This window comes from Desmodus rotundus, chromosome 7, assembly GCF_022682495.2.
Source record: "Desmodus rotundus isolate HL8 chromosome 7, HLdesRot8A.1, whole genome shotgun sequence".
NCBI lineage: Eukaryota > Metazoa > Chordata > Mammalia > Chiroptera > Phyllostomidae > Desmodus > Desmodus rotundus.
In genome coordinates, this window is record NC_071393.1 from 21,038,344 (window position 1) to 21,180,449 (window position 142,106).

Below are 142,106 nucleotides of genomic sequence, written 5' to 3' on the forward strand. Positions count from 1 at the left end.
CCTTTTGAGTAAATGTAGAACTAGAAAAAAATATGTTCTCTCATTTCCTGATATTTACTTCCTGATTGCTGAAACCAAGGACATCCTCTGAAATTTCCAGGAGACTGTCCATTTTGCCTCAGCACGAGTACTTACAGGTTTAAAGAAATTCTAAGAAAACAATGTTTCTTTCATGAACACATGTTCTTAATGCAGGATGTTTCCAACCATATGTTCACCTTTGTCTCTAAGTGTTTTCTCTTTGTGTGTTGTGATCTCAACTCAGTCACGAGCCTCTGATGGTCTGGTGAAACTAGAGGTAATAATTTATATCCCATGTGGGGGGCATGTCTCCCTATTTATGTCATTAGATGACTGTGGGAGTGAAAATTAAATCAACGCGATCAGGTATTTTCCCATTTGCACTGTGCTGGGTGAATGGTACCGACTCTGCACTGCTTTCTAAAGCACCCTGAATTCTGGTAATGGTATAATCGAGGTAGATTTTCTGTCTTTCTGGTTGTCTTAGAGGTGGAAAGTAGGTATAATAGGGTATGCTAGAATTTTTAATCTACTGTTACCTAGGGGAAATTTACTGTCTCCTTCGTAATAAATGGACAAAATAGTCAAGTACTCCTAGCTATATCTATTAGTAGTTATTATGAAGTTAAATGCCTCTAAAATAACCCGATACCAATAAGATAACAAATAAAGGTCACAAAACAATGCAGATTTTCTTTTCTTTAACCACATCCTAAGGATTTAAAGACTCTTACACCTAAGTAAAAGAAATGAAATTAGTGCTGAAGTTATTATAGGACCCAAATAAGACAAAGGATTTTAAATTGCTACATTAAAAAAACCGGTTAAAATATTTTTAATAAAGGGGAGGGAGGTGGGGGGGAGGACTGGGATGGTGGGGAGACGTGGGGGGGGGAGGCAGAAAACTGGCTTTTTTGTTCTTCAATTACAACAAAAAATGTTTAAAAATATATATTTTTTAAAAGTGCATATACAGCTATAAACGTTTAAATACATACATGCATTGAAAAATGTAGAAGGGTGGCGATTGCCAGTGTTGGTCTCCACGGAACAGAGAAATGGCATTTTATTTTTGCTTATTTCTATGTCTTCTTCTTCTTGTAACTTTTTCTTTTTTTCTTTTTATATGTTTTTCTTCTCTGTATTATTTATTTATTTGCCTCATTTTTATTTCTCATTTTCAATGATGCACATATACTGCCTTGGTAATTTTCTATAATGTACCTAAAATTGGCATTAAGCTGTTTATTCTGCCTCTAAAAATACAGTAAGTTAACTTCAATGTCTCTGGTTATATTTTGTTTGCTTTTTTCTTCTGTTGATTATGTTCCAGTTAAAGTTGAGATCATATGATATTTGTCCCTCAACATGAATAACAATAAAAATTTTAAAAATGAAAATACAATAACTTAAGTTTAGGGAATGATAATAAATTTCTACACAAAGAGACCCTACAGCAGAACAACAGAGCTTAAGAGGAATAAATGAACTGGTGGTCAGAAGTTCTCAGTTGTGGCCCACTTCTGCCTCTTGCTCACTGCAAGAAAGGATAGTGTAATTAATTCTAGAGCTTAAGTTTCCTAGAGAATGGAGACAATAACAGAGATCACCTTATTTCCTATGCCATGCACAACCTAAGACATCAGGTGGAAAGCACATTGAATGGCATTTCTTAGAGCTGGAGGAGTGCAGGTACACAAGGCTGCACACGGCAGACAAAGACCAAGCGAGCAGTCTGAGCCCATGTCCCAGTTTCCTCGACATGAAAAAGGGAACAAAAATCCTACTCTAAACACGTTTCTCATCACACCCAACAATTGTAGGAGGGGGTAATAACATGAGCCTTTGCAGAGCAGTATCGAAAAGTTAGTAATTACATAAGGAAGCATTAAAACGCTGAGGGTTGATAGTTTTTTTTTAGGAAATTCATCTCAGAGACACATTGTCTAAAGGTATCATATCCAGCAATGATGATCCATGCTGCCTAGGTTCGTGTCTACAATTTGAGTACTATGCCAGTAGGTGGATGATGGGGCCATGGTTCATTTAATATTGTGGTCTGAAAATAATGATAATAATAATAGTAATGATAATAATAATGGCTGTTGGGCACTTAATCTGGAGTATACTATGTGCCTGGGCCCTGGTGCAACATAGATCAATGAAATCAACCTCTGCTGGTTGAACCCATACATCATTCCTTCCTTTGAAATGCTCCAGGTAGTGAAAACATACAGGCCATGTTGAGAACCACTGTCTTATGGCCTCAAGTTCAGTGAAAACACAGAAACAATTCTAAAAACCTAATAACTCAACTTTTTATAGCAGATGAGCCTGAAGAAGTTTTCTGAATGGGCATTGACCAATATTAGTTTTACAACCACTTTTGGAATTGATATCACTAATTTCTTCATCTTTCAGAACAAACATTGATTTGTACTCAGTGATGCACATTTAACTACTACATCGTCCTGACACTGCATCATTTGAGATGGCTGTTCACATATCCATCTGCAGTTGATATGGGGGAATTGCATAGATTACAGCTAAATTTCATTTTTCAAGCAAAGTACATCTCTGGCAACAAAATATGAAACATACCGCTTATTTCCTACAGGGAAGAAGCTCTCCAACTTTAGCCTGAATTGGGATGGCCTGGAAAGAATGGTGAGACCAGAGTGGGGTGCCCCGTCTCCAGAGTTTCTGACTTGGTGGGTCTGGGGTGAGGCCTGAGATCTGCCTCACTACCGTACAGGAGATGCTGATGCAGCTGGTCTGGGGACTAGCCCTTAAGCACAATAGCTCTAGGATATTTGAGAAACTTGCCAGTGTGAAAAGATCCAGATTGTGGCCCCTTTACCCCTCATCGCCTTGAATTGGAAACACCCAGGGTCTAGTCTTTCTCTCAGAGACAGCAGGGGGAGGGAAGGATGCATCAGGAAAGAACCCAGAATCATTCACCTGTTCCCAAATGCACAAAAGTAGCCTCACCAAGCAGTCCCGGATTCATCCTCTCACAGAGTTCTGTCTTCCCCTCCCAGGGCTCCCAAACAAAGGAGAATGGCTGCAGAAAATCACTCTACACTGGTGGACTTCATTCTCGGGGGATTAACAAGGCGACCAGAGCTCCAGCTAACCCTCTTTCTCCTCTTCCTTGGCATCTACACGGTCACCATGATAGGGAACCTGGGCATGATGACACTGATTGGTCTGAATGCTCAACTTCACACCCCCATGTACTTCTTCCTCAGCAACCTGTCACTTGTGGATCTCTGCTACTCTTCTGTCATCACCCCGAAAATGCTGGTGAACTTCTTGTCAGAAAAAAAAGTCATCTCCTATGCAGGATGCATGTCACAGCTCTACTTCTTCCTGGTGTTTGTCATTGCTGAAGGTTACATGCTCACAGTGATGGCCTATGACCGCTATGTTGCCATCTGCAGGCCTTTGCTTTACAACATTATCATGTCTCATCAGGCCTGCTCCCTGCTGGTGGCTGTGGTTTACATCATGGGGCTTGTTGGCTCAACAATATTGACTGGCCTCATGATTCAACTGCCCTATTGTGAGGTCCTCATCACTCATTACTTTTGTGACATCCTCCCCCTCATGAAGCTCTCCTGCTCTAGCACCTATGATGTTGAGGTGACACTGTTCTTTGTGACTGGATTCAACACCATAGTCACCTGCCTAACAGTCCTGGTTTCCTACGCCTTCATCATCTACAGCATTCTCCGCATCAGCACTGCAGAAGGAAGGTCCAAAGCCTTCAGAACCTGCAGCTCCCACCTTGCGGCTGTGGGCATGTTCTATGGATCTGCTGCATTCATGTACTTAAAACCCTCCACAGTCAGTTCCCTGGCCCAGGAGAACGTGGCCTCTGTGTTCTACACCACAGTAATCCCCATGCTGAACCCCCTCATCTACAGTTTGAGGAACAAGGAGGTAAAGGCTGCCATCCAGAAAACACTGAGGAGAAAAGTGGTTTGATGCAAAATCTAGAACTCTTCCTTAATTTGAAAAGTCATTGTCATAAATACCCACAAAAAGCCCTGTGAATGCCCAGCCACCATGGGGAACAATCACTGTTCTGCAAGGTTGGGTGAGCGCCTCCTTTGCTTCTTCCCTCTTCCTTCCTCCCATCTCACTACTCTCACTGCTTCTTGAAGTCAGCTGATTTCTTTTTTTTTAATTAAGTAATTTATTTTTATTCAATTGTCTACATTTTCTCCCCTCCCCTCCACCCCACCCCAGCCAGTCTCACCTCCCTCCCCCACCTCTACCCTCCCCATTGATTTTGTCCTTGAGTCCTTTATACTAGCTGCTATAGACCCCTCTCCCCATTATCCCCTCCCCACTCCCCTGTGGCTATTGTTACAATGTTCTTAATTTCAATGTCTCTGTTTATATTTTGTTTGCTTTTTTCTTTTGTTGATTATGATCCAGTTAAAGGTGAGATAATATGGTATTTGTCCCTCAACGCCTGGCTTATTTCACTTAGCATAATGCTCTCCAGTTCCATCCATGCAATTGCAAAGGGTATAAGCTCCTTGTCTCTCTCTGCTGCGTAGAATTCCATTGTGTAAATGAGTGGATCAAAAAATTATGGAAGCCAACTGATTTCAAGTTCATGGTCTCTCTCATTTGGGATCCATCTTCTCTATCCTGAGACATTTGCAGTGATACTGAGAGTCATCATTGTTTTAATATATTACTCAACCCAATCCTCCCTCTCTCTTCCTCTCCCTCTCTCTCTCACACATTTAGGTGTAAGCAAAGCAAAGAGAGGTGCATTTGAAAGCCACCAAGACCTGATACACGGTTCCTTTCTCATCTTTACTCTTACTCTCCTTTCTAGTTATTCCTGCTCAAGAATTTCTACCTGATCTCTTTATGTAAATTTCTTAGTAACTGTAATACTAGCTGTTAACATGGTTTTGGGTTCTTATATTGAGTCTACAACTCTTCTCAATGCTTTATATGTATTATTTTCATTATACTTCACAATAGAGAGGTATTAGTGTTATCCTACTTTGCAGATGTGGAAACTGGGTTTAGTCACTTGCTCAAGGTCACCGAGCTGGCAAACAAAGACACTGGGATTTACACTGAAGCCCGAGAGACTCTACAGGCCATACTACTGACTCTCAATCATTATGCCCTTTGCTCTAGGCTAATACTCCTTTTCAACATCCCATTAAGTCTGCCTAATTATGTTCTTCTAGTTTCAAATGCCTCCTGAAACACAAGGTGTGTCCCAAAAAAGCCCAACGATTATGAATAAAACAAGAATGATTTGTGAGAGATGGATGTAACCATGGAAGCCAGGGCGATTGGACTCGAATGCGCATGCGTGAACTATAGTGCCTTCACTGTGCTAGTCGGTGGGGGGTGTAGATGCCACTGAGTGAGTATGTGTATGTAGTGTGTGGCCATCACATTCAAAATGACTCAACAAGAAGATCAATGAGTCTGCATCAAATTTTGCGTTAAACCTGAACATTCTTCTGTGGATACTATTCCCATAAGTCAGAAGGCTGCAGCTATGGGCAACTGGGGACTGGCAGCTTTATCACAACACATCCGCCTATGCAGCACACTGTGCAGAGTTCTTTGGAGAAGCATCAAGTCAGCCAGATGACTCAGCCCCTCCACAGCCTAGATTTGGTGCCTTGCAACTCTGTCTCTTCCCAAAACTAAAATCACCTTTGAAAGGGAAGAGATTTCAGGCCATGGGTGAGATCTAGGAAACTATCACAGGGCAGTTGATAGCTATTGGGAGAACTGTGTGAGGTCCCAAGGTGCCTACTTTGAAGGGGACCGAGGTGTCACTGTCCCATGTACAATGTTTTTTGTATCTCTTTCTTCTTCAATAAATGTCTCTGTTTCATATTACATGGCTGGTACATTCTAGAAAGACCTCGTATTTTCCCAGTCTCCCACCTTTTACCATCTGCCCTAGCCTCTTTCCATTCATGAGAGAGTTCTTCAAGATGACTAAGGAAAACTTACACTAGACTGACCAACTCAATCTGCTTTTAGAACTGAAAGTCCCACCACATCCTGGGAAACCCTGCATCCCAAACAGACCAGGCTGCTTGTTCATCCTACATTACACATGCCGCAGAGTCTCTTGCCATGCTCAAATAACTGACAGATCCACTGCCAAGCTCACTCAGTAAATCCAGTGGCCATGGGACAAGCTTTCTCCCCTATTTATAATGACATCAAGGATGCTTGTTTCAAAATTAGCAGCCTGATATAGTGCACAGCATTTGTGGACATGTTCTTGTCATTTCCACCTATTTTTGGTATAATATTGTATCAATCAGTGTTTAGTATGAGAAAGAGAAATAACTAGTTTTCTAAAGCAGAAAGAAATTGCATACAAGGAATAACTTGCTTACAGTTTTTTGAATGACTGAAGAAGGGTTGAGAGGCCCCCAAGCTGACTCCACAATAGATATGACTCAGAGGTCAGGAAGCTCCTGCTGCCACTGTAACCCCTGGCACCAGGAAAAATGTCTCGCACACTCATAAAAACTGCTGAGTAACAATTGCACCATAGTTTGAGTATCACATGAAAACTTGCTGGCAATGAAAATCTTGGGACCCTGCCCCACACCTACGGAATTGCCGGGTGGGGCCCTCCAATGATTCTGATATGTACTGGAGGGTGAGGACCACCTCACTCCCATCTTCCCAATCTCATACAAGTGCATGTAGATACTGGAAACTGATTTACATCCAGTGCTCCAGCTACAAGGGACACTGGTATATGTAATTTTAGTCTTTAGACCCGACTTTAAGGAAGGTGGAAGGGATATTGAGAGAGCTGTTATTGCGAAGTGGCTATTCTGCCCTTTTTTTCTTGACCTCCTTCCAGCAGGAACTGAGTCCTCACCACTATAGATCTCCTCTAATTAGAAGAAAATGTAGGAAAATATCTGTGTTATCTAAGGAGGAGTAACCAGAAATCAAACAAATTGATGGATCTGATAATATTAAATATTCAGTTTTTTGTTCATTAAAGGACACTGGGGATAGTCTCTGTCTCTCTCTGCTTTTCTTCCTTTTATCATATTCTATTGATTATGGCATTACAATTTTTCCAATTTTTTCCTCTTTACCCCTCTCCACCCAGCAACCCCCTCCAAGTGAGGAAGTCCCCACAACATTGCTCATGGCCATGGGTCATTTGTATATGTTCTTTGCTGTCTCCATTTCCTAAACCACACTTTGCATCCGCATGGCTATTCTGTAGCTACCTATTGGTACTTCTCAATGCCCTCACCTCTTCACCCATTGCCCCACACCCCCTTCCCATCTGGCAACCATCAAATTGCTGTCTGTCAGAATGGATACACGGATAGGTGATTCTGTGTCTGTTCTTCTTTGCCTACTTTGTGGTTTAGATTCAATTGTTGATAGATATATATTTATTGCCATTTTATTGTTCATAGTTTCAATCCTCTTATTCTTCTAGCCCTGGCTGGTGTGGCTCAATGGATAGACCACTGGACTAGAAACCAAAGGGCACATGCTTGGGTCATGGGCCAGGTCCCTGGTTGGGAGTGGCAAGCACACATGGACGTTTCTCTACCTCTTTCTCAACCTCTTTCTCCCTCCCTTCTCCTCTCGAAATATAAATGAATGAATAAATTAGAGTATAAAGATGCTAAAGAAGAATAACTAGTCACCTTTGCAGGATAATAAGAAACCAAAATATAAATTGGAGTATGAGAAAATGAAAGTGATGTGCTTTTATTTGTACTGTGTGGTGGATACATGAACCCATGCATGAGATAAAATTGCATCAAACTAAATGTATACATACATGTACAAACGAGTATTGGCAAAACTGGGGAAATCTGAGAAGATCAGTGAATTGTATTTGGCAACATGCACTCTCCTGAGTGCGATGTCATTATATGATTTTGCAAAATGTTACCATCGGGGGAAACCATATAAAGGACACAAAGGGTCTCTGTATATTATTTCTTACAACTGCATGTGAATCTGCAATTATGTCAAAATAGCTTAAGAAAATCTTCCTTTGCAAGACTTTGTGGATAATATATTACAGAATGTATTCTAGAAAAGTACATTTTGTTATGAACATATCTCACATATGAAAGAGAATAAGTGTAAAAAGAGTTCTTATAAGTCTATCTTCTCATGCCCCTCAACCTCCTGCTATTCCATTCTGTCAGCAGGCAGGTATAGCGGCAGGCTCACAAGTTAATGTACCTTATGAATTCCTTTGCTGAAATTGTATGACTGGTTGGTGTTAGTAAAATATTTGAATTAGCTTAAAGACCCCTTAAAATTAACATGTTAAGCCAAGCTGATTAAGCCTCATGATGAATAAGTACATGGCAGTCACTGGCGATGATGTTGATGGTGATGACTGATGTGGTTTGGGTGGTGATGGCGATGGTGGTGATGATGATGATGGTTGTGGTGGTGATAGTGATGATGGTGAGGGCAATGATGGGGATGATTGGGTTGTTCTTCATGAAATATTTGCATGCTGGCATTAGATTCTAAGTTTTCCAACCTGCAAGATGACTCTCAATGAACAGAAAATTACCATACCTGGGAGACAAAACTTGATTCACAGCAGAGGTGTGAACCAACACTTTAATTGCTCCTGCAGTAAGGGCTCCAGTCTGTAGTGACTTCATCCCATGAGAGCTTCTGCCCATACACATATAAAAAGACACTCCAGTCTCCCAGTCTCAGTCACCCCCTTTTTTATGGCTGTGACAGCCCCTTTGAGTAAATGTAGAACTAGAAATAAATCTCTATGTTCTCTCATTTCCTGATATTTACTTCCTGATTGCTGAAACCAAGGACATCCTCTGAAATTTCCAGGAGACTGCCCATTTTGCCTCAGCACAGGTACTTACAGATTTCAAACAATTTTATGAAAACAATATTTGTTTCACGAACTCCTGTTCTTAATGCAGGATCTTTCCAACCATATGTTCACCTTCGTCTCTAAGTGTTTTCACTTCATGCATTGTGATCTCAATTCAGTCACGAGCCTCTGATGTTCTGGTGAAACTAGAGGTAATAATATATATCCCACGTGGGGGGCATGTCTCCCTATTTATGTCACTAGATGACTGTGGGAGTGAAAATTAAATCAACGCTATCTGGGATTTTCCCATTTGCACTGTGCTGGGGGAATGGTACCAACTCGGCACTGCTTTCTAAAGCACCCTGAATTCTGGTAATGGTATAATCGAGGTAGAATTTCTGTCTTTCTGGTTGTCTTAGAGGCAGAAAGTAAGTAGAAGAGGGTATGTTAGAATTTTTAATCTACTGTTACCTAGGGTAATTTATTGTCTCCTTCGTAATAAATGGATATAATAGTCAAGTACTCCTAGCTATATCTGGTGGTAGTTATTATGAAGTTAAATACCTCTTAAATACCCCGATATCAATAGGTTAACAAATAAAGTTCACAATGCAATGCAAATTTTCTTTTCTTTAACCACATCCTAAGGATTTAAAGACTCTTACACCTAAGTAAAAGATATAAAATTAGTGCTGAAATTATTATAGGACCCAAATAAGACAAAGGATTTTAAATTGCTACATTAAAAAACAGGTTAAAATATTTTTAATAAAGGGGAGAGAGATGGGACGGAGGACTGGGGTGGCGGGGAGATGTGGGGGGGGAGGCAGAAAACTGGGTTTTTTGTTGTGCAAGTACAACAAAAAATGTTTATATATATATATATTTTAAAAATGCATATACACAGAGAACCAAGATGGCGGTGTAGGTAGACACACGGCGCCTCCTCGCACAACCAGAGCTGACAGAAAATCGAACGGCAAGGAAGTACGACACCAAGTAGATAAAAAAGAAACATACATCCAGACAGGTAGGACGGGCGGAGACGGGCACTGGGGCGGAGAGGTCTCGCGTGGCTGTGGCGGGACCGAGATTGGCAGAGTGTGGGACAAATGGGCTGGCAGTCTGACCACTAGCAGACCCTGCGGCCCTACATTCGTGCACAGATAAACTGAGAGGGCCGGATTCAGAGTGGTGGAGAATGGGGCAGGCAGAGAGGCGGGTAGCATTCCATGGCCCCACATTCGCCCACAGATAAACTGGGAGGAACGGGTGGGAGCGAAGCAGACTGCGCAACCCAGGGCTCCAGCGCAGGGAAATAAAGCCACAAACCTCTGATTGAAATCACCCGTGGGGGTTGGGGCGGCAGCAGGAGAGACTCCCAGCCTCACAGGAGAGGTCATTGGAGAGACCCACAGGGGCCTAGAGTGTGCAGAAGCCCACCCACTCCGGAACCAGCACCAGAGGGGCCCAATTTGATTGTGGTAGTGGAGGCAGTGACTGAAACCCGGTGGTGAGTGGAGCGGGTGCCATTGCTCCCTCTCAGCTCCTCCACCTCGTACAGCATCACAGAGCAGTGACCAGCGTTACCCCACCCTGGGGAACACCTAAGGCTCCTCCCCTGCCAAGACAAAAAAATAAAAATGGCCCAAATGACAGAACACTTCAAAGCTCCAGAAAAAATACAACTAAGCGAGGATGAGATAGCCAACCTATCAGATGCACAGTTCAAAACACTGGTTATTAAGACGCTCACAGAATTGGTTGAATTTGTTCGGAAACCAGATGAAAAAATGAAGCCTATGCTAAGAGAAACAAAGGAAAATGTACAGGGAACCAATAGTGATGCGAAGGAAACCGGGATTCAAATCAACAGTGTGGACCAGAAGGAAGAAAGAAACATCCAACCAGAAAAGAATGAAGAAACAAGAATTTGGAAAAATGAGAAGAGGCTTAGGAACCTCCAGGACATCTTGAAAAGTTCCAACATCCGAATTATAGGGGTGCCAGAAGGAGAAGAGGAAGAACAAAAAATTGAAAACTTATTTGAACAAATAATGAAGGAGAACTTCCCCAGTCTGGCAAAGGAAATAGACTTCCAAGAAGTCCAGGAAGCTCAGAGAGTCCCAAAGAAGCTGGACCCGAGGAGGAACACACCAAGGCACATCATAATTACATTAGCCAAGATTAAGCAGAAGGAGAGAATCTTAGAAGCAGCTAGAGAAAAGGACACAGTTACCTACAAAAGGGTTCCCATAAGACTGTCAGCTGATTTCTCCAAAGAGACCTTACAGGCAAGAAGGGACTGGCAAGAAGTATTCCAAGTCATACTTCTTGGGCAAGGGCCTACATCCAAGATTACTGTATCCAGCAAAGCTATCATTTAGAATGAAAGGGAAGATAAAGTGCTTCTCAGAGAAGGTCAAGTTAAAGGAGTTCATCATCACCAAGCCATTATTATATGAAATGTTAAAGGGACTTATCTAAGAAAAAGAAGATAAAAAAATATGAGCAGTAAAAATGACAGCAAACTCACAGTTATTAACAACAACACCTAAAACCAAAACAAAAGAAAACTAAGCAAACAACTAGAACAGAAACAGAACCACAGAAATGGAGATCACATGGAGGGTTATCAATAGGGGAGTGGGAGGGGGAGATGGGGGGAAAGGTACAGAGAATAAATAGCATAAATAATAGGTGGAAAATAGACAAGGGGAGGGTAAGATTAATGTAGGAAATGTAGAAGCCAAAGAACTTATAAATATGACCCATGGACAGGAACTATAGGGGGGAAGTGTGGGAGGGAGGGGGTAGGCAGGATGGAGTTGAGTGAAGAGGCGGAAATGGGACAACTGTAATAGCATAATCAATAAATATATTTAAAAAATAGATTTATCCAAAGGAACTATAAAGGGCACATGGACAAAACTGGTGTGTGTGTTGGGGTGGGGGCGGTGAAAGCAGGAGGGAGGTGGGGATGGCTGGGGTTGGTGGGGGGAGTGTTTGGGGGTAAATACAAACAACTGTAATTGAACAACAATAAAATAATTTTTAAAAAGATTTTAAAAACATGCATATACAGCTATAAACATGTAAATACATACATGCATTGAAAAATGTAGAAGGGCGGTCATTGCCAGTGTTGGTCTCCACTGAACAGAAAAATGGCATTTTATTTTTGCTTATTTGTATTTCTTCTTCTTCTTTGTAACTTTTTCTTTTTTCTTTTTATATGTTTTTCTTCTCTGTATTATTTATTTATTTATTTATTTGCCTTATTTTTATTTCTCATTTTCTTTTTTTTATTGTTATTCAATTACAGTTGTGTGCCTTTTCTCCCCATCCCTCCACCCCACCCCAGCCAAACCCCCCTCCCTCCCCCACCTCCACCCTCCCGCTTGATTTTGTCCATGTGTCCTTTATAGTAGTTCCTGTAATCCCCTGTCCTCACTGTCCCCTCCCCACTCCCCCCTGTCCATTGTTAGATTGTTCTTAACTTCAATGTCTCTGGTTATATTTTGTTTCCTTTTTTTTTTTTTTTTCTATTTATTATGTTCCAGTTAAAGGTGAGATCATATGGTATTTGTCCCTCACCGTCTGGCTTATTTCACTTAACATAATGCTCTCCAGTTCCATCCATGCTGTTGCAAAGGGTATAAGCTCCTTCTTTCTCTCTGCTGCGTAGAATTCCATTGTGTAAATATACCATAGTTTTTGGATCCACTCGTTTGCTGATGGGCACTTAGGTTGCTTCCAGTACTTGGCTATTGTAAATTGTGCTGCTATGAACATTGGGGTGCACAGGTTCTTTTGGATTGGTGTTGCGGGGTTCTTAGGGTATAATCCCAGAAGCAGAATTGCTGGGTCAAAGGGCAGTTCCATTTTTAGTTTTGTGAGGAAATTCCATACTGTTTTCCACAGTGGCCTCACCAGTCTGCATTCCCACCAACAGTGCACTAGGGTTCCCTTTTCTCCATATCCTCTTCAACATTTCTTTGTTGATTTGTTTATGTTGGCCATTCTCATGGGTGTGAAGTGGTATCTCATTGTGGTTTTAATTTGCATCTCTCTGATGGCTAGTGATGCTGAGCATCTTTTCATATGTCTCTGGGCCCTCTGTATGTCTTCCTTGGAGAAGTGTCTGTTCAAGTCCTTTGCCCATTTTTTAATTGGGTTGTTTGTCTTCCTGGAGTGGAGTCATGTGAGTTCTTTATATATTTTGGAGATCAGGCCCTTGTCTGAGGTATCATTGGCAAATATGTTTTCCCATACTGTTGGTTCTCTTTGTAATTTGGTGCTGTTTTCTTTAGCCATGCAGAAGCTTTTTATTTTGATGAGGTCCCATTTGTTTATTCTTTCTTTTATGTCCCTTGCTTTAGGGGACATGTCTGTGAGGATGTTGCTGCGTGGAATGTCTGAGATTTTCCTGCCAATGTTTTCCTCTAGGATTTTTATGGTGTTACGACTTATATTTAAGTCTTTTATCCATCTTGAGTTTATTTTTGTGTATGGCGTAAGTTGGTGATCGAGTTTCATTTTTTTGCACGTAGCTGTCCAGATCTCCCAACACCATCTGTTGAAGAGGCTGTTTTTGCTCCATTTTATGCTCCTGCCTCCTTTGTCAAATATTAATTGACTGTAAAGGCTTGAGTTTATTTCTGGGCTCTCTGTTCTGTTCCATTGGTCTATGTGCCTGTTGTTATGCCAGTACCAGGCTGTTTTGATTACAGTGGCCTTGTAATACAGTTTGATATCAGGTATTGTGATCCCTCCTACTTTGTCCTTCTTTCTCAAAATTGCTGCAGCTATTCAGGGTTGTTTATGGTTCCATATAAATTTCTGAAATGTTTGTTCTATATCTGTGAAATATGTCATGGGTACTCTAATAGGGATTGCATTGAATCTATAGATTGCTTTGGGTAGTATGGCCATTTTGATGATGTTAATTCTTCCAATCCATGAGCATGGTACATGCTTCCATTTGTTTGTGTCTTCCTTAATTTCTTTCTTCAGTGTTGTGTAGTTTTCTGAGTACAGGTCTTTTACCTCCTTGGTTAGGTTTATTCCTAGGTACTTTATTTTTCTTATTGCTATATCAAATGGGATTTTTTTCCTGATTTCTGTTTCTGAAGTTTCGTTGTTGGTATACGGGAATGCCTTTGATTTCTGAGTATTGACTTTGTATCCAGCTGTTTTGCCAAATTCATTTATTAAGTCAAGTAGTTTTTGGGTGGAGTCTATAGGATTTTCCATGTACACTATCATGTTATCTGCAAACAGTGACAGTTTCATTTCCTCCTTTCCAATTTGGATGCCTTTTATTTCTTTTTCTTGTCTGATTGCTGTGGCTAGGACTTCCAGTACTATGTTGAATAGGAGTGGTGAGAGAGGGCATCCTTGTCTTGTTCCTGATCTCAGTGGGAAAGTTCTAAGTTTCTGTCCATTGAGTATGATGTTGGCTGTAGGTATCTCATATATGGCCTTTACTATGTTGAGGAATGCTCCCTCTATTCCCACTTTGCTGAGTGTTTTTTTTTTATCATAAATGGGTGCTGTACGTCATCAAATGCTTTTTCCGCATCTATTGATATGATCATGTGATTTTTGTCTTTGCTGTTGTTGATGTGATGTATTATGTTTATTGATTTGCAAATATTGTACCATCCTTGCATCCCTGGGATGAATCCCACTTGGTCATGGTGTATGATCTTTTGAATGTATTGCTGGATGCGGTTTGCCAATATTTTGTTGAGATTTTTAGCGTCTATGTTCATCAGTGATATTGGCCTGAAGTTTTCTTTCTTTGTTGTGTCTTTATCTGGTTTTGGGATTAGGATGATGCTGGCTTCATAAAACGAGTTTGGGAGTCTTCCATCAGTTTGGATTCTTTCGAATAGTCTGTGAAGGATAGGGGTTAGCTCTTCCTTAAATGCTTTGTAGAATTCTCCTGTGAAACCATCTGGTCCAGGGCTTTTGTGTGTTGGGAGTTTTTTGATAACTGCTTCAATTTCGTCTGCTGTTACTGGTCTGTTCAGGTTTTCTGCTTCTTCTTCATTCAGTTTTGGAAGATTATATTTTTCTAGAAATGTGTCCAATTCACCTAGGTTTTCGAATTTCTTGGCATATAGTTCTTCGTAGTAATTTCTTACAATCCTTTGTATTTCTGTGGTATCAGTTGTAATCTCTCCTCTTTCATTTCTAATTGTGTTTATTTGGATCCTCTCTCTTTTTTTCTTGATGAGCCTACTTAAAGGCTTGTCGATTTTGTTTATCTTTTCAAAGAATCAGCTCCTGGATTCATTGATCCTTTGAATTGTGCATTTAGTCTCTATGTCATTTAACTCTGCTCTGATCTTGGTTATTTCCTTCCTTCTGCTTGCTCTGGGCTGTCTTTGTTGTTGTTCCTCGAGTTCTTGTAGGCGTAGTGTTAGGCTGTTTGTTTGAAATGTTTCTATCTTTTTAAGGTAGGCCTGTATTGCTATGAACTTCCCTCTCAGGACTGCCTTTGCTGTGTCCCATAGGTTTTGGGTTGTTGTGAGTTCATTTTCATTTGTTTCCAGGAAGTTTTTGATTTCTTCCCTAATCTCGTTCTTGACCCATTCATTGTTTAATAGCATACTATTCAGTCTCCATGATTTTGAGTGTTTTGGGTTTTTTCCTTTGGGGTTGGTTTCTAGTTTCAGTCCCTTGTGGTCAGAGAAAATGCTTCGTATGATTTCAATTTTCTTGAATTTGTTGAGGCTTGCTTTATGTCCTATCATGTGGTCTATCTTTGAAAAAGTTCCATGGACACTTGAAAAGAATGTGTATTTCGCTTCTTTGGGATGTAAAGCTCTATATATATCAGTTAAGTCCATTTCATCTAGGGTATTGTTAAGTGACACAATATCCTTGATATTTTGTTTGGAAGACCTGTCCATTTTTGACAGTGGGGTGTTAAAGTCCCCTACTATAATTGTGTTGCTGTCAATATCTTTCTTGAAATCCTCCAAGATTTTCTTTATGTACTTGGGTGCTCCTATGTTGGGTGCATATATATTTACAATGTTTATGTCTTCTTGATGGATTCTTCCTTTGAGTATTATGAAGTGACCTTCTGGGTCTCTCTTTATGGCCCTTCTTTGGAAGTCTATTTTGTCTGATATGAGTATTGCTACCCCTGCTTTTTTTTCCTGTCCGTTTGCTTGGAAAATTTGTTTCCAGTCCTTCACTTTCAGTCTGTGTAGGTCTTTTGTCCTGAGATGGGTCTCTTGTAGGCAGCATATGTGTGGGTCATGTTTTCTTATCCATTCAGCTATTCTATGTCTTTTGATTGGAGCATTTAATCCATTTATGTTTAAGGTTATTATTGATAGGTAGTTATTCATTGCCATTTTTTCCTACCTGTGTTCCTCTGTCTTTCTCCTTTCCTTCCTTTCCTTAAAGCAGTCCCTTTAGCATCTCTTGCAGAGCTGGTTTGGTGGAAGCATATTCTTTTAGACTTCTTTTGTCTGGGAAACTCATTATTTGGCCTTCTATCTTGATTGAGAGCCTTGCTGGGTAAAGTAGCCTTGGTTGCAGGCCTTTCGTTCTCATTACTTGGAATATTTTTTGCCATTCTCTTCTGGCTTGGAGCGTTTCCATTGAGAAGTCAGTTGCTAACCTTATTGGAGCTCCCTTGTATGTTACTTTCTTTTTCTCCCTTGCTGCCTTTAAGATCCTCTCTTTGTCTTGGAAATTTGCCATTTTAATTATGATGTGTCTTGCAGTGGGTCTCTTTGGGTTCCTCTTGCTTGGGACTCTCTGTGTTTCCTGGATTTGGGTGACTTTTTCTCTCCTCAGATTAGGGAAATTTTCCATCATTACTTTTTCAAACAGGTTTTCTATCCCTTGCTCTTCTTCTTCTCCTTCTGGTATTCCTATTATACGGATATTGTTACGTTTCATGTTGTCCTGCATTTCCTTATTACCTCTTCATTCTTTCTGAGCCTCTTTTCCTTTTCTTGCTCTTTCTGGGTGTTTTTTTCTACTTTGTCCTCCAGCTCACTGATCTGATCCTCTGCTTCATCAAGTCTGCTTTTGATTCCTTCTACTGTGTTCTTCAATTCAGAAATTGTATTCTTCATTTCCTCTTGGCCCTTGTTGATAGTTTCTATTTCCTTTTTCATGTTGATATAGCTTGCAGTGAGTTCATTGTAGTTTTCCTGTAGTTACTGATAGTTCTCTTTGAGCTCAGAGAGCTCAGTGAGCTTCCTGATAACCATTGCTTTGAACTCAGTATCTGATAGTTGACTTGCCTCTTTTTCAGTTAGCATTCTTTCTGAGGCTTCCTCCTTTCCTTTCATTTGGGAATTGTTTCTTTGTCTTCCCATTGTTTGTGAGACTCTTCTTGTTAGCCTCTGCTTCTTAAATTGATCTATTCTGACTCCCTGGGTTTATGGTATGAACTTCTATGGTAGAATGCCAGTGGGATTCAGTGGTGCTGTCTCCTTAATCTCCTGTGCTCACTGGTCTTGAGCTGACATTTATGGGTGTAACACAGTCTAACTCTGGTCTTTTCCAGCACTCCAGGTTTTGTTGTTTCACCTGTGGGAAAAAGAGAAAGGCGGGCGGGGGGGTGGGGGAGAAAAGAAAAGAAGAAGGGAAGGAGGGAAAAAGGGAATAGAAAATGAAAAGAAGGAAGGAAGAAGGAATAAAGAAAGATTGGAGGCAAGTTAAGGGATTTTAACAAAAATTAAAACAAAAGAATAAATAAAAGAAGGCAGGAAGAAGGAATAAGAAAGGTAAAGGATAGAAGGAAGAAGGAATAAAAGAAAGACAGAAGGACAGAAAGGAAGAAGGAATTCAGGGGGAAAGGAGGAAAGAAAAGAAAAGAAAAAAAAGTCTTCTGCTGGCTTTAAACCAGTCAGGTTAGTTCTGCTGGTCTTCCTGTCTGTGGAATGGGAGGGGGTGGTTGGAAGGATTGGTTTCACTTTTCTTCCTTCCTGAGTCACACTCTTTGCTGTTGTTCAGCCTCCAGTCCAGTTCCTCAGTGACCTTCTGCTCCCCACTAGGCCTTTAGTTCACCAGTTGTGCTGTCCTTGAGTTGCACCAATTAGGGGCAACTCACAATCCACCTTCTTGCTCTTTGCTGTCTTAGATGCTAGGGGTTCTCGGTGCTGCTATGGGGTGATTCAGCCCCCTACTGCGTCGAGTCTTTCCAGGGAATGCAGTCTTCCCTAGACCTGCAGCTCCCCTCTGCTGGGAGTTCTGCCTTCCTCCTAGAGAGCCAGTAGGCCCTGCAGGGCTCTGTGCACAGGGGCTAGGTAGGAGTTGTAGGTGTGGTCCCTCGAAGGCAGCCAGGCCATTGATCAGTCAATCTGCTGCTTTGGGCCTGAGTCTCGGGGGGCTGGCTGATGCAGCCACTTTGGGCCTTAGTTGCGCAGCCTGGCTGGTCTAGCTGCTTTGGGCCTGATTCACGCGCGGCCTCGCCAGTCTAGCCGCTCTGGGCCTGAGTCGCGTGGCCCTCCGGTCCGCAGCTTTGGGCCTGTGGGTGGGGCAGCCAGCCTCTGCTCCTGGTGTGCACCCACCTGAGGTTTCGGGTGTGGGCGCCCTGCCGGGGTTTCAGGTGTGGGCCCCCAGTCCGCTAATCTGGGTGCGGGCAACCGGGCTTCAGGTGAGCACTGGGACTGCTTATCCCTTGTTCACAGTCCAGGGGCTGAGGGGGGAGGGGTGCCAGAGGCCTTGGCTGCTGCCGAGAGTTCTCTAGCCGCTGAGTGCCTCTGTTTTCTTTTTCTTTTTGAGAAATTCTTCCTATTCAAGCCCCCCTGGTCCAAACAAGTACCTGGCTGCTCACACAGCTCAGCCTGGCTCTCTCCCAAGAATCCTGCAGCAGACCCTGCGCCTGAGCCAGGGCTTCAGCTGCCCTGTTCCCCCCACAGGTCCCGGGGACCTTATTGTCCTAAAGCACTCTTCTTACCGTCACATCTTTCAATGTCCTCTATCTTTGGTCTCCGATCTTCATATATGCTGGAATACCTTTGGCTGATCGCTCTGCTCCTCAGATCAGCTAGATATTTCACTGGTGTTGAGGGGAAGTGGACTCCACTCCCCCCCATATCGCCGCCATCTTCCTGGAAACTTTCTATTTCTCATTTTCAATGATGCACATATACTGCCTTGGTAATTTTCTATAATGTACCTAAAATTGGCAATAAGCTCTTTCCTCTGCCTCTAAAAATACAATAACTTAACTTCAATGTCTCTGGATATATTTTGTTTGCTTTTTTCTTCTGTTGACTATGTTCCAGTTAAAGTTGAGATCATATGATATTTGTCCATCACTGTGAATAACAATAAAAATTTTAAAAATAAAAATAAAATAAATATACAATAACTTAAGTTTAGGTAAATGATAATAAATTTCTACACAAAGAGACCCTACAGCAGAACAAAAGAGCTTAGGAGGAATAAAGGACCTGGTGGTCAGAAGTTCTCAGTTTGTGCCCCACTTCTGCCTCTTGCTCACTGCATGACAGGATAGCATATATAATTCTAGAGCTTCAGTTTCCTAGAGAATGGAGAGACTAACAGAGATCACCTTATTTCCTATGCCATGCACAACCTAAGACATCAGGTGGAAAGCACGCTGAACGGCATTTGGTAGAGCTGGAGGAGTGCAGGTACACAAGTATGCAAGGGTGGCCAAAGACCAAGCGAGCAGTCTGTCCCATGTCCCAGTCTTTTCGAGGCTGGCGCTTCAGGTTCCTCAACATGAAAACCTGTTGAGAGTAAAAATCCTACTGAAACACATTTCTCCTCACACCCAACAATTGTAGGAGGGGTTAATAACATGGGCCTTTGAAGGGCACTATCAAAAAGTTAGTAATTACACAAGGAAGCATTAAAATGCTGAGGGTTGAGAGTTTTTATCTTAGGAAATTCATCTCAGAGACACTTTGTCTAAAGTTATCATATAGCAATGAAGATCCATGCTGCCTAGGTTCGTGTCTACAATTTGAGTACTATGCCAGTAGGTGGATGATGGGGCCATGGTTCATTTAATATTGTGGTCTGAAAATAATGAAAATAATAATAGTAATGATAATAATAATGGCTGTTGGGCACTTAATCTGGAGTATACTATGTGCCTGGGCCCAGGTTCAACACAGATCAATAAAATCCACCTCTGTTGGTGGAACCCACACATCATTCCTTACTTTGAAATGCACCACGTAGTGATAACATACAGGCAATGGTGAGAACCACTGTCTTATGGCCTCAGGTTCAGTGAAAACCAAACAAACAATGGACTCACATTTTTATAGTAGATGAGAGCCTGAGAAGATTTTCTGAATGGGCATTGACCAATATTAGTTTTACAACCACTTTCGGAATTGATATCACTAATTTTTCATCTTTCAGATACAAACATTGATTTGTACTAAGTGACTCAATTTAACAAATACATCATCTTGACACTGCATCAATTTGAGATGGCTGTTCACATATTCATCTGCAGTTAATATGGGGGGGATTGCAGAGATGAGCTAAATTTCATCTTTTAAGCAAAGTACATCTCTGGCTACAAAATTGAAATATACTGCTTATTTCCTACAGGGAAGAAGGTCTTGAACTTTAGCATGAATTGTTATTGCCTGGAAAGAATGGTGAGCCCAGGGTGGGGTGCCCTGTCCACAGAGTTTCTGAATTGGTAGGTCTGGGGTGAGGTCTGAGATCTGCCTCACTATGGTACAGGGATGCAGATGCAGCTGGTCTGGGGACTAGCCCTTAAGCACAATACCTCTAGGATATTTGAGAAACTTGCCAGTGTGAAAAGATCCAGATTGTGGCCCCTTTACCCCTCATCGCCTTGAATTGGAAACACCCAGGGTCTAGTCTTTCTCTCAGAGACAGCAGGGGGAGGGAAGGATGCATCAGGAAAGAACCCAGAATCATTCACCTGTTCCCAAATGCACAAAAGTAGCCTCACCAAGCAGTCCCGGATTCATCCTCTCACAGAGTTCTGTCTTCCCCTCCCAGGGCTCCCAAACAAAGGAGAATGGCTGCAGAAAATCACTCTACACTGGTGGACTTCATTCTCGGGGGATTAACAAGGCGACCAGAGCTCCAGCTAACCCTCTTTCTCCTCTTCCTTGGCATCTACACGGTCACCATGATAGGGAACCTGGGCATGATGACTCTGATTGGTCTGAATGCTCAGCTTCACACCCCCATGTACTTCTTCCTCAGCAACCTGTCACTTGTGGATCTCTGCTACTCTTCTGTCATCACCCCGAAAATGCTGGTGAACTTCTTGTCAGAAAAAAACATCATCTCCTATGCAGGGTGCATGGCACAGCTCTACTTCTTCCTGGTGTTTGTCATTGCTGAGGGTTACATGCTCACAGTGATGGCCTACGACCGCTATGTTGCCATCTGCAGGCCTTTGCTTTACAACATTATCATGTCTCATCAGGCCTGCTCCCTGCTGGTGGCTGTGGTTTACATCATGGGGCTTGTTGGCTCAACAATATTGACTGGCCTCATGATTCAACTGCCCTATTGTGAGGTCCTCATCACTCATTACTTTTGTGACATCCTCCCCCTCATGAAGCTCTCCTGCTCTAGCACCTATGAAGTTCAGATGACAATGTTCTTTGTGGCTGGATTCAACATCATAGTCACCTGCTTAACAGTCATGGTTTCCTACGCCTTCATCATCTACAGCATTCTCCGCATCAGCACTGCAGAAGGTAGGTCCAAAGCCTTCAGCACCTGCAGCTCCCACCTTGTGGCTGTGGGGATGTTCTATGGATCTGGTGCATTCATGTACTTAAAACCCCCCACAGCCAGTTCCCTGGCCCAGGAGAACGTGGCCTCTGTGTTCTACACCACAGTAATCCCCATGCTGAACCCCCTCATCTACAGTTTGAGGAACAAGGAGGTAAAGGCTGCCATCCAGAAAACACTAAGAAGAAAAATGGTTTGATGCAAAAGCTAGTACTCTTCCGTAATTTGAAAAGTCATTGTTATAAATACCCACAAGAGGCCCTCTGAATGCCCAGCCACCATGGGGAACAATCACTGTTCTGCAAGGTTGGGTGAGCGCCTCCTTTGCTTCCTCACTCTTCCCTCCTCCCATCTCTCTACACTCACTGCTTCTTAAAGCCAGCTGCTTTCAAGTTCACGTTTTCTCTTATTTTGGGGTCCATCTTCTCTGTCCTCAGACTTTTGCATTGATATTGAGAGTCATCATAGTTTTAATATATTACTCAACCCAATTCTCCCTCTCTCTTCCTCTACCTCTCTCTCTCATATTTTGCAGTAAGCAAAGCAGAGAGAGGTGATTTTGAAAGCCACCAAGACCTAATACACAGTCCCTTTCTCATCTCTACTCTTAGTCTCCTTTCCAGTTATTCCTGCTCAAGAATTTCTACCTGATCTCTTTATGTAATTTTCTTAGTAACAGTAATACTATCTGTTAACATGGTTTTGGGTGCTTATTATGAGTCTACAACTCTTCACGATGCTTTATATGTATTATTTTCATTATATTTCACAATAGAGAGGTATTAGTGTTATCCCATTTTCAGATATGGAAACTGGGTTCAGTCACTAGCTCAAGGTCACAGAGCTGGTAAACAGACAATGCGATTACCCTGATTTATACTGAAGCCTGTGTAACACTAGAGCCCATACTACTGGTTCTCAATCATTAAGCCCTTTGCTCTAGGCTAATACTCCCTTTCAACATGCAATTAATTCTGCCTAATCATGTTATTCTAGTTTCAAATGCCTCCTGAAACACAAGATCTGTCCTGGAAAAGCCCCAGCATTGTGAATAAAACGAGAATGATTTATGAGACATGGATGTAACCTGGCAGCCAAGGTGATTGGACGAGAACGCACATGCATGAAACATGGTGCCTTCACAGTGCTAGTTGGTGGGGGCTGTAGATGCGATTGAGGGAGTATGTGTATGGAGTATGTGGCCACCGCATTCCAATGACTGAAGAAGAAGATCGAGTCTGCATCAAAGTTTGCATTAAGCTTGAACGTTCTTCTGTGGATACTATTCCCATAAGTCAGAAGGCTGCAGCTATGGGAAATTCAGGACTGGCAGCTTTATCACAACACATACACTCATGCAGCACACTGTGCAGAGTTCTTTGGAGAAACATCAAGTCAGCCAGATGACTCAGCCCAGCTACAGCACAGATTTGGCACCTTGCAACTTCTGTCTTTTCCCAAAACTAAAGTCACCTTTGAAAGGGAAGAGATTTCAGGCCATGGGTGAGATTCAGGAAAATATCACAGGGCAGTTGATGGTGATAGGGAGAACTGTGTGAGATCCCAAGGTGCCTACTTTGAAGGGGACTGAGGTGTCATTGTCCTATGTACAATGTTTCTTGTGTCTTGTATCTTCTCCAATAAATGTCTGTGTTTCATATTACATGGCTGGATATATTCTGGAAAGACCTCCTTTTTTCACAGACTCCCACCTTTTACCATCTGCCCTAGCCTCTTCCCATTCATGAGACACGTCTTCAAGATGATTAAGGAAAGCTTACACTAGAGTGACCAACTCAATCTGCTTTTAGAACTGAAAAGTCCCACCACATCCTGGGAAACCCTGCATCCCAAACAGACCAGGCTGCTTGTTCATCCTACATTACACATGCCGCAGAGTCTCTTGCCATGCTCAAACAACTGACAGATCCACTGCCAAGCCCACTCAGTAAATCCAGTGGCCATGGGACACGCTTTCTCCCCTATTTATAATGACATCAAGGATGCTTGTTTCAAAATTAGCTGCCTGATATAGCGCAAAGCATTTGTGGACATGCTCTTGTCATTTCTAGCTATTTTTGGTATAATATTGTATCAATCACTGTTTTTTATGAGAAAGAGAAATAACTAGTTTTCTCAAGCTAAAGAGATTGCGTACAAGGAATAAGTTGCTTACAGTTTTTTGAATGACTGAAGAAGGGGTGAGGGGCCCCCAAGGTGATTCCACAATAGACATGACTCAGAGGTCAGGAAGCTCCTGCTGCCACTGTGACTCCTGCCACCAGGAAAAATACCTCACACAGTCAAAAAACGGCTGAGTAACAACTGCACCCTAGTTTGAGTATCACATGCAAACTTGCGGGCAATGAAAATCTGGGGACCCTGCCCCACACCTAGAGAATAGCAGGGTGGGGCCCTCCAATGATTCTGATATGTACTGGAGTGGGAGAACCACCTCACTCCCATCTTCCCAATCTCACACAAGTGCATGTAGATACTGGAAACTGCTTCACATCCAGGGCCCCAGCAACAAGGGAAACTGGGATATTTAATTTTAGCTTTTTGAGCTGAATACAGGGAGGGTGGAAGGGATATTGAGAGAGCTGTTACTGCCAAGTGGCTATTCTGCCCTTTTTTTCTTGACCTCCTTCCAGCAGGAACTGAGTCCTCACCACTATAGATCTCCTCTAATTGGAAGAAATATAGGAAAATATGTTTGTTATCTAAGAAGGAGTAACCAGAAAGCCAAATAAGTTAGTGAATTTGATAACATTAAAATTCAAATTTTTCTTTAGTAAAGGATACTGGGGGTAGTCTCTGTCTCTGTCTCTCTCTGCTTTTCTTCCTTTTATCATATTCTACTGATTATAGCATTAAAATTTTTCCAATTTTTCCTCTTTCCCCCTCTCCACCCAGCAACCCCCACCAACTCAGGAAGTCCCTACACCATTGTTCATGTCCATGGGTCAGTTCCTTGCCTTCTCCATTTCCCATACCACACTTTGCATCCTCGTGGCTATTCTGTAAGTACCTATCTGTCCTTCTCAATGCCCTCACGTCTTCACCCATTGTCCCACACCCCCTTCCCATCTGACAACCATCAAAATGCTCACTGCCAGAATGGATACATGGATACTTGATTCTGTCTGTGTTCTCCTTGTTTGCTTACTTTGTTTTTTAGATTCAGTTGTTGATAGATATGTATTTATTGCCATGTTGCTGTTCATAGATTCAATCCTATTCTTTTTCTAGCCCTGGCTGGTGTGGCTCAATGGATTGAGCACTGGATGGGAAACCAAAGGGTCACTGGTTTGATTCCCAGTCTGGGCACATGCCTGGGTCATGTGCCAGGTCCCTGGTGGGGAGAGGCAAGCATTCGTGGACATTTCTCTACCTCTTTCTCAACCTCTTTCACCCTCCCTTCTCCTCCCCAAAAATACATGAATGAATAAAAATAATAGAGCATAAAGATGCTAAAGAAGAATAACTATTCTCCTTTGCAGGATAATAAGAGACCAAAATATAATTTGGAGTATTAGAAAATGAAAATTATGTGATTTTATTTGTACTGTGTGGTGGATACATGAACCCATGCATGAGATAAAATTGCATCAAACTAAATGTATACATACACATACAAATGAGTATTGGCAAACTGGGGGTATCTCAGTATGATCAGTGAATTGTATTGGGCAACATGCACTCTCCTGAGTGTGATGTTGTCATATAATTTTGCAAAATGTTACCATCGGGGAAACCATATAAAGGACACAAAGTGTCTGTATATATTATTTCTTACACCTGCTTGTGAATCTGCAATTATCTCAAAATAGCTCAAAATAGCTTGAAGAAAATCTTCATTTACAAAACTTTGTGGATAATATATTACAGAATGTTTTCTAGAAAAGTACATTTTGTTATGAACATATCTCACATATGAATGAGAATAAGTGTATAAAGAGTTCTTATGAGTCTATCTTCTCATGCCCCTCAACCTCCTGCTATTCCATTCTGTCAGCGGCAGGTATAGCGGCAGGCTCTCAATTTAATGTACCTTTTGAATTCACATCCCTTTGCTAAAACTGTATAGTTGGTGTTAGTAAAATATTTGTATTAGCTTAAAGACCCCTTAAAATTAACATGTTAAGCCAAGCTGATTATGCCTAAGGATGAATAAGCACATGGCAGTCACTGGTGATGATGCTGATGGTGATGACTGATGTGGTTTGGGTGGTGATGGTGATGGTGGTGATGATGATGATGGTGGTGACAGTAATGATAGTGAGGGTGATGATGGGTTGTTCTTCATGAAATATTTGCATGCTGGCATTAGATTCTAAGTTTTCCAACCTGCAAGATGACTCTCAATTAAAGGAAAATTCCCACACCTGGGAGACAAAACTTGATTCACAGCAGAGGTGTGAACCAACACTTTAATTGCTCCTGCAGTAGGGGCTCCAGTCTCTGCAGTGATTTCATCCCATGAGAGCTTCTGCCCATACACATATAAAAGGTCACCCAGGTCTCCCAATCTCAGTGACCCCCTTTTTTGTGGCTGTGATAGCCCCTTTGAGTCAATGTAGAATAGAAATAAATCTCTATATTCTCTCATTTCCTGATATTTACTTCCTGATTGCTGAAACCAAGGACATCCTCTGAAATTTCCAGGAGACTGTCCATTTTGCCTCAGCACAGGTACTTACAGTTTCAAACAATTTTATGAAAACAATATTTCTTTCACGAATTCCTGTTCTTAATGCAGGATCTTTCCAACCTTATGTTTACCTTCATCTCTATGTGTTTTGTCTTCCTGCATTGTGATCTCAATTCAGTGACGAGTCTCTGATGGTCTGGTGAAACTAGAGGTAATAATATATATCCCATGTTGGGGGCATGTCTCCCTATTTATGTCATTAGATGACTGTGGGAGTGAAAATTAAATCAATGCTATCTGGGATTTTCCCATTTGCACTGTGCTGGGGGAATGGTACCAACTCTGCACTGCTTTCTAAAGCACCCTGAATTCTGGTAATGGTATAATCGAGGTAGATTTTCTGTCTTTCTGGTTGTCTTAGAGGCGGAATGTAGGTAGAAGATAGTATGTTAGAATTTTTAATCTACTGTTACCTAGGGGAAATTTATTGTCTCCTTTGTAATAAATGGAAATAATAGTCAAAACTCTGAGCTATCTCTGGTAGTACTCATTACAAAGTTTAAGGCCTCATAAATACCCCAATACCAATAAGTTAACAAATAAAGGTCACGATACAATGAAGATTTTCTTTTCTTTAACCACATCCTAAGGACTTAAAGAAACTTACACCTAAGTAAAAGAAATAAAATTAGTGGGAAATTTATTATCATCAGACCCAAATGACAGAAAGGATTTTAAATTGCTACATTATAAAACAGGTTAAAATATTTTTAAAATAAATATACACTTACACATGTAAATACATACATGCACTGAAGAATATAGAAGGTGGTCACTGCCAGTTTTGATATCAGCAGAGCAGAAACATGGTATTTTATTCTTGCTTATTTATATTTCTTTTCCTTGTTCTTCTTTTTAAATTTTTATATTTTTACTTTCTTCCTTATTTTTCTATTTCCTTCTTTCTTCTTATTTATTTACTCATTTTTTAATTTTCCATACTCGTATGTCTCATTTTCAATGACGAACATGTACTGCCTTGGCAATTTTCTATAATGTACCTAAAATGGGCAATAAACTCTTTCCTCTGCCTCTAAAATTCAGTAACTTAAGTTTAGGGAATGATAATAAATTTCTACACAAAGAGACCGTACAGCAGAGCAACAGAGCTTAAGAGGAATAAACGACTGGTGGTCAGAAGTTCTCAGTTTCCAGCCAACTTCTGCCTCTTGCTCACTGCATGACAGGATAGCATATTTAATTCTAGAGCTTCAGTTTCCTAGAGAATGGACAGAATAACAGAGATCACCTTATTTCCTACGCCATGCACAACCTAAGACATCAGGTGGAAAGCACGCTGAACGGCATTTCTTAGAGCTGGAGGAGTGCAGGTACACAAGGCTGCACATGGTGGCCAAGGGGAGAAGCCAAAGACCAAGCGGCCAGTCTGAGTCCCATGTCCCAGTCATTTTGAGGCTGGTGCTTCAGTTTCCTTGACATCAAAAAGGGAATAAAAGTCCTACTGTAAACATGTTTCTCCGCACACCCAAGAATTGTAGGAGGGGTTAATACCATTGGCCTTTGAAAAGCACTATCAAAAAGTTAGTAATTACATAAGGAAGCATTAAAATGCTGAGGGTTGATGGTTTTTATCTTAGGAAATTCATCTCAGAGACACTTTGTCTAAAGGTATCATATCCAGCAATAAATGATCCATGCTTCCTAGGTTTATGTCTACAATTTGAGTACTATGCAAGTAGGTGGATAATGGGGCCATGGTTCATTTAATACTATGGTCTGAAAATAATGATAATAATAATAGTAATGATAATAATAATGGCTGTTGGGCACTTAATCTGGAGTATACTATGTGCTGGGCCCAGGTGCAACACAGATCAATGAAATCAACCTCTGCTGGTGGAACACACACATCATTCCTTCCTTTGAAACGCTCCAGGTAGTGATAACATACAGGCGATGGTGAGAACCACTGTCTTATGGCCTCAAGTTCAGTGAAAACCAAAGAAACAATTCTAACAACCTAATGACTCACGTTTTTATAGCAGATGAGCATCAAAAAATTTTCTGAATGGTCATTGACCAGTATTAGTTTTACAACCACTCTCGGAATTGATATCACTAATTTTTCATCTTTCAGATACAAACATTGATTTGTACTAAGTGACGCAATTTAACAAATACATCATCTTGATGCTGCATCAATTTGAGATGGCTGTTCACATATTCATCTGCAGTTAATATGGGGGGATTGCAGAGATTACAGCTAAATTTCATCGTTTAAGCAAAGTACATCTCTGGCTCAAAATATGAAATATACTGCTTATTTCCTACAGGGAAGAAGGTCTCGAACTTTAGCATGAATTGATATTGCCTGGAAAAAATGGTGAGCTCAGAGTGGTGTGCCCTGTCCCCAGAGATTCTGACTTGGTGGGTTTGGGGTGAGGACTGAGATTCTGCCTCACTACTGTAGAGGAGATGCTGATGCAGCTGGTCTGGGGACAAACCTTAAGCACAATAGCTCTAGGATATTTGAGAAATGTGCCAGTGTGAGAAGATCCAGATCTTGGCCCCTTTTCCCCTCATCTCCTGCAATTTGAAACATCCAGGGTCTAGTCTTTCTCTCAGAGACAGCAGGGGGAGGAAGGATGAATCAGGAAAGAACCCAGAATCGTTCACCTGTTCCCAAATGCACAAAACTAGCCTCACCAAGCAGTCCCGGATTCATCCTCTCACAGAGTTCTGTCTTCCCCTCCCAGGGCTCCCAAACAAAGGAGAATGGCTGCAGAAAATCACTCTACAGTGGTGGTGTTCATTCTCGGGGGATTAACAAAGCGACCAGATCTCCAGCTCCCCCTCTTTCTCCTCTTCCTTGGCATCTACACAGTCACCATGATAGGGAACCTGGGAATGATGACACTGATTGGTCTGAATGCTCAGCTTCACACCCCCATGTACTTCTTCCTCAGCAACCTGTCACTTGTGGATCTCTGCTACTCTTCTGTCATCACCCCGAAAATGCTGGTGAACTTCTTGTCAGAAAAAAACATCATCTCCTACGCAGGGTGCATGTCACAGCTCTACTTCTTCGTGGTGTTGGTTATTGCTGAGAGTTACATGCTCACAGTGATGGCCTATGACCGCTATGTTGCCATCTGCAGGCCTTTGCTTTACAACATTATCATGTCCCATCAGGCCTGCTCCCTGCTGGTGGCTGTGGTTTACATCATGGGGCTTGTTGGCTCAACAATATTGACTGGCCTCATGATTCAACTGCCCTATTGTGAGGTCCTCATCACTCATTACTTTTGTGACATCCTCCCCCTCATGAAGCTCTCCTGCTCTAGCACCTATGATGTTGAGATGACACTGTTCTTTGTGGCTGGATTCAACATCGTAGTCACCTGCTTAACAGTCTTGGTTTCCTACGCCTTCATCTTCTGCACCATCCTCTGCATCAGCACTGCAGAAGGAAGGTCCAAAGCCTTCAGCACCTGCAGCTCCCACCTTGTGGCTGTGGGGATGTTCTATGGATCTGCTACATTCATGTACTTAAAACCCTCCACAGCCAGTTCCCTGGCCCAGGAGAATGTGGCCTCTGTGTTCTACACCACACTAATCCCCATGCTGAACCCCCTCATCTACAGTTTGAGGAACAAGGAGGTAAAGGCTGCCATCCAGAAAACACTGAGGAGAAAAATGGTTTGATGCAAAAGCTAGTACTCTTCCTTAATTTTAAAAGTCATTGTTATAAATACCCACAAGAAGCCCTCTGAATGCCCAGCCACAATGGGGAACAATCACTTTTCTGCAAGGATGGGTGAGCGCCTCCTTTGCTTCTTCCCTCTTCCTTCCTCCCATCTCTCTACTCTCACTGCTTCTTGAAGCCAGCTGATTTCAAGTTCACACTTTCTCTCATTTGGGATCCATCTTCTCTGTCCTCAGACTTTTCCATTGATACTCATATTCATCATTGTTTTAATATATTACTCAACCCAATTCTCCCTCTCTCTTCTTCTCCCCCTCTCTCTCACACATTTAGGAGTAAGGAAAGCAAAGAGAGGTGAATTTGAAAGCCACTGAGACCTGATACACAGTCCCTTTCTCATCTCAACTCTTACTCTCCTTTCTAGTGATTCCTGCTCAAGAATTTCTACCTTATCGCTTTATGTAATTTTCTTAGTATCAGTAATACAAGCTGTTAAATTGGTTTAGGTGGTTATGGGTCTACAACTCTTCTCAATGCTTTATATGTATTATTTTCATTATATTTCACAATAGAGAGGTATTAATGTTATCCCACTTTGCAGATGTGGAAACAGGGTTTAGTCACTTGCTGAAGGTCACCGAGCTGGCAGACAAAGACACTGGGATTTACACTGAAGCCTGAGTGACTCTAGAGCCCATACTACTGGCTCTCAATCATTATGCCCTTTGCTCTAGGCTAATACTCCCTTTCAACATCCTATTAAGTCTGCCTAATTATGTTCTTCTAGTTTCAAACGCCTCCTGAAACACAAGGTGTGTCCTGAAAAAGCCCAACCATTGTGAATAAAACAAGAATGATTTGTGAGACATGGATGTAACCTGGCAGCCAAGGGGATTGGACTCAAATGCGCATGCGTGAACTATGGTGCCTTCACTGTGCTAGTCGGAGGGGGCTGTAGATGTGATTGAGTGAGTATGTGTATGTAGTGTGTGGCCATCACATTCAAAATGACTCAAGAAGAAGATCAATGAGTCTGCATCAAAGTTTGCGTTAAGCCTGAACATTCTTCTGTGGATACTATTCCCGTAAGTCAGAAGTCTGCAGCTATGGGCAATGGGGGTCTGGCAGCTTTATCTCAACACATCCGCCTATGCAGCTCACTGTGCAGAGTTCTTCGGAGAAACATCAAGTCAGCCAGATGACTCAGCCCAGCTACAGCACAGATTTGGCACCTTGCAACTTCTGTCTTTTCCCAAAAGTAAAATCACCTTTGAAAGGGAAGAGATTTCAGGCCATTGGTGAGATTCAGGAAAATATCACAGGGCAGCTGATGGTGAATGGGAGAACTGTGTGAGGTCCCAAGGTGCCTACTTTGAAGGGGAATGAGGTGTCATTTTCCCATGTACAATGCTTCTTGTGTCTTGTTCAATAAATCTTCTTCAATAAATCTCTCTTTTCATATTACATGGCTGGATACAGTCTGGAAAGACCTCTTATTTTCCCAGACTCCCACCTTTTACCATCTGCCCTAGCCTCTTCCCATTCAAGAGAAACATCTTCAAGATGACTAAGGAAAGCTTACACTAGAGTGAACAACTCAATCTGCTTTTAGAACTGACGAGTCCCACCACATCCTGGGAAACCCTGCATCCCAAACAGATCAGGCTGCTTGTTTATCCTACATTACACATGATGCAGAATCTCTTGCCATGCTCAAATAACTGACAGATCCACTGCCCAGCCCACTCAGTAAATGCAGTGGCCATGGGACAAATTTTCTCCTCTATTTATAATGACATCAAGGATGCTCGTTTCAAAATTAGCAGCCTGATATAGTGCACAGCATTTGTGGACATAGTCTTGTCATTTCTAGCTATTTTGGTATAATATTGTATCAATCAGTGTTTTTTCATGAGAAAGAGATATAACTAGTTTTCTCAAGCACAAAGAGATTGCATACATAGAACAAGTTGCTTACAGTTTTTTGAATGACTGAAGAAGGGGTGAGGGGCCCCCAAGCTGACTCCACAATAGTTATGACTCAAGGTCAGGAAGCTCCTGCTGCCACTGTGACCCCTGCCACTAGGAAAAACGCCTCGCACACTCACAAAACTGCTGAGTAACAACTGCACCCTAGTTTGAGTATCACATGCAAACTTGCTGGCAGTGAAAATCTGGAGACCCTTCCCCACACCTGCAGAATTGCTGGGTGGGTCCCTCCAATGATTCTGATATGTACCGGAGTGGGAGAACCGCCTCACTCCCATCTTCCCAATCTCACACAAGTGCTTGTAGATACTGGAAACTGCTTCACATCCAGGGCCCCAGCAACAAGGGAAACTGGGATATGTAATTTTAGCTTTTTGAGCTGTATACAAGGAGGGTGGAAGGGATATTGAGAGAGCTGATATTGCCAAGTTGCTATGTTGCCCTTTTTTTCTTGACGTCCTTCCAGCAGGAAGTGCGTCCTCACCACTATAGATCTCCTCTAATTAGAAAATATTGAAAACTTATTTGAACAAATAATGAAGGAGAAATTCCCCAGTCTGGCAAAGTAAATAGACTTACAAGAAGTCCAGGAAGCTCAGAGAGTCCCAAAGAAGCTGGACCTGAGGAGGAACACACCTAGGCACATCGTAATTACATCACCGAAGATAAAACAGAAGGAGAGAATCTTAGAAGCAGCTAGAGAAAAGGACACAGTTACCTACAATGGGGTTCCCATAGACTGTCAGCTGATTTCTCAAAAGAAACCTTGCAGGCAAGAAGGGACTGGCAAGAAGTATTCCAAGTCATGAAAGGCAAGGACCTACATCCAAGATTGCTCTATCCAGCAAAGCTATCATTTAGAATGGAAGGGCAGATAAACTGCTTCTCAGATAAGGTCAAGTTAAAGGAGTTCATCATCACCAAGCCATTATTATATGAAATGTTAAAGGGACTTATCTAAGAAAAAAAAGATAAAAAATATGAACAGTAAAAATGACAGCAAACTCACAGTTATTAACAACAACACCAAAACCAAAACAAAAGAAAACTAAGCAAACAAATAGAACAGAAACAGAACCACAGAAATGGAGATCACATGGAGGGTTATCAACAGGGGAGTGGGAGAGGGAGAGGGGGGGAATGGGACAGAGAATAAATAGCATAAATGATAGGTGGAAAATAGACAGGGGGAGGGTAAGATTAGTGTAGGAAATGTAGAAGCCAAAGAACTTATAAGTAAAAACTGGATAGTATTCCCTAAATATAATCTCCAGCATTGTTTAAAAAAAAAAGAAAAAGAAAGAGAGAAAAGTAGGAAAATATCTTTGTTATCTAAGAATGAGAAACCAGAAGGCCAAATAAGTTAGTGAATTTGAAAACATTAAAATTCAAATTTTTCTTCAGTAAAGGATACTGGGGGTAGTCTCTGCCTCTGTCTCTCTCTGCTTTTCTTCCTTTTATCATATTCTACGGATTATAGCATTAAAATTTTTCCAATTTTTTCCTCTTTGTGCCTCTCCACCCACCAACCCGCACCAACTCAGGAAGTCCCCACACCATTGTTCATGTCCATGGGTCATTTGTGTAAGTTCAGTGCCTTCTCCATTTCCTATACCACACTTTGCATCCTCGTGGCTATTCTGTAAGTACCTATCTGTCCTTCTCCATGCCCTCACCTCTTCACCCATTGCCCCAACCCCCTTCCCATCTGGCTACCATCAAAATGCTCTCTGTTAGAATGGATACATGGATACGTGATGCTGTCTCTGTTCTCCTTCTTTGTTTACTGTGTTTTTTAGATTCAGTTGTTGATAGATATGTATTTATTGCCATGTTATTGTCCATAGTTTCAATCCTCTTCTTTGTCTAGCCCTGGCTGGTGTGGCTCAATGAATTGAGCACTGGCCTGGAAACCAAAGGACCACTGCTTTGATTCCCAGTCAGGGCACATGCCTGGGTCATGGGCCAGGTCCCTGGTTGGGAGAGGCAAGCACACATGGATGTTTCTCTGCCTCTTTCTCAACCTCTTTCTCCCTCCCTTCTCCTCCCCAAAAGTACATGAATGAATAAAAAAAAAATAGAGTATAAATATGCTAAAGAAAAACATCTAGTCACCTTTGCAGGATAATAGAAAACAAAATATAATTTTGAGCATCAGAAAATGAAAATGATGTGTTTTTATTTGAACCATGTGGTGGGTACATGAACCTATGCATGTGATAAAATTGCATCAAACTAAGCGTGTGGGTACACATGGAAATGAGTATTGGCAAAACTGGGGAAATCTGAGTAAGATTAGTGAATTGTATTTGGCAACATGCACTCTCCTGAGTGCAATGTCATGTGATTTTGCAAAATGTTATCACCGGGGGAAACTGTATAAAGGATACAAAGGATCTCCATATATTATTTCTTACAACTGCATGTGAATCTGTAATTATCTCAAAATAGCTTAAGAAAATCTTCCTTTGCAAAACTTTGTGGATAATATATTACAGAATGTATTCTAGAAAAGTACATTTTGTTATGAACATATCTCACATATGAATGAGAATAAGTGTATAAAGAGTTCTTATGAGTCTATCTTCTCATGCCCCTCAACCTCCTGCTATTCCATTCTGTCAGCGGCAGGTATAGCGGCAGGCTCTCAATTTAATGTACCTTTTGAATTCACATCCCTTTGCTAAAACTGTATGGTTGGTGTTAGTAAAATATTTGAATTAGCTTAAAGACCCCTTAAAATTAACATGTTAAGCCAAGCTGATTATGCCTAAGGATGAATAAGCACATGGCAGTCACTGGTGATGATGCTGATGTGATGACTGATGTGGTTTGGGTGGTGATGGTGATGGTGGTGATGATGATGATGGTGGTGACAGTAATGATAGTGAGGGTGATGATGGGTTGTTCTTCATGAAATATTTGCATGCTGGCATTAGATTCTAAGTTTTCCAACCTGCAACATGACTCTCAATTAAAGGAAAATTCCCACACCTTGGAGACAAAACTTGATTCACAGCAGAGGTGTGAACCAACACTTTAATTGCTCCTGCAGTAGGGGCTCCAGTCTCTGCAGTGACTTCATCCCATGAGAGCTTCTGCCCATACACATATAAAAAGACACCCAGGTCTCCCAATCTCAGTGACCCCCTTTTTTTGTGGCTATGACAGCCCCTTTGAGTAAATGTAGAACTAGAAATAAATCTCTATGTTCTCTCATTTCCTGAGATTTACTTCTTGATTGCTGAAACCAAGGACATTCTCTGAAATTTCCAGGAGACTGTCCATTTTGCCTCAGCACAGGTACTTACAGGTTTAAAGAAATCCTAAGAAAACAATGTTTTTTCATGAACACCTGTTCTTAATGCAGGATCTTTCCAACCATATGTTCACCTTCGTCTCTAAGTGTTTTCTCTTTGTGCGTTGTGATCTCAAGTCAGTCACGAGCCTCTGATGGTCTGGTGAATCTAGAGGTAATAATTTATATCCCATGTGGGGGGCATGTCTCCCTATTTATGTCATTAGATGACTGTGGGAGTGAAAATTAAATCAACGCTATCTGGGATTTTCCCATTTGCACTGTGCTGGGTGAATGGTACCGACTCTGCACTGCTTTCTAAAGCACCCTGAATTCTGGTAATGGTATAATCGAGGCAGATTTTGTCTTTCTGGTTGTCTTAGAGGCGGAAAGTAGGTAGAAGAGGGTATGTTAGAATTTTTAATCTACTGTTACCTAGGGGAAATTTATTGTTTCCTTCGTAATAAATGGACATAATAGTCAAATACTCCTAGCTATATCTGGTAGTAGATATTATCATCAAGTTAAATACCTCTTAAATACCCCAATATCAATAAGTTAACAAATAAAGGTCACAATGAAATGCAAATTTTCTTTTCTTTAACCATATTCTAAGGATTTAAGGACTCTTACATCTAAGTAAAAGTAATGAAATTAGTGCTGAAGTTATTATAGGACCCAAATAAGACAAAGGATTTTAAATTGCAACATTAAAAAACAGGTTAAAATATTTTTAATAAAGGGGACCGAGGTTGGGGGAGAGGACTGGGGTGGTGGGGAGACATGGGATGGAAGCAGAAAACGGGCTTTTTCTTGTTCAAGTACAACAAAAAACGTTAATATATATATATTTTTAAAAATGCATATACAGCTATAAACGTTTAAATACATACATGCATTGAAAAATGTAGAAGGGTGGTGATTGCCAGTGTTGGTCTCCACAGAACAGAGAAATGGCGTTTTATTTTTGCTTATTTCTATGTCTTCTTCGTCTTGTAACTTTTTCTTTTTTTCTTTTTATATGTTTTTGTTCTCGGTATTATTTATTTATTTGCCTCATTTTTATTTCTCATTTTCAATGATGCACATATACTGCCTTGGTAATTTTCTATAATGTACATAAAATTGGCAATAAGCTCTTTTCTCAGCCTCTAAAAATACAATAAGTTAACTTCAATGTCTCTGGTTATATTTTGTTTGCTTTTTTCCTCTGTTGATTATGTTCCAGTTAAAGTTGAGAACATATGATATTTGTCCCTCACCGTGAATAACAATAAAAATTTTAAAAATAAAAATAAAATGAAAATACAATAACTTAAGTTTAGGGAATGATAATAAATTTCTACACAAAGAGACCCCAAAGCAGAACAACAGAGCTTAAGGGGAATGAAGGAACTGGTGGTCAGAAGTTCTCAGTTTGCAGCCAACTTCTGCCTCTTGCTCACTGCATGACAGGATAGCGTATTTAACTCTAGAGCTTCTGTTTCCTTGAGAATGGAGAGACTAACAGAGATCACCTTATTTCCTATGCCATGCACAACCTAAGACATCAGGTGGAAAGCACACTGAACGGCATTTCTTAGAGCTGGAGGAGTGCAGGTACACAAGGCTGCACACGGTGGCCAAGGGGAGAAGCCAAAGACCAAGCGGCCAGTTTGAGTCCCATATCCCAGTCATTTTGAGTCTGGCGCTTCAGTTTCCTTGGCATCAAAAAGGGAGTAAAAATCCTACTGTAAACACGTTTCTCCTCACACCCAACAATTGTAGGAGGGGTTAATAACATGGGCCTTTGAAGAGCACTATCGAAAAATTAGTAATTACATAAGGAAGCATTAAAATGCTGAGGGTTGATCGTTTTTATCTTACGAAATTCATCTCAGAGACACTTTGTCTAAAGGTATCATATTCAGCAATAAATGATCCATGCTTCCTAGGTTTATGTCTACAATTTGAGTACTATGCCAGTAGGTGGATAATGGGACCATGGTTCATTTAATACTATGGTCTGAAAATAATGATAATAATAATAGTAATAACAGTAATAATGGCTGTTGGGCACTTAATCTGGAGTATACTATGTGCCTGGGCCCAGGTGCAACACAGATCAATGAAATCAACCTCTGATGGTGGAACCCACACATCATTCCTTACTTTGAAATGCTCCAGGTAGTGATAACATACAGTTGATGGTGAGAACATGAACTTGTCCTATGGCCTCAAGTTCAGTGAAAACCAAACAAACAATTATAACAACATAATGACTCACCTTTTTATACCAGATGAGAGCCTGAAAAAATTTTCTGAGTGGGCATTGACCAATATTAGTTTTACAACCACTTTTGGAATTGATATCACTAATTTCTTCATCTTTCAGATACAAACATTGATTTGTACTCAGCGATACAGATTTAACAACAACATTGTCCTGACACTGCATCAATTTGAGATGGCTGTTCACACAGTCATCTGCAGTTAATGTGGGGGAATTGTATAGATTACAGCTAAGTTTCATTTTTTAAGCAAAGTACATCTCCAGCTACAAAATATGAAATATACTGCTTATTTCCTACAGGGAAGAAGCTCTGAACTTTAGCCTGAATTGGTATTGCCTGTAAAGAATGGTGAGCACAGAGTGGGGTGCGCTATCCCCAGAGTTTCTGACTTGGTGGGTCTGGGGTGAGGCCTGAGAGTCTGCCTCACTACTGTACAGGAGATGCTGATGCAGCTGGTTTGAGGACTACACCTTAAGCACAATAGCTCTAGGATATGTGAGAAACGTGCCAGTGTGAAAAGATCCAGATCTTGGTCTCTTTTCCCCTGATCTCCTTGAATTTGAAACACCCAGGGTCTAGTCTTCCTCTCAGAGACAGCAGGGGGAGGGAAGGATGCATCAGGAAAGAACCCAGAATCATTCACCTGTTCCCAAATGCACAAAACGAGCCTCACCAAGCAGTCCCAGATGAATGTTGTAAAGTAGTTCTGTCTTCCCCTCCCAGGGCTCCCAAACAAAGGAGAATGGCTGCAGAAAATCACTCTACAGTGGTGGTGTTCATTCTCGGGGGATTAACAAAGACACCAGAGCTCCAGCTACCCCTCTTTCTCCTCTTTCTTGGCATTTACATGGTCACCATGATAGGGAACCTGGGCATGATGACTCTGATTGGTCTGAATGCTCAGCTTCACACCCCCATGTACTTCTTCCTCAGCAACCTGTCACTTGTGGATCTCTGCTACTCTTCTGTCATCACCCCGAAAATGCTGGTGAACTTCTTGTCAGAAAAAAACGTCATCTCCTATGCAGGGTGCATGGCACAGCTCTACTTCTTCCTGGTGTTTGTCATTGCTGAGTGTTACATCCTCTCAGTGATGGCCTACGACCGCTATGTTGCCATCTGCAGGCCTTTGCTTTACAACATTATCATGTCTCATCAGGCCTGCTCCCTGCTGGTGGCTGTGGTTTACATCATGGGGCTTGTTGGCTCAACAATATTGACTGGCCTCATGACTCAACTGCCCTATTGTGAGGTCCTCATCACTCATTACTTTTGTGACATCCTCCCCCTCATGAAGCTCTCCTGCTCTAGCACCTATGATGTTGAGGTGACAGTGTTCTTTGTGTCTGGATTCAACACCATAGTCACCTGCTTAGCAGTCCTGGTTTCCTACGCCTTCATCATCTACAGCATTCTCCGCATCAGCACTGCAGAAGGAAGGTCCAAAGCCTTCAACACCTGCAGCTCCCACCTTGTGGCTGTGGGGATGTTCTATGGATCTGGTGCATTCATGTACTTAAAACCCTCCACAGCCAGTTCCCTGGCCCAGGAGAACATGGCCTCTGTCTTCTACACCACAGTAATCCCCATGCTGAACCCCCTCATCTACAGTTTGAGGAACAAGGAGGTAAAGGCTGCCATCCAGAAAACACTGAGGAGAAAAAGGGTTTGATGCACAAGCTATTATTCTTCCTTAATTTGAAAAGTCATTGCTATAAATACCCACAAGAAGCCCTCTGAATGCCCAGGCACCATGGGGAGCAATCACTTTTCTGCAAGGTTGGGTGAGCGCCTCCTTTACTTCTTCCCTCTTCCTTCCTCCCATCTCTCTACACTCACTGCTTCTTGAAGCCAGCTGATTCCTTTTTTTCAAATTAATTTATTTTTATTCAGTTACAATTGTCTGCATTTTCTCCCCTCCCCTCCACCCCACCCCAGCCAGTCCCACTTCCCTCCCCAACCTCTACCCTCCCTATTGATTTTGTCCTTGTGTCCTTTATAGTAGCTGCTATAGACCCCTCTCCCCACTATCCCCTCCCCACTCCCCTGTGGGTATTGTTACAATATTCTTAATTTCAATGTCTCTGTTTATATTTTGTTTGCTTTTTTCTTTTGTTGATTATTTTCCAGGTAAAGGTGAGATCATATGTTATTTGTCCCTCACCGCCGGGCTTATTTTACTTAGCATAATGCTCTCCAGTTCCATCCATACATTGCAAAGGGTATAAGCTCCTTGTTTCTCTCTGCTGTGTAGAATTCCATTGGGCAAATGAGTGGATGAAAAAATTATGGAAGCCAGCTGATTTCAAGTTCACACTTTCTCTCATTTGGGGTCCATCTTCTCTTTCTTAAAACTCTTGAATTGATATTGAGAGTCCTCATTGTTTTAATGTATTATCAACCCAATTCTCCCTCTCTCTCCCTCTCTTTCCCTCTCCCTCTCTCTGTCTCACATTTAGGAGTAAGCAAAGCAAAGAGAGGTGATTTTGAAAGCCACCAAGACCTGATACACAGTCCCTTTCTCATCTCAACTCTTACTCTCCATTCTAGTTATTCCTGCACAAGAATTTCTACCTGATGTCTTTATGTAATTTTCTTAGTAACAGTAATACTACATGTTATCATGGTTTCGGGTGCTTATTCTGAGTCTATAACTCCTCTCGATGCTTTATATGTATTTTTTTCATTATATTTCGCAGTAGGGAGGTATTTATATTATCCCACTTTGTAGATGTGGAAACTGGGTTTAGTCACTTGCTCAAGGTCACCGAGCTGGCAAACAAAGACACTGGGATTTACACTGAAGCATGAGTGACTCTAGTGGCCACACTACTGGCTCTCAATCATTATCCCTTTGCTCTAGGCTAATACTCCCTTTGGACATCCAATTAAGTCTGCCTAATTATGTGCTTCTAGTTTCAAACGCCTCCTGAAGACAAAAGGTCTGTCCAGAAAAAGCCAATCATTTTGAATAAAACAAGAATGATTGGTGAGACATGGATGTAACCTGGCAGCCAGGGCAATTGGACGTGAACATGCATGCATGAACTATGGTGCCTTCACTGTGCTAGTTGGTGGGGGCTGTAGATGCGATTCAGTGAGTTTGTGTATCTAGTGTATGGTCATCATATTCAAAATGACGCAACAAGAAGATCAATGAGTCTGCATCAAAGTTTGCATTAAGCCTGAACATTCTTCTGTGGATACTATTCCCATAAGTCAGAAGGATGCAGGTATGGGCAACTGGGGACTGGCAGCTTTATCACAGCACATACACTCATGCAGCACACTGTGCAGAGTTCCTTGGAGAAACATCAAGTCAGCCAGATGACTCAGCCCCTCTACAGCACATTTTTGGCACCTTGCAACTTCTGTCTTTTCCCAAAAGTAAAATCACCTTTGAAAGGGAAGAGATTTCAGGCCATGGGTGAGATCTAGGAAACTATCACATGGCAGTTCATGGCGATTGGGAGAACTGTGTGAGGTCCCAAGGTGCGTACTTTGAAGGGAACTGAGGTGTCATTGTCCTATGTACAATGTTTCTTGTGTCTTGTATCTTCTCCAATAAATGTCTGTGTTTCATATTACATGGCTGGATACATTCTGGAAAGACCTCCGATTTTCACAGACTCCCACCTTTTACCATCTGCCCTAGCCTCTTTCCATTCATGAGAGAGTTCTTCAAGATGACTAAGGAAAGCTTACACTAGTCTGACCAACTCAATCTGCTTTTAGAACTGAAAAGTCCCACCACATCCTGGGAAACCCTGCATCCCAAACAGACCAGGCTGCTTGTTCATCCTACATTACACATGCCGCAGAGTCTCTTGCCATGCTCAAACAACTGACAGATCCACTGCCAAGCCCACTCAGTAAATCCAGTGGCCATCGGACAAGCTTTCTCCCCTATTTATAATGACATCAAGGATGCTTGTTTCAAAATCAGCAGCCTGATAGAGAGCAAAGCATTTGTGGACATGCTCTTGTCATTTCTAGGTATTTTTGGTATAATATTGTATCAATCAGTGTTTTTTTATGAGAAAGAGAAATAACTAGTTTTTTCAAGCAGAAAGAGGTTGCATACAAGGAATAACTTGCTTCAGTTTTTTGAATGACTGAAAAGGGGTGAGGGGCTCCTAAGCTGACTCCACAATAGATATGACTCAGAGGTCAGGAAGCTCTTGCTGCCACTGTGACCCCTGCCACCAGGAAAAATGCCTCACACACTCACAAAACTGCTAAGTAACTACTTCACCCTAGTTTGAGTATCACATGAAAACTTCTGACAATGAAAATCTGGGGACCCTGCCCCACACCTAGAGAATAGCAGGGTGGGGCCCTCCAATGATTCTGATATGTACTGGAGTGGGAGAACCACCTCACTCCCATCTTCCCAATCTCACACAAGTGCATGTAGATACTGGAAACTGATTCACATCCAGTGCCTCAGCTACAAGGGAAACTGGGATATGGAATTTTAGCTTTTTGAGCTGTCTATAAGGTAGGTGGAAGGGATATTGAGAGACATATTATTGCCAAGTAGCTATTCTGCCCTTTTTTTCTTGACCTCCTTCCAGCAGGAACTGAGTCCTCACCACTATAGATCTCTCTAATTAGAAGAAAATGTAGGAAAATATCTTTGTTATCTAAGAATGAGAAACAGAAAGCCGAATAAGTTAGTGAATTTTATAAGATTAAAATTCAGATTTTTCTTCAGTAAAGGACACTGCTGGTAGTCTCTGTGTCTGTCTCTCTCTGCTTTTCTTCCTTTTATCATATTCTATGGATTATGGCATTACAATTTTTCCAATTTCTTCCTCTTTCCCCCTCTCCACCAAGCAACCTAAACCAACTAAGGAAGTCCCCACACCATTGTTCATGGCCATGGGTCATTTGTGTAAATTCTTTGCCTTCTCCATTTCCCATACCACACTTTGCATCCTCATGGCTATTCTGTAAGTACCTATTTGTACTTCTCAATGCCCTCACCTCTTCACCCATTGCCCCACACCCCCTTCCCATCTGGCAACCATCAAAATGCTCACTGTCAGAATGGATACATGGATACGTGATTCTGTCTGTGTTCTTTCTTTGCTTACTTTGTTTTTTAGATTCAATTGTTGATAGATATGTATTTATTGCCATGTTATTGTTCATAGTTTCAATCCTCACTTTTTCTAGCCCTGGCTGGTGTGGCTCAATGGATTGAGCACTGGACGGGAAACCAAAGGGTCACTGGTTTGATTCCCAGTCAGGGCACATGCCTGGGTCATGGGCCAGGTTCCTGGTTGGGAGTGGCAAGCACACATGGACATTTCTCTACCTCTTTCTCAACCTCTTTCTCCCTCCCTTCTCCTCCCCAAAAATACATGAATGAATAAAACAAGTAGAGTATAAAGATGCTAAAAAAGAACAACTAGTCGCCTTTGCAGGATAATAGAAACCAAAATATAATTCTGAGTATCAGAAAATGAAAATGATATGTTTTTATTTGAACTGTGTGGTGGATACATGAACCCATGCATGAGATAAAATTGCATCAAACTAAATGTATACATACACGTACAAATGAGTATTGGCAAAACTGGGGAAATCTGAGAAGATCAGTGAATTGTATTTGGCAACATGCACTCTCCTGAGTGCGATGTCGTCATATGATTTTGCAAAATGTTATCATCGGGGGAAACCATATAAAGGACACAAAGGGTCTCTGTATATTATTTCTTACAACTGCATGTGAATCTGCAATTATGTCAAAATAGCTTAAGAAAAACTTCCTTTGCAAGACTTTGTGGATAATATATTACAGAATGTATTCTAGAAAAGTACATTTTGTTATGAACATATCTCACATATGAAAGAGAATAAGTGTAAAAAGAGTTCTTATAAGTCTATCTTCTCATGCCCCTCAACCTCCTGCTATTCCATTCTGTCAGCAGGCAGGTATAGCGGCAGGCTCACAAGTTAATGTACCTTATGAATTCCTTTGCTGAAATTGTATGACTGGTTGGTGTTAGTAAAATATTTGAATTAGCTTAAAGACCCCTTAAAATTAACATGTTAAGCCAAGCTGATTAAGCCTAATGATGAATAACCATATGGTAGTCACTGGTGATGATGTTGATGGTGATGACTGATGTGGTTTGGGTGGTGATGGTGATGATGGTGATGATGATGATGATGGTGAGGGTGATGATGGTGAGGGCAATGATGGGGATGATTGGGTTGTTCTTCATGAAATATTTGCATGCTGGCATTAGATTCTAAGTTTTCCAACCTATAACATGACTCTAAATGAAAGGAAAATTCCTACACCTGGGAGACAAAACTTGATTCACAGCAGAGGTGTGAACCAACACTTTAATTGCTCCTGCAGTAAGGGCTCCAGTCTCTGCAGTGACTTCATCCCATGAGAGCTTCTGCCCATACACATATAAAAAGACACCCAGGTCTCCCAATCTCAGTGACCCCGTTTTTTGTGGCTGTGCAGCCACTTTGAGTAAATGTAGAACTAGAAATAAGTCTCTATGTTCTCTCATTTCCTGATATTTACTTCCTGATTGCTGAAACCAAGGACATCCTCTGAAATTTCCAGGAGACTGTCCATTTTGCCTCAGCACAGGTACTTACAGATTTCAAGCAATTTTATGAAAACAATGTTTCTTTCACAGACTCCTGTTCTTAATGCAGGATCTTTCCAACCATATGTTCACCTTTGTCTCTAAGTGTTTTCTCTTTGTTTGTTGTCTTCACGAGCCTCTGATGGTCTCGTGAACTAGAGGTAATAATTTATATCCCCTGTGGGGGGCATGTCTCCTTATTTATGTGATTAGATGACTGTGGGAGTGAAAATTAAATCAACGCGATCAGGTATTTTCCCATTTGCACTGTGCTGAGGGAATGGTACCGACTCTGCACTGCTTTCTAAAGCACCCTGAATTCTGGTAATGGTATAATCGAGACAGATTTTCTGTCTTTCTGGTTGTCTTAGAGGCGGAAAGTAGGTAGAAGAGGGTATGTTAGAATTTTTAATCTACTGTTACCTAGGGGAAATTTATTGTCTCCTTTGTAATAAATGGAAATAATAGTCAAAACTCCGAGCTATCTCTGGTAGTAGTCATTACAAAGTTAAATGCCTCTTAAATACCCTGATACCAATAAGTTAACAAATAAAGGTCACAATACAATGCAGATATTCTTTTCTTTAGCCACATCCTAAAGACTTAAGGAATCTTAAACCGAAGTATAAGAAATAAAAGTAGGGCCAAAGTTATTATTATAGGACCCAAATGACACAATGGATTTTAAATTGCTACATTAAAAAACATGTTAAAATATTTAAAAAATAAATATACACTTCAACACATGTGAATACATAGATTCATTGAAAAATGTAGAAGAAGAGGAAAATGGTGTTTTATTTTTGCTTATTTTTATGTCTTCTTCTTCTTTGTAACTTTTTCTTTTTTTCTTTTTATATAGTTTTCTTATCTGTATTATTTATTTATTTACTTTCCTTATTTGTATTTCTCATTTTCAACGATGCACATATACTGCCTTGGTAATTTTCTATAATTGGTACCTAAAATTGGCAATAAACTCTTTCCTCTGCCTCTAAAATAAAATAAATTAAGTTTAGGGAATGATAGTAAATTTCTACACAAAGAGACCCTACAGCAGAACAACAAAGCTTAAGAGGAATAAATGAACTGGTGGTCAGAAGTTCTGAGTTTGCGGCCCACTTCTGACTCTAGCTCACTGCATGACAGGATAGCGTATTTAATTCTAGAGCTTCAGTTTCCTAGAGAGTGGACAGAATAACAGAGATGACCCTTATTTTCTATGCACAACCTAAGGCATCAGGTGGAAAGCACGCTGAACAGCATTTCTTAGAGCTGGAGGAGTGCAGGTACACAAGGCTGCACACGGTGGCCAAGGGGAGAAGCCAAAGACCAAGTGAGCAGTCTGAGTCCCATGTCCCAGACATTTTTAGTCTGGCGCTTCAGTTTCCTCGGCATCAAAAAGGGAGTAAAAATCCTACTGTAAACACGTTTCTCCTCACACCCAACAATTGTAGGAGGGGTTAATAACATGGGCCTTTGAAGGGCACTATTGAAAATCTAGGAATTACATAAGGAGGCATTAAAATGCTGAGGGTTGATGGTTTTTATCTTAGGAAATTCATCTTGGACACACTTTGTCTGTAGGTACCATATCCAGCAATGAAGATCCATGCTGCCTAGGTTCATGTCTCTAATTTGAGTACTATGCCAGTAGGTGGATAATGGGGTCATCGTTCATTTAATGTTATGGTCTGAAATAATGAAAATAATAATAGTACTGATAATAATAATGGCTGTTGGGCACTTAATCTGGAGTATACTATGTGCCTGGGCCCAGGTGCAACACAGATCAATGAAATCAACCTATGCTGGTGGAACCCACACATCATTCCTTCCTTTGAAACGCTCCAGGTAGTGATAACATACAGGCGATGGTGAGAACGACTGTCCTATGGCCTCAAGTTCAGTGAAAACCAAACAAACAATTCCAACAAACTAATGACTCACATTTTTATAGCAGATGAGAGCCTCAAAAAATTTTCTGAATGGGCATTGACCAATATTAGTTTTACAACCACTTTTGGAATTGATATCACTAATTTCTTCATCTTTCAGATACAAAAATCAATTTGTACTCGGTGATGCAGATTTAACTACTACATCATCCTGACACTGCATCAATGTGAGATGGCTGTTCACATAGTCATCAGCAGTTAGTATGGGGGAATTGCATAGATTACAGCTAAATTTCATTTTTTAAGTAAAGTACATCTCCAGATACAAAATATGAAATATACTGCTTATTTCCTACAGGGAAAAAGGTCTCGAACGTTAGCCTGAATTGGTATTGCCTGGAAAGAATGGTGAGCCCAGAGTGGGGTGCCCCATCCCCAGAGTTTCTGACTTGGTGGGTGTGGGGTGAGGCCTGAGAGTCTGCCTCACTACCATACAGGAGATGCTGATGCAGTTGGTCTGGGGAAAACTTAAGCACAATAGCTCTAGGGTATTTGAGAAACATGCCAGTGTGAAAAGATCCAGATCTTGGCCCCTTTTCCCCTCATCTCCTTCAATTTGAAACACCCAGGGTCTAGTCTTCCTCTCAGAGACAGCAGGGGGAGGGAAGGATGCATCAGAAAAGAACCCAGAATCATTCACCTGTTCCCAAATGCACAAAACGAGCCTCACCAAGCAGTCCCAGATGCATCCTCTCACAGAGTTCTGTCTTCCCCTCCCAGGGCTCCCAAACAAAGGAGAATGGCTGCAGAAAATCACTCTACAGTGGTGGTGTTCATTCTCGGGGGATTAACAAAGCGACCAGATCTCCAGCTACCCCTCTTTCTCCTCTTCCTTGGTATCTACACAGTCACCATGATAGGGAACCTGGGCATGATGACTCTGATTGGTCTGAATGCTCAGCTTCACACCCCCATGTACTTCTTCCTCAGCAACCTGTCACTTGTGGATCTCTGCTACTCTTCTGTCATCACCCCGAAAATGCTGGTGAACTTCTTGTCAGAAAAAAACGTCATCTCCTATGCAGGGTGCATGGCACAGCTCTACTTCTTCGTGGTGTTTGTCGTTGCTGAGTGTTACATGCTCACAGTGATGGCCTATGACCGCTATGTTGCCATCTGCAGGCCTTTGCTTTACAACATTATCATGTCTCATCAGGCCTGCTCCCTGCTGGTGGCTGTGGTTTACATCATGGGCCTTGTTGGCTCAACAATAGAGACTGGCCTCATGATTCAACTGCCCTATTGTGAGGTCCTCATCAGTCATTACTTTTGTGACATCCTCCCCCTCATGAAGCTCTCCTGCTCTAGCACCTATGATGTTGAGATGACAATGTTCTTTTTGGCTGGATTCAACATCATAGTCACCTGCTTAACAGTCCTGGTTTCCTACGCCTTCATCTTCTCCACCATCCTCGGCATCAGCACTGCAGAAGGAAGGTCCAAAGCCTTCAGCACCTGCAGCGCCCACCTTGCGGCTGTGGGGATGTTCTATGGATCTACTACATTCATGTACTTAAAACCCTCCACAGCCAGTTCCCTGGCCCAGGAGAACATGGCCTCTGTCTTCTACACCACAGTAATCCCCATGCTGAACCCCCTCATCTATAGTTTGAGGAACAAGGAGGTAAAGGCTGCCATCCAGAAAACACTGAGGAGAAAAATGGTTTGATGCAAAAGCTAGTACTCTTCCTTAATTTTAAAAGTCATTGTTATAAATACCCACAAGAAGCCCTCTGAATGCCCAGCCACCATGGGGAACAATCACTGTTCTGCAAGGATGGGTGAGCGTCTCCTTTGCTTCTTCCCTCTTCCTTCCTCCCATCTCTCTACTCTCACTGCTTCTTGAAGCCAGCTGATTTCAAGTTTATGTTTTCTCTCATTTGGGGTCCATCTTCTCTGTCCTCAGACTTTTGCATTGCTATTGAGAGTCATCATTGTTTTAATATATTAATCAACCCAATTCTCCCTCTCTCTCCCTCTCTTTCCCTCTCCCTCTCTCTGTCTCACATTTAGGAGTAAGCAAAGCAAAGAGAGGTGAATTTGAAAGCCACCAAGACCTGATACACAGTCCCTTTCTCATCTAAACTCTTACTCTCCTTTCTAGTTATTCCTGCACAAGAATTTCTACCTGATCTCTTTATGTAAATTTCTTAGTAACAGTAGTACTAGCTGTTAACATGGTTTTGGGCGCTTATTCTGAGTCTACAACTCTTTTCGATTCTTTATATGTATTACTTTCATTTACTTCATAATAGAGAGGTATTAATGTTATCCCACTTTACAGATGTGGAAACTGGGTTTAGTCACTTGCTGAAGGTCACAGAGCAGGCAAACAAAGACACTGGGATTTACACTGAAGCCTGAGTGACTCTACAGGTCACAGTACGGGCTCTCAATCATTATCCCCTTTGCTATAGGTTAATACTCCCTTTCAACATCCTATTAAGTCTGCCTAATTATGTTCTTCTAGTTTCATACACCTCCTGAAAACAGAAGGTCTGTCTGGCAACAGCCCAACCATTATGAATAAAACAAGAATGATTTGTGAGACATGGATGTAACCTGGCAGGCAAGGGGATTGGACTCGAATGCACATGCATGAACTATGGTGCCTTCACTGTGCTAGTCGGTGGGGAGTGTAGATGCCATTGAGTGAGTATGTGTATGTAGTGTGTGGCCATTGCATTCAAAATGACTCAACAAGAAGATCAACGAGTCTGCATCAAAGTTTGCGTTAAGCCTGAACATTCTTCTGTGGATACTATTCCCGTAAGTCAGAAGGATGCAGCTATGGGCAACTGGGGACTGGCAGCTTTATCACAGCACATACACTCATGCAGCTCACTGTGCAGAGTTCTTTGGAGAAACATCAAGTCAGCCAGATGACTCAGTCCCTCTACAGCACAGATTTGGCACCTTGCAACTTCTGTCGTTTTACCTTTGAAAGGGAAGAGATTTCAGACCATGGGTGAAATTCAGGAAAATATCACAGGGCAGCTGATGGTGATTGGGAGAACTGTGTGAGGTCCCAAGGTGCGTACTTTGAAAGGGACTGAGGTGTCATTGTCCTATGTCAAATGTTTCTTGTGTCTGGTATCTTCTTCAGTAAATGCCTCTTTTTCATATTACATAGCTGGATACATTCTGGAAAGACCTATTTTACCAGACTCCCACCTTTTACCATCTGCCCTAGCCTCTTTCCATTCATGAGAGAGTTCTTCAAGATGACTAAGGAAAGCTTACACTAGTCTGACCAACTCAATCTGCTTTTAGAACTGAAAGTCCCACCACATCCTGGGAAACCCTGCATCCCAAACAGACCAGGCTGCTTGTTCATCCTACATTACACATGCCGCAGAGTCTCTTGCCATGCTCAAATAACTGACAGATCTACTGCCAAGCCCACTCAGTAAATCCAGTGGCCATGGGACACGCTTTCTCCCCTATTTATAATGACATCAAGGATGCTTGTTTCAAAATTAGCAGCCTGATAGAGTGCACAGCATTTGTGGACATGCTCTTGTCATTTCTACCTATTTTTGGTATGATATTGCATCAATCAGTGTTTTTTTATGAGAAAGAGAAATAACTACTTTTCTCAAGCAGAAGGAGATTGCATACAAGGAATAACTTGCTTACAGTTTTTTGAATGACTGAGGAAGGGGTGAGGGGGCCCCCAAGCTGACTCCACAATAGACATGACTCAGAGGTCAGGAAGCTCCTGCTGCCACTGTGACCCCTGCCACCAGGAAAAGTGCCTCACACACTCACAAAACTGCTGAGTAACAACTGCAGTATCACATGTTGTTAGTTTGAGTATCACATGCAAACTTTGCTGGCAATGAAAATCTGGAGACCCTGCCCCACACCTAGAGAATAGCAGGGTGGGGCCCTCCAATGATTCTGATATGTACTGAAGTGTGAGAACCACCTCACTCCCATTTCCCAATCTCACACAAGTGCATGTAGATACTGGAAACTGATTCACATCCAGGGCCCCAGCAAGAAGGGAAACTGTGTTATGTAATTTTAGCCTTTAGACCCGACTACAAGGAGGGTGGAGGGGATATTAAGAGAGCTGTTATTGCCAAGTGGCTATTCTGCCCTTTTTTTCTTGACCTCCTTCCAGCAGGAACTGAGTCCTCACCATATAGATCTCCTCCAATTAGAAGAAAATGTAGGAAAATATCTTTGTTATCTAAGGAGGAGTAACCAGAAATCAAATAAATTGATGGATTTGATAACATTAAATATTCACATTTTTGTTCAGTAAAGAACACCAGGTACAGACGTAGTAGAAATACAATGGAATGGAAGAAGACATCTTCTCACTGGCATATATTAGAAACTTCAGTATCAACCCAAAATATAATGGGCACATTGTGTAGAACAAACAATTTACAGAGTAGGAACCTTGAAGTGCCACTCAGTATACAAGGTGATGCTCAAACCTATTGCTATCAGAGGAGCACAGAATAAAACAAGGTCTTCTTTACACTCACCAGGGGTAAATAAATAGATACAAGTGTAGCAGTGAGAAGCAAAGGATTAGCCACAGGCTACATAGCTTAGAGGCTTAGAGCCATAGTGGTACCTGAGAAAAGTAAGAATAATGAGATATAAAACAATGTTATTCATGTATATTAAAGTTACATATACACAAACCAGAAAAAAAGCACATTTAGAAAAAAAATAACTACTAAAACACTTATTAGGCAGGTTAGAATGGTTACCTAGAGAGCTAAAACACATGGAAGTAGGGAGTGAGGAAAAGAAACAAATAAAAATTGCTTTTCCTAGATGCACCCTAAGGTGCATATGATGTAGAAGAAGAGAAGCCCAACACAAAAGTGTATATACACATGATTCCATTTCTGTAAAGTGTAATGAGACAAAATTCATCTGTGCCACTAGAAGTTAGGATAATATTACCCTTTGGGAAGTGATAATTATTAGAAAAGAGCACAAAGAGGGCTTCTGGGGTGTTAGTAACCTTCTGTTTCCTGTTCAGATGAAAGTTGATTGAACCACCCACTTAGGTGTCTAGGAATGTATGTGTTTTATACTTCATTCAATAAAAAATGTAAACTATTTTTTAAAATCAAAAGAAAATACTTGGATACAAACCAATAATAAACCTTTGGCCAAAACACACATAATGAAAAGACAGAGAAATGAGAGTGTGGAGAGGCTGAAGTGAAAGGAAATAAAGGATCCCTGCTCTTGCCCCCATGCCGGGGCACCCCAGGTAGCGCGCACAGGGCAGCCGTGAATCAGAGCTGGGCCCTAGCCTGGGGACAGGGAGAGAGGCAGGCCCAGGACAAACATTTGTGGGCCCAGGAAAAACAGTTCAAATAGAGGTCCACATACCACGTATCTGAAAAATTAAATGCTATAAATTAATCAGCAAACTGTTAAATAAAATATGTTCTATCTGCCTACCTTAACATATTTAGGCACACACACACCCCTTCCTAATGATCATGGATGCCGGGTTTAAATTTAGAATTCTCAGACTCCCAAGGTCCCTTCCCAACCCAGCAAAATCCCCACGTTGCAATAAGCCTCATAATTGCATGTGTGGGCATCCCAGCTCTTCTTAGTTCCACCCAAACTCCCACAAGGAGCCATTCTTTAGTCCCAGGGGTGCACACCAGCAACCAGATTTGCCCACTCGAGGATGCACCCAAGGAAAAGGCCTGCACAGGCCTTGGAAACAGGCTGGTGCCTCCTAGGCATGGAATTACAGCACCCCAGGTGCCAGGAGTGATCCAGAGCAAGCACATAGGCTCTGACTGGGTATATCCCTTTGGCCCCATGGACTCTTTGCCTTGTGGAAGGCCACAACCAGAGGGGACCAGTGTGAAGGCCAAGGTCAGGGCCTCTCAGGGTAGATGCCCTATGCCCCAGTGCTTTCCCACTGATCCGACCCCACCAAATGGAAATAACTTGACATTTGCCCCACATTTCACAGTTTACAAAATACCTTCACATATAATACTCTTAATCAATCCTCTCAATCTTGTAAAATTACAATATGATGCCATTTGATAGATGAGAATACTGAGCCAAAGTGGTGACTTCCTGAAGTCACACAATTAAAAAAAAAAATGAGTACTGCCAGGTCTCCAGTGGAAGACTTTTCCTTCCCAATGTCAAAGGTCATGTTCTTTCCACTATTCAACACTGCCACCTGTCCCTCAGTTTTCTAAAGAACAAATGGGGGCTTAAAAATGATAACTATATGGAACTTGTAAATATGAGGCAGGGAAGGGACTTTAACACTAAATACGGAGTCCTTTCTAAGAAAGAGCCTGAGCCCAAAGCAAATCTCATCACTGGCACAAAGAATTCTATGTAGGAGTAGCAGTACTAGCTGAGTCTTGGGGTCCCCACCCCCACCCCAAGCCACAAAATGAGGACCTTCAACACAATTAAGCAATCTCCACCCAAATTCTGCACCAATTACATGGGGGGAGGGCTGGCCACACAGCCCGCCTTCTCTCCACCACCCCACCAAAAATACTTTATTAATAAGAGGGCAGCATAAAGCCACAGGCCTCCATCTGCTCAAGGACAGTCCAGAGAGAGCAGCCTGGCACCAATCCCGGCTGACACCCGACCCTCCTCTAGTGAGGACCCACTGAGCTTTGCTTCCCTCTAATTACCAGGTGTCTGGCCCAGGGCCTGTCCAGTTATTTAGAGAACCAGTGCCTGCTCCTGGCACAGATGTCTATGAGGCTGGGGTTGCAGGCACTATCTGCTCAAAACCAGCTGCTTGAAGCTGTCATTTCCTCACTCTATCCTGAGACCCCTCCTGCTGTCTGTGCACCCCAAAACTCAGCAGCATCATGTCACTTGCACACACAGCTGCAGAGTACATGCTGTCAGATGCCCTGCTGCCTGACCGCAGGGGCTCCCGCCTCAAAGGACTACGTCTAGAACTACCCCTGGATCGCATGGTCAAGTTCGTAGCTGTGGGCTTCCCCCTGTTGCTGATGTCCCTGGCGTTTGCCCAGGAGTTCTCCTCCGGTAAGTGGCTTCCAAGTCCCAGTGTATAGGAGACTCTACCTTATTTCTCTCTTTACATCATGGGTACTAAAGTGAGGCAGCTCCCACATCATCTAGGTGTTATGATTGGCCTGGGCATTACCCAAAAGGCTGATTATGCATGAGTTTAAAGTACCAGCAAAGGCAAATATTTTTGAAAGTAATTTCCAAAATTTTGCAAAAAAAAAAATTTAGTTTAAATTTCAGTATTCATGTGTTTTATGTCATTGCAATAATTAAACTTTTGATTTTGTATGGATGAAGGAGATTGGGGGGCCTGTAATCTTTTTGGGACCCAGGACATCTAAAGGTCTTGGTCATCCATGCTTTCGATAAGTCTCTTACCTTCTTGGAGCCTTCCTCCTGCTCCCCACCTCCCGGGATACCGGAAGACTTAAGAGCATATGTTAAGTGCCCAAGAGAGCTTAGCACATCATCGGTGAGTAAGTCCATTCCTTCCTCTCCACACACTAACATTAGCACACACATGTATGTAGTGTCCTAGGGGACAGATTAACTCAGCAAACATGCCCCCTCTGTTAAAGAGAATTGGGATTTCTGGCTTTCTTTCCTGGCTGTGTGAGTAGCTTACTACATTTCCCAAAGAAGTGTGCCAACCTCTCCCTTTACCCACAATGGGGAGAAGTACTGGTTCCCATTTCTGCCTCTATCTAGAAAATGATGGGAAAACCAAAAACGAGAGATTCTGCCTCCAAGCCCACTTTCCTTCCAGCACCGTTTGTGCACCTTTTCTCTTTAGGTTCAGGAATCCAGGCAATCAATCCTCTAAACTTTAGGACCCAAAGGTGTCAGCTCTCTCACCATGAAACTGAAAGCCTTCTGGTGCCAAACTGCAAGAGTGCAGGGAACCTCTTTCCCCTCTCCCCCCACACACCCCTACCTCCCACCCTGTGACCCCCCCCCCCCTACTGCCTGCCTGTCTGGGGGAGCTCAGAGAGAAAAAAAACTGGCAGGTATTAAAGGGAAGCCGGCACACGGGCAGGCCTGAGTCAAACAGCAGAGTGCTGTCCTGTCATGCCCGTCCGACAGCGACATGGGTTTGCCAGACCCAGAAACTTGGGCATGGGAAGAAGAAAGTGCCTACCAGGTACACAAATTGGCAGAGCTGTGGAGGCAGCTCCTAGAAAGCTTTTAGCTGAATGTCCCCTGGATTCCCAGGGCTTCCTCAAAGGTATATTCCGGTTCCAGGGTCTTCCATCAGCTGCTTCTCTCCCAGTAACTTCAGCGTTCGGCAGGCGGCCTATGTGGACAGTTCCTGTTGGGACTCACTGGTTCACCATGAACAGGGTGAGCCTGGGCAGTACAAGCTGAAATCCCTCTGGCCTCACAAGGTAAAGTGGGCTCAGACTCAATCAGGCCAGCTTCATGGCTGAGTGGGGCGGGCCTGGACTGCATCATTATAAACATTTTCTCTCTTCCTCTTCGCCACCCCTCCCCTTTCACGTGTTGGCCATTGACGTTCAGGTGTCGGGTGTTCTTCGAACGTCTGGAGATCTTTGGTTTCTCACCGTTATCTGAGTGGAGGTTTTGTGCTGATGGATGAGCTTGCTGACCAGCAGGCAGCCTTCAGTTTAAGGAGAGCCCTTGGGCCATTTCATTGGGAAAACCTCAAATGTCAGCATCTGTAATTCATTCTCTTGGGCTGGTCAGTTTTCCCAAGGAGAATGATTCAATCCCTAATTTGTGTGGAGGGGGCAGGGTGGAGTGGATGTCAGGCCGAGCTGCCAACCCTCTGGGAACTCAGATGTGGGTATCAGCATTCAGTATTCATTTAACTTCCGCTGGGTTCTCAGCGTGGTCCCCCTGTCCTCAATGGACCCAAGTGCAGAATCTCTCTGGTTTAATGTTTCTGAGGAGTAGACCACAGCCTTCTGCCAGGGCAGGGACAGAGTAGTCACTGAGTGCGTCCTGTTACGGAAAGAATCTGTGGGGCCGGATTTTCAATACTCTTGTTTTCAGCCCCACTTTCAGAGGCAACTGGTGTCTCTAACTCCTGAGTCTTTCTGGTTCTGTGGTGCAAAAGAGCTCGCTTGCTCCTGCCTCAACTTCCCATCCCCCCACAGGCTGCTGTCGCTGGTCACACAACTGCTTTTCAGTTTTCAGCATTTTTTTTGCTCTGTGTCCTCTCCTGTTTTCTTTGTCCTTACAGGATTATGTCTTTTTTATCTCTTTATTGTCATTCAGGAGCAGAAGTCATTTATATGTCCAGTTCCCAACGTTTAGTCAGAAGTCACTCATAACATTTTGTTGTTATGACACGTTTACTAGGTCTCAAAACACCGCAGCTCCAGGACCCAGACAAAACCAGAAAATTAATGCAAAGAGGCCACAAGGTCTCTGTCACTGGAAGTGTTTGAGCAGCATCTGGGGGGCAACAAGTTCGGGATAGTACAGAGGGAATTCATGTCAGAAAAGAGTTAAATCTCTAGGGGTGAAGAGTTTGTTTTCAAGAAATGTCATTTTTTAAACAGGTGTGGAGAAGTTCTAATTTTCTCTCACGGTCTAGTGTGCCTTTCCCAACACGTCTTTGTCGTTTAGTTCTGAAACTCTCTCTTACACTTACACACACACACACACACACACACACACTTTGCTCCTCTATCTAGATGCAACCAAATATGTGTCCTCCTTCTTTTTCTTCAAACTCTCCCCCAAAATCAAAGAGCCCTGGTTCAGAAAAGCTGTAGCAAGCAATCATAAGGGAATAAACTCCAAAACCAGACTGCTGAGTCCCAATTCCCATTCGCTTACCTTCTAGATGTGAAACTTGTACAAGTTACTTAATATTTTCACACTTCAGTTTCTTTATAAAACAGAGACACTAATAGTACCCACCTGACAGCGCCCTCGTGAGGATCAAATGAAACTGTGCATGTTAAGCACCTAACACAAATGCAGCTTTCAAAGCCTCTATAGGAGTTTTTACTGTGGGCAGAATCATGGTTCCAGCCTGTTAGGTATGGTAAGTATGATGAGGAAACAAAGAAAAGTCCATTATCTCAGGTAGCTCCTGAGAGGGGGCAGCAAAGGAAAAGGGATTTGACCTCTTCTCTGGAGGGTCTAAACACAAGTCAGCAGTGATGGGGCCTTCTGCTGGACTTAGCTAATGGACTCTGGATGTTTGGTGATAAGAACCTGAAACAGTCAGAAAGAAAAGTGGAAGACTGAGAATAAAGACACCCTCCCCTGGGATGCTGTGACCATGTTGGCCGTAATTTCTGGTTAGCTACCCCGGCTGACATGCATGGGGAACCGAGAGCCCTCTTGCTCTCTACACACCTACCTGCTGCTCCATCCCCCATCCCTCTCTCCCTTCCTTCCTTCCTTTCTCTCTCCCTTCCACATGCCCTCTCTTTCTTCCTCTTGCCTCTCTCCTTCCTGGGAACCTACACAGACCCCATATCAGAAAAGTTGAGCTGGGGAGTGTGGAGATCCACTATCCCTTCTCTCCTGGGCCTCACTGTATTCAGCCAGGTCAATAGAGAGCCTTACAACCTGGGCCTGTGGCAGCTCTTTTCCCTTCTGAGGCAGAAGCCCCACACTCAGAGCTCTGTCCACAAGGTCCCAACACCCTGGGCCTCCCTCCGCAGCTCACTCTCACCCCGCAGGCCCTCCCCTACTCCCTGCTGGCCCTGGCCATGGTCATGTACCTGCCAGTTCTGCTGTGGCAGTACACAGCTGTGCCGGCCCTCAGCTCAGACCTGCTGTTCATCATCAGCGAACTGGACAAATCCTACAACCGCTCCATCCGCCTGGTACAGCACATGCTGAAGATCCAGCACATGAGCTCGGACCCCGATGACTTCTGGGATGATCTGGAAAAGTGAGTTGTCTCTTCCACTCCTTTCTGAAGGACCCTGCCAAGCATCAATGTGATTTCCTTGCAGAGTAATGTTCAAACTGTCCTTTACCAGGACAGGGTGGGGTGTCCAACCTGTAGCCCACAGGCTGCATGCAGCCCAGGATAGCTGTGAATGCAGCCCAACACAAAATTGTAAATTTATGAGATTTTCTTTGTGATTGTGTATCGCGATGAATTTATGTGTGGCCCGAGACATCTCTTCTTCCTCCAGTGTGGCCAAGACACCAAAAGGTTGAGCACCCCTGTGTACCCACCTTCTCCGAGGTGCAGAGCAGTTGACACATCCTCTCATTCACTTGCTATCACTGGCATACAGGGAGAAGAGAAAGGGCTCTGCCTCTAGTTTACAGGTAAACACAGGGTCTGCAAGGGATTAAATGCTCTAAACTGCTACTTTCATGTGCCACCCCCCTGCTCAGAAACCTCCAATAGCTCCCCTCATGCATATAGAAGAATATCCATGATCTTCCAAGTGTTTTTCCAAGGCCTGCTACATACACTGTCACCAACCACTTTCTCAAACTTCTAACTACTAAGCGACAGAAATTTTCCACTCTACCTAGGCAGTCTCCTTCTTTTCTCCTAAACAAGTCAGTCAGCCACCATTTACGAGCACCAGGCACTGGTCTGGGTGCTTTAGAGATACATGTCTGTGTGTGCATTGAGGACCAGAGGTGGGGAGGAGACAAAATACACCTACCCACGTGGGGCTTATATTCTATTGAGAGAAAACAGACAATGAATACTCAACACATGTGTAAATTATATGGTAGAAAATAAGCAGTTGGAAGAAAAAAAGTCAAGCAGGGTAAGGGTGGGGTGATCAGGAAAGCTGGAAGGTTGTGGAGTGGTACAGTTTTAAATAGAATGGCCAGGGTGGGCCCCACCAAGAGGACAGTTGAGCTAAGATTTGAAACCATATTCTGTCTCGTGTTTGTGCACGTACTCTTTCTGAACTCTTATCTTTTGAAGGCCATCTCTACAACAATATTTTCCGTAAAGGTTTCTGAACACTCAGCCCATACGGTTATCCTCCCTCTCCTAATTTACAGCTACCACGGGTTGTACGCATCATTTTAACGAACCAAGCGCTATTTTTACTTTATGTTTGTATATCTTATCTGCCCCCTCCCCACAAGCCAGACGGCAAACGTCTTCAGAACAGAGACTGGCTTGTGTGTACCTGAACCCCACAGCTCTCAGCAAGTACTTGTTAGCACATTTACTTTTATAAAATAACTGGATTGGCCTGTCATACAGAGTATACAGACCATGAACCAGAATATGTTTATTTAGACTCTCCGGCCAGTGCTAATTTAATAAGCCTTACTGCTTCCTAAGAGGTTTCTTCTTCTGCTTAGAGGCTTACTCTGCCTTGCTAGGCAGAAATCCAGTGTGACAACTGATTGTTCATTGATCATTCACTGGGTTTACTGCACTGCACTCATTGCTTGGAGAATTAAGATATCCTTATTTACCTCCTTTGGGGGAGAGGGTTGGTTACACTCAAAGAAGGCGGATTTTCAGGAGTTGAGAATGCCAAGTTGGATAGACAGATTCTGTGACTTCCCCACGTGGCTCCATTAGCATATGGTTCTAAATGGTCCCTCCTAACCTTGCCTCATTTCTTCCCCACCCAGGGCTCGGAAAGAACGATACTTTGAATTCCCCTTGCTTGAGCGGTACCTGGCATGTAAGCAGCGCTCACATTCACTCGTGGCTACCTACCTCCTGAGGAACTCCCTCCTGCTCCTCTTCACCTCGGCCACCTACCTGTACCTTGGCCACTTCCACCTGGATGTCTTCTTCCTAAAGGAATTCAGTTGTTCTGTCAAGACAGGGCTGCTAAGCGATGAGACCCACATCCCTGATCTCATCACGTGCAGGCTGACCTCCCTGTCTGTTTTCCAGATTGTTAGTCTCTCCACCATAGCAGTATACACCCTGCTGGTTCCAGTGATAATCTACAACCTCACGCGGCTATGTCAGTGGGACAAGCGGCTCCTATCCATCTATGAGATGCTCCCAGCGTTTGACCTCCTCAGCAGAAAGATGCTGGGGTGCCCCATCAATGACCTCAATGTGATCCTTCTTTTCCTCCGAGCCAACATCTCTGAGCTCACCTCTTTTAGCTGGTTGAATGTTTTACGTGTGTTGAAAGACACGACCACCCAGAAGCACAACATTGACACCGTGGTTGATTTCATGACTGTATTAGCTGGCTTAGAACCCTCAAAACCTAAACACCTCACTCACCAGGCACGTGACGGAAACCCATAGTTAAGAAACAACGGGGTGGGAAATTTTATGGGTAAAAGTCTTTCTCCTTCCTCCCAAGCCTCACTAACATAAAAAATAAAAATCCACTTTTAAAATTGCTAACCTTGCATTCAGCTGTACCATGTGATCCTAAAGCTGTATGGACACAAATCTGAAAGTTAATGCTGAGGAGTTGAAGGACTAAAAAATTAGGTCTAGAGCATAATATGATAGGGAAAAAACCCTACAACTAAAATTAAAGTCTAGTCATTCTACAAGGAAAGAAGGTTCTAAAGGCTGTTTATGGATGCAAGTTCTTCTTTCTATATTTACTCCATGGCCCTTCTAGGATACATACTCTGCTTACCCCAAAGAGCAAGTGGGTTAATCTGGTGAGAATAGAGATATGAAATCCCTGAAAACCCTCTGGTGTGGCCTCAGATCCTAGGAATATGCCCACCTTGCTTTGTGGGAGACACCAATCTTGCCCAGGCCCTCTGTGGCCTGCAAAGGGGTCAGGAGATAATGATGGCAGGAACTTGTGATATGCTCTTGGGGCTTAAGGACAGTGTAGAACATGGCCAGGGCCATGCATCAGCTATGGCTGGAGCCACCCAGTGTGCAGATACACCTTTTCATCATTTAAATCAGGGACTTACTTAGCCAAGGGCTGGGATTACAGGCTGTGGACCCCTTCGCAATTCTTAGTGGGCCCACGTGTGCTTTTAATAGCCCAGGGGAGGCTATACATCCACTTGCAGCCAATCACTGAAGAGCAACGACTTAAGTAAAATGCTGGTGATCCCCTTCTCTCTCTCCTCTGACTCATCACCCCATCTTAAGTGCTAACTCCCACCCCTGTTTCTGTGTTTAATGAAAACTTGATCTGACTCCAAAAGCCACACTCACCCACAATACCAACTGTCTCTCATCTGGTAATCTTTTTATAGGTGCACATTATACCCTTCTTCATATAGGTATGTAGAAAAATGGTGTCGTTCCTGACAGATTTGGGTAAGTTTACCTAAAACAAGCAAAGGGGCTGATACATAAACATTCCTAATGGCTTCCTATTGTCATCGGCAGAAGTCTGTCTCCAGATTGCTACACTGGACCCTTTGCTATGCAAATACTGCCTGCCACTTCAGTCCTCTTGCCCCTCTCCACACACCCCTTTCACTCTAATCAACCACTGGCAGTTCCTATGCTTCTCATGATGCTAAGCCTTTGGATGCACTGTCCCCACTGCCCACGATGCCCTCCTGTTGTCCTCTCTTTCAGGGTCAGTGTAGGCGCATTTCCTTCAAGAAGTCTTCCCTAGCTCCTCCCCCTTCCCTAACTAGGTGCTGCCATATCATCCAATACCTACCTTCGAGACAAAACTTACTACACCGTGTTAATATGGCCCCTTTTATCCCTCTTAAATAAGTCTCCTAAACATTCTGCCATAATAAGCACTATTCTTCTGAATAAATAAGTGACTCAACGAGTTGTTCAGGAATGTTGCATTGTTAGGAGCACACAAACCCAGCCTCTAAACAATCCTGTGTGGGAAAAGCTTTGTGCACAAAGATGCACTTTGCAGCAATTGATGACCAAAAAGTCAAATAACATGAAGATAATTATGTAAAATGACTATGCCATAACTGAAATATTAAGCAGCCATTAAAATTATAAGGAAATAATAACGTTGCAAAATGACTATTATTGGTAAGTGGACCAAAAGAAAACATTGTATTTAGTATATTAAGATGCATGAAAATATTCAATATGATACACCCTGTATAAAGATGCATGACGCACATATCGTGTTAAAAATGGTTTGTTCCATGTGGCAGCATTATGGATTCTTAAACTCTTCGTACGATATTTTCTACGTTTCAAAAATTTGCATGAAATGTGTTACCTATTGTAAGGAGATGTTTCTAATGAAGAACAAACAATAAATATTTTAATGAAAATTCCACTGAAATTCATTGGCCAGAACAGCTTGCAAACTAAGGCAAGTGATAGCACTTTTCCTCCCACTAGGTATGAAGAGGAATAATGAAAACAAAGTCAGATTACAAAGCCTGCAATGACAAAAATACAGCTGGGCAGCCAATAAACCTGGCAGTTAAGGAATAAGGGGTTTACAAAAGAAAAGAAAAATACCCCAAACCTCTTCTGATCAATCAGAACTACCTACTTTTAGGGTCCAAGGTAAAGTGCCAATTTATAAGTATCAAAGGCATGAGTGTGGGTATTCGCAGGCTGAAAAAATTCCTGGCAGTTTCAAAACATGACCTTGTGTGGCTGCCTTGAGAATGTCTGCAGAAGCACACTGGCACCAGCAGGGGCTGCTCTGCTGAAGCCCAGCCAGGCCCTACAAAGGGCAGCTTACAAATACGGACGGGCATAAAAGGACTTCTGTTAAATCTACTTTTGTCACCATTTTTACAATTTTCAGAAATGAAATACCTGGGTCATCGTTTCTAAACCTCTCTTTTGAACTCTGATTATGTAACTTAATCAGTATTAGATTTTTCCCCAGTAATTTAACAAATTTATTAACTATGTAAATACTTTCCTTAATCCCCATATGCCCCCCTAGAAGTCTGTATTTTTAACCTGTAACAGTAATTCTACTTGCTATAAATAGTGCCTTACAGTTTAGAACTCTCGCTCACATCCATTCCCCTACAGTACATTCCGTTTTCAGAGGAAAAACCTGTTGGCCCAGAGACTCAAGTCAACTAACTAGCTAGCGCATTGCTGTGAGAATGAACAGCAGCCTCTGTCTTCCCGACGGGTGCATTCACCAATACTGCACCCTAAGTTTTCTCTCGTCATTTGATTTTAGATAGACCTGGATTACACATAAATAAATGTAAAGGTACAGAAACTTACTTTGGGTGCCATCAGGCAAACTATGACTGAGGGCCTATTTGTGCTTGCGTATTATTAAAGCTGTTAAATCTTCCACCTTTCTTGCTACATTCTAACCTGCAGGAGCACAGGCTTTTTGCTATTCAGCCCTGTAGTCCGGACTCGTACTAAAATCACGGTACTACGGAAACATTTACGCGAGCTGCCAAGAAATAAGGAAGCTAGAAAGGCAGCAGGCCTACAGCTTGCGTTCGAGCGCGTCCCACAGCGCGGGGAGGACTGTGGGTATCGAGTGTATAACGCTGGTGTTGACCGCAGGCGGCTGCGGCTGCGCGAGCGTGTCACACTCCCGCGGGGAAGGTTTTTGCCGGCTCCTGCCTCAGCCCAGCAATCACACTACGAAGCTAAGCACGGGCACGTGAGTCGGCCTCGGAGCCTCACAAGGGCCGTCCCTGTCTCCCCACATCCTGGCCGCGCGCTCAAAGAAAGCCTACGCTCACCGCCGGAAGTTACGCCAGTCGGCGCCGTGGCGTAACGTCCGGGCAGGGTGACTTCCGAGGCAGACGCGGAAGTACCGGGAGGCCGGGGTTTGCGGAAACCGTGTCCCAGCCGCTCTCCTTGGTAGCGTTCTTGGACTGGTCGGTTCTTCAGGGTCCGGTTCCGCCAGCGCAGACCCGACGAGGCCGACGTCCCGCTGCCCCTCGGCCGGGCGCTGATGCCCGCCGCGCCCGGGAGGCCCCGCAGCGGGCCCGGGTCATGAGCCTGTTGGGCGGCCTCACCTCCTCGCCGCGGGCCGCGTCGCAGTCCGCCAAGGCCAGGATGAAAAAGCTCCCGAAGAGGAGCCAGAACGAGAAATATCGGCTCAAGTACCTGCGGCTGCGCAAAGCCGCCAAAGCCACAGTGTTTGTGAGTCTGATGCCGCTTGGTCTTTCCCCGTCTCCACGCTCCGAATTCGCGAATCTTTCCCAAAACCGTCTCCCTAATCCTGTTTCTTGTCCGTGAGAGTTAGTAACTACCTTGCTGAGTTGTGAAGATTAAATGAAGAACGTAAAGTGTTTGGCATCTAGATGTGCCAGTAGGTTTTAGCCATTATCGTTATAACCGCAAAACTCTTGGAAATGCGTTTGATTCTCAAGAGAACCCTGAGAATGAGGCACTATTTTTAAAATAACACTGAATCCCAGAGAGACGATTTGCTTAAAGGCTCATTGTCAGACCTCTGACACCAATTTAGACCCCGTGATTCTAGTTTCTGTATTACTTCCATTCACCCAGCCTACTTCCGAAGTGCCCCGTGTACCCCTTCCTAAACAGACACATACAGGAAGCTTTCGATAATTTACCCCCTTCTAACTTCTTTTGAGTCTCCCCAGTATTTCTGCCATTTTTCTATAGTAGAGGCACTGGGTTTACTGAATGAATAAACTGGTTGGCCAACCCCACACTTTGCGTTAACATGTTCTCACTCCTTCAAGCTTGCCTCAGTGCAGGGAAAAACAAAGAGTGGAGTCCTCAAAGGTCCTCCCACGTCTGAATCACCACCTTACCTCGTCTTTCTACCCAAAACTTGCACATCTCTCGGCTTTTTGGGGAAGCGTAGGGAAAAGTTTGGGAATTAGTACATTCATTCCAAAAACATTTATTTAGCACTTGCTGTGTGCACTGGAGAGAAGTAAGAAAAGTATGATTAAGAGGATTTGATACCGTTCTTTTATTCCCTACGTGTCAACAGTACGTGAAGTTTGGAGCCTCTGCTGTTAGGACGACTTTGGTTCCATTCAGTACTGCATAAGGTTTTGTGAAGAAAATGGCTATTGAGTTCCCACCTGTAGAAAACCCGGATTGCAGCATTTTCCCAGGACTGATGCTTGGGAGGTAGACTGAGTCATCAGTAAAGAAAGACAGTGCTTGAATAAGTAGATGATGAAGTCTAAGAATTTTACATACTAGGGTTGATTTTGTCCCATCCATTTTTTCTCTAAGGTTCATATTGCACGGGATGCTTCTGGTTAGGCTGGGTTTGTAAGCTCCCCCAAGAGTCAAGGTACTTGGGAATGGCGGGTCCTTATATTTACAAGGATTGAATCTAAGCATCCATGGGTTTAAGCAGTATGCCCTTTTCTCTACCAAAGGCTACCCTAATTAGGAAGACTGCACATCTTGGTTTGTCTAGAACAGCCCTAATTCACCATATTATTCTGGCATAATCATTAACAGTGCTCCCTTTTTACTCAGAGGGACCCCAGTTTTGATAAATTCTGTACTTACCCTGCGCATAGTCGAACTTGACTCCACTGTTACCTGTAGGTTTTGTAGTTGGCAAGGTAGACTAGTTCTTCCTTCTTATCTAGCAACAAAGGATTTCTTTGGTTTGAAATATCACTCTTCTTCCCAGCATAATATTTTGATCATTTATTCATTGTATGTGATTATATTCAATTTTTTTTCTTAAAGGAAAATGCTGCTATTTGTGATGAAATTGCTCGTCTTGAGGAAAAATTTCTTAAAGCAAAAGAAGAAAGACGGTGAGCTGGGTTCATTTTGTGTTTAGAGTCACAGTTTTGGGGATGGACACGCTGTCACTGCTCTGGGGGTTGTTCCCCAGTGGGGCTTCTGTGCACTGCACAGCGTGCTGGTCAGGTACAGAGCAGCAGCCTGGGGCGTTGGCCCCCGTTTACCCTAGCTGCGTTAGACCACAGTGAGGAGACAGCTCTCTATTCATCTCTGATAAAGCCCTCTTGCCACAACTAATGATTAATCTAATAATATAACCCCCCAGTTATAAAATAAACTGTTTCTCATTCTGCAAATATATATTCTGTATGTACTAGTCTGTGCAAAGCACAGTGGGTATGTGCACATACATACTTCATGGTACATGCCTTTCAGAAGTCTAACACCTTCCAACCTCAAGTTACAGCCACCCTCCAGGTGCAAAGGGACGCACCACAGTGCTTTGTCCTTCGCTTCTGGAGTATTGTCCTCTGGACCTTCATTATTCTCAGGGTCCGATGAGAATGTTATTTTTATAAGTGTAATAATCTTGTATATAGTTTTGACTTTTCCCAGTACTTAAGTAAAATATTGACTTGCGATAAAATGGAAGTTCACACCTCTGCTTCCTTTCCTTCCCAACCTCAGGTACTTGCTAAAGAAGCTCCTCCAGCTTCAGGCTCTTACTGAAGGGGAAGTTCAGCCTGCAGCTCCTCCCCACAGCTCCAGTTTGCCCCTGGCTTATGGTGTGGCCAGCTCTGTGGGGACTCTACAGGGAGCTGGGCCCATTTCTGGGCCTAGCACTGGGGCTGAGGAGCCATTTGGGAAGAAATCCAAGAAGGAGAAAAAAGAAAAAGGCAAAGAGAACAACAAACTGGAAGGTACCTGGAGGGGATTGTGCTGGTGGCTCAGTGCGTATGGACAGAGACCTGATACTAACTGGTAGACACACACGGCCGTGGTCATGCTTGAACCCTCAGCTGGTCCTTAAGCAGCCCAGACGCCCTTGGAAACAAGTGTATCAGAGCCATTCTGAGTGGAGGAAAGTCAGTTAGACCTGGTTCAATGGGCAGGGAGCAGGCTAAGGCTTCCACCTTTCTCCCTGTCCCCAGCTCTCTGGGCTGCCTTCAGTTCACTCTTTGCTAGAGGCAGGGAAATGAGCTAGGTGGCCTTTGGAGCATATTGCTGGCTTGGGAGGTTTCTGATGTGTGAAGTAAGAGGCCTTAAAAAGTACAAGGCTTTTAGGTCCCAAGCAGTAATATTCAAATTGGTTACTGCCAGGTGGGTGGCTTAGAAGGATACTCAGGGCTTTGGGGGAAAGTCCCATGTGCCCATTCAATGAATGTGTAGAGCCAGGATTGGCTTTTTGCTCTTAGCATTTACATGTAAATTTTCCCTTTCCCCTTAGCATTAGGAGGGGCCTAAAGTGGGTGACCCCAGATTTACGTTTCAGTTCTGAAGAAAACATCCAAGAGAAAGAAAATGGAGGGAGGTGCTCGCAAGCTGGTTCAGCCCATTGCCCTGGATCCCTCAGGACGGCCTGTGTTCCCCATCGGACTGGGGGGTCTAACAGTATATAGCCTGGGGGAGGTGAGTGAGACCAGCGATACATAGAGAGGAGCATCAGAAAAGTGGGAATGGGGTTGAGCCTTCCCTCCCTGTTCCCAGTAGTAGCAGCACTTGCTGTTCCAGACCAACACCAGGAAATCTCCAGGCCCTAGGAACCAGGTCAGTTGGGCCTGCTACACAGCCTACATGCTTTCTGTGACTTGCGTCACTCTTTGTAGCCCCGGAGTGGTTCCAAAGGCCGCCTGTGGCACACTGGGCTTCTCAATTCTCCAGTGACTTCATTTGCAGGTTGGGGGAATCTTTTTTGTAGATCATCACCGACCGACCTGGCTTCCATGACGAGAGGGCCATCTACCCTGTGGGCTACTGCAGTACTCGAGTCTACGCCAGCATGAAATGCCCAGACCGAAAGTGTCTGTATACCTGTCAGATCAAGGATGGTGGTGTGCAACCCCAGGTACTTTTCTTCGCAAAAGTTTTATTGACCTTTGTAGAAAACTGGTCAAGGAGTTAAGTTGGCTAGAAAGCACTTATTACAAAAACACTTTCTTGGCAAAAATTTCTCAGTGTAATTTTGATTGATATAAATAGTCAAGGTATTCTGCAATTCAAAAAATACAGAAAACTAATTGGAAAGAGGATTTGCAGTTGAAATGGCCCGTGAGATATTGTCAGGCTAACCCGAGATTACATGGAGAATGATCTCATTGGTTTTTAAGATACCATTTAGAGACGTAAGTGAATCGAAAGGGGTCCGGAGAGGCAGGAACCAGTTCATAGTTGACGCCAGGAGTATAGAGTTGAAAGTCAAAGGACTTTGTTTTCGTGGAGTTATTTGAATTTCTAATGGCACTGTAGGAAACTGCCCACCTCCTAGTGTGGCGTACATCAGCTTCCCGTTCCAGAGTGAAGAACAGCTACAGGGTACTATGACTTCCTCTCTCTCACTTCTTCCTTAAAGATTGCTCTCATGGCTCCTTTGTCTTCCTCAGTTTGAAATTGTCCCTGAAGATGACCCCCAGAGCGCCATCGTCACTTCTTCTGCAGAGGCCTGTCATGCAGAGCTGCTCAAGGCAGTAAGTGCTACTGTGTAAGTTGACCAGCAGCTTGAACAGACATACAGACCACTTCGGGTACAGTTACAGTGAGGCCTTTTCTCCTGCCTGTTTTAGCGAGCGGAGATTTCTTACTGTATAGAATGCTTTCTTTCATCATTCGGATGTCGACGCAGCTCAAGCCTCCAGAGTATCCAAGTCAAGAAAAAGCTTGCTGCGGGTGTTCGTGCCCACATTCCAGCCCTAAGCCCATTCTCATCTCCCGCTAAGCTCTCGAATTAACATTCCCTGTCTCCTATTTAGGGGGAAACCAGTGTCTAACATGCTTCCATCTGGAGCTGACTTTTTTGGGTTTTCTCATCCAACCATCCACAACCTGATCCAGAGTTGTCCCGGAGCTCAAAAATGTGTCAAGTAAGTGTGGTCAGATCCACTCCCTTGAGAGAAGCTATGTAATAGCAGGCCAGGGATGTAAACTGTTGTGTTCATTCGTATGCTTACTGAGCTGCTTCTGTGCACAAAGCATGCTCGCTTCTTGACCACTGTGCCTGAGTCCTGTCTTAGTCCTCTGACAGGTGAGCCGAAGCCAGTGCCCCACTGTACGGTAATTGCCGTTTCCTGTATGTACCATGGCAGCAACAGGAAGTCCTGCAGAATAATGTGCCACTAAAGAAGCCTGTCTGTCGTTTGAAAGGTTTTTTGTTGTTGTTATAAATGTGTTTTTGGATATATATTGGAGAGCTCTACAGAAAAAACAGGTCGTGGCTAACAGCTCTTGATAACGATTCCCTTTGGTCCTGCAGTTACCAGTGGGTGAAATTTGATGCGTGCAAACCTGGAGATGGGCAGCCGCCCCAAGGCCTGCTGGAGAGTGAGGCCGCTATAAGCTTTGACGCCTTTCAGAGACAGACCTTTGATGAAGATGCTACTGATCCCATGCTACAAGGTATCTTTTAATGTTATCTTCCAGTTTGAAAATTGACCAATTTTTAGGCTGCCCTCCCCTCTTCGTCCATAGCTGAGTACCCCAGATGTCTGGACAGTGATACAAGCTTTCGCTGCTCCAATCCTGGAGAGTCCCGAGCCAAGAGAACCCGCTGCCCTGTATGGCTCTCCGGCAGTCCTCACAGAAGTCACAGGGCTCGGCTGGGATCACAACAGTAAGGCGAGGCCCACCCAGAAACTAAGGTTTCTCATTTTCTCCTGAAGTCAAGCCCTAAGTGGAACTCCAGGGGTAAATTTGCTGTGCAGGACTAAAGATTGCAGGTGGGGCCCAGGGGATCGGGTCACGGTCTCGGTCCTGCCTGCGTCCCACGGATTCCCTACCGTAAATGGATGGAGCAGCCAGGGTATCAGCACAGGGATCACACAGGCAGAGCTCTGAACTGGAAATGAGAGAGTAGAATTAAAACCCCTACTCTCTGCCTGATACACTACATAACTCTAGGCAAGTCACTTAATCTACTTCGGACACAGTGAGAGTAAATCCCTTCACTGTAAAAGTGTCTGTCCTGTCTTCCGGAACAAGGGCGAAATTGGGCTGACAGGTGCAAGGGTGTTAAGGATTTGAAGGAACACACATGTATCTGATCAGTCTCCTGAGACTCCCAGACAACACTGGAACTTGAGGAATTTTTTCCCCAGGATCGTTGGACCTCCCGGAGCTTCAGCCTGCAGCCTGTGTGTCTTCTTTCCAGCCTGTGTTCCTGACCCGCGAGCCCTTGGCAGACAATCACCTAGAGCACTTGAAGTCCCCGGCGCGGTGTAGCCCAGCGCAGTCTCTAGACTGAACGAGAAGGGGTCAGATACCCCATCATTTTTATCATGATGGTTTTAACTTAAACTAAAACCTAGAACACATGGAAGGAGGCGGCAGTTCAGAAGAAGATACTAACACATTTTGTTGTGCAGCTTCCCATGGTGACAGTTTTCCCTGAGAAAGACTCCACCTGCTTTATTTTTAGTAATAAATTTCTCTGGACAATTCTGCTTCTTTTCATCTCGTCATCAGATATAATCTGTTTTGCTTAGTTCCGCCACAGGTAAACTTAAATCCCTTATTAACCAGAGTAAGAAATGGCTGCTGACTCATGAAGGAGTCAGTACAGCTCTGACAACCTTCTACCCTTGATTCTGGTCCTACTTCGAGGATAAGTTAAGCCCCAGCCCTGCTCCCCAGGCAGCTGTTCTACTTCTGTGTCAGTACGGAGGAAATCAAATCCTGCTCATCCCCCAGCTGGCATCCAGCCCAAGGCATACTCCGTCCATTCACATTTCACATGTCCTTCAAGGGGAGCATAAGGTTATCTAATGCTTTCTACATCCTCTTTGTGGTTTCTTACTAGAGATGTGCTGTTTAAGAGCACTGAAGCTGCGTGGGAACAATCAGATAGGACTGGGGATCAGCTCCCAGCCCCCATCACAGGCTCACCTGCCATTTCATTACCCGTGTAACCACTCTGCATTTGGTGCAGCTGAATTGCCTGGACCCCGTGTGTGGCATTAAGGTGGAGGCTTACCTGACCATTCCACAGCCGCTAGCTAGACGGGCAGCGAGGGCATCGCACGGAGCGTCCGTCCTAGTACCAGGGCTGGCTGCAAAGGGAAGGGACAAGAGGCCCCCGAAGGAGAAGACTGGGGAAGGAGAGGTGAGAACTGGATTGTCACTGTGCTGTGACTCCTAACTGCCAGCTGGGGACAACGTGAATGGGATTGCCGTTTCAGAGGGACAAATCTGGCCGGCCGGGGGAGGGGCTCGGGCAACAGTGTTTAGAGTACCCCACACTGGTCACTATAAATATCAGAAGCTGAAGTAACATTAATTTTATGACTCTTAATTATAGTCTTTTTATAAGTTTGTAAGCTTTTACAGTGTAAGAAATTATTATAATATGGATTACGGCAAATCAAGGGTAAAAAGGGTATTACTCAAAGCTGCTAATGTTTTAATATTTCTTTTTTCTCTGTAAGTTGCCTGAACACATCTGTACTTATACAGAAATGATACGTGCTGCTTTTATCACATAGAAAATACCTTTCCATTCTATTACAACTTGAGTAAATCACATATTAAAAGAAAGCTTCATTTTAAGAAAGACATTTTAAAAGTGTTTTAATAGATTAGTGTGCTATTTAGTCTTATTAAAGAATATTCACTTTGTAGCTTTCCTAGAAGAGAAGAAACCCATTTGTCATTCTTCAACTTAGGGAGTCAAGATGTACATCTTTTAAAATTAAAATAATCAGATATATTGGAATGCACCATTATGCCCAAAAGTTAAATCTCTGACATCAAACACAGTGTATGTATGTATGTATGTATATAAATATCACACATGTGTTCACATGTATGGGGGTACATGGAACGTCCAATGTTTTTCCTATGGAGCATCATTTTTAAAAACTTGAAAAACACTGCCGCGCCTCCTTCAGCTACTGGATTGTTAGGGATTTCTTCCATTTGACCACATGCAGCATCAGCGAGGATGAGATAAAAAATGGGACTGTACCTGGGTGGGAATAGGAGCTGCTGGACTCTTGAGAGGGTAAAGCTGTAGGTATCACAACCGTACACATTTATCCTTAAACCTGTTCCTCCACATGAAGGGTCCTAAGGAAATGAAATGTGGTATGATGTTTGCAAGTAACAATTATCACAGTATTAGTTTAATAGTGAAAAAGTGGGAAAAACCCTCTGAGTCCACTGATGGCCAATTGGTTAAAGCATGGGGCTCCCGCAAAACGAAACAATCTGTATACAGTTTGCACAGGAAAATCATTTTGCTGGAATAAACGAAAAGCACAGCTTACAAAGTAATACCCAATGTAGTGTGTACAATACAACGCAGACAAATCAAGTGACTGCCAAATACTGTTTCTCTCCAAACGATGGATTTGGGGTGATTTTTACTTGCTTATACTTTTTGTTAGCATCCAAATCATCTACAGTGATTATAAATATCATTTGTTCAAACAATAAAATGTTATGTCATTTGGGAAATAAGCTGAGTTCCCACAGAATGTTTTAAATTATTCGAGCAATAAAAATAAATCAACTTTTACATGACTTTTCATTAGATGTCCACTCCCTAAACCTCATTTTTTTCACGCTGTGTGCACTAGGTTATTGGGGATGAAAGGAACCTGAGCTGCTTGGCTCAGGCTAGTTTATAAAGTAAAAAGTGACAGTAAGCCAAGGCTAATTTCCTATGGAGGAAGAACATTTTTACGTACATTCAGAGCAGCCGAAAAGCACAGTATTGGTGAAGTCGACAGCGGTGAGCAGGGACGTGCTCAGCCTTCACACGCCACTTGCCGCACCCCGAGCGCCTTCCAGCCGTGCCAGCTCCCTCCACGGTGAGTGCCCTGTATGGGTGCGGGTGCGCTGTTTTGTCTCTCACCCCGTGATCTTACTGTACCTCTCGTGTGCTTGGGTGTGTTCGGGCACACAAGCGCCACTGTAAACCGCCCAGAGTATTTCGCACAGTAACATGCTGTGTGCTGCCCAGGAGCAGCAGGTGGTGCCCCCGGGTTTGTGTGAGAGCACCCGTGACATTTGCGTGACAAAATCGCCAAATGATGCACTTCTCACACTGTCCCTGTCAAGAGGCACATGACTGTATATGTTTATTTCTAACTTCTAACAGATGACACACAATTACCAAGTGCCGCTAGATGTTTTTAATCAACCAATAAATACTACGTTTCTTAACCACACACACAAAAGCCATCTCACATTTGGCCCATGAGGGTTATTTTTCTAAATGCTCAGCACGCAGCTTTACTTTCAGCCTCCCTTTTGTCTTCATCTGGATTATCCTTTTTACACTTAAAACTCTTACCTTTAAAGAGCCTGGGATTTGTATTTCACTCTAATGACCTGTTTGCCGGTCAGTGACTCCAGAGTCACATTCCTTCTAAGCTTGTGATCCCCCCAGACCTGCTGCTGGCAGCGGGGTGTCTCTGTTACCGCGGCCTTGCCCTGTCTCTGTGTTCCTAAGGCCGGCCCTCCGCACCTCCCCTGCTGCTTGCGCACGGTTCCGCCTTGCTAGCGCTCGGCACTCACGCTGCCATTACTTGGACTGAAAGAGCAGACATGCTTTTGGCACGGAGTGTGACATCTAACACTTCGTGCCCCACACCCGGAGTAGTGGGAACGAGGCCAGAAGGACCCGCAAGGCCACTGGGCCAGCGAGATGCTTTGCCCTGACTGTGACTAGGAGGACATGAATGACACTGAGGTTCAGTTTGTAGTCTGGCATGAGTCCGATATGGATGCCAGCCCAACCAGAGCAGCGGTCCCAGACCTTTCTGGCACCAGGGACCAGTGTCGTGGAAGACAATTTTTCCACAGGGGTGGGGGGGTATGGTTTTGAGATGGTTCAAGTACATCACATTCAAGCTCACCTCCAGCTGTGTGGCCCAGTTCCTAACGTGCCAGGACTGGTACTGGTTCGTGGCCTGGAGGTCAGGGACCCCTGAACCAGAGGACAAAAGGCAGGCATTTCATTATCTACCAGCCCTGGCTCATCTCAAAATACAGAAACAGCTGCGTGCTCGCTGGGAGCTGTCCAACAAAGTTTCTGTTAGTTTCCTTTAAAAGCAACCATTGTCATCCTTGAAACTCCTAAATGCCACTTCTAAGGAATCCATACTTCTGTCTGTGGTCATAATGCATCATTTAGCAGCCCCGCTGTGATACGCAGGCGTCTGGTTTGCCACGAAAGCAGTGAAGGGAGGAGCTGGCAGGGTACTGCTGGGGTGGTAGAGGGGACACAGCTTATATTCACAAGGCCACGTGGTCCAGGCATAGCGGACAGCCACTGGACTGCCGGAACACGAACCGATATTCAGGGTCAGCGTCCGGGGGGAGAAGGTGTTCATGGGAGCTGGAAGCCACGTGCACTGTTGGTCACCACAACATAAGACCTAAGGAGAGAGCCGTAAAAAGGGGGGGTCAGGTCCGGCAGAGGTGCTCCTCGAGGCTGGGGACTGCCCTTTCAGACAGAAAGAACTAGTTTCAGCCATGAACCCACTTCCCCCAGTAGCCAGAGCACACCAGAGTCTGGGTCTGGTCAACAAGGCCACAGGATGACAAAAAAGTTCATGTGAGCAAGCAAGTGACATCAATCAACGGAGCCTGAATTACTGAGCGAGACAGGAAGCACAGTCACACCCAGCATTTGGGGGAGGGTCCCCAAGCACCCTTGCCGTCACCCTCCGGACGGACAGGCAGCCAAGCAGAGCCGAGCACCCCCACTGCTGCTCCCCCCACCCCCGGGGGCCTCCCCAGGAGCTAAGGGACGAAGCAGGGGCACGGAGACGCTGGCAGCTAAGCCTTTCTGCAGTGGGAAAGCACTCCAGGCAGGGGAACATGAACGATCCAGGACCCAAAGGTTGAGTGCTGGCCCGACCACAACTGTGTTTCTAGGTCCAAGAGATGGACCGACTGCCAGTAACTGACTGAAGTGGAGAACACAGAATGCGGAATTTACCTAAAACCCAGAGTCCAGAATCTAAGTGGCGTAGTGCTGACCAAGCACGTGACGCAAGCGGGTACTGTAGTGGGGATTGCAGAGGGGAAGCTGCCCTAGATAAACTGTGTCATTAAAGTTTGTTTTTAATATTCTTTCATCTCCTCCGGGCCCTCTTTTCACACGCCCCCAATCCCAGCCTAATGGCCTCTTGGTTCCCAGGCACTCATACAAACATTCCATCTAAATGCTTCCACACTCACCCCCAACTATGGAAGGCTCTTAAAGGAACCTCCGTAATCAATACCCCCAGCTCCACAGTGGAGTGATCCTTGCTAAGTATTAGAAGAAAGTCGTTTCATTGTATAAATTCACACAAAGCTACAAATCACCAAGCTTAAGCCTCTTAAGAGAGACACCAAACTCAAGAGAGAGTATCAGATTTAGGATAAAAGAGGCTTCCAAGGATGAGGGAGATATTCCGGAGCAAGGACCCTTTCAATGCAACCTACAAATAAAGTTGCAGGCCTCGCCCAGAGCGAAGACGGTTGCTCTGGGAGGGAAAACACGAAAGGCATGTTATTTTAATTTGGACTCCTCCCCCCTTCCTTGAATGTCCCCGCTATCAAAATTGCCTCTAAGCCAGCGGTCCTCAACTGGTGTGCCTGCCACGGGAGTTTCTAAAACATGCAATACCTGACTAGTCAGGGGCACTCTTCCTTTAGACCATCAAGTAAAAAAACGACAACAGCCAACACAACTAATGAATCAAAATTACACCGACTTTTTTGGTCAGATTGGCAAAAATATTCTCTTTTGGTGTGCTGCAGGATCTTAGTAATTTATGCGTGCCGTGAGATGAAAAAGGATGACAATGGCTGCTCTAAGCAAATGAATTAATAGCGGTTTATCTGTCCCTCTGAGGCAAATCAGCACCCCCCACCGCCATTAAGCCCTGCCTCGCAGTCACTTCGAGTCAAAGAGACGGGCCTCACCGTGGAGGAGTTCCCCAGGCCCCAGACAGGAGGAGCCCCCGTTGTTTCTGCCGTCCTCACCTCAAATATCCTGTCATCCTGCCTCCGCACCAGGATCTGCTGGGAATACGTGAGGTTAAGCAGCCCCTCATCAGCCAAGAGCTCTATCTTCTCCGGCAGCGGCCCCTGAAAGGTCAGCTGCTTCTCACCGTAGGCCACAGCGCGGGCCCCCAGGTGCAGCCGGTAGGCCGCGGTCTGTTTGTCCCGAGGGTGGATGCTGCAGGATGAACAGGGAGAAAACTTTGGGTTTGAGCTCAACAATGACTACGTTTAAAAAACAAACCAAAAAAACCAAAACAACAGGGTGGTGATTGCAGGGGTGAGGGGGGAACAAGGGGGATAAATAAATGTTAATGGGAAAATACAAGAATAACAATTAACCAAAAATAAACATAAAAAAGAAATAACATACAAAGCACCCTTTAAGAAGGTGAGAACAAAGCTGACTACATCGAACAGCCAGTGACGAGTGGCTAGTCAGCTTGAGAGAAACGGTGAATGGCAGTCGGAGGTGCGCTCTGGGCCCTCTGTGGGTTGGACGCCTTGAAATAACGGACGACTCGGAAGGAAGAAAGAGAGGAGGGTGCAGGACCCAGCCCAGGCGAGCGAGCTCCGAAGACTGTCCCAGCTAACGTATCCTGCGTTTCCATCTGAACTGGCTGCTCATGGCTTGGTCCCCTCCAGGTTTTATTGGTCCAATAAATATTTATTCATTCAAAATTAGTAAATATTAGTTCAAGCTGCTACTAGTACCCAGGCACTGTGCATCGGGCTGCTTTGGAACCCCCTCGTCTCCGACAGTTAGCGCGTGGTCGTCATGGGCAGTCACAAATACGCCGCTGCTCCTCCTCTGAGCCCACGGCAGCATTTCGGCTCCGCTCCCTGTGGCTGGGCGTGGCCCCAGGGCTGCACTGGCTAAAGCAGAGTGGACAGAAGTGACCGGTGCTGTTCCGGGGAGAGCCCTTAGTCGCCAGAGTGGCGCTTTAAGGTGACTGGAAGCACAGGTCAACCTGGTGCTTCTGTATCCCTGGGTCTGTGAATGACTGTGATGGAAGCCTCTCTGTTGACCGTGTGAACAAGAAAAAATTTGTGTTGCATCGAAACCCCGAGACGTCGACAATTCTTTTTTATAACTGCAGCACATCCCAGTGTAAATGATTGCAAATAATGCTCCCACGGTCCGATCCCCGGGCCATCTACTCTCTCCCCCTCACAAGTGAATGAACGTCACAGTGAAGGCCACAAAGAACATACCATGTTATTCAAGCAAAACCCAGGAAGCACCCATACCTGCCAAAAGGCGAGGTCCTGTCACCAAGATCCATCGCTACAGCCATGAAAGTGTTGGGCATCCTTAAGTTGGGGACATAGCCAATGTCTGCCGTTTGATGCCAGCGGATCTGGGGAAATCCATCATCGGAGGCTGCACCAGACAAAACGGAAGACAACTAGAAGGTAGAGAGATTATTGCATCAGAATTTTATTGCATCAGAATCCTACACTGGAATCGTTTTCATTAGCAAATCCTGGTTGTGCTTCACTCATTTGTCCAAATGTTCATTCAACAAGTCTTTGCTGGGCTCTGCACTGCGTGGCAGAATCCCTTGTCCCACCTGTCACTGGGTAGCTCTACCACCCCTCCATCATGAGGGGGACTCTGGGTCTCCTCCCATGGAATCTAGGCTACATCTGTGATGTTCTCTGACCAATGGGATGCTCGTAAGTGTGTGTAGCTTCCATGCCTTTGCCTCAAGAGCCCCCGCCTTCTGATTTCATTTTCCTAGAACCCTGAGATGGCTAGAGTAAACAAACAAGTCCAGCTACCCTGGTGGAGGAATGACACAGACAGAGGAGCCTTGGAAACCGGAAGATCATGAAGGAGATAGACATTAATGCCCCAGCAATCCCTGCAGAGGGGCCAGTCATGTGAACTCTAGAGCCTTCAGTTCCAACTGCAGCCACATAAGCAAGTCCACTGGCTGTGCAAAGAGCAGAGTGACCCATCCCAGTTGGGACCACCGGGCCAGCCCATGGAATCATGTGCACAAACAATGACTAATGTTTGAAGACACCAAGTGTTGGGGTAGTTTGTTGCAAAGCAATAGGTAATAGGCACACCTGTGTACAACACAGGGCTGGACACCGTATTGATGGGGGGACTCAAGAGTTGGAAAACTTTTAAAGTTACAGTTAATAAGCTTATTAACTATATACAATAATTAATGCATGTCAAAAGCTATTGTTTCAGGAACTGAAGGCAGACCCACCCTGACTCCAGGAGGACACCAGCAACTCAACCTGTGTGTCCCAGGAGGACTGCCAGCCACTGTGCTCCAGGGGAGAGACGTCCTGCCACCCGGGACACAGACAAAGAGTCACCGGCCCACAGAGGAAAGGGTGCTAGGGAACTTGCTGGACCGCAGCTTTTATTTGATTAACCTTTCCCCTGAATTCTGCCAACCATCAGAACAGAGTGCCCATAAAGATTCAGTCCCTGTCTCTACTTATTGGTTCTGGCAGTGATGGGCAGCACGGACGTGACTTTCCTGACTTCAGTGTAGGAAAGCAGAGCAGCGTCTGCCCGAGAGCGTGTGTGCAGATTGCGTCAAAGACCCCATTCTTCACATGTTCCTATATCCACACCCTCTTGTCATATGACTTTATGGTTCCTCCTATGAAGAGAAAAAGTATATTTTTCTCCCCACCCCTTGATTCTGAGCTTGGCCACGTGGCCTGCTTTGGCCAATCGGTGAAACAGAGAGTTATGGTGGGTCAATGCCAAGCCTAGGCCTCACTTACTCTTTCGTATTTCTGCTGTCACCACGAGAATGACATGCCCGGGTTGGCCCATTACTCTCGAGAGAAGGAAGACAGCTGTGGAACAGAGCTGCCCCCGCTAACGCAATTCAGCCCAGGCTGGACCACAGCAGAGCTCCCCAGCCGGCCCACAGAGATCCGTAACTGCCTGAGGGAGCTCAGCCAAGACCGACCAGCCCTCGGCCACCCAGCCACGTGAGCTAAAATGATAACTGTTATTTCAAGTCATGGAGTTTTTGTGGTGATTTGTTACCTAGCAGTAGCTGACTAGTACAAGTACTTCACAGTTTTGCTGGGGGGACAGACCTGCAATAAGAAATGTTAATAAAAACCCTGTAAGATAGTATGGATTAAATGCTGTATTAGTGGCACAGGCAGCACGTGCTCTACATTTAGAACAAAGTTTATTATTACAAGAACACATGACCTCAGAATATGTTCAAAAAATGAATGGGTACAGAGAATATGAGAAGTCACTGCGAACAGGACTGCTCGTATGCCCCACGTTAGAACCTTATGAGATGCAAAGGTAAAGGATAGTTTTGAGAGAGAGAGCAATCTACTTGGAGTAGAGAATTTATGTGGGAAAGACAAGGCTGGAAAGGCAGTAGGGCAAGGGTTTGGATAGAGCTTGTACTTGATTCTGTAAGTGACAGGGAACCACTGGAGAGATGGTCACAAAACACTGTGAATGTACTAAATGCCACTGAACTGAACACTTTAAAAGGGTTATGTGAGTTTCAACTCAATTTAAAAATTAGAGACACTGATATTACTAACATGACAAAAAGACTATTTCAAAAGATTGATCTAGTGATCATACAAATGATCTGTGAAGAAAAAAAAGACAGAGACTGACTCGTTTAGAAGGTACTATAATATTCTAGACACAGAAGAGAAAGGGCTAGCCCGGACGGGGATGGTTAGAAATACGGCAATCTAAAAGACGAGCTGACAGAACCAGGCATCCCACTGAATACGGGGGCAAAAGAGAAAGGGTGATATCCAGCACACAGCATCTGTAACACCTGGACTGTCTGCTTGGGATCCTGCGGACATAAGTAAGGTTCCTGACCCGTTAACGTCAAAATAACCAAAAGCAAGAGTATCGTGGTGAAGCCAACCCAGTCGTCAGAGATTCGCTCCCGCTGGCCTTCAAGAAGCTGCCACAACTTCTACAGCTTCAAGGAAATGAATTCTGCCAGCAGCCACATGAGCCTGGAGGAAAACCCTCGGCTTCAGGTGAGACCCCAGCTCCATCTAACACCTTCACTGCGGCCCTGAGCAGAGGACTCGGCTTAGCTACGCCTACCTAGACTCCTCACCCATGGGAACTGTGATAGATCACAGCATAGCCTTGTTTTAAGCTGCTAAATATGTAGTAATTTGTTGTGTAGTGATAGAAAACTAATATACTGGGAAATTACTTTCCAGGCAGAAGGGAAAAAATATGGCAGGCCCCGGAGTGGGAGTACACTTAGTGTGACTGAAGAAAGTACGGCAGCCAGTGTGCCTAGTGGTGGAAGCAAGGCAAGGAAAATCAGGAGATGAGGTCAGAGGGTAACGGATGCAGGGGCAGATCATGTACGGCTGGTACAGAGGGGCCGGCCAATGGAGCCTTCGCATATGACGTACACCTCGAAGGACCGCTTTAACTGATATGCTGAGAATACCCTAAACGGGGAGAAAAGGAAGCAGTAGCACAAGGGATACGGCATGAAGGGTATGTGGACGGAAAAAGGGCCACACGCTAACCCTGACAAGCTCAGGAGAGGCCCGCATGGTGGGCCACACAGACTCAGGCACAGAAGGTAAACACATAGGACGGCCTGAACATCAAAACCTAACTGAAAGCGAGTCACAGCAGGGAGTGACGTCCGAGGCCTGCAGATTCCTTGACAAAGGTCAGTCTTTCCCTGAACGAGCCTGTCCGTTGTCCTTTTGCATCTGCAATAAGGGACCTTTGGAAGGTCAGAGTAATCCCCTTTCCCAGATCCCTCAGGGCACAACCTCTGCGCCAGAGCAGAGACCACAGAACCCCTCACTGCTGTCTTGTCCCTGCCGTGCCACCTCTGTGTGCTGTAGATGTTAGTCATTAACTATCCTGTACCCACCCATGTGAGAAGTCTGTGTCTTCCCCTTTCACTTTTTGTGCAACATGAGAGGTTTCCCTGCTTGGCTTTCTCCCCCCTCTTTACTCTACCACCAAGGGATTTCATGTAACCCCCTCGCATCTCCTGCTTTGATTCTAACCTATAAAACAACCTGTAAAACTGCCACACTCTGCGGCAGGTGCCAGTCTGTTGAGATTCTGCTGCCCAGCAGTTGTCTTCAGTTGGGCTGCAGGTTTGGGCGTTTCTTACATTGACAGGGGTGATGTGGGATGTAGAGGGCATTTCTAGGTCTCTTAGTAAAATCTCCTATGCAGACTGGCTTTAAGCTGTATGATAAGAGGTGCTGACGTTTCCCAACGGAATCTTATGAAAGCTATAAAATGAAATAGAAAGGTCGGCGAGTTACCCCACTTCTCCCCACAGGACTCCCAGAAGACTGAAAATGGAACCACGGTCACCCAGTCAATGCCATGGTGGGGAGCACGGCATCAGGCTACCAGAAAGATCTAGAATAAGTACCAGCCTGAAGCACAACAGGGAGAAATGCTAACAACAGTCACTCACACCAAGGAAGTTTTCCTGAAATGGCAGTCTTGCTGAGAAGTCCTGCCCCGCCCGTTCCTTCTCCACTCCATTTCGTTGACTGCACTAGTGCCCACTGGCCACATGGGGGCACCAGCAAACTAAACTCCACAACCACACGGTTTTTCCTAGCCGGAGATGCAGTTCAGTCTCCCAGGGTGACTAGTGGAAATACTGCTACTTATGAAGGCATATGATAGCCAAGAATATAAAGGTGGCCACATTCAGAGGACCTTACAAACAATATATGATGGTCCTCAGTCTCTTCCACTGGTCCTCCAAACCCTTTTTAAGAAAGCATAGTCCTAAGGACTCCATCCCTAGCCTCCTGCTCCCTTCCCCTCCCTGCTTCAGGTCACCTCTCTAGGAGTAGCTCTCTGACACACGTGTCTGGCCCTGTTCTATCCACTGAGCTTGATCCTTCATCTCTCATTGCTCCAGCTGCCACAACCGCAAGGTCAAACCCACCACCTCAGTGTTCCCTACAGTCCAACTGTCCTCCAGATGTTCTGACTGCTCGCATTGATACAAATAAACACTCACATTGTCTGTCATGGGCCAGGCTTTCCGTGAATTGACTCACTTGATACTGAATAACAAAGAAGTTTGAGGTCTTGTTTGGAAGCACACAGCTGAAGAAGTGCCAGAGCTGGGGCTTGAATCGAGCACCCTGGCTTCAGACCCCTGCTCTGGACAGCTGTATCGCCAAGTCTGACATTGCCCTTTGGAGGCAGATGTTTAGTCTCGGTTGTCCACAAACAATCCACATATTTTTGTTGATGATATAAAGTGAAAGTCCAGAGGCTAAGGGGCTTCTGCTGAACCGTCAGGCCTGAGTGCAAGGCCAAGGTCTCCGGGCTACATGCTGTTTCTAGCCCTCACTCAGTCCCTAGCATATCATAAGCAGTCAATACAAACTTTTGGTTTGAAGTGGCTGAAGTCACATTTAAATCACCATGTACACAGGCTACGAGACAAAAAAAAAGTCCCTCAAATCTAAATGTAGTTTCCACCAACAGTAACACAGAGCTGGTGACAGGAGTTGCTATTTTGATAATAATGAGCAGAATAATCTTGTTTCAAAGTCAAAATAAATGTAAGAAAAATGATTTTAAAGTAATTATAAGTGCAAAGAGTATCTATAAAAATCTTTATCCAAAAAAAGTATGGTGAAGTAGGACAAGGTAGAGGAGACGGGCGGATGGTGGGAAGGAGAGATCCGTGGACATTCAGAGGCAGCTGCCTGGAAGTGTTACGTCTAATTCAAATATTAAAGCCCGTTCCATCATTATGTTGTGAGTCGGGCCCTGTTTTCAAAACACCTTACCTTTTCAACTTCCTATGTTCCAGCAGAGTCCGAACTACCAGCCTACTAAAAAGTCTAGGTCTTAGAAACAGGGGAGGCAAGGCAACTATGAATGTTGCTAAACGTGTGATTCCTTTTGGACGAGGCTGACAGCAGAATCTTTCTGACTGGTTACCACTACTTAGAAGCACATTTTCTCTTGAGGCCTATTTTATTCACGTGTTAGGCCACATTTAACAAGCGTCAACCAATTAGGTACTGGGGACATACAAGCACCCAGGGAAATACAGTCGTGTACACAATCTACACGCGAGGAGAGAGGGAAGTAGAAGGTGCCACAGAATCACCCATTTGGGGAGAGGGGGTGCCTAACCCAGACTTTGGATAGGCCCAGAAGGCTCCCTAACTTACACCCAGGCTGAGACCCATAGGATAACTAAAAGTGAGCTAGGGAAGTATGGGAGAGGGAGATTATTTCAGGCGCAGGGCATGCGCAATGGGCTGGCAGTGAGAAAACAAGGTTCGTTCTAAGGAGTGGGGGGTAACACCACGCTGGGGAGGGCGTGGGGACTCACACATTCTCACACACTGTTGCTAAGCGTATGAATTTATACAAATTCATAAACTTTGACAGAGAAATGTGGGAACATGTTTAAAGCCTTAAAAAGTATTTCATTTAACCCAGCACGTTCATGTCTGGAGATTTCTCTTATGGAAATAATTAAGCATGCACGCGATGATTTATCCACAAGGCATAGGCACATGCCACTCCTTACAAAAGCACAATGTTTAGAGCAACAGCCTTAGTGCCCATCCACTGAGGACTAGCTAGTTAAATACATTATGATGTAGCCGTATTTCAGAATACTCTATAATCATTATCAACTATGCCTCAGTTAATATTTATGGGCGTGAAAAAATACGGTATGACACTGTGAGGAAGAACAGCAAGACGTGGGACAGTATTATGGCGTGGATGCTACTTCAGAAATGAGCAGGAAAGTCTGCTTATTTACGGATTGTGGAATTACAAATGCTCTTAGCTTATCTTTTCAGTATTTCTTTAACAAACATGTGTGTTCTTTAGCTAATCCCTCCACCTTCTTTGTAATGCTTTTCTAATAGGAAGACATACTAGTTAGTTATTAACTTTTTCAAAAGATTTAACGGTCCCATCAGTGAACAGAGATGAATTAAGTCTTACATTCAGTGCTTGACTAGCGGCTAGGAGGGTGAACAGAGAAGAAACATGGGGTCCAGGAAAGAGATCTCAACAGCATGTCCCCACAGCGAGGCCCACGCCATGTTCCCCCCAACACGAACCTGAACAAATCCGAACGGGAAGAGACGCTCGGTCTGCCCCTGAGAGCCGCGGTGGCAGGTCTGGCGCCAGTCTTCGATGAGTGCGGGGAAGGTGCAGTTGTACAGGTCTCTGTTAAAATTCACATTGGCCTCCCCTGAAAACAGACCGAGCTATCAGAGGAGTTGAGGATCGATGCAAAAATGGCCGCATATTACTCCCCAACCTCCACCACCCATGTCCTTAGGAAGGTGGCCTTCCCGCAGACTCTCTGGCCTGGCCTGTGGCTTGCTCGGGCCAACGGGGCAGCAGCAAACAGGATGCAAGCAGAGGCTTGAAGAGTGCTTTGGCTCAGGGCTTTGCTCTCTCGCGATACACCTGGAACCCTGAGACTGCTATGTAAACAAGAAGTAAGTCTGAGCTAGCTTGCTGTAGGCTGGGGGCCACATGAGAACCACGGGCCCCAGCGGGGAGAGCTCCTAGTGCTCACACACAAGGGAGAGACCGTTCTAAGCCGCCCAGCCATCAGACAACCTGCCAGGTAGCCAGAAACACGGAACAGATTTCAGCACAAATCGGCGGCAGCAACTCAGACAGAAAAACTACCCTGCTAGCCCATGGAAGAGTGGGCTTCAAACAAAAGTAAAATTATGTTTGTTTTAAGTCACTAAATTCTAGGGTGGTGTGGTGGGCAGCACAGCTAACTGACACAGTGAGGAAAGAGTGCATCGAACACTCACCCTGGTACCATATCGCGCCCTTCAGAGACACGCTGCACAGCGGATGGATCATGGCGTTCCAGAGGACGGAGTGCTCACTGGGGCCAGTCACGGAGTCGGGTGGGACGAACCTGAAATCAGCGAGACACACAAGTGTCACAAGAGAAATAGTGATTGGTCGCATCAGATCCCTGAGCTGGGCACTATCCAGCTTTCCCTTGGGCAAGCTTCTGATGAAGGCAACATAGAATTAACGTGAACCACTGTTTCACAGGCGAACAAGCAAACAGTCTCTGAATTTCACCTCCAGGTTCTTCCCGGGATAAGTGTCTCAGCCCGTTTTCTGTGAGCTCAGAGTGGGCCATCCCAGCTCCCAGATGAGGTCGTTAAAACCAGAGAGAAGTATTGTTTTATTATGAGTCTGTCACACAGGCACACTGGGCGGATAGACACTTAGACTATTTTAAGCTTTTGGCTTTTAGAAGCAACGCCATGATTGTCTTTCTTATAGCAAGTCTGTATATACAGACTTAGATATTTCCTTAAGATAAATTCCCAGAAATGAAATTACTTGGTCAAAAGGCACAGTTTTAAGGTTTTCAACATGCTCCTAAATTTCTCTGTAGAATACTTGTGTGAATTCATACTTGAGCCGCTGTACATGAGAATGCCCACTACCCTACACCCTTGGAATTGTCCCTATCTAGCGAGCGGGAAGCCTGGCTTCAGGTTCCTCCTCCTTTCCCACAGGCGGTTCTTTCTGCTCCAAAACTGAACGTGTTCACACAGGCACACCTTGGCCCAAGCCGAGCTGCGCCAAGAGCACAAGTCCACCCTCTGCCGGAGGCCTTCCCAGAACCGACAGGACAACGACTGTGAAAGCAGTTCACATGCTGCCCGTGTCCACCTTCGCAGGAGCACCCGGGTGTCCTCCACGAGCCCGCTCTCCGACCCTCCACCCCACCACCAAGCATTCTTCCCGATCCATCTCTCCTGAGCGGGCTTTCACAACCAGTGTGCTACACGTGTTTGACTGCATGTCCGTGTGTTCTCCCCGTTACCCGGCACGTTCTCATGGACAAAACAGCACGGTGCTTCAGGGCACAGACACTGAAGCCACGCGTTACCACCAACTCGGCTGTCCGTGAGCAAGTCCCTAAAGCTCTCTCGGACTTAGCACCTTTACCTACAGTAAGTTAATAGTGTCCACATTTCAAGCGGTTGTTGGATTAAGTGTGTTACTCTATATAAAGTGCTTATAACGTCTTCCAGCATAAAGCTTTTGGTAAGCATTAGCTATAAGTATTATTAAGAGAAAGAACCACAATTGCTTCTCGTCATATTCTCAGGGGACTGTGATGGTAATGACAGTGGAAAGAACAGCTCACCTAGCATGGAGTAAGTTAATACGTATTTGGACATTCGACACACGCTGGACTCCCCAGAGGAGCCCATGGGCCTCCTCTCTCGGATAACCTCCTGGCAGGCTTGCTCCTGGACTGGAGGGTGCTTTCTTACCCTTGCTTAGGGACCCCGCAGGCTTTCAGGGACCTTCCAGATGACCAGGCTTCAATGGGGGTCCCACCCCATGAGGAGGACATCAGCCCAATGGGATACTGCAGAGTGTCATACAGGTAACGCCCAAAGAGCCAGCACACGGCTGACATGTACTCGAAACTTCCGTGGCCTAAGTTTTCTGTTCGGAGAAACAGTTAAAGAGTTAGGGAACAGCAGACAGCCACAAACTGCAGGTGCAGATGGGCTGAGGTGATAGGGATGGGCGTGGGTCATCCCTTGCATTCCTTCCGAAGAATTTCCAAAAGCAGGATAAGACTGTGAGGCAACTGTCTCATTTAGCAGAGAGCGAAGCTCCCAAGCCAGGCAAGCAGACCTTCCCCCTTGCTCCCCTAACACTTCCAGGCTCCTGAGAACCCAGGAATACGAACAGTCCTACTCAGCAGGTGGCAGGCGAGAAGGCCATTGGGCCCCTATACTATCCCTCAGCGCACCTGTGCTTTTACCTCCCCACTCATCCCCAGGCAGCTCTGTGGAAGGGGATAAGCAAGCTGGGAACACATCCAGAAAAAAAATGTGTATTTTTTCTGGGTGATGGTAAACCCAGTTTTATAGCTTTGGTAATGAAAACATGGACAAATCAGGAATGGGAAGTTTGGCTAAAAGGGAAAGCTACAAGAGCCATCTGCCCACATGGCCCAGGCAACACACACACTCCAGAGGGGCCGTTTCCATGTCAGAAGAAAGCGGAGGAAGAGGGGAACACGCACGTACACGCTCGACGGATGGGAACATTCAACCTCATATTTATTGAAGAACTACTCCGTATAAGCCACTGGCTTGGCGCTATCAAAGACGGAAATTCAACATACCGGTAGTTCTGACACGCGAAAAGTTGATGGTGTTATGGAGGGAATTCAAATCAATTTGAAATCAGTTAAAATTGGTTGAGCACCTAGTAGGCGCCAGGCGCTTCTAGGCAGCAGTAGGACAGTAAATAAAAGTAAAGGAGAAACATGGAACCTCTTCTCATAGGTCTCATATTCCACAAAACAAGGCATCTATTCAGCTGAATAAAACACATGGCAAAATATGGTTAAGTGCCTCAAGAGGCACTAACATATATTAAGGGGTTTTAACAGCAAAAGAACGAATATAAAGTGAAAGGCAGATCATAAAGAGCCTAATAAAGACGGACCTCCTCCCGGTGCCTCCATCACACCCACCGCACAGTGTTTCCCTTCCCCCACGGAACTATTAGTTTCGTTCCCCCTACTCAGTGTCTGGCCCTCACGGAGAGTCGTACATGTTTGTTGGCTGGTGTTGGGTGGCTGTGCGTGGCTGGTATAAAGCTGGCCTCCTCGATGTGCAGGTAGAGAGAAAAGGCAACTAAGCGGGACAGGGAGAGAGGTAGGGGAGCCTAGGAGGACAGATGGAAGTTTAATAAGCAGAGCTGGCATTCAAGGCAGAAAAAAACAATAGATAAAAAGGGCACATAAAATAGGAAACAGGTTTGAAAGCGCTTCACTGGAGCACGGGTGACAAAAGGAAGGGAAGACTGGAGGGGCAGCTGAAGTCGCACCCGGGGGGTAAAGAAGAGGGAAAGCCACTTGGAAATGCGTAAGAATGAGACTGTGTGTAGGCAGAGGAGCCCCTGAAGATGGCCACACCGAATGCCTATAAACTGTGCACATGGTCTCTCGCGTGGCTAAAGGGACTTTGTACATGTGATCGGGGTTAGGGACCCTGAGAAGGGAGATAATCCTGAATTATCCAGGGGGTCCAATCTAATCACACCGGACCTCGAGATCAGGAAACCCTCCCAGTTGCAGGCGGAGGGGGCAACAGCAGAAGAGACTGGAAACATGAGACGGCCGGCCCACTGTGCTCTTCCTCAGACAGCTGCACTGCCCCGCCTCTTTTGGGTTATTACAGAAGCATCACCTCTCCCCAACGGCCATGCAAAGCGGGAACCCTACCCACCCTCGGCCCAGGAGTCCCTACTGCTCCCCCTTCCCTGATGCATTTTAGTTATTTTGTTTCATTGGCATGCATCACCATCTAACCTGTCCCTTGATGCCCCCAGATTTATTTGGTTTCTGAGTTCGGAGAATGAAAGGGAGGTGAAAGCAAAGTATAAACACACCATCCAAGCCTAAGTGACTCCTGAGGTTTGGATAACACGTGGTGAAAGTTCATAGACCAAAAGATTCATCCAAGAAGTTACAAAAAAAAAATTTAGTCCCTAAGTTCTTTTTTTTTTTTGAAGATTTATTTATTCATTTTTAGAGAGAGGGGAAGGGAGGGAGAAAGAGAGGGAGAGAAACATCAATGTGTGGTTGCCTCTCACACACCCCCAACCAGGGACCTGGCCTGCAACCCAGGCATATGCCCTGCCTGGGAATCAAACCAGCAACCCTTTGGCTCTCAGGCCGGTGCTCAATCCACTGAGCTTCACCAGGCAGGGCGGTCCCTAACTTCTTAAAGTGAGAGTTCAGATAGTGTGAACTGAATAATATCAGATACTTCCTACAGAACTTACTAATTTTATGATTCTGCTGCTCTAGAAGGCAAGCTCCATGAGATCAGATGTTCTTGCCTGTTTTACTCACTGCTGCACCCCCAGAACTGAGACTGGTGCTAGCACATAGGGGGCACTCAAGTATTTGCTGAATTAATTAATACTTGAAAGTGTAGGAGCAATTGAGGTTACCAAGGTAAAGCATGTACAGACCAAATAGAAACGGGACTAGAAGGAGCGCAAGGGGCCACATCTGGAGAAAGGAACTGAAGAAGGCAAAGACACGGGCAGGGAGAAGACAGAGGAGAGGCCCAGAGAAAGGAAGGACCACGCAAGCTAAGAGAAGTGTGTGGTTCCCAAAGGGGTGGTCAGTGGTGTTGAATGCTGCCGAGGTATCCAGAATGCACAGTTAGAAGAACAGTACTCAGGTCAAGGCGAGGAAGTTAAGATGGGAGCAGAAGACACATTATAAAGGGTAAAAGAGTGAACGCATGGAAAGGCAGTGAAAAGAATTAAAAAAAGGTGTTGTGGAAAGGTTTAACAAAGCGGAGGGGAGAAACAAGGAGTGTGTGAAGGGTGTTTGTTATGTCCGATTTTGCTCTATTTCGTTATAATAAAAGAAAAGCTAAGGTTTGAGAATAGGGACTGTGTCTATCTTACTCACAGCTGTCCCCCTGGGGCCTCACACAGAGCCACACAGAGTAGGTGGGAAATAAAGATTTCCTGCTGAATGGGCAGTGGGGTGGAAGAACAGAGCTATGGGGGCAAGAAGGCCCTGGAGGAAGTAAGAGCCCGCATCAGAGGTAGCCGTGCGAGGGCACGAGCCAGGGTGCTCAGACACGGAAACAGAGGAGGAAAGAGGGGAGGAGAGCCTTGAGGCATTGGAGAGAGATGCAGGCCGAGGTCACGCTGAATGGCCTCAGTGATCCGGGAGGCTGAAGGTAGAAGCATCTGCGCATGGCAAGGAAGGAGACTCACCAGTGGAGTCTTGGGAATAACCTTAGGGAGTGGCTACCATCAGGAATGGGGTGGAGGATCAGAAATGAAAAAAGGATGGTTGAATCACAATAAATAGGTAAGAAAATTCAGGATTACAGATCCCACCTGGGTCACTGACCCTCTCTAGAAGAGATGGCACGTACTCCACCACTCACTCACCTGCGGTCGGCTTCGACCATTCCAGGTCAACCGCAGCAAGGTCCTCCAGCTCCCGCTCTGCCTGAGCCAGAGACACGGAGAGGATGCGGACCGACTGGTAGGCGGCCGTATCAGACAGCTCGCTGGTAGCGTTAAATATCTAGAACAGAAAGAGGGGTGTCATTTCTTACACCAACCTATTCAGCAGGGGGTCAACTATCCAACTGCCTCTTTAACACTACCAACTGCGGACAGAAAAGGGGCCACAGCTAAGCCTGACAAACTCAGGGGAGGCCCCCATGGTGGGGCCTACGAACTCAGAGGCAGAAAGTAACCACGTAGGATGGTCTGAACATAAAAATTCCTAACTAAAAGCAAGTCACGACGGGTAGTCCAGTCCCAGGCCTGTAGCTTCCTTGACAAAGGTCAATCCTGACCTTAACTGAGCCTGTCTGTTGTCTTTTTGGATCAAAGACAACAGACCTTTGAAATGTCAGACTAATCTTCTCTAGAGCTCTCACGGCACACCTACCGCGTCTGGCGCGAGGGGACAGAACCCCTTATCTTGTTGCCTGAGCACCATCTCTACGCGCTGTGAATGTGAAGTCACTATCCTGGACCCGCCAATGTAAAAGAAGGATGTGTCTCTTCATTTTACTTTTTATCCAATTCCAGGTTTTTCCTCGCTCTGCTTTCTCCCGCCCCTTCAATCTACCACCAATGGAGGATTTCACGTAACCCTCCTCACATCTCCTCCTTCCATTCTCATATATGAAACAAGCTGCAAAACTGCCATTCTCCGGAGCATTTTCTCAATCTGCTGAGGTTGTGCTTCCTGGCAATTGTGAGTGTGGCTTAGACACACTCATTAAAATTCTCTACAGGTTTGGATGTTTGTTACGTCAACAAAGCCCTCTGAGCTCCTTCTGAGCCTTCAGTACACCGAGATCAAACCACTATGGGGCCAAACCAGTGAGGGGCTGGTGGGAGCCACCTTGCCCCACCTTGCCCAAAAGAGATCATGAAGAATCACGTCCCCAAAGAAGGCAGGACTGCAATAAAGCCTGAGGCCTCAAGCACGAGTCTGCATTAGGTGAGAAGGGTGATGGATCGGTGTAGGTTGAAGAAGAGCGACTGTCAATGACACCACTGTGATAGGCTGAAACGCAAACATACTTCTATTCAGCAAAAGTACCTGGTAACATAAAGCCACAGTATTCAATTTTTAAAAAAAAAATGGAGCCAAAAAGGCCGTGGGGAGGTAGATTTGTGGAAGCCACACCACCTAAGAGAAGTGTATTCAAAAGAACACACCTGAGAAGTGACTGTGGAACCCCTGCAGCACACTGAACTCAGTCCCGAAATGCTTCTGTTCTCATCTGGCTCTTAGCCCATCACCAAAGAAAAGCAAGGGAGACGTGGCAATTTGAAAAGCGGTGTTCGGGGTGACCGCTGAGAAAAGTTCCAAGGAACTAAACAAGAAAAGGGTCCATCCAAAGACCTGTCCCTTTCCCCCAAACCACTGTGTGACCCCTCACCCACTGCTGGAGAGCGGGAAGGACTGGAGATGCTCTGGACAAGAGCATGTGTGGTCTGTACTGTGTCAGTCATCGGCGGTCGGATTGGGCATCAGCCCTCTCTGAGTTTACGCATAAGTGCTATTTCCTTTAATCCTGATTTTTTAGTTTTTTTTTTAATTTTGAAAAGAATATAACATAAGTACACTATCTTGCTTTATTTGTGTGTTTGCTTTTTCTTGTCGTGTCTCTATCCCCCTGGACTAGTCTGGCTTTCCCAAAACAAAGGGCAAACAGGAATGTCAGGAAGCCCGGCTATCACTGGCCTCAGGGAACAAGCGCTCCAGCTGAGGCAGGACTGCCCAGCGAGGAGCCCAGGAGGCTGGATACCTGCCATTGGCCGCCAGCCGCAGAGTGCGCAGCTGGCTCGCCTTCCCTCCCGCCCACCGCGGAGAATACAGCTGGCCCTCCAGCCCACGCTGGAAGAGAAAGAGGGAGCTGCCAGACTGCCCCCACAGAGCAGTTCACTGAAATGTGCTGCCCCCTGAATTGCCTCTTGACTTGCCACGGCGCCTGCTGCAGTCAGTAAGATGGCCAGACGCAAAGGGCTCTTTCCGTCACCATGGAAGCCACAGCCCGAAATGCTCCCTGGGTGGCAGCAACTCTAGCCTGCCAGGGTTACTGGTCTTCCCACTATCAGGGCCACAGATTACATGCAGTCTCGGGAAACATCCATAGGAAAACCAGGTCTGTCTGTTCAGGATCTTGCCTGGCCAGTTTAATGTAAAATAAACATTAAAAGAGTAAGGGCAGGCTACTGCACTCACAGTATATCCTGGCAAGGAACTTATTTTTCAACAGCAAGTACCTGTAAAGAGTCACCTCTCCTGAAATTCAATTCTTTGCGAAGTGCTAAGGCTCGGCTGCTGCTCCCATGGAAACAGTGGATGGGACTGCTTCCCTTCCCTCCACCCACGCGAGCTTCCGCACTGACTGGGAACTCAAGTGCCTCCCAGCCTGAGATGCCAGCTTGGGGAGGCAGCATGGTGAACGTGCTCCTCGTCTTTTAGACCCGTTGCTAACACTTAGAGTACTACAAGGCCAACAAAGTCGGGGTGGCTGGCGCTCTCCTACCTTGTTACCAGCACACAGAACTGGATCTAAACCATTGGCTGAAAAACTTCCACTTTCGAGCTCAACATTTGTATATTATTTCAAGCCAAAACTTGAAAGCCACAGAGAGCTGGAAGAAAAATGGGGCTGGGAGAAAATTCTTGCTGTCCCTGATGACAATTACTTGTGAAATTGGTCTCCCCTCCCAGTATCACCAAGCCTTTGTGATGGACGCCATTTCCTTAGGGATATTGGCAACAAATTTAGGAATAAAGAGATTTCAGGAAGATTTTCATTTAAATGACACATGGCTTCCCTGCTGATGAAAGGGGAAGCCTTTCTCCATCTGCTGAGATCAAATTTCATCTCATCAAACACCTCAGTGTAATTATTTTTCTACCAAGTATTTAAATGAGGATGTAAATGAATACCAAGGTATCTGAAGTCATTAAGGCAGCTGCGGCTGAGAGGGAGCAACTCGGGCTCTCCAGGGACCTGCAGTTCACCATCAAAGCAGCTGCTCACGGGTGTTCAATTTGTAACCTTTACACTGCATTCTTGAATTAATGAAGAAACATCAAGAATCTGTTTCCTCAGAGAATCTTGGCACGGGGTCTGCACGGGGAGCAAGGCTGTGTGTGCGTGTTGGGGGGGGGGGGTGCGTTCATTCTTTCTTTCACCTTCTACCACGGTATCATACACAGGTCTAAAGTTGCGGGAATGACTCTAAACAAGCTATCCGTCGTTACCTCTGTGCCTCTTTTATTGTAATGTGTTATCGGACCTGGACTTTAACTTCTCTGCTTGTAGAGCAGGAATGTCAGGGTTGCCCAGATACTGAAAGGCGGGTTTGCAGCCCAGCATTGGCCACCTTCATCTGAGCTCTACTAGAAATACCCAAGTCTTAAGACCTACCCTGTCTGAGGAGGCGACAGATGAACATTTAGACTTTTCTCCATTTATAAACATCTCACTCAGTGTTATAAATAACACTCAACTTAAAAATTCCACTTTACCCTAACAACAAGATGGGCATACAATCTGCCATTTCCTTCATTTGAATTCGAAGAGCGGTAGGTTATAGTGGAAATCTTACCTCCTCAGAAAGGTCACATGGAGGAAGGGAAAGGAGAAGGAAAGAGACAGACACCCTGTGTGTGTGTGGCGGGAGGGGGGCGTTTGGGGGGCAGTGAGCAAAAGGAATGATGGAGAAGCCACATACTGTATCCTTTTGATCAAAACTAAAGTTCTACAGAGGGTGAAGAGACTAGAAAAAACTTGGCTCCTAGTGCTGTCAGCACCTAAAGCTGTCATACAAACTAAGTGCGTGATTTAAAACCAAAAACTAAAAAATCAGTCAACACTTGGCTGTGTCAGGTGGGATCTTGTTTCCATTTCCCTACATCTGAGAGCTTGTAGCCTTCATTTAAGACAGAAGATGCTAAAGAGTAAATTCTAGGCAGAGAGAATATGTTCACTCTTAACAATCGAAAGCTGATTTAGTGCAACAGAAAATGGGATGAGATCCCCTGGCATAGGCTGCTATGGAGAACCTGACTATACAAATAAAACCAGATCTGGTCCATGCCCTTCTCTGCAAACAGAGAACTGCAATTAAAGTATTAGGAAGGTGCTGTTTTCATTAATGAGTTAACAGCAATGACACTTCTATAGGAAACCATGCTTTCTATTAAGAGCTAAAACTTCCGTTTTCTTTCCATTCACTTGTGTTAAAAGGGAGTGCAGTTAAAGTTCATTGTAATAAACATTCACATTCAAAAGGTTTCCATATATTTAAGTAGGGCAGGAAGCAAGAGCAAACAAAATACTGGTTAAGAAGACACAAATGCAAGAATTTAGATTTTGAATTAGAAAACTAATAATGAAATGAAGTAGACAGGTCCAGAGTAGAATCTTCTTAGTAGCATTATTTAGTAATTAGTTGGGGGAAAAAAAGAATAAGAAACTATAGAGAGTAGAAGAAAGAGAAGCAAAATAAGAAATCATAAAGTATGTGAAAGGACTCAATTTTATAATTTTTTTAAAAAAGAAACTGAGATCACAGTCTAGTTGTAGAGATTTTTAAATCTCAAATTTAAGTATTTCTCAAAGGCAGAGAAGCAGGTGATAAAAGAAAGGCAGGAAAATAAAAATCAGCGTGAGGACAAAGTGAGTGTCAGAGAAAGAGCCAGGGAAGACAATAACCTCAAGTTCCTAGTCTGTTAAAAAAAGTATACAGAACATAGTGATGCCAATCAGTAACACAAACTATTTATTCCTAAGGTTTTTATTTAAGTAATGGGACTCTTTATTGTAAACTGAGCCTTTGATAGATATTTCAGAGATGAAGTCAATACCAATTTCTTATTTTTCAAACTTTCTTTTAAAAATTAGTTATTTATTTCATGCTCATATTTTAAAAAATCAGAAAATACAGACAAAAAAATCAATCCCAATTTCAAATGTGCCAAATAACTCACGCTAATTTCTCTGGAGGGCTGATACTGAATAAAAAACATTTACTAATCTTTCAGCAATATTTTAAGCTGATACAGTTTAAATATGTCTATGAACTTGGTATTACACTGTCCAGCCCTGATCCTAATTCATAGCAAACACTGGTCTTCCTTACTTTTATTTTTAAACCAGAGAGCTGCCACCAAACAAATGAAGCACCCACAATCGAGGCCCAAAGCACTAACCCCATCACACTCTATCCCCAAATCCACTCTCTTTATTCTCGACTGCTTTTGCGTTTAACTAGAAAGTAGAGTTGATGCCCCCAAAAAACCTGAGTGCAAAGACATAGAGCACTAAGGCTTCTGTTCTGCCATGGTCGCCTTGCTAGAATACCAATACAGCTATTAAGAGGCCTGCTTCCCTTGATAACTTTGTCAATGTTCTTTTCATTCAGCGTTACTGGCGAGACCTCACTCATACTCTTATCACAGGGTCCCTGTTCTCCAACAGCAGTGGAGACGGGAACACTTCAAGGTGCGGTTCATCACTGACCAACATCTGGGCACCTCAGTATCCCCACCCCCCATCCGTCCCCCGGATCCCTCATGTGCTGCACATGCCCATCCCCCTCCTCGGGAGCCTACACAGTGCCGCCAGCACTCTAGCAGGGTACAAAGAGCTGGGGGATGCCTCCGCACATCTCTAATAAAGGAGGAAAAATACTAGTCTCAGAATTTAAGAACAGTTCACCTTCAAAGGTAATGACTGAAAAAGAGAAAAAATAATTGACACTAACAAAAGCGATCACAGGCTATGAAAATGCTGAGCAAAAAATGTCTTCACTGGCCTATGACTTCTTCTTTCTGTGAAAAAATGTACACATAATAAGCAAATTAATTTGCTATATGAATATCTATCAATGTGGTCTGTGACACTTAAATGAAGTGCCAAGATGGCTGCATCTTACCTGGAGACGGCTCACCATAAAGAGAAAGACGGAGAAGCCAAATATGGCAAAAATATCGACACCTGTCCACCCAGGTAAATGGTTAGTATATAGGTTTTTGCGTCTTAGCTTTTGTGTGTGTTTGAAATCTTTATAATAAAAAGTTGAAAAATAATGACATCATATTTAGACAGCAGTTTTTAATTTATAAGGGCCTTTTAGAGACAAAAAATATTTAATTTACTTTTCCATAATGGCCCTGTAAATTAGTTAGGTCAAATATAATCACTGTATCATAAAAACGAAGCCTCAGACATTTAACAAAATTCAACATACTCTCATGATAAAACCCCTTAGCCAAGGAGGAATAGCGGGAAAATGCCTCTACGTGATAAAAGTCATTTGTGAAAAGCGTACTGGTAACATAATACTCAGGGGTAAAAAAATGAAAGCTTCCCCCTAAGACCAGACCGGACCAGACTCTCTGCTCTCGCCACTGTCATTTAACATTCTACAGCAAGTTCGAGCCAGAGCTTTACACACACACAAAAAAGAAAGAACAAAATACAACTGGGAAAGAAAAGAGGTGAGAGGAAAAATTCTATCTCTATATGATATGTTTCTATATCTATTGAGAAAATCCCAGAGTTCACAAGAAAACTACTAGAGCTAATACATGAACTCAGCAAAGTTTCACAGTACAGGGTCAACATGCAAAAATCATTTGTTTCTATACACCAGCTAGGAACAACCCTAAAAGAAAGTTAAGAAATTGAATTTATAACAGCATCTAAAAAATTAAACACTTGAGAATAAACCAAAAACTATGAAACATTGCTAAAAACACTTAAAGACATTAATGGAAAGATAACCCATGTTCACTATAGAAGTTCAAATATCAATACTACCTAAAGAATCCAGATTCAAACACAATACCTATTGGAGTTCCAACAGCCATTTTTTAAGAAATGAAAAAGCATACCCTCATATTCATATGGAATTGCAAGAGACCCCAACTAGGCAAAAACAATACTGAAAAAGAAAAATGAAGTTGGAGGACTTCCCAACTTTGAAACTTATTACAAAGCTACAGTAATTCAAACAGTATGGTCCTGGTACAAGAAGAGCCCTATAGACCCATGGAATAGAAAAGAAAGCCAAGAAATAAACCCTCGTGTGGATGGTTCATTACTGACAAGAGTGCCAAGACCACTCAATGCGGAAAACAGTCTGTTCAACAAACGGTGCTGGGAGAGCCAGACATTCACCCGGGAAAGCATGAAGTTAGACCCTCACCTTACACCATCCACCAAACCGACTCACAAAGAATCAACGACCTAGACTGAAGAGCTAAAACTATAAAGCTCTTAGAAGACAACATTGGGGGAAAAGTCTATGTATGACATTGGACTTGGCAACAATTTCATGAATATGACCCCAAAAGCACAGACCACAACTAAAAAATAAATAAACTGAACTTCATCAAAATAAAGAACTTTTCTGTATCAAAGGACACCCTCAAAAAAAGTGAAATAACAACCTAAAGAATGAGTTAAAATATTTTCAAGTAATTTTCATATATCTGACAAGTGATTAATATCTAGAATGTATAAAGAATTCCTACAATTCAACAACAAATAATCCAATTCAAAAAATGGGCAAAGGACTTAAACACACATTTCTCCAAGGAAGTTTTGCAAACGGCCAATAAATACTCGATATCATTAGTCATTAGGGAAATACAAATCAAAACCACAATGAAATATCACTTCACATCCACTAATATGGCTATAATAAAAAAAATGGAGAGTAACACAAGTTAGTGAGGATGTAGAGAAACTAGAACCTCGGTGTATTGCTGGTAGGAAAGTAAAAAAGGGCACAGCCCCTGTGGAAAGTGGTTCAGCGGTTTCTCAGAAGTTAAACCTGGAGCTCACAGATGACCCAGCAAGTCCATTCATGGACTTTCACATTCATTACACATTCATTACACAGATACACATTCATTAGATAGTGTGTATCTAAAAGAACTGAAAGCAGGGACCGGAACAGGTGTCTGCACACCAATGTTCATAGCAGCATTATTCACAATAGCCAAGAGGTGCAAACAACCCAGGTGTCCATCAACAGATGAGTGGGTAAGCAAAACGGGTATATACAACAGAATACAGTCCAGCCATGAAAGGGGGAATATTTTGACAGATGCTGCAACATGGAGGGACCTTGAAAAGATCATGCTTAATAAGTCAGATGCCGAAAGTCAAGTATTGTACAATTCCACTGACATGGGGCAACTCAAATCAGCAAATTCACAGACAGAAAGCAGAAACAGAGGTTACCAGGGCCAGAAGAGGGGGAAGCGGGTATTACTGCTCCACAGGTACGAAGTTGATGCTGAGGATGATGAAGCAGTTTTGAGTATAGACAGGGGGATGGGTACACACTGCAATGGGGGGTGGGAAAAATTAGGTTGACAGGTGAGTACGCAAAACAGAGTTTATTCTTGTATTATTTATTAATTATTGTATTATTTTCCATACAAACAACTGTTAACCTATTTTTGCCCCACCCTGTATATTTAATGCTACTGAATTGTGCACTTAACCAGGAAAAGGATAAGTATGTTATATTCATTTGAGCACAGTTTTAAAAGGATGTTTTAAAACCAAAGTCTCAAAAGTGTCAAGCAATTTCCTCTCTGAGCTATACCCTAGTAAATGGCAAAGCCAACATTCAATCTTAATTTTTCAATCTCCATGACAACAAAAGACACAATAGGGTATTAGCTGCTCGGCATTAAAGCAAAATCAAATTGTTTTGATTCCCTGGGCTCTCCCCAGAAGATCATCTTCTAAGACCAAGCAGAAAGAAGAGTAGCTACTTCATCTTCACTTTGTTATGACATCTCCATTACCAGCAGACACGCTCTAGCTTCTGCCTGCTGCCCAGGGAGGAGGGCAAGGCATGCCTGGCACACTGACCGCACACTTGCCCTGACTCAGAACGCAGGCTCTGGAGTCGAGTTACCACCTCATATCCTGGCTCCCCTATTAACTGTGACCGGAGGCAGGGGATTTAACCTAAGTGGTCCAGTTTCCTAGTCTGTGAGATGAGAACACTTCCCTCATTAAGTCCTTAACTCAAATGTGCAAAGCACATGGAAGAAAAGGTTTCTATTGCTTTCTCCTCCTTGGCCCTTCCTCCTCCTCCTTTTTCTTCTTCAACATCAACATTCTTTATCATCACGGAGACTCGGCAAATTACCTGTGAGACCGTCATCTGCATATTACTTTGCCCACTGCAAAGCCAGACGTCTCCGAACAAGACATCATGAATGCTGAGGGTCAGGTTCCTTCTCCCGAAGGTCTGCTGTGCCAGGACTTCATAGGGTCCACCAGCCTTCACAGGGTCCAGTACCACCATCCAGGTATTAGAGTGTGCTGAAATACAGTAACAAGGCTCCAAGGAATTAGTCAGTTAATTAAAAGGAAATTAAAGTCCAATCCTGTCAGACATCGTACTCATCTGCAGCCTTTCCCAGCTTCAGTGATTGACTGAACTCAAAGCTGTAACAACTGGCCAAATTTCAGACAAGCAAATACAAATAACAGCAGCGGCACTTCCATCCTTTACCTGTGCCCATCCCTCCTTACTTTTAACTGAGGCGTTTGCAAGAGAAATACATTAGTCACTTATACTCCTAAATGAGGAGAGACAAAAATACAGAGAAATTAAAATTCAAGGGCATTTACTAAAAGCAAAATAGAAATTCTTATCATACGATCCAACTGTCAATATCAACATAATCATAAGCTAATAGATTGACACCGTGCCCCAAATGTGAGCACAGGTTAGAAATAACCAGTTGTCATCTGAAATCTTCCCTTGCCTGATGGTATCATCTTCGTCATCACCCGCCCCCACCTCCTCCCCACGTTGCTACCAAGGACTAACACTGGCAGTAGTTCTTTCTGGGTCCTCCTGTCCCAGAACTGGTAGAGAGTGAGTGAGAAAGTGTCATAGAAAGAAGTAGTGGGAGACATACATTAGTAGCTCTGTGAAGAAGATATTTAGATTTGCCCAATTAAGTGCTTTCCCAGAGTTATTTACCAGACTTAAGGTTTTCACACTCAAGCTAAGGAGATGAAAAAGCTGCCCAAGCCCCTATTTCAGAAACTCACGGCGTATTCCTTGGGAACCACCTCCCTGCCACCTTCCTACCTCTTACCCACTCACACCACCACCCGTGCAAACATCACACTCAGAGACTTAAGAAAAATATCTTCAAAGTGGCAAAATTATGCCCAGGAGAGCTACACCGCAGGAACAAAGTTGAAACAATGAGAGTAAGAAAATAGGTAAAATAGAGAAATAAGAATTTAAAGGAAATATTCTTGGCATGATGCAGAAGAATGGGAAGCGATTAATAACTTGTGCCCATCAGATCAACGTAAATTCAAAGGAAAGGGAGGGTAAAAACCGGAAGTGAGGCATCCCAAAGTTATTATGCCAGCCTACGAAAAAATAATAATTATAAAAATACTACCCAAGTGACTACTACGTGCTAGACAGTGTGCTCAGTTCTTTGCAATCAGCAAGAGCTAAGCAGAAGCGTGCGCAGTCTGGATGCAAGACAGATTAGTAAAAGCTCAAACCATAAAGGATTGCGCTCAGTCGGCGGGCAGGGAGGGAACGTCCAAAACGGCCAAGGCATCAGTGAAAGGGTGCATGTTTGCTCCTCCAGAAAGGACAGCTGACTCAGTCTTCTCCTCCCAACCCTAAGAGGTCAGTTAGGCCCAGGACCACGTGTCTGCTATGGTTTTTATACCACTGACAGCCAGACACCAACATAGCAAACGCGCACTTCACCTAAAGCAGGAAAACCGCTGCTTTGGAAGCGGTGCGCAGCCGGTGTAGACTGGGTCGCACAGGTGCGCATGCTCTGTGAGTCCGCATGGCTTGCACTTCTGCGCAGGCAGACACGCCAGTCTGTCCCAGCTGCACTCTTGCCGAGGCCTTTGCAGGCTTCTTGCACTGACTTATCTTACCAGAGCTCGGTCCTTCTGCCACCGTGACTCACTCACACTGATGAGTTCAACCCCCAGAAAACCAAACATGGCAATTTTTCAGCCTTCGACGGCTCCACAATCCATTCCTCATCACTGCTGTTAAGCGGTATTTACCCTGCACCTCAGCCCAGGCAATGTGGCCGGTCAAGAAGACTGCCTTCACCAGAGTTTCTGAAAGTTTTGCTGCTCAGCAATAAAAAGACCAGTAAAGGAAGGGGGACATTTGGGCAAACCATGACAGTACCATCCTACCCCGGCAGGAGGATGCGCCCTCTCTGCAGGAGTGGAGAGAGCTCCGCATCAAGGCCTGAGCCCTGGTCCCAAGAACTGTTCTGAGGAAACCTCTCACATCACTTGAAGACCTAGAAGAACTTTCTTCTGTTCTAGTCCTCGAGTTCCAGCTTTTCCCCACTTCCACTTGATAGAAAAATAAACTCTGATACAGTTGTGAGTGTTAAGTAAAAAATTAACTGCCAGTCAAGGCAGGGGAAATCAGATCTACTACAGAGAGGTTACTAAGGGTCAAAGTTACTCAGAAACAATCCACTTAGAACAATGAGAATTTATATTCCTATGTACGTATGTTCAAAGGAGAGCGGCCCCTGTGAAGACTGTTTCTTAGATCAAAGGCAAGGGTGAGATCAGACAGGCAGAAGCCACCGTGTTTCACAAAGAGAACTGATTGGTCCTCGGCCTGTCAGTTTAGGACAAAAGTGGGCCTCACCACAGGATGCTGAAGTCCAAGTTAGAGCTTTTAGAAACTGCGCAGCCCCACCAAGTCCAATAGGTTGAGTCCAAATAATAAAACCCAGTCACTAACCACAAGAGTTTGAAGTTCCCCGTCTAGCGGCTTCCTGCTGATCCCGGTGGGCTTCGTGAGCAGCATTAGCTCTGGTTCCTTCCTTTGGGCCCTAACCACGTGCTATGTTGTAACAGCTTTCCCAATCCAGGCCCAGGCTGCTGTAGATGTTCCCCACATTCAAGTCTCTGCTTGCGCACATTCTTTCTTCTCCCATCTGGGAAGACTCACCCCCTTCCCCCATAACACAGCTGGAGTTACCAGGGGCTCTATCCTCATGGATGTGTAAAAGGCAAACAGACACCCCCCCCCTCGGGCTACACTGCCAAGAAAGCCTTGCAAACTGCCTAGGGCTTCCCCGTTTCCATGTCTGACAGTTAGCCTACCTGGTGGCCTATTTACTGCTCCTCTTCTCTTCACACTCCAGCCAAAGACGTAGGAAAAAATCACTCTATCTCCATTTCCTCTACATCTCCCTCCCCAACCCCCATCTAAAAATGGGAAGAACAAACAAGCAAAGGGAAAAAAATCAAAATAATTTGTCTAGAGACATGATTAGTCATAAAGTGCTTTCTTTTTTCTTTCTGCTATTCACATCAGATGTTAATTATTTTTCAGGTTGTTGTGCCAAATCTCAGATGCCAAGAACAGAAAAGGGAAAATCACCCACAACCTTTTCCCTTCCCACGAGGAAAAACCTAGAGCTGGAAGAAGCCACTCTGTTCACTTCCCACGCAGAACCCTGGCATTCACCAGCTGCAAACGGGTTCAGTGACCTGTGGAAGTGACTGGAAGGTAAAGAAAGCTTCCCAGGCCACACTACCCCTTTCCGGCCTGCATTTATTCTGTATCAAGTGCACCTCCACCACCACCAAACATAAATGTTAAAAAAAAAAAAAACTCAGTACTTATCTGTTAATACAACTGTTTACGCCAGTCACTTCAACTGTAGCATGCCGTGGCAGACACGCCCTAAGGTGACCCCCAACAAGTCACACCCTGGTCGAACCCCCGCCCCTCAAGTGCAGGCAGAACCTGTGATCTGCTTCTAACTAACAAGGAAACGGCAAAGGGGATGAGATGTCATTCTCATGATTAGGTTATGCTGTACGGAAAGGGTAAAGGGGTTTCGGAGATGGGATTCAAGTCCTAAGTCAGTTGACTCGAAGTTAATAAAAAGGGAGATCACCCTGGGTGGGCCTGACCTAACGTGGTGAGCCCTTCAAAAGAGTATCTAGAGGTCAGAGGTGGGAAGGAGCCACGATGCGGCCGTGAACCCTGAGGCACAAGGCAGCGAACCTGCCAGCCTGGCGGTGGATCAGTCCCCAGCTGGGCCTCTGGACGAGAGCACAGCTCGTTAGACCCTGAGAAGATCACCCAGCTACACAATGGCCGGGCTTCCGATCCACAGAAACTGGGAGACACTAGAAGTGTGCTGTTTTAGGCACCTAAGTTTGTGGTAATTTATCATGTAGCATAGAAAACGAGTGTGCAGGCTAACACTGCCACCAGGGACTTTTTATTTTCTAAGTTGGAGTAAACAGTATCTGTTTACCTCAATCCTGCTCACAAGTTCGGGCAGACACAGCCTCAATCTGTCATCCACACACGCAGCCTTGTGTGTGTCAGAGCGAGAGGATGCGCCCCACCCCCCAGTCCCTCTCCTTGTGCCCGAACCACCCTGTGTCATCTGGCAACGTGGCCTGAGGAGGCCCAGTGCGCGACCGTACGCCCAGTCACCCGTTGGGTCTTAATTTTCCAAATGCTTAAGGGTCAGTCTCCCGGCTAAAACCCTTTACGTGGTTAAATTCCACTTCAGTGTGGGCACCTAGGGGTTTACAAGTAATAAGTTAAACATCAGCAGAGAGACAGAGTGGTGGGCTGAGGTAGCCTAGCTGAAAATTCCCAGAGTCCTTGTGGGTGTGGAAATAGAAGGCAACCCTTAAATATACCCTGTAGTGTCTCCTTTGAGACGCACTTTCTTTTCTGCCCTTCTTCATTCCAAATAACACTTTATTCAGCTTGCTTCGTGAGCAGGACAGAGCAGGACGCCCACTGAGGTAGGCTCCAGGATCTACACAAACTAAAGCCTAACAAATGGATCTACCCCACCCCCACCCCCACCAGCACCTCCATCTCTTTAGACAGAGGCTCCTTGGTCAGGCTGCTAAGTCTCGCCCTCTTGACCACCCTGGGGCAAGCCTCCACTGTCTATTGTCTGAACATCAGTAACAGTCTGTTAACAGGTCCCACCACTTCCCGTCTGACCCATCTCCAATCGCTCTCCCCCAGCGCTGCCAGAGCAATCTAAAATACGAATCAGGTTGCGTTATTTTGTGCTTGAAGTTCATCCATCCAAAATAAAGCACTCACTCCTTAACAGTGACAAACGAGCCCCGGACATTTCCATCCTCATGGCTCCTTCCTGTCCTTCACCACCAGTCACGAACTCCACTGCACCAGATAAACCCGGTGACTTGCCACTTCTCCAGGGACCTGAGCTCACTGTGCCTCCCTGCCTTTGCCCAGGCTCTTCCCTGGTCTGCCCTACTCGTCTTTCAGGGTAAACCTCAGCCTAAGTTAATTGTCCCTACTAAGCACTCCCACTGCGCTTTCTACTTCCCCACTGTGGCACTTACCACACTTAACGGTAATAGCTTGTTATTTTTCTGTCTCCTTGCCTAACCCATTAGCTTCCGTAGGGGAGAAACCACATCTGCTTTGCTCATTACTGTATCACCAGTACCGAACACAGTAGCTGGCACACAGCAGACCCTCAATGAACATTACAGTGACTAGAATAATAACAATCACAACAGTTAACATTTATTCAGTACTTACTCTGTGCCAGGCACTGTTCTAAGTACTTTATTTGTGTTAATTCATTTAAAATCCACATAATCCCAAATACTATTATTATTTTACTTTGCAAATAAATAAATTGTGGCAGATATTAAATACCATGTCCAAAGTGACATAGCCATGAAGCAACAGAATCAGGACCTGAACCCAGACAGTGAATTCCGGAGCCCGGGTTTGTAACCACTCCTCCATACTGCCTCTCCTGGATGTACGACTCAGTTCAAAGGCCAGCTGCTGTGTAAACCATCCCTCACCGTCCAATCTGAGGCAGATGCTGCTCCTCTGTACCCCATGGCACCCCATGTCCACCTCCATCACAGCAGCTATCACACTCTATAACTGGGTGTCTATTCCCATTACTCTATCAGCTCCTTGAGAACAGGCCATTTGACTCAGTCTTCGTTTTCTCTGTATCCTCGGTGCTCAGCACACGGTAAACACTCAACTTCTATGGATGGGTGGATGGAAGGATAACCCGAGCTAGAGAGGAAGCTTTCATTTTCAGACGATCCAGCAGGTGGCAGAAGAAGACAAAAGCTGAACAGGGAACGGGGGCTGCCTTACCTTTCACAGGAGTCACTTTCCTCGTGAGGATGTCCTGATCTTGCCGAAGAGTCACTGTCACCGTGGCTCCAGGTGTGCCATAGCCCCAAATCACTGCCCCTGCGGGCTCCTTCTGTAGCACCATGTGGTGATGGATGTGTGAAGCAAATCGAAAATCAGCAGCTGGGAATTCAGTGAACAGAACAGCATCACTAGGAAGATTCATCACTGATTGAATCTGGTTAACGAGCGAGGAACATACCGTCTTTATACAAGAGAATTTGAATATAATCAGTACTTTTTAATCTTCTAAAACTAGATCTTATTCCTCCTAATTTAGGTAAGCAACATAACAAGAACAGTTTCCAACAATTTGCACCACAATACAAGACCAGTAAGGAAAACTCCAAGAGCCTAGGGCAGCCGATGTACCACAGACCTCTTCCCCTTCAGAGCCCTCGATCTGCCTTTGCTCTCAGGCGTGGCCCTAATGCTTCACTGTCTCCCACAAATCACTAAAATGCTCCTTTTATGCACCCTACAGATGGTGTTTATGAGAAAAATAAACCGCTTCCTTCCCCTCCTTTCCTTTACCACTCCCACTCCCGAGTAACTGGGAATTAAGAAGCCTGCCTCTCTCCAACACAGCCTCCTTTAAATCATTTACCCCCTTTCCACCCTACCAGTGTGATTTTCCCTCAAATAATTCCCCTAACTGTGGCTTTTTGACAACCCACTGAAAATTCTAAATAAGCATGTATGAATATCTGTGACAAGTCTGCTTCCTTCTAAGGTAAATTCAGACAAATCAAGGCGCAAAAAATAAGGTCAGTGCAAGTTAGAAAGTCAAGCTGTCTGAACAAAGGTCTTTTGTCATCATTTTACCCATTTCACAAGCTAAATTATGCACAAAGAGCAAGAGGAAGAGCACTTGAAACTGTGAATTCTATTCTAGAGTCACTAACAAGACTGCATAAGAACTCATTTTAACAAGATCATTCCTATTTTTAACATCCAGCCTATATCAAAGTATTTTATTAATAACCAGCATCTATCCAAATTATCTGTGCGTTCCTCATCAAAACTTAAACGGGGGGAAAAAAATCCTTAAGTTATACCTTTGTCTAAACAGACCCAAAAAACCCTAGAAGAAAATTAATACAATTAAGATTTTGAAAAATGATAGGCAAGAAAGAGAACCAGGCCTAACGAGGTTGACATTTTCTTCCCTAGAAGCTACACATGATGATGGCCCCTTAGGCTATATTCCCGAGCACACAGCTAATGGGGCCTCCTACACACTCAGTGGCCTATTTGTCCCACACTTCAAATAACAGCCCCAGTCCCAAAAAAACAGCCTCGGCTCTCTCTTAAGAGTTAGTTCCATCATGAAACCTCCGTGACAAAGTTCATGCAGAAGGCCCACTGGGCTGGAGATGTACGGCTGCCTGGAGCAAGTGCTCTAAGAGATTAATATCACACCAGGGGGAGTTGCATAAGCACCTTGGCAGCCTGCAGGAGGGAGGGGGAAAAGCATGAGTGTGGGAGGGCCTTGTCTCGGGTAGGTGCTTCTTATGGAACAAAACGAGAAACGAAAGGCCTAAAGAGGGAACGGAGTGAAGAAATCTGGCTGCCACTGGCATAGGAGCCGGTGCACATGGGGGGTTCTAGCTGTGCGCAGCCACCGTCCCAGAGGCTGGGGGAAACACCTTCCCAAGTCAGTCTGTCTTCTCCAGCATACACTCACGGAACCTCTTTGGGCATGGCTCTGTTCTCAATCAATGGATTTTAGAGCTGGAGAGGATCCTGCACACCCTGCGATACAATCATGTTATTTACTGATGAACAGACTGAGACCCGAGTAGATTAAGTAATTTTTTTAAACAGCTTGCATACTTATTAGTAACTCAACAAATATTTATTGATGCCTACTATGTGCCAGGTACCATGGTAAGCATTGAAAAAAACAACACAAAATCCTTGCCAGCAAGGAGCTTACATTCTACTGACAGCTTACGTGCGGCAGGCACCGTGCTAAACACCCTGCAGAGATCTGATACTGATATCAAATGAGCCTTCAACAGAGGAAACTAATAAAATAATGGCCCTGCTCTTCTCTTTATCTTCTCCTCACCTCATAGGCTAGACTCATATGTCGCCGTGTGAGGGTGAGAGAAAAAGATTCGTTTACACTTTGGTTAAACCCAGTACAACCACCTATGGGCTGAGGTTTGTCTGCATCTGGGTACTTACTGGATTTTTAGGGAGAGCAGCCCTCGTTTTTCTCCGCTCCAACCATCCTCCCACCTCAACTTTCATTTCTTAACAGGGATCTTTGTGACCCCCTATTTGCGTGTTTGAAGGAAAAAATGGGTGCAGCATTACCACTTTAACTTTGCATTAGCAGACAGAGCTTCTGGTTTTTCCAGTTGTGACCCAGTGTCCAGCCTTTTGTAGTCAAATGACAGGAGCTGACTTGGACAATAGTCCGTGAGTCACCGTCCTCCCCAGCACCACGCACATGATCCCACCACCAATATATCTGTAAGCTGCACCAGAAACCAGAGTTGAGCCTGAAATATTCTGAGCTAGTGAGGGGGTTGTACTTCTTAGCCCAATTAAACTAGTAAGATTTAATTCCTTGCCTGAAGCAAACCCTCCCCCAGGGTACCACTGAGGGGGCTGCACTGAAATGTTTTGGATGACTCACGCACCTGTTTCCAAATATTACCTAACTGGCTCTGACCCTCCAGCTCCGCAGCAGTAATTCAAAGACCCTGCGGGCCTCCCTACTCAGATAAACCCAACTCTACATCTGCCTACAGATGCATCCTAACGGCGGGGACTGGAGGGAGGAAGCGGAAGGGCGGGAGCTCCAACCCAACTGCACCAGCAGAGCAGGCCTGAGTGGGAGACCCCTTCCCCGACCTTGAGAAGGGGGGGAGGGGGCGGGTCCGAGCACGACGAACGTGGGACCCCGCGCCGGCTGAGGGGGGGGTCGGGTCCAGCCGGGCCGCCTCACCTGCCCCGGTGCGAGCCCGCAGGATTAAGGGCAGCAACAGTCCCAGCACAAACCCCGGCGCGACCATGTTTGCTAAGACCAGCCTCCCGCCGTGGACCTTGAGACCACGACCTCCGAGACGCGGAGGCGGAGTCAAGGAGGGGCGCGGCTGGGGCGGGGCCTGGCCTTGGCGGGGCGGGGCCTTAGGGCGGGCAGGTCTGGCCCCACCCTTCCTGGCCTTGTAGTCCGCGGAGCGGTCTGCGGGAAGCGTCAGCCCTTCGCGGCCTCCGTAGTTGATTGAATAAACGGTTCCTCAGCAACGAGAAATAACAACTAGAACCATCAGCAACAGCTCTGGGAGAAGCAAGAGGTGAGGCGGTTGACCCCACTCCCCGTCGGAAACCGAGACCTCGTCTTTTGCCTTCGCCTCTCGTAATTTGCTGAAGGTCCCCGACACATGCAGTGAACCCTCGGGCAGACGGGGAGCCCGGGGAGCCGGCTGTGAAGTCCAGTTCCTCGACGTCCCGCCCCCTCCCACGCCCTCCCCTCCTCGGATCCGCCCGAGGGGAGTCCTTTTCACACCCCGAAAAGGATCTAATACCGCATCTTCTGTGCCCTCGAAAAGTGGGGGTGGGGGGATTACGCCGACAGATTAGGCCTCGTGAAACCGTCTAGGCCCCTTACTCGGCGGCGTTGACTCACAGCAGGCGGGGTCCAGACTGCGTTCTGCTCACCCGCAGCGCAGCCCGCCAGCGGCCTGGCAGCTCTCCTGCATCTAGCCGTGGGGGGGGAGGGGAGGGGGGAGCTCCCAGGCAGGAAGGCGAGACCTGGGCAAGACAAAACCGGGAAATAAGAATCCCAGGACTTTGGGGGGCTGGGGTCGCAAAATTAGGACTGCCCCTCGCCCGTCCTGCCGCCCCTTCCAGAATACATAGGTGTTACAAGGCCTGTAAGTCGTGCTTTAGAAGTGTGAAACTTGAAAAATTAGAGTAATTTCTAGAACCAGGACCAGTTCTGACTTTAATTTTTTTTTCTTTAATTTTAGACCCTAAACCGGATCTTCTCAGCGATTTATGGTGAAGTTTTGACAATCATTCCCTTTAAATCCCTGTGAGATGGCAAAAAAAAAACCCCTCACCTTTTAAATACAGAAAGACATTGGGACAGAAAGAAAAAGTACTCATGTTTTAGCGAAAAATCTGTGATTTTTTAATTAAAAGAATGACCCTACCTATTACATAGGCCTGGGTTTTTAATAGTCTAATTAATAATGGGGAATTCAAAACTCCCCAGAACGAATGGGCGGGCTGGGGCCCTGACGGGGAAACATATTTCGGGCCAGGCAGTTTGGTGCCAGAAACCCCGGGTTGCCGTGGCTGTGACTGTGCGAGCGAAATCGGACCATTTAAAGACACTCTTTGCCTAACCTCTAGGTACAGTAGGCAGTTCCTTCAGAGGAGATGTCGATTCCGTTCTCCAACACCCACTACCGAATTCCGCAAGGATTTGGGAATCTTCTGGAAGGGCTGACGCGGGAGATTCTGAGGGAGCAACCGGACAATATACCATCTTTTGCAGCAGCATATTTTGAGAATCTTCTAGAGAAAAGAGAGAGTAAGCTTTTTAAAAATAGGCATTTTTTAAAAAATAAATAAGAAACTAAGCACTCGGTTACAGTGAAACTTGTTGAAGGCCGTGCCTGTTCCACAGGCAGCCTTTACGGGGCAGGGGGCACCCGTACTGGTCGATGCTGTTTGAAACAGCAGGCGCCTCTGGGGCGGGTTCTCGGAAATCACGGCACATCAGGTTGGGGAAGATGGCCAGTTTATGCCCCAGGCCTTGTTTGGGGCCTTTCTCATGGGCACCGGGTGGACGGGGACCTCAGAGGTCACCCCGTGCGGTGCGGCCCTCCGCACTGGCTGCCGTTGACTCTCCTTCCCGGGAGGCGAGTTTGTGGTTTTCTTTACATGTGTGCCCTTTCCGTTTGAACGTGTAGTAAGTGTTGTAAACATAATTCAGCACTTCTACAGTGCAGCGGCGAGAAGCTGCTTTGAAAGGTGAACTTCCAGCTTGGGAAGGCAGCGCCTGCCCTTTGCCTGCACTTCCAAGGCCGCGTCCTGCCCGGAGACTAAGATCCGGGCTGACAGCGACCCTTCAGTGGAGAGCCAAACAGTCTCTTCACTCCAAAAGTAAGATTTTCACATTTCCAGCCTTGAAGGTTCGTGACTATCCAGACCTGACCTAATGGTCAGAATGGGAATTAGCACAGCTATGAATTTCTATTTAAAAACTTACAACTAGAGCAACCATTTTAACATAAGCTTTTGTCATTACTTTCATAGGGGAGGATGTGGAAATCTCAATGTATTCTATGCTATTCTATTTATTTATTTATTTTTATTGAATTTACTGGAGTGACCTTGGTTCACAAAACCATACTGGTTTCGAGTGTACAACTCAGTAAAACGTGATCTGCACCCTGAATCGTGGGCCCATCATCCCAAGCAAGGTCACTTTCCACCTACCTCCACCTACCTCCCTACCACTTTTGGTTACAGTGTTCTAACCAAGTGGCAAAGGTGCCTAGAAGTGGCCACAAATAAATAAACCTTCCATTTTAAATGGATTTAGAGGGACCAACCTCCCCCCCCCCCCCCCCCCGCAAAGCCTGGATGGAAACAACTCGCACACAGACTGCAGAGCTGTCGGTCCCCTTGTCCTCCTTGGTCTTCCCTGGCGGAGCTCAGAGTCTCCGCCAATTTCCTGAATGTTGCCCATTTTCTCCTATCCATTCACTGAATATTCGTCGCACACTCTGAAACTTCAGGGCCACTGAAAAGCTGTTAAGAGAAATCCTTTAGGGTAAGAGGTGAATTGTAATGAACATTAATCTAATTTTGTTATTTTAACTTTATTTTACAAATTCACGAGTAAAATGTCTTTAGTCATTTGATTAATTATAGACCTCGGAAACATCTCATTACAAAAACATTTGAGTCACTGAATCGGGACTGTGACAATTAAAGCAATCGGTGATTCAGAGTGACGGATCGGAATACTGGCTCTCTAACTGATACAAAGTGGGTGACACTATCTGAACAGACCGTAAGCATCATACCCATTTTCACTCCCATAAAGCAAAGGTGAGTGATTCAGTTGACACAAGGGTTGGAGTTCAGTCCCTCCAGAAGGGCAGCATAGAGCCCGCTGGGCTAGTCTGTCACACAGGCAAGAATGTCCTGACCGGCACTCCTCGTAGGCAGTCACTGGTCCTAATTCCCATGCGTGTGACGGGAAGCACGCTGCTGAGTGAGACAGGTGGCCTCGCAAAATCCCTGGGGAAGGTGGGCTTTTTACTGAAGGTGTGTAATAAGGATGGGAAAAGGTGAAATTTGATCTATTCCTTACATGGCCCACCAGGACAAGTTCCAAATTGATGAAAGATTTACATATTTAAAACAATGAAACCATACACATATTGGAAGAAAATATGGATAAATGTCTGTAACATAAAAAAGGAAAAAGTGGCTAGCTAAGTTGCTATAATTACTTTAAAAATCCAAGAGCAGTCAGGGAAGAGATGGATAAAATTGACAATATCACATGACAAAAATTGCCATAAGAGAAATAAAACTACACGTGACAAACTGAGGGAAAAAAGGTGTGCGATTAATATCACAGCTGGTCAATTAACCTAATAAAGAGCTTAGAAAAACTGAAGAAAGAAACCAACAATGCTATATTTAAAAAATAGGCAAATGATATGAGCCAACAGTTCACACAAAAATAAGTGCACATGGCCCTTGACCTATTAAAACATAAACTAACCCATAATAGTAGAAGCCCATATCAACACTACACTGAGGCACCACCACCCACCACCACAGACCCCGCTTATCAGATTGGCAAAAAGCCAAAAGCTTGCCAATTTATTCCAGGCAGGGCTGGAGGGAAATAAGTACTTGTATATATTGCTGGAGGAAGTATAAGGTGATACAACCCCAAAGAGGGAGAAACATCTACCGTAATTATATACATATTTAACCTTTGATGCAGAAATCCCACTTCTTCACTTTTCACTGCATTGTTATGTGAGGAAGCACCCCAGATATCCGTAATAGGGATTTATTGACTAAACTGGAGTCCATCCACACAATGGAGTGTTAAACGGTGTTTAAAAACCAGAAAGAGGGAGACCTCTATGTGATGCTGTAGAGTGACCTTCAAGATAAATTAAGTGAAAACAGGTAGAAGCATACATTAGGGCTCGTATGCTACTCATTGCCTGATGAAGGGGTGTTGTTATGAATACATAGTGTCCATTTATATTTTTCAATGGAGGAATGATTTTTTAAAAATAATATTTACCTCTGGGGCAGAAGGAACAGAGTGGAGGGAACAAAGTAGAAGCTAGATCTCTCCGAATGTATCTTGAATTTGAAATCATAAATGTTAACATAGTTATAAGATAGAGTGAAATTTAAAAATGGTTAAACAATTTCTAAAATTTAGAGGCAAAGTGCAATGGACAAACCCAACTAGTATCGAATGGGTAGCATAGCCACACAGATGGGAGTTATTTCCAGTGACTTTATGGCAAAGTAATCTGACAGTACGTCCCTGATGGATATAGCCTAAAAGCAAAGTGAAAAAGATCTTACATTATTTTTAGCAATTACTGTTAATATTATAGTATAGTTATTCTGAAATTATTGTTTATAAATTGTAGGACACAGCAAATAAGTATCTCTCCTACTGCAATTAGGAATAAGATGTCTAGTGTAAGAAAAATGACTTACATGTATAAAAGTAGTTAATAAAATCATGTAATTCTAAGTTTGAATGGAAAATATCAACTTGACCTCATGATATGGTTTCTCTTTACAAATGAAGTATTTTCTAGTTCTATACATTTTTTAATTTATTGATTTGAGAGAGAGAGGAACATTGATTTTGTTGTTCTCCTTATCTGTGCTTTCACTAGTTCTTTTTTTTAAATAACTTTTTATAATTATTACTGATTTTTTTAGAGAGAGGTAGAGGAAGAGAAAAAGAAACATAGATTTGTTGTTCCACTTTCTGACGCACCCATTTGTTGACTCTTACGTGCGCCCTGACTGGGGTTCAACCCTGCAACCTTGACATAGTGGGACAACACTAACCAACCGAACTACCGGCCAGGGCTTTATACATTGTCAGGCCTCAAAACAAAGACCAACACAGTACCAGTGAGCACCAGGCTACTTGAAGAACCAGGTAATTCCTTGAACTGGATAAGAAATACAAAGATGAGCCTGAACGTCTTGCCATACCAGAAAATAAAGAAACCATCAAAGATGACTCGAATTGTTTCCGAAGGACTCAGGAGCATCTGAGCACCCGAATAAGCCCCTACTGGCCAATTTTGGACAGGCATCAAGTAGGATAAGAACTACAATGGGGTTAGAATTCATCCTGTTTGTTAAATATCCACGAGCTCATAAGGATTAAAAAGAAGAATCTCCTTGGGAGGATCCTAAGGGACCAAATGATTATTCTGAAAATGGTAAATAAAGGGAAAGAAACCTTTAATCTACCCTTTGTGTAAGAACTGTATTTCAGGGTAACCAAATAGTTGATGAGGGAAAGTTTTTCTTTATTGAGTGCTCCAGAAGTGAAGTAATGATGAAATTAGACCACCACCATTACGCGACACCTAGAGAAACTATCTAAGCAACCCTCACCATCAGTGGGCCCATGGAAAATGTAAGAAGAGACACCTAGGTGTCATATCTCCTGACGGAAATATACTGCGCTGCTTGTATTTTTGCCGAAAACAGTCAAACCCGAGTCACTGGAGAACTAACGAGCTGTGTGCAGGAAATTCAAAGGCAGAGGAACTTGTTAAAAATCACCATGGGAATGGAATCTAAAATATCTAAACTATGGAAAACCCCAAAGAAAAATGACCACATTTTATCAACAAATAAATTGCAAGGAAAAAAGATGGGGTGGGAGGTAGAGAGCTTTCAATGAAAAGAGATTTAAAAGGCATAATAAAAGTCTGTGTGTGCCCATTGTTTGGGTGCTGAGTTGAACAAACCAACAGTATAAATAAATAAATAAATAAATAAATAAATAAATAAAATAAGATACTGAAAAGTATTGTTAGACAATAAGGGAAATTTGGGTAGTTGATATTAAGGAATTACTGTTAGTATTTTTAGGTATGATAATGGTATTGTGGCTTTATATCTCAGAGATGCATACTGAAATAAATATTGGTAACAAAGTAATATGTGCCTGGGATTGGCTTGAAAATAATCAGAAGAAAGACCAGAAAAGTGAGTGAACTTCCAGATAAAGTAAGATACATTATAAGTTTATAATTGTCGAATCTGAGTAATGTGCACATGGAGTTTGTTATATTATTTTCTACTTTCTAAGTTTGAAATTCCTCGTAATTAGAAGTTAAAGAAAAATTTTGTTTAAATATAAATACTTGTTTCTATCTATGTCAACTGCCTATATAATATGCCTCAATTTTTTAAAAAATTCCCATCCTTCACTTTTCCAAACTTTCTTACTATTTAACATTTATTTTTATACATTTTCCTGTGTTTACTAATTTATGCTTATAAGTTTCTATACTTACATTTAAGTATTGGCACTTGATCTCTCTCCCCATTTGTTATGAACACTCTGAAGGCAGCACTTAACGGTTTCTCGCTGCCTTTCTAAATATACCCGGTGGCTCATCCGGTGTTTAGTTCCCCAGCTTCTAGCTCGTGGTCCCCGGTTAGATCTGCCGCGCGCGGCCGTGTTCAACAGCAGTGAGGTTTTCAGCTAGTGGTAATGAACCTGGGGTTTGAAAAAAAACTTGTTTTGTGTGATTGTAGATTTGCTTTAATGAACTCAAAGTAAGTCTAAAATTATTATATTTTTATTACTTAGAAACCAACTTTGATCCAGCAGAATGGGGGGCTAAAGTAGATGACCTCTTCTACAACAAGCACGCATTCAAGGTAGGGTCCCCTGAAACTGATGGGTCTTCTCCCTGCCTCTGCCTCCCAAACAAATTATTGGGATCTCCCCAGAATCATGAAAATTGTGAGAGGCATCATAAATGTCTTCTTAAACCTTCTTAATTGTAATATTCTTGCTGATGAGAAATTCTTTTCTGAAGTATATCTGAATCACATATAGATACATAATTTAAATTTAAGCTGATGAACAGGGAGAATGTAATGGAAAGTTACAGAATAATTATTCTTCAAATTTTATTGGGCATTACAGTGCTTAGTGGTAACATAAATATTTGTTGAATTAACAAGTGATATTTCATAAAATAAAACACTTCATTTAGTTATTTTGTTATAGTTGACATTTTACTGAAGACTGAGTAGATTAAAGATGGTAATGGTAGATAGAGTTTTCTTTACAAAGCTAATCTGTTCAGAGACTGAACCTATCTTCTGTCTAGTAGCATTCTTTGAACCAGTCTTTCTCAGCTAAGGTCCCTCAAAATATTGATAATTAAGCCCTAAGCGGAAGGCACCCATTGCATGTAAGGAATCAATGTCTCTCCTTTGAATATAGAATGTTTCTAGTTATGTATCACCCTTCAGAGAATTGAGAAAATAGTCACCGTATTCTGTTTTGTAGTCCAGATCAGGAATGCTGGTTGAGAAATGCCAGCATAATTGGCATCAACTGGGAGCTTGGTGGAAATTCAGTCTCAGGCCCTCCCCCCAGGTCTACAGATCAGAAGCTGAGTTTTAACGAGATCCCCAAAGTAAAATGTAGGTACACTAAAGTCTGAGAAAGCACTACATCAGACAACTGTGATAAAATGTTAGCCACAAAGCCCCTGCAGATAGTTAAATTAAAAGGAATTAACAAACTCAACTTTGAATAACGTTCCACAGTAGATTTGGGGAATTTCCTGGGGAAATATCCGTCACTTATTCCCTGAGTTCAAAAGAGAATTTCCACCCATTTGTGCCTGCCAGATAAGGGGGGGGCCTGTGGGGGGGGGGGATCCGTTTATATACATTTAACTGGATTCTTTGTGTTCACGCTTTATTGAAATGAAAGGAAAAATGTTGAAAATTTAAAAATATTTGTGCAATATCAGCTGTTCCTTTCTTCTCTTTTGAATTCTAAAGACTTAATTTGATTAGCTTATATGTCCTTTCTGTTTTATGGATTAAAGTAGCTCTTCCCATAAGATGTGAATTAGCAATGTCTCTATTTTGGAGGGAGATTTAAATAACCATGTCAACACAGGCAGGGCTGCTTTCCTTTCTCTATTTAAATCACTCCCCACAAGAAAATTTACTTTTTTGACTTAGCTTTTTATCTACAAACTTCATTAAAAAGTCACCTTGATTTCACACTGCAAAACACAATGACATTTATTCCATTTCTGCTTTAGAAAATATTGGCACCTCTTCTTTACACTTTGTTCACATTCATTCCAGCATCTTACCAACCTGTAGTATAAGACAATGACTTGTTTTTAATGTAAAATAATGTTACATATATTCCAAAAGCAAAAAAGCGATCATTTTGTTTACCAGTTCTTTCATCTTTAATATTTGTTTATGCACATTTCTCTGAGGGTGTTCATTTGTTTCTTCTTTTGTCACCCATTTTCCTTTTTTAAAAAGTCAGTATTTTTTTTAATTTCCACTTCTTCTCAATGACTTAAAGTAATATTGAATCACCTTCACGCAGTCCGATCCAAGACTTTACTATTTGGAAACATTGCCTCTTTGGTCTCTCCCTTCTCTCCAGGAGCAAGAGCCACCTGAGAAAGAAAAGTCTGAGACATCTGTTATAAAGGAGACACCAGTCACAGTCGTGGTAAGTTACATTTTCCATCTACTGTTGGATTCCTAGAGAGAAGTCACTCAGTCTAAAATTACACCCCAAATGCCAATCTAGTTTGTTATCCATGTTGTTAAAATTATTATTTTGCTTTCTAGATAACTACCACCAGTGAGAAACGAACTGGTGGATTATTTTTGGCCCTGCCACTTATAAAGGAAAACTCATTTCCCCTCAAAATAAAATCTTATTTCCCGAGATTGTCAACAGATGGATAAATCTCCTCAAGGGGAAGAAAGGCAGAACTCACAGGCCCATTCTCGATCCTCCAGATTCACTTCCCAGGCTGGGCGCTTTTCTCTACTTGACGCTGTTACCACCACGCAGTGACAGAGGTTCAGAGACGACAAAAGGAAGCTCATGGGGACTGACACAGCCAAATGAAGTGGCTTCACACGCTGTGTCGCACTTGCCGTGCATGCGTGGCCCTCTGCAGAAATGACTTCCTGCCTGACAGCCTGCATCTACATAGTAGAGACCTGGGCAGATACCTGTACGAACTCTGCGTTCTGTGTGCTAGAGCCAGCGTGCAGCCTTCAGGGGAGGACCGAGTACATCTCTACACAACCCTGTGCTCAGTAAGGGCACTGTGGTGGCTTGAAATCAGCCTAGAAGGAATATTAACACCATGAAAATGCTATAAATCAGGACTTTTTTTCTGGAGATCCAGTTTTTAAGCTTTTGCCAGCATATCACTACCTATATTTTTCATAGTCAGGACTCAAGAGGACCAAGTGTAGTGACAAAGAAGAACTAACCCTCCACAATACTGAAGGCCAAACTTTTGAGTTCCTTTTCATGTCCCAGGCAGTCACCCAATAGTCAACACTTACAATGGACACCCCCTCAGAGAACACCTTACTTCCTATCCAGTGGGCATAACTTTTCCCTATAACCTTTGTAAGTTATTCCAGAATTGTATCAGTACAACTCAGTCAGTCTAACATAAGATACAGTGGGAGGCCAGGGAGGAAGGAAGGGAGTATTGTTTCCTCTCAACTTTAATAGTGCCCTTACACAGGTTTGCACACGAGTGTGAGCTGAGATCTCATCAATTTCCAACCTCAGAATGATTTATTCGCCCATATTGGAGCATCACCTTGGAGGATTTTATTCCATTTTGTTTACATGTAAAAGTTTGAGAGCTAGCTTTGCCTCATTATTGTAATGGGGGGGGGGGGAGGAAACAACCCAGAGGTCTGTAAATAGGAGGCAGAGTAAACAAATCAAAGCCCAACAATACAATGTAATGCAACAGTGTCATGGAAAAAAAAATGGGTAGAGCTATGTACTGAATAATAACACAGATGACAAGAACCAAGACATGTTGTTACATGGAAAAGGTAGTAACAGAACTCATTCTGAAAATAAAAAGGCATATATGTACCCATATGAATACTCTGTCTATTCAGAGGTTTTGGAAAATTACATACACTCAACCATAAGAATAGTCACGTCGTAGCAGCAGGATTTGGGAAGGGGGAGGGAAACTTCCACTACCAGTGATATTTAAGCTTTTAAATGTGTATGTTTCACTTCTAGCATTTAAAGTATTAAAAGCTACATATCTATTGAATTTTATACTTACTGTGTATTTCACCCTCTGTAAATCAGACCTAAACTTAAAAAAAAAGGAAGCTAGACACAAAACTTAAACCAATCATGTTAAAACTGACATTATTGGACTACGTAGCCTTCTCTCTGGCACTCCACTCTAAATCTGTGCCTTTGGTTAGCTGGCTACTGAGAAATTAAGAAGTTGACACTTTGATTCATTTTATGTAAATGATTATTTTGGAACAGCACAGTCGTTGTCTTCTCAGCATTTGTACCATGCTTCAAGGATCCTTACTTATTCTCCACCCCCCAAAAGTGTTATTGCTCAGGAGACTGTTAAATACAAGCTATTTTGTTTTGTAACTTTTATTCACTAACTTGACAGAGAAACATTGACCTGTAGTTTCAGCCAGCCACGCATTCACTGGTTGATTCTTTTATGTGCCCTGATTGGGGGTCAAACCTGCAACTTTGGCATTATCGGGATGACTCTCTAACCAACTGAGCTACCCAGCCAGGACTGAAATAGGAGTTATTTTGGAGGGGAAAAGTTGGCAATGGTGATTTATTGCAGAGACATATTAGAAAGTGACAAAACAAAATGCCTACTATTTTGGCAATTCCCATGGTACATAGACAGTGTGACAAATGTGTAAAATTCCCTCGGGAAGCAACAGAACTCGATGTTACATCAAGCACTAAATTGATTAAATGTATGCATTATTTTTTTAATGAAGCATCAAAATGCTGTATGGAGTGTTCACCAAGTCTCTTTTGCTCCCTTCCGTGAAGGAACTTTCTGAAGAAGAGAAGGAAAAAGAGGAGAATGCCGCTGTCAAAATCCAAGCAGTTTTCCGGGGACACTTAGCCAGAGAGGAGGTGAAGAAAATGAAAGACGGTGACGTTCAAGAAGAGAAAGCACAGGAAGACAACTGAGGAGACCGGTTTGCCCCCCGAAAAAGCATGAACAAGTAATTCGAATCCATCAACCTTGTTGTGATTGTCGTTTTTTCCCCCTTAGTAAGGGAGATTCGATGTAGCGAAATAACATTTGTTGCCGTTGTGAAAATCTGTCATGAGCGTTTGTTTAATAAACATGCCATTGAACACATGCTTCTTGGAGATGCCTCTGAGATCATCAGTCTATTTCTACTTCTCCCGAGGCTCTGTAGAGAGACCTTTGGATGAGAGGGGTAGACCGGGAGCGTCTTGAGTTCCCAGAGATCTCAGGGGGCGTGTGGTCTGACCACCGTTCTCTAATGGCCTCGTTCTACCACAAACCTGTGTGTGAAGGGGCCTGTTAGCTCCCGTTTCATTCCTAGTGAGAGGGAATTCCACTGCCTTTCAAGAGTAGCCACTTTTAGAGTGACTTGAGTTGTTAGATGAGCTGAGTCAAAAATCTGTCTCCTTGTAAGTCTTTGTCATGCCTGCGTTCAGTCACTTACTGGAAAATGTACTGTGCAGAATTCACGTGCTGGGGTATAGTAATGAAAATGTGTTCTTTTATTTATGCAACTGACAGTTTTTTATTACCTTGTTCTCCGAATGACTCAGAATAAGACTTAATAGATTTGAAGAAAATGAAGGCTTTGGTAGCATCATATACAAGTGTGCTCTTGTTCAGCGAAAACTTCTCGTGTTTCTTGCGTCAGTGGTAGTACCTTCATCACAAACTCACAGACTTCTCTCAGTGAGCCAGTCAAGCCCTACTGCCTAATTTTTAGAAAGTTCAGTCTCTCCTTTTGAGGACCCCCTACCCTTGAATACTGAAGAAACTGCAGGGCTTTTTGTCTTACACCAAAAGTTGCAGTTCCGTTCCCAAAAGAAAATGGAGAGAGAGTAGATTCTCACCATTTAATGCTGTTGCCTTCTCCCCCAGTGAGGCAGCCCAGTCCAGCAGACTGATGTCGCATCCTGGCTGGTTCCGACTGCCGTCTGCAGCACGTCGGCTGCCCAGGCTCTGGGTCTAGCATTACACCTCTCTTCATTCGCAGCCACACAGTCATTTCCCTAAAGCTCAATAACATGTCTGGGTGGCTTGGTCTTGAGCTTCTAAGACCAGCCATAGTGTGTGCATAACAAGGGGTCTCCGGCAACACTTAGATCTCCGTCTTAAACTCAGACTTTGTCTTTCTGCAAAGTAGTGTTACTTCAGGTGCCCCAAACCCCTTCCCTGGCGCTGAGCCCTTGTTGGACTCCCCAACAGCAGCTTACCCAAGGGACCCCCACTGAAACACAGGTGACTTATGCCAATGCTTTCAAGACAGTGGCATTCATTCTCCAATCCCCACTCCCAGCTGGACAGCCATCCCCCTTCTGAGGTCCTGCTGGCACGAGAGAGCTGCTTGCCAGCTAAACACCAGTCTTAAATGTCCGTTGGACCCCTTCCTCCCATCCTTAACTCCATGTTTCCAGTTCTGGAGAGAAAAAAAATCAACTCTTCCAGCATTCCCGCTGCTCATTTCCAATTGCATTCAAGCGCCAGCCTCCAACCCCCCTTCTCCTCCAAGGCATCCTGCTTGGGGGGTTATCAACGGGACCCAGAATTAATGCAAAGACTTAGCTTCTCAGTCCTGAAAAGCAGACCAGAAGGAAAAAGGCGTTTCCCTCCTAGTGAGTATACAGCACGGCAGGGGGGGGGGGGGGAGGGGAAAGTACCAGTTGACTTTTACAATAATTCTTTTATACGTGTAAAGTGATTAATGCTGTTCTTTCCAGTACACACATGCACATACACACACACACACACACATCTAATGATTGAGTGGCAGTAATGATGTTTTTGGTGGGGGAGGAAAAGGAAGAGGAGAAGGTAGGGAGGAATGAGTGTAGTATTATAACAACACAGGAATATGACTTTAGTAGCACTTACTGCTTTTCATCTTATCTCTCTGGCTGCTCCTTCTCAGTCTCCTCTGCCAGGAACTCTTCAAGTCCCCAACCACGAAATGCTAAAGTGACCCCTTTTCAAGCAATCGAACTTGACTTGTTGACCTCATCCAATCTCAGGGCTCTAAAAGCCATCCACGCACTGATTACTCCCAGATGTGTACTTATATACAGTGGACCTTTCTCCACTCCACGCCAGACTTGTGCATCCACCTGCCTACTTAACATAAGTATTTGGATGTCTGTAGGCAACTCAAAGTTGACATGTCCAATAACGTGTTTCCGCTCCTGATAACAGCTCCTGATATTACCCCTCAAATCTTAAATTCCCTCATTTTCCCATCTCGGAAAACCACTGTTCTACTCTTCTGTTTGCTCAAGCCAAAAACGTAGAACTCATCCTCAACTCCTCTCTTTCCCTCACACCTCATTTACAGTTTATCAGCAAAGCCTGTGCGCTCTAGCGACAGAATCTGACCACTTCTATTTTTACTACCCTGGTCCTAGTTCCCATCACCTCTCTTGTGAATTATTGCAGTCACCTCTACACCTGTCGGTCGGTCAGTCATTGCCATTCCAAAGTCAGTGATGTCTTTTTCTCATGGGTCTGTGGATCAGAAGCACTTTAGCTGGAGCTAGGCCGGACTCCAGGCTCCAGGTTCAGGTCTGCTCTACGCTGAGGGTTTGTGGGTCAGCTGGGGAAAGTCTGCTTCTGGCTGTGAGCCCAAGGGCAAATTGTGGTGCCTTTCATACTGGTATCCTACTCGGAGGCCATGCTGAAACTGCTACTCAAGGCATGCTTTTCTTATGGTGTCCACAGGAACACAAGCAGGGAAAGCCATAATGAAAGAATATTTCAAGCTTTTGCTTGTAACACTTCCAGCAACATCGCAGTCACTGAAGGAAGTCATCTAACCAAGCCCGAAGGCAAGAGGTAAGGAAATACACTGCTCGCCACGCAAGCATAGCAAAGACCTCATGTACGCATGGTGCTTCTCCAGCGTGGTGGAAATTCGTGAAGAACCAATAATTGAGTTGACCACAGTCTGCTCTCTTGGTTATAATTATCCACATCCTTTTCACATGCAAAATACATTCACCCCTATCCCAAGACCCCTAAAAGGTCCATCAAATCCTTGAAATTCAGGATCTACCTTAGGCCCATGTGTGGCTGTTCTTGATGTAGAGACCTACAAATTGAAAGAGCGAGTATCTTCTCATACACCCAACACACAACAAAGGCTAGGCAGGGACAATACAACCACACTGAAACAGCAACAACAAATTCTTCATTCAAAAGGGGAATAATGGAAGCAAATACCAGTTACTGGTTCGTGTAATTATTAAATCACAGTGAGCAAAGATTGCCAAGTTTTTCTATCTGGGGAGGGGAGATGATGTTCCATGAATAGGCGTTGGTTCTCCTGCCTATGAATAACTCTCCGGTCTATCTCCATAGCTCTCGGTTCTACAGTCTAGAAAATTATTTTTTTTCCTTCATCTTCCTTAGTCATTTGGAAAGGGCATTGGTTAATATGCCCTTCTTGGTGGATAAGTGAGATTCCCACCCGATTCCTGCCCACAGGAAAATGAGAGCCCAAAGTTCTCTTGGCGTCTTGCACATCTTGTCTCTTTTAGTTGTTAGTAATGCTTTTGCTCATAGACTTTTCTTAAAAACCTTGTGAGTTTTATTATGTGTTTGACTCCAGTCAGCTCCGTGTGCCACAAGCTGGACCCACAATATCTTTCAAGCTATGCCTCCCTCTCTCTAGATTTAATTCTATTAAAGAGGAGTGACAAATCAGAACCAATATTTTAATATCCTGAAGCCTCATAGCTGTCATAAGTAGTCTCCCTGCTTCCACCCTTTCCGCCTATCCGCACAGCAGCCAGAGTGTCCTGTTGTAGGTGAAGTCAAACCATGTCACGCTGCTTGAAACCCCCACTGATTCCTGGTCTCATTCAGGAGCTAAAGTCTTCATATGAAAAGCTAATGGACATAATGGACCACAAAGTTCTATGCAGATCTTGCCTCCCATCACCTCTCTATGCCCTTTCCTTTATCTTTTTATTCTTCTCCCTGGTTCTGAACACCAACTTAATATATCTTTTTACTGCCTGCTTCTTCCTCCTAGAATGTATGCTCCAGAGGCTAAAGATTTGCGATTTTGTTCACTGCCTAGTGCCTTTTTTACACGCAGCAGGAAAGACTGAATCATTTCCAGTGGCCCATACAGAAGTGGGAGAAGCCCTAACAAATAACTTCTTCCATCAAATTAGCTTCAGTTATATACCCATTGCTTAAGGAATCATTGAGGCCAGGAGGAAAGAATATGCTAATTACCAGCCTGTGGAGTAGAGGGTCAGTTCTGTCAAAAAACCTAGCTGAATGTCAGGAAACTTTAAGGTTCTTTATAGGAAACAGAGTAATATAGTCAGGAGGAGGGGTTAGTGGATCCTGGGCAGGCAACCAACAAATACCCACCACATGGCTCCTCACTATACTGTACTGCTTATTAAATTATTGGTCAAAACCAAAGGCTAGGAAAATATTAGGAACAAAATAAAAAACTTAAAACAGCAAACAAGGGGTTAACAAACATGGGACTGTAGAGATTTGAGTAGCCAGCGACCTAAATGGCAATGTGTGGAGTTGGGTAGGGCAAATGGGAAATCTCTCAAAAGAGAGAGCTTTGGAGGCTAGGAGAATATGAAAAGTCATGTGAGGAAGAACCTAAACTGTTTTTTAAAAGATTTTATTTATTTATTTCTAGAGAAGGGAAGGGCAGAAGAGAGGGAGAGAAACATCCACCGTTTGCCTCTCACATGCCCCAACCGGGGCCCTGGCCTGCAACCCAGGCATGTGCCCTGACTGGGAATCGAACTGGCGACCCTTCTGTTTGCGGGATGATGCCCAACCCACTGAGCCACACCAGCCAGGGCAGCACTTCAACTGTTTTTAAAATCTATACAAAGTTTACTCTGGGAAGCTAAGCGTGAGAGTTTTTTAACGTGAATTTTTCATAAAACGTTCTTATGAACACTTGCTCTTGAAAAGGAGTCTTCTGTCAAAATCATCCATCAGTCCTTTTTAGTAACTGGAAGCCTAACATCACCTGGAGGGACCTGTTCTCCGCTGCACTGTGGGAGCAGCTCAGTCAGTGCCTCTGGGTGGAAGGTGAGCCCGGGATGTGAACCTGAACCCCGGCTGTCCCGTGGCCTTTAAACACAGGACCGTACTCATCGCTGTTGTTCTCAAGCCCACTCCACAGCAACTACCCAAACGTCTCAATAACCTCAGCCCAGGAGTTCCTCTCTGTTCCTCGAGTCAACTTGAGTTTTCTAACGTTTGGAAACATTTCACCAGGCGCCATCTTTGGGAGGGAGAGAAGGTTATGCAGGAGCCAGGTACTGATTTCCTACAGGCAGCTCGCTTGGCCTGAGGATATTTCTAAAGGGCACGTTACACACGTACAGTTAGGAATTCAACTCTTCATTTTTACTTCTGTTTTTCCTCTCCTCTGTATCTGCAATAAGCATATCATGATGACCCATTTTGTACCAATTTATGATGTGGATAAACTCATTTGCAAGCTGATGTGCTTTTGACAAATATAGCTACTGAGACTGACAGTTATTTATATCTGGAAGGCTCTCGGGGAGACTGAACATTCACAATACAATGCTTCAAAATGGGAGCTTATTTTTGTGAATGAAATGTTCTTGGGAGTAAGCAGGGTTTGGTGTGCAGAGCCAAAAGATAAGGGACTGCTGGGTGGGGGTGGCATGGTACCTGAAGTCTCAAGGGTCACCATACTCATTACTAGTCACCTTACCAACACCAGGACATCACCATGGGAAGTGTATAAACACCCTGTCCCCAAAGGTCAGACATAGTGGAGAAGGTGTGAAGTTGGCCATTATTCTGTCCCTGAAGACTCTTGTCTCAGAGGTTTCTGACCAACTGAACATTTTACCACACTGAGGGCTCAGTGTGATAAAGCAGACATTGAACCAGTTTTGAAAGGTATCGGAAAAACTTGGCTTTGAAATCCGGAAACAATAGAAGAGATGCTCACTGCCGTACTGTCCCCATAATGAGTTCAGAGTCCCTGCTTCTAGATTGCTTGGGCATTGTCACAAAGCCTGTGGCTTGCTGCCCAGACCTGCCCTCACCCCGCCCCTTTTTTCCAGGACTTAAGGCTACTTCCTTTCTAGGAGTTGCCTTCAGCATTATTAGGAAGCTGCCTCCTGCTGCATTTTACCCTGGAGGCAGCTTGCAGGTGCTGACTAGTCACTGCCTCGTAAAAGGGCCTGAGCCCTTGCCTCAAACGAAGACAGCTCTACTCTCAGCCATAGGATGTGCCCCAGTTCAACTTCATCTTCTGTCCAGTCCTGCTGCCCTACTGGCCTTTCAGGTGTTGTTTCTGGAGGTGCGCTCTCCAATAAACCACCTCTACTCAAACTCTCAAAGCCGTTGGTCTCAAAAACCATTCCCAGGAACCTGACCTATAACAGGTAAATCGAAAATCTCTGACACGCCTGCACATTTAAAAACTCTTTGTTTCTTGTAATGCCATCTACATAGAAATTCAGTGATGGGCATACCCGTGGATCAGGGGCTAATCTATAACAGAAAAAAATATACATTTCTACTTCTTCTCTAAATGAATTCTAATTACCAAAATTCCAAATAGTAATACTATGTACTGAACCGTGTCTCCAAAATTCACATGTTGAAGGCCTAACCCTCGATGTGATAGTATTTGTATAAAAGAACTTTGGGAGATAATTAGGTTTAGATGAGGTCCTGAGGTTAGGACCCTCACGGTGGAATTAATGCCCTTACAAGAAGGGACACCAGAGATTCTCTCTCCACCATCTTCTCTCTCTCTCTCTCTCTCTTTCCCTCTCTCTCTCTTTCTCTCTCAACTAAAATGAAGAGCTAATGGTAAGAGCTAAGTGTTCATAGATTATCATATGTGAAAATCAGAGGCAACTGTACTTGAACAACAATAAAAATAAAAGAAAACTAATACAGATTAACACTGAATGTAAACTGTAATTGAAAAATAAAAATATACATATTAAAAAACTGGAGAATTCTACTTATTCCATTTTTTTTCCCATAGGGAAGGTCATTTGAGAACAACAAAGCTAGAAATCATGGCATTTGGAGAATACAGTAAATGTATTGATCCATAAAACCTTTATCAATAGCCAGTTACTACACTAAAAGCTGGGATACAAAAAAATGAGTAAGAGAGTTACTTCAAGGGGTTCACAGAGGGATGAGGGAGTGAGTATTTAAAAAAAGAAAGAGAGAAAATGGGAGAGGCAAAATGGTCACTTAACTGCCACTTTGGGCCTAACATCAGATTATTCTGGGGTGGCTATTTCTTGATTATCCAGTATCACTTTCATCTTCTTTCTTTCTACTAGCACATAGCTTTTCTCTTGTGCTTCTACCCTTTGTAAGCACAGACCAGAAGTTGCCACAGCTCTAGAGATAAGTCCCGATTGAGCTGAGCCGATTGGCACTTTCCAACCTCAGCAGACCCTCATGGTGCCAGGCCCAGACAGGCGCTGCAGGCTCATATAATTAGGATAGAAGCTCTCAACCAATGGTGACTTCCCCCTTCCCCCACAAGACATTGGCAATGTCTGGAGACGCTTTTGGTTGTCACAGCTCACGGTGGGAAGGAGGGCTGTTGTTGATGTCTGATGGGTAGAGGCCAGGGATGCTGCTTAACATCCTGCCATGCTCAGGACAGACCCCCTCCCCTCAAGAAAGAATTTTTCAGCCCCAATGTCACTATCGTCAGGTTGAGAAACCCTGAATTAGGCATCAAAGCCTGAATATGGCTGCAAGGGAGGACAAGCTTAGAATAAAGCTGACCCAGCAGGAAGTAGGACAAAAGACAGAGACACCCTATCTGTCCCTTTAATGACCATGCCAGTGAGCTACTGAATCAAAGCTGAAGTCCGAAGATTCTGCACTTGTGTGAGTCCACTAATCTCCTTAATTGTTAATAGTTCTTAGCTGTAACTGATACTCTTCTAAACGTGTGAATCCTGCATAGAAGAACCTAAGGGGAAAGACTGGTATGAAGAGAAAGGAGAAGAGAGGAAGGACAAAAGCTAGTGACTGGGGCAGGCAGCAGCTAGAGCTGGAGATGCAGAGAAAGACAAGGAGCTCTCCACCACTCTGGCCTTTTGACCTACCCGTTGGGAGTTACTGGAGTTAACACTGTAGAGGACAAGAGAAGTATATATACCGTGACCCTTTCCCCAAGGGAGCATGGACTTTCGTCAAGAAGACATACAACCACAGAAGGAGTGCAGCAAAGATAGAAGGATTTTAAAAATATAACACAAAAAACACAAACTATGAACGAAACATCTGAGAAGTATGGTCACATTAAAATGTAAAACTTTCATATATCGAAATACACCATAAGCAGAGCGCAAAACACAGCACAGAATGAGAGGAGGTATTTGCAATTCAAAATGCATAAAATTAACAAAGGATTAGTATTCAGAATATAACTCCTACTCAGTATAAAATCTTTGCATGGGAATGATAAACACGAAATTCAGGATAGTGATTCCTGCGGAGGAGAAATAGAACTGGGGAAAGGGGCCAAAAGGATATCAAGTATAGATGTTTTATTTCTTTTTAAAAATCCAAAGCAAATTGGACAATGAATGAAGAAGCCAAGACAATTTAATTAGGCTGAGCGGTAGGAACATTAAGAGCTTTTTATATTGTCCTCTAGTCTGATCTGTATGTTTCAAATGTGTCTTATAAAATTTTTAAATGAATTCCAGCAAATCATTAAGAAGAAAAAAACAGGAGAATAGGCAAAAAATATGAGCAGAAGAGCAAACCTGAGTCCAATAGACATAAGTAAAAGAAGATGGTGAGCCTCTCCCATAAGAAAAATGTAAATTAAACAATAGTGAGACACAATTTCTCATTTGTAAATAGACAAAATTTAAAAGTTTGACAATATAAGTGGACGATGTACAACAGCTGGAACTCACGTATACTCCTCTTAGGAATGGATATAATTGGCACAGTAGCTAATAAACTTGTAGAGGATAAGCTACTGTTCGTATTTAAGAAGGTCAATGTAAAATACCCCTCTCTTCCCAACCCAAATGCTGAACCAGTTGAGGGAAACTAAGGGAAAAAAATTAGGATCAAATGAGTGTTTTAAAACAGAATACTCTATGGGACTACAACAAAATTTGATCAGTAATTAATATAGCTTAGAAATAGTGAGACTATCTCCCACAAATACAATTGCTGTTCGGACTTTGTGCCTCCTCGTTTTGGAAAGTGAGAATGCTTTCTGTGAAAAGGTGGAAACATGGAGTTGATTTTGTTGTTGTATGGAAATCCTAACATGCTTCGTAGGGTGCACACAGCTCTGAGCGCCAAAAGGGAAGACTGTGCCAATTAAGCTGTTGACCTTCAGCCTCAAGCCCATCTTCTTGTGCTTTGTGATGCTGGGATTGGGCTCTGAACACCACGCTTCTCCTCTGCCAGCTGGATCTCTTTGAGGCTCTGACAACAAGGGCCATAGGGAGGGCCTATCTCTCTGGCAGAGGAATGGACAAAGGCCACAGATCTTGCCAAACAACCTCTCCTATGGCTACTCTTTCCTGGCTCTCTCCTGGTTCTACTACCCTCTGTCTCCCCTTGATCCTGTAAGCCAACGTCTCCAAGGTTCTGCCCCCTGGTTTTATAGCTGTTGATACATTAATGCTTCATATTCACCACTCCAAGGTCTAATATCTTAGAGCAACCACTTGTTCCTAGATCTGCAGAACTTGGTTGATTTAGTCCTGGCCTCAGCTGGGTATCTTTTGCGTCTTTTTTCAGGGTTTTATTTATTTTCAGAGAGAGGTGAAGGGAGGGAGAAAGGGAGGGAGAGCATCAATGTGTGGTTGCCTCTCACACGCCCCCCACCAGGGACCCGGCCCACAACCCGGGCATGTGCCCTGACTGGGAATCGAACCGGCGACCCCTTGGCTTGCAGGCCAGCACTTAATCTGGCACTTAATCCACTGAGCCACACTAGCCAGGGCTGACTAGCTGATTTTTTAATGGGTGTACAACTGGGAACTGGGTTTTAATGTTATGGTGTGAGCACTTGGGAAGTGGTATTAATAGTCAACAAGGTTGGCCAATCTCAACAGCAAGCTACAGCCAGCAGGAGCAAAATTCCAGAACTTCCCTGGCATATTACAGAGCGAGAAGTCTAAATGCTAAAGAACATGAATGCCAAAATGGATTTGTTACAAGCAACCTGCCCAACAACCCCCTAGCCATATTCCCTCAGGAGGTCTCAGAGGATGCTCTATTCTTCCAGGTAATAAGAGCTAAATTGAACTGATTCTAATTGTAAAACCTGAAATGCCACCTTGGTTCACTAGTCAGAGTGTGAAAGTCAACTAAGAGATACAGTTTTCATCCAAGTCTAGAGGGACCAGGGATCTATCTCATGTATTTGGAACAGAGATACTTAGGAACTGGAAGAATCCTCATGCTGGTTCCCTGACCCACAGAGTGAGGGCGACTATGGCCTAGAACTGCCTCACCCCAACACTCCCCACCCCGCCAAGCTAGTGATCCAACAGCAAACCCACTGTCTTAGAGGAATCATGGCATTAGTACTGCCGTTAAAGACTTGAGAAGCAGAGGTGTGATTCCAACCCCATTCCGGTTTAACTTCCTTGCTGGCTCTTGCAAAAGCCAGATGGTCTTGGAGAAAGGATGCAGACAGATTATCACACACTTAATCAGTGGTGCCATTTGCAGCTGATTACGGATCTGGTAACTTTGCTGGAACAAAACAACAGGAGCACTTGGAAGCGGGTATACAGATATTGGCCTAACAAATTCTCTCCCGCTCCCCATTCCTATTGCCAGAGATAATCAGAAGCAATTTGTCTTCCGGTGGCAGGGACAACAATACTCCTTGCCTGTTCATTCTACTCTTTAACCTTGGAGAAGTCTTGATTGCCTTGATATCCTAGAGAACATCATAGTAGTCCCTTACATTGGCGCCATGGTAGAAGGCTCCAGGGCTGGCCAGGGTGGTGCAGTTCCTAAGGGCCCAGTGGTCTAGTTCACATCAGGATATACTCTCTATAGTAGAAGACAACTGGTTGCATCTACCCACAAACAACCAACCAACCAAACAGTGCTTGGCGGGACTCTTTGGATCTAAGGGCAACATATACCGCATAAGAGTGTGCTGCTTCTACCCATTTCTCAGGAACTCGGAAGAAGGCTGTCGGTTTTGAGGTCTAAACAAGAAAAGACTTTGCGACGGGCCCCCGAGGGAGCAACCCTGCCACTTCCAGTTGTAGAGGGCAACACTAATCAGTGCTGAGTGAATGAGACAAGTAGTGCATACCCACGAAGATTATTTGGCACAGCTGTGATCAAGGAGACCTTCCTGGGGGAAAGGAGGTCTGGGTTCCATGTGGGGAAGGAAGGGTGAGTTCACTGTAGTCAGGGAAAAGCTCGTGTATTTGCATTAGCTTTGTTTCAAAAACTCCAGTCTCAGGAAGAAGTATCGTTCTTACTGTAGAGAGGTCACATAAAGCCCCAAGTTGCCAGTCCTCTGGTGACGCAGCTAGGATTAGGGACCACGGGCTTCTGCTACCCAAGGTCTTCCAAACCCCCGTGTATTGGTCTGTCTTAAAGCAAGTCTTTGCCAGCAGCGCCACCTCTGGCCAAAACGGTATCAGGCGGTGAAACAAAATGGGGAGAGAGAACGTGAAGTCCTGGGTAAATCTGCCCAGTGTCATGGCTGTGGCCACTCCTACCTGACATATCCAAGGATGATTTTTAAAAATTGCTTTTCATTCTATAACAATAGACTCCTTCCTAGGAGAAGCGTACGGGCATCCCAGAGCTGGTTTCTCTCTGGACTAGCCTTTAGCGTTGGCACTGCGAGCCAGAGCCGGGGAAGAGTGGAAAGGGCTCCCTGTTTAGCTTCGCCTTCCCCCGGCTGCTGCGGTGGCCCGCGCCCCCCTCTCCCTGACATCTGGGAGCGCCCAGCGAGCCGTTAGTGTATCCCAGGTCTCATTTCGGGGACCAGCAGAAAGGGATGGAGACACAAGCTGCAGTCCACCCCCACACCGCCCCTGCCCTTGCCGGGATCTCTCCGGAGACAAACGGATCAGAACCCCGTCTGCCAGTCGGTGCTGGGATGGCCGGGGAGGCGGGAGCGCAGTGAATTCCTGGCAGAGCGCCCCCTTCGTAGAGGGGGCGGAGGTGGGGGGTTTGGAGAGCAGCAAGGGCTGAGTGGCTGAGCGTCCTCCCAGCTCCAGCTCCGAGGAAAAAGAGCAGGGTTTCCAACGCCGCCTGCGGACCAGGCAGCATCCTCTTCCCTGAGGGCCCCGGTCCCTGGCAGCGGGGCCGCCGCCCTGGAGGGAGAGCCGGCGTGGGAACAGCGGGGACAGCGGGGTACAGAGGGGACAACGCGGACAGATGGGGGACAGATGGGACAGCGTAGATAGCTGGGTGACAGCGAGGGATAGTGCGAACAGAGGGGTGACTGGCTGCTTGCTTGGGACCGAGATGATGCGGTTGGGGAGGAGGGAGCATCAAGCAGTATAATGACTTGTTTCTCCTCAACCACACAGTTGCTGGCGGCGGCTGTTTTATTGTCGTGGTTAGCACGTGGCAGCCCTCCCCTCCCTTGCAGGAGGACCCTGGGCAGCCCTCCCACGACCTGGCCCGCAGGGACCTGGGCCCCCAGCAGGCTTTCAGTCGGTCCCCTCTTCCCTATCCATCCCTGAGACTGCTGCGGGGGATGGGAGGCGATGCTGAGGTACTCATTGTATTCATGACAGTGGCAAACACATCCTTCCCATCTGGCAGCACAAAAGGAGAGGCTGATGGGGGTGCGATTACCCACTACGGGAAAGAGTACAATATTTGTCAGGTTTAGCGATAAAACTAATATCCCCAATTACTAGAACCTCACTAATGAGACGAATACAAAGTGCCTTTCCTGTTTGCAAAAGGAAGAGCCTGCCACACAAAACCCACGGTGCCGAGTTGCAGGAATCTGTGCCCCTGAGACGGGCGGTTCCCTGTTGGAGGACTTAGGGTAGTAAAGCTGACAACGGTGCTGGATGGTTGGTCAGACACACCCTGACACTGCAAACTGGGATTGGGGGAGGTGTCCATCAAAAGCCTGTGCCCCTAGGGCCCCAGAAAGCTCTAGACAATCCCCACACCTGCTTGACCAGATGTCCAAGGACCCCACACACCTGGGTCACTTTTTCCACACCAGTTCTGCAACCTTCCAGGTCTCCTGTGGTTGTAGCCCACTTACAGCCAGATATTTCTGTAGTTTCCGACATTTTTTTTTCCTTCATGAAATTTGTATATAGCAAAAGCTGAGTCTGCTTTAGGCTGAGCATATGCTTCATATTTATTGGAATAAGGTTTTTAGTTCCCTTAGCATTCTGTTCACTGATATTCCTTATGTTAAAAATATCAGCTTTCCCCCCTGATACTCAATAGTAGGCAGCTGCAGTTTTCCTCTGCAGGTTTGGGGAGGGGGCTAGAAACCGGAGCCTGCTCTGCTCTCACAGTCCAGGGAGGTATTCTGCACCTTTGGAGACAATGACCTGATTTCCCACCCGTGAAGAGAAACACAATTTTATTACCCTCCGCCAGTTTCACAGATAATGATATCAGGCAGCCCGATTCCGGGAAGCGAAGATTCTTGTTTTAGAGATGAAAAAGCTAAGGCCAAACACTTTGTCTCTCGCTGAGGAATTCTGAATTCTGATTCTTCTCGTAGGTCTACAGTGCGTTCAGTGTAGGAAGCAAAAGAGGATCTGAACGCCACAGCGAGTCTGGGACTCTACGTGATTGCAAACAAACTCTGTGGGCGCGCGCTCCCCAGGAGGAGTGGGCTGATGCCCCGGGGACCTGACAGACTGAGCCCACAGCTATCACAGCCTCCGTGACTTCCCAGAGGTCCAATGGGGAGGCCCTCGTCCCTGCCAAGCTCCCAAGAGACGGGAGGAGCTACTGTCTCAGCGATGGGGAACTGACTTTTGTGACAACTCCAGCATTGAGACAACAACGAATAGGCCAGACCTCTCCACATTTTAAAAACAGATTTTGGAGCTAAAATGGTAGAATTAATTTCCAAACTCATACGTATATGCATGCCTGTGTGTGTGCATATGAGAGAGAGGGGGTGGGGGTAAAAGCAGAGAAAGAGACTAAGATGGCATGGTGATGTGAAAAACTAAGAAGCAAGAACAAGCCGCTCCTTGGAGGAGACCTCAGCTGAATGTGCCCTTACCTGCTGGGAGAGTGGGGTAGGGATGAAGTTGCCAAGGTCAAAGCTGATTCTCCATTTTAGTGGTCCCAACAGCCCCTCAGACATCTCCTTGGAAGACCTTCCCCGTCAGACCCATTTCTATGAAGGATCGCAGCCTGTTGTCTGTTTCCCTGAGCCAGGAAGATGTCAGACCTGGGATTCAGGTCACGTATGGCTGAGTGGACCCGCTAGCAGGTCAGGTACCCTCCCTGGACTCTGGCCTGATGTCTCTGGGCCTCAAAGAGAGTGTGTAAGAAGACCAAACTTAGGAAGCCCTTATGTTTCCAGTAGTCTTTAGTAAGCCAGTTCGCTTTCATTCAAAACACCTCCCCTCCCGTAAACAATGTGAGTTGGTCCGTGCACTCAGAAGTCGCTCACGAGTGCCTGCGGCACCAGGTGCCAAGGACAGGATGGTGAAAACCCACCTGGACGTGACATTCCCAAATCGGTTCGTTAAAAAGCTATCTAATCGACAGCGAAGGCAAACTGATCCTTGTGTGTGGGAGAATTACATCCTGAGCTCCATCTTGGGCTACCTGGAAAATAGCATTCCCTGTCTTGGCAAGAGCAGCTGCAGTTCCCACCTGGTCCCCGAGCTCCGCAACCACAAACAAGCAGCACAGAAAGCTGCGTGTTCCACGCCTGCTGTGTGTCTGGCTGTGCTAGAGCCTCACACACAACCATGGTGTGACTCCATGAGACAGACACGGTTGCTCTCAGTTTACAGATTTAAAAAATCCAATTTTCAGGAGCTAAATAAGTTGCTTTGGATGCCCAGGCTGCTGACACCAAAGCCCATGCTCTTTCTTCTAGTCATCAACTGACTGCCTGAGTTGGGGCTTTGGCCCAGAAAAGTGGGGCAGTTTGGGAAGGTGGGGACTGAGGGCACCTTCCCAGGGCTTTGGCCACGGGGTGCCAGCGGGCCACAGGGAAGCGAAGCATGCAGACGCGTAGGTGCTTTGTAGCCATTGATTCTGAAACGAAGCTCTGAGGACAGCGGCCGTTTCTGTGACCTGTAACCACCCTGCTGCCTATGCTGGAATTCTCACAATGGACCACGTACTCCAGTCGCCAAGACTCGGCTGGAACTACGACACCTTGACACCTTTTCCTCCGCTGTGGGTTCCGGGTGAGATGCTGTAGGAGACTTGCAGGAGGAAGCGGAGTGCTTCTGTCGTAGGAAACCACACTGCCCAGGGCCCAGGCTGCTCCGGAGCCCGGGAGCCAGGGTAGTGGTTCCAGGGTACTTGCTGTACCAAGTTCTCCACTCGAATCTGCCCCCTTGAGCGAGCCACCAACCCTTCTCCAGTTTCCTCCCGTGGAACCTCGACAGGGCGGCACTCTTCCTCCTCTTCCCCACTGAGACACTCCACGGAATGACAGTGTAGCGGCCACCAGGAGCTGTGTGGACCCCGAATGACATCCTTCTGTTTCTACCCCCTGCCCAAAGCTCCCTCACCTTTGGTGCTCACTCTCCATGGCATGCCAAGGGTGGCTCCCATTTGTCCCTATTCAACTTATCTGATGTGCCTAAGATGACTGTTCCTCCCCCCACCCCCAGGGGTCTAGCAAGGTTATCACAGCTTCTAATTCTCTAGCTGTGTGCAGAGCGGGGTGACAGGGGCTTCAGCTTAAAATAGAATGAGCTCCAGCCTGGATACCTGCTTTCTGGTTTCACCTCTGCCACTGATCAGAGCCTGGGGAAGTCATTTAGCTCCTGGGCTTGTTTCTTCATTGGTAACAGAAGGAGATTAAACCAGGTGTATCTAAGAGTCTTTGCAGTCTCTCAATTTTGGTCCCCTTGCCTAGGAATCTGAGCATTTTTTATGCTTCCTTCTATTTCATAACCTTAGGAAGGACACGGCTCCACGGTCTGATTCAAATGGACACACGGAGACGTGAGCACAAGCCCAGGCCCTGTCCAATCGTGCACCAGGCTAGACGCCTAGTGTCAGCTTCTGAGAGGCAGCATTCCCACCACTGCCGTCAGGGGACGTCTTAAACTAGGGCAGCTGCTGTCTCCCCGACCCTGTGCCTTCTCCCCAGTGCACAGTCCTTTGCCCCAGTCCAGTTCATGCAGGGCTTCCTCTGCACAGCAGGTGCCTGCCCACCAGACAGTTCCTCTCTGAAGTTAGAGGGGCGAAACTGTCACTCCGAGACTTCCTCGCCCAAGCCACCCGCGTCTCAGCCCCAGGACAGTTTCGCTTTGCTCCGCACGCCCTACGTGGGCTGGCTCCTGTTGCTAGGAGAACCTGACCATTTGCATTTCCGCTGCGTTTATTTAGATCAGCAGCCACTGCTGCGGGAACACTGGGTATTTTAAGAAAGACGGAAAAGGAAAGGGTGAGGGGAGCGCCTGGCGTGAGACCTCCTTCCCAAAGGCCTCCGAACGCTCACACAAAGGTAGCAGACAGCCAGACCCTCACCCCACTCAGGCCTCTCGCCTCCTTTTCCCCGAAGGGCACCATCTCCCAGTCCCGACGCCTTCGCAAGCACATTTAAGTACAGGAACAAAACAACACAGTCCTCTTCCAGACCGCGGTCAGGCCCTGTGCTCGTCCTAACACACACTGCGTGTCCTTTTCCCCACGTGAAAACAAACAACGGGGAAAAACGTCCAGACTTCACAGCAATTCTCCCACCATGCCCAGGGCCGGACCTCCACAGACGGAGGTCTGTGTTTTCTCCCTTCTCCCTGCGCCTTCTCTCCCAGTCACTGCCCCGGAGATGGGGACTCGATTTTTCCTTCAGGATCTCGAACAACTCGGTTACCTCCCCAGATCGCTCTACTCTATTAATCTCCTGTCCCCGTTCTAAAAGTACCTGCCCATTTATCCCCATTACCTGTGTTTGGGATCAGCAGGCTGTTTTCATGTTCCCCCTACAGGACTGAACTCCTAGAAGCCAGTGTCTACATGGTTTTTAGTTTTTAACCCCCTTCTTACCTCTAGAATATTCTGTTCACAGTAGTTGCTCATTCACACCTTTTAAAATTGGTTCATCTGCATCAGACTTGTGTTGAGCCTAGCAAGAGGTGGCTACCATAGAAATCATGAGACAGTCTCTATTATTCAGGAGCTCCTAGACCAGTGGAGGAAGACAAGTACACAAACAGTTTGAAACAATGTGATGAATGTTGTAATGAAAACATGTTCAGAATTGTAAGACGTTTCCTGAGGCAGGGCTGGGGGTGGGATGGAGTATGAGAAAGAGGAATTGGGATGGCTTCCTGGAGCTAATTCATGAAAAGGATTAAAAGTCCACCATGGGAGACCTGACTGGTGTTGACTGGTGTGGCTCAGTGGGTTGGGCGTTGTCCAGCAAACTGAAAGGTCACGGGTTTGATTCCAGGTCAGGGCACATGCCTGGGTTATGGGCCAGGTCCCTGACTGGGTGTGTGGGAGAGGCAACCGATTGATGTTTCTCAGGTGTTTCTCTCCCTCTCGTCTCCTCTCTCTAAAAATGAACTTGACCTTTACTGAGACAGAGGCTGCAACAGAAATCCTCAGTTGTCTGCCATTCTCTTCTTTTCTCATGAATAGAAACACTGACTTTATGTGAGGCTACAACGTGATCCGCTGAAGGCCTGTGTCTCCCATCCTCTCTTGCAGGGGTGCGGACAGTAGGGTGGGGTGGATTTCTGGGACAGCTCTTTGATGGGGGACAGAAAACTAGAGTGGAACTATTTTGCCCCACTCCCCCACCCCGCCTTCCTCCTGCTTCCTACCTGGAGGACAGATAGCTGTTCAGCTAAGACTCTAGCCATCTTGAACCACGCGGTGACCTCAAAGACAGGCATCGCACGCTGAGAGGGACACTGTGGGCCACCATACCAGCTCTGACAGAAATTCACAACTCTCCCCAAAATGCTGTTTATGTGCTCACATGCAGTTTTGCAAACAGCTTCCAGCGTTTCTGGATCACCGAAACCGGTGCATACACCCCAGGATAAGAGTCCTGCCTTAGAGGTGCAGGGAGAGCCGAGAGCCAGCTCTACCCAACTTCTTAGGTCATTTTTGCTAAAGTGGGGAGAGACTAAGATTGAGTTGTGACCATCCTCCGCAACCTGACTGGCGCTTCCCTTCCCCCCCTGGATTTCCAGCCTCAATATCTCCGTCATTCCGTCATTCCTCTTTCTTCAGAATGGCTCTGAGGCAGGGTGGCCCAGCTCCCGTCACCTCCTCTTCCACCCCCACCCCCCAACTAGTCTTCCTGGGCTGCCCATCCTACTACTCCAAAGTCACTTTATACCAGGAGGGAAATTAGCCATTTGTGTTGGGGCAAAAAGCGACACTGTCCAGCTCTCCCTGTCATTCTGCTCTTTTTTTTAACTTTATTTATTTATTTATTTATTTATTTATTTATTTATTTATTTTTAGAGAGAGTTGGGAAGAGAGAGAGGGAGAGAGGGAGAGAAACATTGATCGGTTGCCTCTCATGCGAGCCCCGACTGGGGACCCAACTCACAACTTATGTATGTGCCCTGACTGGGAATTGGAACCCGAAACCTTCCTGTTTACAGGATGATGCTCCAGCCAAATGAGCCACACCAGCCAGGGCTGTCATTCTGCTCTTAATTAATATTTAACCTCAGAGAGTTTGTGTCATAGAGGGAAGTGGCTGATGGGAGAACAAGGCCTGGGCTGCCTCCTCCACTTCCAGTTCCCCGAATCTTTGGGCTCTGAAGGATGCAGCCAGCCCAACAGGAAGTGAGGGGGAGTGGCAGGGAACAGCGCTGACGACCCTCGATTGCATTTTATGAATTTGCTTCCTTGGATGTCTTGTGTAGAGAACCCTCCTGTGACCAAATGAGAGCAGCTGGAGCCCAGAACCCGTTCCCAGTGCCCAGAGCTAGACCCCGGCCTGGCCTGCCCCGAAGGATGAAGAGACAGGCGGGGGGGGGGGGGGGGGGGGGGGGGGAAAGCAATGCAAATGTGCCCCTCGACAGATTATATATAAAGCTCTATTTTTAGGTGCCTTCAATCCCTTGGGGCTGTCAGGGCGGTTGCAGCCCCACTCCCCCGGGAGAGGAAATGACAGGCATTATTACCCAGCCCAGAACACTGGTGCAGCGCGTGGTGGGTGGGGGAGGTGCTGCCTTGCCAGCTCCAACATTTGGGAACTTCACTTCCAAGGGGAAATTGAGGACACGGGAGAAAGATCAGGTTAGGTACAGAAGGCCCACAGGACCCCCTCCTCCATTCCCAGCTGGCCTGCCAGACCATCCCCGAATCCACAGCCACTGGGCCCAGACCAGGAGTGTGGGAGTCTCCTCAGTCCCCAGGCGGCTGGAAAAGTAGGTTATACAACACCCCGCACTGCCAAGTTCTTCCTTCTCTCTAATCTTAGTTCTGCCTTCGGTCTAAGCCCGTTTCCCCTTGCACGCAGAGGCACGGGAGGACAGCTGGTCGCCACCCCCCAGCCAGAGAGCCCTCTTTTCCTCTGGGCCTTCTCTTCTCCAGCCTCTGAATCATTCCCATTCCTTTAACCTTTCCACACATGTCGTGTTTTTAGTTCATCTCCTTGTCACTCCTCTAACTTTGCTCTAAATATATTCCCAGGTTCCTCCTCAGAAGCTGAACAGGCATTGGACCTGATGGGGGGAACGGAGAGTTGGAAAATTTTGGCTTCAAGTAGTAGTTAATAAACTTAGTAATTAATGCATGTAAAAGCTATTGTTTTGGGAACTGAAGGACGCACTCTGACTCCAGGAGACCATAAGCAATCCCACCCAGGGGGACTGCAAGCGATCAAGATGGTATCTGAGCCACTGTGCTCCAGGGAGAGACATCCCCGCTGCCCAGGACACGGGAGACAGACAAAGGATTGCCCAGCACACAGAGGCCCAGGGCACAAGTGAAGAATCACTGGTCAGCGGGTGAAAGGATGCTGGGAAACTGCCAGACAGCAGCTTTCATCTGATTAATTTCTTTCCTGAGTTCCAAATCCCTTCCCTCCACCTTCTCCCCCGAATTCCAAATCCCTTCCCTACACTTTTCTCCTTATAAAAAAAAGGCTGGCTGGAAATGAAATGTAAGACGGTCTTTAGGGTGCATAACCCACTGCCCTCTAAGATCTCTGGCCATCTGAATGAAGCGCGATCCCTGCCTCTGCTTATTGGTTCTGGGGTGACAGGCAGCAAGAACACCGACTTTTCCCGTTTCAGGCCGTCTCCAGGGAGCACCAGAGCACCAGTTTGAGTGGAAGAACTTATCATGTCCTGTCTTGAAAGGTTTTCTAGTTGTCTTAGTTATTTTGCCTCACCGCAAGACCAAACTCTCCTTACATATCACGTCCTCTACTTCTGTGACCTCTCACCCTCCTCTACACCCAGCTAAGTGCAAGGCTTATAAGAAGAGGTACGTATACTTTCACTGTGTTTAGGTTTAAATGAGATGCATATATAAAGCATTTTCAACAAAGTAGTTATCATTTCTATACTTTGTAAATTATTCAGTGGCATCTAAACAGTAACTTTGGTTGTTGTGGTGCATGTCACACCTCTGAACAGTGCTTGTTTTCTAAACCGTAGCGTTGCAAACGATGGCATTCTCTTCCATTCATTCATTCGATAAATATTATTATTGAGCTCCCGCTCTATGCCAGGCGCTACGCCAGGCGCTGAGATGTCAACGTGAAGGACCAGATCCTGGTTCTACAGGGGCTCACAGCCTAGGGAGAAAGGTGAGAGGTGAGCAATGGCTGGGCCAGGTGGTGACTGCTGGGAAAACACACACGACATGCCAGGGGGTGTGGCCTCGGACGGGGCTGAGCGCAACCCTCTCCAGTCATCCTTCCACTTACTAGACATGGATGCGGGTGCGTTTGTGACGGCCAGCATCTCGTCTCGGGGTTGGCCCGGTGTGCTGTCCTGGAGTCAGTTTCGTGGGCATGTACCCAGGAAGGGCTGTGCGGGGCCCTTTTTACAAAATTTGGAATAGGGATACATAGAGATACAGAGTCTCTTTCTTGAGGGGTTTTTGGCCCCTCTTCAAGCTTCTCGGCAATCTGAGCGTCAGCCTAACCCGGAGGGACCTGGGGGAGGCCCTGCTGGAAGGTGGACGGCGGGCAGAGGTGTGGCAGCACGGTTCTAAGCCCCTGGGTCCAGCTGTGCCAACCAGGTTACATGGCGCCCCCAAATCCCTGCTGTTGTTTTGTTTTGTCTTTTAAGTTAGGACCTCCAAGAGAAAACAGAAGCCTAAAAAGAGTCCTCAATACAAGCTGGCCTTTCCTGGAGGGGACAAGAGGGGTAGAAGGTGGCTGCTTAACTGTTTCATGACCCTAATTAATATACACAGAGTGAGGAGAAATCCTTCCAGGCAGGAGACGGGCCAGTTAATGGAGTAGCTCTGTGTTAAACGGACTCAAAAGGAATCCCAGATTCTCTGCCTACCAGCTGTGAGACCGTTTTCGAATTCCTTAACCCCTCAGTTTGCCCACATGTTCCTTGCCTGTAAAACACGGATGAAGGCATCTGTGGGCTACCGTGAGCCTCGCAGGACAAAGTACTACGACAGGCACACACTCAGTCCCCCTGGGCTGGGACACCCCCTTTGTTCTGTGCGACGGCTCTTCAGCCACTCTAGTCGAGTGGTTCTGGAGAGCACTGCCCGTCACATGAGGCAGCTGCCCACGCGGCTGTGCCACACGCCGGTCAGCTATGACACCGCGTGCTCGCCGCCACAGGGGCTGCTGTGGGGATGGGCACACGGCCCAGGTCTGGTTGGTCAGAGACTCGTCTGGGAATTTTGCAATGATTATTAATGAAGCCGGGATTGAAGAATGATACTTCCTCTATGGCCCCGGAGCTGCCTGCGGCCACAGTGCTGTTATTATGGGAATGGCAACATCATGCAGAAGGAAGCAGAGACCAGAGATAAAAAGGGAAAAAGAGAGTCTTTTTTTTTTTAAGTTCTGCTTTTCTTTTAAAAAAGATTTTATTTATTTATTTTTAGAGAGAAGGGAAGGGAGGGAGAGAAGCATCGGTCAGCTGTCTCTCATAGGTATCCCGACTGGGGACCAAACGAACCTGCAACCCAGGCATGTGCCCTGACCAGTTGTGGAACCAATGACCTTTTGCTTCGCGGGATGACAGCTAAACAACTGAACCACAGCGGTCAGGGTGGAACCACACCAGTCAGGGTGGAAAAACAGTCTTGGTAGGATTTTGTACGACTGGGCCTGGTCGTTCCTGAAGCTCCGCCTCTGCCCTCCGCCGTGAATTCAGTTTCTGCTAATGTAAGCTGGGTTTCTGTTCCTTACAACCGAGAGTTTGATCGATACAGCGTATCGTATGAAGCAGATAGCATGTAATAATGCCAAGAATAAGTATTTGGCACAGAGGTGCTCCCAGGAAAATGGTTTGGAGTCTTCCAGGCTTATGAAATCTCTAATTTAAGGTAAATTCAGAAGTCCTCATATATATGTACTGTTTACAATGATGATAATCTTTAATAATAGTATTAATTACTAAATTAGTACTCATAATAGCATCCCAGTGTCCTAGAGGTTTCTGCTTAAAGGGACAAGCCAGTCCCGTGTCGTGGTTAGAAGTAATGCCCATTTTAAAGGAGACAAGCCTCCTTTAGCCAAAGAACCGGCAGAAAATCTTTGTCCTGAGCATATCTCACTAACCCTTCAGAATGTCAGTGCGACTTGATGGGCAGCTGCATGGGGCCCCACGTGCCGTCTGAGGAGTGATGGAGGAGAGGAGCCACGCCCTGAAAGAATGCTGAAAGCTACACAACAAGAGATTCTGGATGAAAATCTGCTCTGCCTTGAATCTGTCTCCTTCCAGTGCTAACCTCGGAGGGCTTTATTTTTATTAGAAGAGGTGGGAAGTTTCTTCATTGGGTAGTCTGATGTGGTTCATCCCAGTTGCCTTGGACAGGTTTATGTGTTAATGACTTCTGCCTACGGAGCTAAACCAATGGCGTGTTGGGTGGATGGAGATGGGCTCACCACTGCCGTTTGTAAGGGAGCCAGCATCTGCCACTGACCACTTTTAAAAACCAATATAGATCAGTCACCTGATTAGAGATAGAATGTCCAAACCCACCCAGTTCTCATCTATCTCTGAGTTCTTATCTCTGTCTCTTTTTAAAAAGAAAAATATGTCTATTAATTTTAGAGAGAGAGAAAAAGAAAACATTGATGTGAGAGAGAAACATCAATTGGTTGCCTCCCGTACGCGCCTTAACTGGGAGTTGAACCCACGACCTAGGTACATGCATTTTTAGCGTTTAGAACGATGC

The 142,106-nt window shown here is 44.7% G+C and overlaps 9 protein-coding genes across 13 annotated transcripts in view; 8 read left to right on the plus strand and 1 right to left on the minus strand.

Moving 5' to 3' along the window:
• LOC112301736 (olfactory receptor 8A1) overlaps positions 1-6,097 on the plus strand; it is a 6,102-nt gene extending 5 nt beyond the window's left edge. The window contains exons 1-3 of one of the 4 annotated variants that reach the window (XM_053929119.2): positions 1-298; positions 2,639-2,732; positions 3,063-6,097. The exon at positions 1-298 is cut by the window's left edge and continues 5 nt beyond it. In XM_053929119.2, coding sequence (XP_053785094.1) covers positions 2,686-2,732; positions 3,063-4,011 — 996 coding nt within the window. In that variant the 5' untranslated portion in view covers positions 1-298; positions 2,639-2,685 and the 3' untranslated portion in view covers positions 4,012-6,097. The remainder of the gene's footprint in view (positions 299-2,638; positions 2,733-3,062) is intronic. The other 3 variants (XM_053929121.2, XM_053929122.1, XM_053929123.2) reach the window with 3 other exon arrangements.
• A 14,412-nt stretch (positions 6,098-20,509) lies between these two features.
• LOC112301873 (olfactory receptor 8A1) lies at positions 20,510-22,374 on the plus strand. Its single transcript, XM_045192924.2, has 2 exons — positions 20,510-20,561; positions 20,891-22,374. The coding sequence occupies exons 1-2, from the start codon at positions 20,515-20,517 to the stop codon at positions 21,837-21,839; spliced, it is 996 nt and encodes a 331-aa protein (XP_045048859.2). The 5' UTR covers positions 20,510-20,514; the 3' UTR covers positions 21,840-22,374.
• Positions 22,375-26,213: 3,839 nt separating this feature from the next.
• Positions 26,214-31,406, plus strand: LOC112301735 (olfactory receptor 8A1). The gene is made up of 2 exons (XM_024557204.3): positions 26,214-26,335; positions 29,072-31,406. The coding sequence occupies exon 2, from the start codon at positions 29,091-29,093 to the stop codon at positions 30,018-30,020; it is 930 nt and encodes a 309-aa protein (XP_024412972.2). The 5' UTR covers positions 26,214-26,335; positions 29,072-29,090; the 3' UTR covers positions 30,021-31,406.
• Positions 31,407-35,213: 3,807 nt separating this feature from the next.
• On the plus strand, positions 35,214-39,383 carry LOC128781395 (olfactory receptor 8A1). Its single transcript, XM_053928646.1, has 2 exons — positions 35,214-35,313; positions 38,305-39,383. Exon 2 carries the CDS (start codon positions 38,324-38,326, stop codon positions 39,251-39,253), a length of 930 nt encoding a protein of 309 aa, XP_053784621.1. The 5' UTR covers positions 35,214-35,313; positions 38,305-38,323; the 3' UTR covers positions 39,254-39,383.
• A 4,690-nt stretch (positions 39,384-44,073) lies between these two features.
• On the plus strand, positions 44,074-50,418 carry LOC112301734 (olfactory receptor 8A1). The gene is made up of 2 exons (XM_024557203.3): positions 44,074-44,203; positions 46,880-50,418. Exon 2 carries the CDS (start codon positions 46,899-46,901, stop codon positions 47,826-47,828), a length of 930 nt encoding a protein of 309 aa, XP_024412971.2. The 5' UTR covers positions 44,074-44,203; positions 46,880-46,898; the 3' UTR covers positions 47,829-50,418.
• A 2,592-nt stretch (positions 50,419-53,010) lies between these two features.
• Positions 53,011-59,372, plus strand: PANX3 (pannexin 3). Its single transcript, XM_024557141.1, has 4 exons — positions 53,011-53,191; positions 54,419-54,561; positions 56,839-57,053; positions 58,733-59,372. The coding sequence occupies exons 1-4, from the start codon at positions 53,011-53,013 to the stop codon at positions 59,370-59,372; spliced, it is 1,179 nt and encodes a 392-aa protein (XP_024412909.1).
• Positions 59,373-62,766: 3,394 nt separating this feature from the next.
• On the plus strand, positions 62,767-69,320 carry TBRG1 (transforming growth factor beta regulator 1). Its single transcript, XM_024557481.3, has 9 exons — positions 62,767-63,125; positions 64,674-64,744; positions 65,361-65,593; positions 66,166-66,302; positions 66,592-66,738; positions 67,274-67,371; positions 67,640-67,750; positions 68,140-68,282; positions 68,981-69,320. Exons 1-9 carry the CDS (start codon positions 62,976-62,978, stop codon positions 69,124-69,126), a joined length of 1,236 nt encoding a protein of 411 aa, XP_024413249.3. The 5' UTR covers positions 62,767-62,975; the 3' UTR covers positions 69,127-69,320.
• A 2,673-nt stretch (positions 69,321-71,993) lies between these two features.
• SIAE (sialic acid acetylesterase) lies at positions 71,994-107,301 on the minus strand. Of its 2 annotated transcripts, none has more exons than XM_024557406.3 (10): positions 107,186-107,301; positions 104,185-104,346; positions 98,155-98,330; positions 88,876-89,014; positions 85,200-85,377; positions 83,703-83,812; positions 82,986-83,119; positions 76,134-76,291; positions 74,865-75,060; positions 71,994-73,264 (listed from the first exon to the last, which is right to left on the minus strand). In XM_024557406.3, the coding sequence occupies exons 1-10, from the start codon at positions 107,250-107,252 to the stop codon at positions 73,013-73,015; spliced, it is 1,572 nt and encodes a 523-aa protein (XP_024413174.1). In that variant the 5' UTR covers positions 107,253-107,301; the 3' UTR covers positions 71,994-73,012. The 2 variants fall into 2 exon arrangements, with proteins under 2 accessions (XP_024413174.1, XP_045048767.1); XM_045192832.2 differs by having other exon boundaries at positions 107,133-107,268.
• Positions 107,302-107,405: 104 nt separating this feature from the next.
• Positions 107,406-118,699, plus strand: SPA17 (sperm autoantigenic protein 17). Its single transcript, XM_024557445.3, has 6 exons — positions 107,406-107,534; positions 108,210-108,240; positions 108,598-108,778; positions 114,098-114,168; positions 115,943-116,011; positions 118,385-118,699. The coding sequence occupies exons 3-6, from the start codon at positions 108,625-108,627 to the stop codon at positions 118,526-118,528; spliced, it is 438 nt and encodes a 145-aa protein (XP_024413213.1). The 5' UTR covers positions 107,406-107,534; positions 108,210-108,240; positions 108,598-108,624; the 3' UTR covers positions 118,529-118,699.
• Positions 118,700-142,106: the final 23,407 nt, after the last annotated feature.

Excerpts from the sequence above, each read along its gene's own strand:
- LOC112301873 (XM_045192924.2), top strand. The coding sequence starts at position 20,515 with ATGGTGAGCCCAGGGTGGGGTGCCCTGTCCACAGAGTTTCTGAATTG. Across the intron at positions 20,562-20,890 it reads TCCACAGAGTTTCTGAATTG|GGCTCCCAAACAAAGGAGAA; the intron begins GTAGGTCTGGGG and ends TTCCCCTCCCAG.
- LOC112301735 (XM_024557204.3), top strand. The coding sequence starts at position 29,091 with ATGGCTGCAGAAAATCACTCTACAGTGGTGGTGTTCATTCTCGGGGGA.
- LOC128781395 (XM_053928646.1), top strand. The coding sequence starts at position 38,324 with ATGGCTGCAGAAAATCACTCTACAGTGGTGGTGTTCATTCTCGGGGGA.
- LOC112301734 (XM_024557203.3), top strand. The coding sequence starts at position 46,899 with ATGGCTGCAGAAAATCACTCTACAGTGGTGGTGTTCATTCTCGGGGGA.
- PANX3 (XM_024557141.1), top strand. The coding sequence starts at position 53,011 with ATGTCACTTGCACACACAGCTGCAGAGTACATGCTGTCAGATGCCCTG. Across the intron at positions 53,192-54,418 it reads TGCCCAGGAGTTCTCCTCCG|GGTCTTCCATCAGCTGCTTC; the intron begins GTAAGTGGCTTC and ends TTCCGGTTCCAG. Across the intron at positions 57,054-58,732 it reads TTCTGGGATGATCTGGAAAA|GGCTCGGAAAGAACGATACT; the intron begins GTGAGTTGTCTC and ends TTCCCCACCCAG.
- TBRG1 (XM_024557481.3), top strand. The coding sequence starts at position 62,976 with ATGAGCCTGTTGGGCGGCCTCACCTCCTCGCCGCGGGCCGCGTCGCAG. Across the intron at positions 66,303-66,591 it reads CAGTATATAGCCTGGGGGAG|ATCATCACCGACCGACCTGG; the intron begins GTGAGTGAGACC and ends TCTTTTTTGTAG. Across the intron at positions 68,283-68,980 it reads TACTGATCCCATGCTACAAG|GATCGTTGGACCTCCCGGAG; the intron begins GTATCTTTTAAT and ends TTTTTTCCCCAG.
- SIAE (XM_024557406.3), bottom strand. The coding sequence starts at position 107,252 with ATGGTCGCGCCGGGGTTTGTGCTGGGACTGTTGCTGCCCTTAATCCTG. Across the intron at positions 98,331-104,184 it reads GAAAGTGACTCCTGTGAAAG|CACACTCTAATACCTGGATG; the intron begins GTAAGGCAGCCC and ends ACTGTATTTCAG. Across the intron at positions 73,265-74,864 it reads AGGATGACAGGATATTTGAG|GTCTTATGTTGTGGTGACCA; the intron begins GTGAGGACGGCA and ends CTCTCTCCTTAG.
- SPA17 (XM_024557445.3), top strand. The coding sequence starts at position 108,625 with ATGTCGATTCCGTTCTCCAACACCCACTACCGAATTCCGCAAGGATTT. Across the intron at positions 108,779-114,097 it reads TCTTCTAGAGAAAAGAGAGA|AAACCAACTTTGATCCAGCA; the intron begins GTAAGCTTTTTA and ends TTTATTACTTAG. Across the intron at positions 116,012-118,384 it reads AGACACCAGTCACAGTCGTG|GAACTTTCTGAAGAAGAGAA; the intron begins GTAAGTTACATT and ends CCTTCCGTGAAG.